The 142,869-nt window shown below is 33.3% G+C and overlaps 9 protein-coding genes across 18 annotated transcripts; 2 read left to right on the top strand and 7 right to left on the bottom strand.

The window, feature by feature from the left end:
* The first annotated feature begins 33,558 nt into the window (after nt 1-33,558).
* LOC112806023 (short-chain dehydrogenase TIC 32 B, chloroplastic) lies at nt 33,559-41,047 on the top strand. The gene is made up of 8 exons (XM_025848342.3): nt 33,559-33,720; nt 34,382-34,613; nt 34,721-34,800; nt 35,588-35,741; nt 35,820-35,898; nt 39,234-39,318; nt 39,428-39,474; nt 40,699-41,047. Exons 1-8 carry the CDS (start codon nt 33,600-33,602, stop codon nt 40,870-40,872), a joined length of 972 nt encoding a protein of 323 aa, XP_025704127.1. The 5' UTR covers nt 33,559-33,599; the 3' UTR covers nt 40,873-41,047.
* Nucleotides 41,048-42,146: 1,099 nt separating this feature from the next.
* LOC112806022 (UNC93-like protein 3) lies at nt 42,147-46,723 on the bottom strand. The gene is made up of 10 exons (XM_025848341.3): nt 45,856-46,723; nt 45,610-45,773; nt 44,732-44,795; nt 44,532-44,645; nt 44,378-44,422; nt 43,554-43,804; nt 43,346-43,436; nt 43,108-43,220; nt 42,899-43,022; nt 42,147-42,567 (listed from the first exon to the last, which is right to left on the bottom strand). Exons 1-10 carry the CDS (start codon nt 46,039-46,041, stop codon nt 42,379-42,381), a joined length of 1,341 nt encoding a protein of 446 aa, XP_025704126.1. The 5' UTR covers nt 46,042-46,723; the 3' UTR covers nt 42,147-42,378.
* A 5,304-nt stretch (nt 46,724-52,027) lies between these two features.
* Nucleotides 52,028-54,975, bottom strand: LOC112806020 (heat shock 70 kDa protein 4). Its single transcript, XM_025848340.2, has 2 exons — nt 54,445-54,975; nt 52,028-53,945 (listed from the first exon to the last, which is right to left on the bottom strand). Exons 1-2 carry the CDS (start codon nt 54,656-54,658, stop codon nt 52,204-52,206), a joined length of 1,956 nt encoding a protein of 651 aa, XP_025704125.1. The 5' UTR covers nt 54,659-54,975; the 3' UTR covers nt 52,028-52,203.
* A 7,646-nt stretch (nt 54,976-62,621) lies between these two features.
* On the bottom strand, nt 62,622-66,764 carry LOC140173447 (uncharacterized). Its single transcript, XM_072196981.1, has 2 exons — nt 64,511-66,764; nt 62,622-63,724 (listed from the first exon to the last, which is right to left on the bottom strand). The coding sequence occupies exons 1-2, from the start codon at nt 66,762-66,764 to the stop codon at nt 62,622-62,624; spliced, it is 3,357 nt and encodes a 1,118-aa protein (XP_072053082.1).
* A 5,258-nt stretch (nt 66,765-72,022) lies between these two features.
* Nucleotides 72,023-78,668, bottom strand: LOC112806019 (eukaryotic translation initiation factor 3 subunit A). 2 transcript variants are annotated; one of them, XM_025848339.3, is made up of 15 exons: nt 78,432-78,668; nt 78,234-78,281; nt 77,943-78,004; nt 77,361-77,842; nt 76,924-77,139; nt 76,464-76,832; nt 76,299-76,328; nt 74,950-75,177; nt 74,696-74,857; nt 74,113-74,334; nt 73,829-74,038; nt 73,539-73,745; nt 73,280-73,360; nt 72,993-73,194; nt 72,023-72,738 (listed from the first exon to the last, which is right to left on the bottom strand). In XM_025848339.3, exons 3-15 carry the CDS (start codon nt 77,986-77,988, stop codon nt 72,308-72,310), a joined length of 2,886 nt encoding a protein of 961 aa, XP_025704124.1. In that variant the 5' UTR covers nt 77,989-78,004; nt 78,234-78,281; nt 78,432-78,668; the 3' UTR covers nt 72,023-72,307. The 2 variants fall into 2 exon arrangements, with proteins under 2 accessions (XP_025704124.1, XP_025704123.1); XM_025848338.3 differs by having other exon boundaries at nt 78,403-78,582.
* A 2,520-nt stretch (nt 78,669-81,188) lies between these two features.
* LOC112806018 (organelle RRM domain-containing protein 2, mitochondrial) lies at nt 81,189-84,363 on the top strand. The gene is made up of 4 exons (XM_025848337.3): nt 81,189-81,653; nt 82,468-82,626; nt 83,725-83,793; nt 83,889-84,363. The coding sequence occupies exons 2-4, from the start codon at nt 82,506-82,508 to the stop codon at nt 84,122-84,124; spliced, it is 426 nt and encodes a 141-aa protein (XP_025704122.1). The 5' UTR covers nt 81,189-81,653; nt 82,468-82,505; the 3' UTR covers nt 84,125-84,363.
* A 3,909-nt stretch (nt 84,364-88,272) lies between these two features.
* LOC112806017 (uncharacterized) lies at nt 88,273-91,604 on the bottom strand. 4 transcript variants are annotated; one of them, XM_025848335.3, is made up of 3 exons: nt 90,620-91,604; nt 89,421-89,834; nt 88,273-88,957 (listed from the first exon to the last, which is right to left on the bottom strand). In XM_025848335.3, exons 2-3 carry the CDS (start codon nt 89,760-89,762, stop codon nt 88,511-88,513), a joined length of 789 nt encoding a protein of 262 aa, XP_025704120.1. In that variant the 5' UTR covers nt 89,763-89,834; nt 90,620-91,604; the 3' UTR covers nt 88,273-88,510. The 4 variants fall into 4 exon arrangements, with proteins under 4 accessions (XP_025704120.1, XP_025704118.1, XP_025704119.1 ...); XM_025848333.3 differs by having other exon boundaries at nt 88,273-88,969; nt 90,620-91,511; XM_025848334.3 differs by having other exon boundaries at nt 88,273-88,969; nt 89,421-89,788; nt 90,620-91,465.
* Nucleotides 91,605-99,617: 8,013 nt separating this feature from the next.
* LOC112806016 (uncharacterized) lies at nt 99,618-102,881 on the bottom strand. Of its 2 annotated transcripts, XM_025848330.3 has the most exons (3): nt 101,899-102,799; nt 100,132-100,173; nt 99,618-100,045 (listed from the first exon to the last, which is right to left on the bottom strand). In XM_025848330.3, the coding sequence occupies exons 1-3, from the start codon at nt 102,564-102,566 to the stop codon at nt 100,039-100,041; spliced, it is 717 nt and encodes a 238-aa protein (XP_025704115.1). In that variant the 5' UTR covers nt 102,567-102,799; the 3' UTR covers nt 99,618-100,038. The 2 variants fall into 2 exon arrangements, with proteins under 2 accessions (XP_025704115.1, XP_025704117.1); XM_025848332.3 differs by lacking the exon at nt 100,132-100,173 and having other exon boundaries at nt 101,899-102,881.
* Nucleotides 102,882-109,922: 7,041 nt separating this feature from the next.
* On the bottom strand, nt 109,923-113,612 carry LOC112806015 (soluble inorganic pyrophosphatase 4). 5 transcript variants are annotated; one of them, XM_025848328.3, is made up of 12 exons: nt 113,455-113,521; nt 113,334-113,347; nt 113,150-113,218; nt 112,599-112,653; nt 112,085-112,235; nt 111,918-111,946; nt 111,535-111,600; nt 111,341-111,448; nt 110,812-110,877; nt 110,603-110,723; nt 110,432-110,513; nt 109,923-110,261 (listed from the first exon to the last, which is right to left on the bottom strand). In XM_025848328.3, the coding sequence occupies exons 4-12, from the start codon at nt 112,626-112,628 to the stop codon at nt 110,219-110,221; spliced, it is 696 nt and encodes a 231-aa protein (XP_025704113.1). In that variant the 5' UTR covers nt 112,629-112,653; nt 113,150-113,218; nt 113,334-113,347; nt 113,455-113,521; the 3' UTR covers nt 109,923-110,218. The 5 variants fall into 5 exon arrangements, with proteins under 5 accessions (XP_025704113.1, XP_025704112.1, XP_072052583.1 ...); XM_025848327.2 differs by lacking the exon at nt 113,334-113,347 and having other exon boundaries at nt 113,455-113,586; XM_072196482.1 differs by lacking the exon at nt 113,334-113,347 and having other exon boundaries at nt 113,448-113,584.
* Nucleotides 113,613-142,869: the final 29,257 nt, after the last annotated feature.

Genomic DNA, 142,869 nt, shown 5'->3' with positions numbered 1-142,869 from the left:
GTGGAGAAATGTGGAGAAGGGGACGTCTTAGCTTGGGCCGCGCTGCTTGCGAGTAGTCGGGTAACCGAGCACTTGTTGTGGAGAAGTGAAGAAGAGGGGGGTGTCACCTGCAAAGACACTCCGACGCTCAAGTCAGCAATGTGCAGGCGAGCAGAGAATAAGGTTGAAAAATGTGACGTACCTCGGGGAAGAGCCAATCTTCCCCTTATATACATGTCAGTAGTGGGCCCCTTATGGGACAGGCCCACATTTCCAAGGACGCTGTCCTGCAGCCGTGTGGGAGCCGTACAGGACGCGTGTCCGGGTCGGTTGGAGGGCGCGTGTCCGGGTCGGGTATGGTTTGGGTCGGGTCGGCCCAAAGTTGATTCTGGGCCGGGCCGTAACAGTATAGATATTTAATACTTAATTTTTCACTAACAATATCATCTGATTTTGTATAAGGTACAAATCTAACACTCGCTAATAATAAAACTCTAAACACAAAATTAATATAACAAACGGCAAATGACTTCAGTATATCACTAAAATTAAACATTGTAGTGCATCGATTTTTTTACATACAATTGAAGCGAAGTGTTTTTTATATAAAAAAAATTCGTATCCACTTGATCTTTTTTTAATATGACTACAAATAAATCTCATTAGAAAACGGTGATGAGAATCATTAGAAATAAATCTAAAAACACATGGGTCCATTACTAGTTTATTACAATTTACAAACTTGTTCAGTTTTTGTGGGTCTCAACTCTTCAGGCTTTATTATGTCTATCTTTGTAGGTTTTTTAGTTCTCCTTTTTTGATATCTGTCTATCTAAAGTTGCACACCAAGACTCAGTCTTGTCCTTTTGGCATATTTTCTCCAGTTGGTGTTACTAAAAAGTTGATCTGGAGAACTGTGTGACACGCTGACAACACTAAAACGACGTAATATTGTTGGTGGCGCGTAAATGTCCTAAAACGACGTCGTTTCACTCTAAAATTGCTTTTGAAAAATCATCTCTCAAATGTTAACGTAACGTATTGTCTCCCCTATACTCATCAATGACAGTGGTGTGAAGGCTATAACTACAGCGATTACGTTGGAAGATGACTGCTCTAGAGGATCGGTTTCGTCATCTGCATCAGACAAAGACTGTACTGAAGGCTGGTTTCTCTGAAAGAGGTAAGGAAACAAAGAAAAAAATATATGTGATAATAAGAGTGCTCTGTTTTTTGGTATTGTTGTTAGTTTAATATCTTCAGTAGTTAGAAACAATTTTTTGGAGTGTAATGTGTGGGTATGCATGTTTGTGTTTCGCAATGTTTACTAGGGTTTGATCACAACTAGCTTTCTGAGTTATTAGGCTAATGAAACTGTTGACTGGATAAGGGTTGTTTGTCATGGTGAAAACTTGTTTCTTATCTGTTAAGATTTACTGCATTTACAGTTGAAAACATGATTTATGTTTTAGTTGTGAAGTTTCTAATTTGCTAATATGGTTGAAGACAGGAACAGATCCACTCATGTGGGTGTGGGGGGCAAGCGCCCCCACTACAATTTAGAATTTTATTAAGTAGTATATAATAATAATATTTATTTGTCCCTACTAAATTATTAAATTTGACCCCACAATAATTTTTTATTCAACTTTCGACACTTGATAGCCAATTTGAGAACTTCATATCAGATGTCCATTATAATGATTAATTTTCAAATTTAAATAAGATTAGTGTTCTTTGTTAGAACTCGACTCGAAAGAATTAGCTTTAGTTTTTTTCATAAAAACTACATTAATTGAATGAACTTTTTCAACTATGGATATCATCAAGAGTTAATTTGTATGAAAGTTGAGTTTTAAATGATTGTTTAACGACATATAAAAAAAAGACATTTTAATTATATTGTCAAGATTAAAATATGAAATATAAAAAATTAAATTTTAAATTATATGTTATTATTTAAATTATTTGAGTATTTTAATTTGTAATTTGATATTTTAAAACCTAATCATATTTTAAAAAAATAAAATATAATTATAATAATAATTATGCTACGTATACATAAAATAATCACTTGTACAGAATAAATCTTAAAATATAAATTTGAAATACAAAATACATATTAAAAATAAGTTAAATAATATATGTATTTATAAATAAATTTATAATAGATAATTTAACAGCTAATTTTTTATGTAAACATAATATTTTTATTATAAAAATTATTATAATGTTATATATATTTCGCCCCCACTATCAAAATTTTCTAGATCCGTCACTGGTTGAAGATGATGAGTTCGATCATGAAATTTTCTTTTTAAATTTCTGATCGATGATCCTTTGATTACCATCATATTTCACCATGGAGGGTCATTTATCACAGAGCGTGATGGAAGTGTGAATTACAATGGTGGACATATTTTTGAGTTGTTGAGATTTAACATAGACACACTGGATATATTTTTTGTCCCAGACTACTATAAGAAGATTGGGTATGACAATGTGACTCATTGTTGGTGGCTGGTGCCTAATAGGTCATTGCAAACTGGTCTTAGAGCTATGACACATGACAAAGAGCTCATGGAGATGTGTTACCTTGCTCAAAATAACAAGAGAGCTAGCCATGTGTATTATGAACATGGAGTCTCTAAACTTGTGTTTAATGAAGAAGCAGAACTAGCATCATCCAAAGGCAAGGAGCTAATGGTGCTACAAGAGCTTATTCTACATCCATACCCCACCATCAATGTCACAACCAATATAATTTTCACCACATCACCATCAGCTCCAATTTCAAAGCCAACTCACACCCTAGTCTCAAAACAATTCCCACGACATCACCACCAATTCCAATTTCAGACCCAATACACACCACTATTTCTACTCCAACAACAATCCCATAACTAAGCCTGCTGGTAAAAGTATATCAGGACCAAAATATAAGACTCAATCTACTGCAACTTCTATTAGTAATTCCAAATCACTACAAAAAAGAATGGCATCACCCATTACTGCTCCTACTACTAAGCCCATGGCACACCCCACAGTTGCTCCTAGTACTAAGCCCAACCCACCACAAAAAATAATAGCCAATCCATTGCTGCTCCTAGTACCAAGCCTAACCCACCACCAAAATCAACGGTCCAGCCCACTTCAAAACCTCTAACTAGATCCAAATTTAAATTTAAAGAAATCAAAAGGTCTGATCTACTAAAGAAAGATCCTCAAAAAAGTCAAAAATGCAGCATCACATGCAAGGAGGCCTTTGACAAGATCAGTTGCAACTGAAACTTTTAGAAGAGCATCTGTTAAGGGAAATGAGCCCCAAGAGGAATCCTCAGATAGCCATGACAGTTATGACAGCGTAGAGGACGAACCATATAGGCCTGCTGGTGATGAAGTCTTTAGTGAGGAAGAAGAAGTGATTGTGAAGAGATCAGTTGGAAAGAAGAGTGATGTTAAAAAGAGGACTACAACAGATAAGAAAGAAGTTAAAGAAAAGAGAGATGTTATGCTTGAGGATGATGGTCTTGTGTGTGTAGACTCAGGGTCTAAAGATGATGAATTATTTTTTAGACCGATTCCTAAGGTTGGTGAAATGGCACCATATTATGATGCTCAAGATGGAGGTTATGATGATTTTGATGGTGGAGAGTCTTGGCACTCTGAAGAAATGAAGACTCCTCCGAACACTGGATGCTACATAGTTAATGGTTGCTATATACGGGTAGTATCTGTTTACTCTGTCAAGGGGCCAATTTTTTTATGTCACTTACACAATTTTAGGGACCAGTCTGAGTTCATTAATACAATATGAGGGACTTTTTTGAGTCTTGATTATAAACATTTTTACTGGCTTTTTGGTTATGCAGGGACTTATCCATGCAGTTCAGGATGTGTTCCCAAATGTCCGAATTCCATAATTTTACTGGCTTTTTATGCGTATTTTTTTATTATTTTATTCATGATTTACAGTTGAAATTTTGTTTATGTATGGCTGTGAATTTATATGTAGGGATGCCATGTGTGCATGCATGTGTCGCATTGGCCAGGGCTGATAAAAAGTCAGATGAATTATGTCATCACTTATTGACCATGGAAGCATACAACAACACATATGCCTTCAATATAAATCCACTTCTTGGTCAGGCACTGTGGGCAAAATCACCACATAACTGACTTCAAGCACCAAAGTTCAAGAAGAAGCCAGGGCCAATTAAGAAGAAAAGAAGAAAGGGAATAGGAGCCAAGTAGAGGCAAGAAGCAGAATACCTCCATGAAAAGAGTTTATAAAATAGGACATTGTCACTATTGTGGTGAAATAGGTCACACCAAGAGAAATTGTCGTAAGAGAGCTGTTGACGAAGAAGCAGCTGCTGATACTGATGCTAATGGAGGTGAGGTCAACAATTCTGCTCCAACTGTTGCTATAAATGGTGGTGATGCCCCACTTGTGCCACAGGCTCAGGTCGAGATTTAGCTTGATCTTAGTCAGCCTGTTTTGGCAGAAACTGATGACTCTCAACAGGTTCATATTATTACTTACCCATATATATATAATTTACTCTTTTAAATTTTCTTAGTCACTTCAAATGTTTCATGTTTCATACATAGGTGCAACCCTTTTCTGTTCGGCCAACCAAACTTGCTCCTAAGAGAAAGTTGTCCACACCCAAAAAGAATACTCCATCAACAAGCACACCAGCTGCTACCACCCAACCAACCAACACCCTACCTACAAGCACTCTATCTGTAATTATTCCATCTACAAGCACTCTACCAGCAAGCACTCAACCTGTAAGCACTCCATCTGCAAGCACTCTGCTAGCAAGCATAATGAGATTTGTGCCTAATCCTGGATTCAAGCTACCCAAAACCAAGAATTAATGACTTAGATTATTATCTTTAGGGACAGACGGTGTCTTTGTTTGTCTATTTTGGTGAAATAATTTACTCTGTGTGCTTTCTTAATTAGGATCCTAGTGTGGGGGATTTTAGTGTTGGAAACTCATGAGACTTATGTTTTGACAACTCTGATATACTTGGTGACTATTGTTCTGGTTTTATAATGCCTTATTTTGGATGTATTTTTTACATTATGAAACATGAATTATAACTTTATTGAATTGATCTGTCAGATTTTTATTGTCTTGTTATATGCAATTAAGATGCATTCCAAACACTGTCCATTTTCATTTTATTTACAAGAATTATATTTTGGATGAATATATTAGTAGTTCATATTGTTTCTCCAATTTCCAAAATATGCAAGCAGTAGTGTCAAACACTTTAATTTGCATTTTTTTCAAACAAACTGACAAGTACAACTACAGAAACAACATATGTATGTCATTTGTTTTTGGCCAGATACAATTGGCCAAATTGCCTATCTAACTTTAAGAGAAGAACAGCTGCTGTAATCAGCAATATAAATACAAACACCAAAACTCCACCTACTTTTAGAACCCTAACTTCAGACTCTAATCTTCCAAATTTTCTAGCAATCTTCATCTTTCATTCTTCATTGTCAATTGAAGGGCTTGTTCTACCATCACATATTATCACATCTTCTTCAAGAGTTTTATCTACCAACAGAATAACTCACACCACCTCTTACCTACACTCTGCACCCAAGAAAGTGAATCAACAAAGTTTATATCTAGAATTACAGTAAACAACAACAACAACCACTTACATTGTAGTTTGGGCAACCCACGAATGGTCTCCCTGGATTAGAATCCGTCGCTGACCATCGCAGCACTGGTCTCGACACGCACCCACACCATTCTGGCAAACGCGAATCCCTGTTTCTGTTTATTCTCCTCATAATGCTTCCAAACGATAGTGGATTGTTCGAGCTCCCAGCTGCGTTGCTCGTGCTAGCCATTGTTGTCTGGCTATGAAGATGCTGAAGATAATCCAAGGGAAGAGACTAGAAGAGAAGAGAAGGGGCACTGGAGATTGATTATCAACATTTGGGAATTAGGATTTTTAACTTCAAATTAGGGACCAAATTGACTCAACAAAGTTTATTCATCCACGTCAGCTAGCCGTTAGCGTCGCCAGTGTGTCACTCAGTTATCCAGATCAGCTTTCTGGTAACGCTAGCTGGAGGAAATGTGCCGAAAGGATGAGACTGAGTCCCGGCGTGCAACTTCAAGGACAAATGTGGGTAACTATTAAATTCAGGGACTACTATGATGAACGAGTGTAACTTTCAGGGATCACTCTGAGGCTTAACTCAATAAAATTTGAAATCTACACCATAACATTAGCCCCTCAATAAATATTGTCAAGTTGATCAAGCAAACGTTTAATGAAACATTAATTAATCAAACAATATGTCAAAAATTGACATCAAATTTAAGAATTTGTTAATTTGATTTGATCGAGAGATATATAGAAGGTTTTTAAGACCAAAATCTCATGTTTTCAAAATAACAAGTACATATCAGCAAATCAATTTATGACTAAATTAGTGACTGTGGTCAGTCAGCCAAACACTTTCATTTTATTTTTTAACAAGCAGTGAGTCAAGGTCCATGAAAATAATTAAACAATAAAACATATCATTAAAAGCATAACGACAACAATGGTTGAGTCACTAACTTGAAACGATGTCTCAATGAATTTATTTAGAATGGCCAGCTACCGTAGGACGTGAATTGTAACCAATTTGTGTTTAAATAATGAACTGCTAAGAAGTGTGGAAGCCACCTCCAACCATACTTACAAAGTAGAGCCACAGAAAAGTGCCTTTCCTTTTAGAATTTCACTACCCTTCTCAACAAGAGACAAAAAACTTGGGATCAAATTTTTGTCCTCTGCAAGAGGTATGAGATATCTTCTAATATTTGTCAACACGTGACTTCCAAGCATTGACATGTTAAGGAGATTTAGGTTAACTTGCTGCTCTCTTGGACTAACCTTGACAAGGGATGAAGCAAGGTCCTTGAATGACAGTTTTCCCCAACCAACTGAATGCTAGGAGGGTTAAACTGAACTAAGCGCACTAAGCATGATCCTACAGTAAGCCTCATGCTCTCTTATTTCCTTGCTGCCCTATAGATATAGTAGAGATTGCTAATGACATCTTGACTGCTCAAACGTCCCACCCACAACCCTATAGATATAGCATGATTTAAAGGACTAATTGAGTATGAATAGTTTGTAAGGGCAACAGAGGAATTATACACAGTTCATAGTATTTTATAGAAAGGTGTTGAATATAGAGAAAGTGAAAAACGCTACTTATGCTTACTTACCTTGCCAATTAAAACAAATTTGGCTTTCTTGAAGCTGGAACCGAGCTTCTCATATTCAGGAGCAAGCTTTTTACAGTGCCCACACCTATGGTAACAAAAAAATGGTATGAGAAACACAGATCGAGAATTAGAAAAAAAGTGCATCTTATCTTTGTTGGATCGCCATGATGAATCACCCGACAGAGTGAAAACCTGGCATATATACATACATATCTATATATAATGAACTCATAACCTTCAATTGGCACAAAAAAAGTCTCGTTGGTACCCTCACTCTCTCTAATGTCAATTATACAGAGATCTTATCATCTAATAACTTATATTAAAGGAATCAAATCAAAGAATATAAAGTTAAACATCTATTAATCTACAAAATCAAAGAGATAAAGGACAATAACACATTCTATTCAAACTGTATACTTAACTAAACCCTAGATAATGTAAAAATTGAATCAGCAAAGGAACCAAAAATGAATTGGTGATTATTTTATTTTATTACCAAGGAGCATAGAACTCAACAAGTGCTCCTCTGTCCTAACCAACCTCCTTCTCAAAATTATCTTTGGTGAGCACAACAACATCGTCTGCAGAGGCAAATATGATGGCAAGAGCAAACACCAACACTTCCAACACTAAACCCCTGATCCAGATCTGTGCATGCGTCAAAGTGTTAGAGGTGTTCGGGGTTAATTAATGGTCTAATTGTTTTACCTATTTACAAAGATTGAAGCATAAAAGTGGAACCAGATATTGCCAAGCTCAATTTTGTATTCTAATAATCCTAATTCATCCTATCAAATAAATATTTCAGAATAACAGTGACAATTAAATTTCAGCAATGTATATTGAATAAAAAAGAATTGGGAAAAAGTACTAGGTTACGATAGAACACAAATTGGGAGCACAAGAATAAAAATTGAGAGGGAGATTAAGAAACTCGTACCTGATGACTAGAGTGCAATTCAGATTTCAATCAAAATCAGCATTAGTTTGTCCGAGAAAATAATTTAGATCGCGATTAACAATGAGATGAAAACTTGGAAGAGATTCGAACGATAAAAAAGATGGAATGATGAAGAAGAAGAACGGTGTGTGGTTCTCAGAGGGAATGAAGCACTGAGAGTAGTTTATGTGAGGTTGAGTGGCGAGGCACCAGAGTGTAGATATTTTTGGTTTAGCAGTTTAAGTGCTTATTTGGGTGCCATTATCTTGATAAAAAATTTTTTTTTCATTTTTATTTTTTAGTGTATTTGGTAAATTTCTAGTAGTAAAAGTAAAAGCACTAGAAAAATAAAAGAAACATCTTTTTTAAGAAGCTGTAATTTATATATTTTTTAAAAGATTTTTTTCTTTAAAAAAAACATGTTTAAATCGAGAAAAAGAATTACAAAATAAAAACCATGAATGAGAAGAACAAGAATATCTCAGGGAGCTATGAGGACCGAAACTAGTGCTCTTTCTCTCTTACTTCAATCATTGGTCGTTCACCCTTATTATAGAAGAGTGAAGCTTCTTAGGGTTGAAACCTTGCTTCAGCATATGTTAATTTTTCTTCTCCCAAGGTCAGACTCAGAAGCGGTGTTCATGGAGAATAGAGAGAAGGCAGAAGCAGTAACATGCAAATATACTTTTTTCTTTCATCCTTTTTCTTCAAACTTCTTAAATCTGGACCGTGCTTTCTTTCTTTGGCCCCAAGTTTGTTTGTTGGCCGTTGATAAACCTCTAAGCACCTTTGACTTTACAACTTTTATAGTTTCTTGAATGATACTTGAGACACAGAGGATTCTTCACAGTTTCTCATTGAAGCACAAATGAGGAAGTCACCTTTTTGTGATCCTCTGTTCGAATGATATCTTCCCTTTTGTTGTAGCCCATAAATTTTTTTCTTCTCACTTGAATTTGAAAATTACCATTTTATTCTTCTTTTTGTCCTAGCTCCAAAACTTTTCTTTTCCTTTCTTCTTGTTTTAAGATTGATGTGATAAGAAAGAAAAGATAAGAGATAGAAGAGATAGTTTGTTGGTTCGGTGGATGTGAGAATAGATTCAAATGAAATAAAATTTCATGTGATGGTGCCAAGTTAATAAAGTGAATGGATTTGGGTGTTGGACCATCGAATGGGTTTAAGATGGATATGGTCTCAGTTTGGGCTAATTTGTTTCTTTCTTTCACATGGTTCAGCACTTGGCCTTTGGATTAAGACTTATAGTATAATATATTTATTGAATCCATATTAGGCCTTGTTTATGTTTTTTGGGCCTGAATCAGTTTAATTTAATTTCTACCTACTGAAACAAATCCATCATACCTTTGGGCTGGACTGGCTGCTTGGTCCAGAGCCAAGTCCAAAAAAAAAAAAAACAAATCCATCATACAAACAATTTAATAATAATCCTAATAATGTTTAGTCTTCATCTTAATTATAGTTTAGTTCGCTAAACTCAACATATTGGTCCCTCTATCATTTTTAATAAACCTTTTAGAGTAATTATCCAAATCAATTCTTGAGATTTTTAAGATTGATCATTTTAATCCTTTAGGTTTTAAAATACAAAAAATAGTCCTCAACATTTACTTCCGTTAGATAATACAATTCCCTCTATTAGTCGCTAATGGTGACTACTAGTGTAGAATGTTAACTTGCACATGTAGAAGTTAAGTGTCCATGTGTGTGATTTGGACAATTCAGTTCCGAAGTAAAGTACAAAATAGTCTTCGAAAAATTTTAAAAGTCAACAAAACAGTCCCTAAAAATTTTAAAAATTTCAAAACAATCCCTTTGAATATTTTTAATTTTTTTCAAAAATCAACATCTTATAATATTTTTATTAATTAAAATAATGAAATATTATTGAAAATATATAATGAATAAATAATTCAAAAAATAATAAAATATATACTAAAAATAATTTTATTAATTAATATTAAAATGTCATAAAAAATTATATTATTTAATCATCAATCTATGATACCTACACCAAGATGATATAGAAACCATAATATAACAACTAAATTTAAGATATCATTGAATTATGAAGGTCATTATTTATATATCTAAACTCCTAAAATATTGATATCAAATAAACTTAGAAAAATATTCCTAAATAAAAAATATATATATTTTTGTTCGTGGCATAATTGCTAACTGTAGTCTGTAGTAGCACAAACAACTTTAACTGTATATCTATTCTGTACAATATTATAACCAATTAATCTCAAAAATTTTTAAGAAATATGAACAGAACATCTGGATTTGCAAAGACATTTATTTTTTAAGTGTTGCAAATTATTAAGAGCTTTACATTGAAATTTTATAAATTATCCATGTTGACTTTGTTGTTGACTAAAATTTACAAACTTAACTTCATAGATGACTTGGTTCCCATTTTATGCAATTCCTAAAGTGATAACTTGGTAAACATTTTCATAAATATTCCAATTGTTTATGTAAAAAAGTTTATGTTAAATGAGAGTTCACTTATCTTTTTAAATAATACTAGCTCATTCTCTTCTTCATCATTAAAAAATATCATAGAATATGATACCTATATATTAAATTAAATTAATATCTTGCATGGTCAAAAATAAATATAGGTTTATTTATTTCATGTTTATTTAAAATAGTGTCTTTTCAAAATTAATTTATAATTTATTTTAAAATATATAAAAAGTTTTTGTATATAAATAATCAAATTTAAAATAAATAGACTAAAAATTTAAAAATTAAAATTTATTAATTTAAAAATAATTATATATAAATCATTCGAAAAGGATTATTTTGAATTTTTAAAATTTTCCAGGAATTGTTTTAAGATTTTTTTTTCTACTTTTTGGGAACTTTTTTATAATACATCTTAGGGATTGATTTGTCCAAATAACATCTGTGAACACTTAACGGTCACGTGTACGAGTTAATATTTCACGTTATCAGTTACCGTTAATAACTAACAAAAGGATTGTAGTGTGTAACAGAAATAAACGTTGGGGGATTATTTTGTGTATTTTGAAACCTGAGGATCGAAAGTAAAGTGTCCAATTTTAAAAATCTTAAGGACCAATTTGAGTAATTACTCAAATTTTTAATATACATATTAAACAAATAAGTTTCTAATAAATTTTATTATAAGACAATTAACTTCCTAACAAATACATTTATAAAGATAAATTAGTCCTGAGAGACCAATTTGTCTCGAGGATCTCTATAGTAACAAAAATTTGAATAAATAATTATGTTGTCTTTATAGAATTTTTTATATCAACTATTTTAGTCCCAATAAATTTTTATTCTCTAAAAGTCTTTGAAAATTACTATTATTGGATAGATTGGTTCTCAAGACATTTAATTCTAAATCAATTATTCTATATGTGTGTTGGACAAATAAATTCCTAATAAATTTTATTATAAAACAATTCGATTCTCAAAAAATTCTTTGTAGATCAATTTTAGTATTTATTCTAAAAAAAATTAAAATTAAAGTTTTTAATTTAAAATTTTTTAAAGACTAATTTAAATATTTACTCTCAATTTTAACATGTTGGTTTTTTTTCCTTTTTTGTCTATATATTATTTTCTTTTGTTTCTTATTATTTCTTTTTGTGTTTCTTTTGTTTTCTTTTAATTTTCCATGTGGTCTTATTTTGGTTATGTTCATTGGTTATGAAAGCTGACTGATCTTCAAAATTGTCATTGGCTACCATGACTACTGTGACGAATTCATAGCTGAAAACACTCCATAAGCTTGTGGGGGAAAATTGATGATGATGTGTGATGGTTGTTCTGAACATGCTCATATCATATTATTGGAGAAATGACATAATTAAGTGTGCTCAAATTTCGAGATATGTTTTTTTCTCTCTCAAAATTGGTGAAACAATTTGTTCATCGTAGTTAATTAGCTGCGATCGTGGATCTGCATAGTAATGGTCCTGTAAGGGCTATGAAACCAAACTCCCCATTCCACTGTGTCGTCATCTGAAAGTTCTCTGTGTCCCTATTTCTTTAGAAGTACTGAAATACTGAAATTTTAAAAATAGAGATAGAAATTTTAGTATCAATCTCTAAACTAACAAACATAATACTGAGTCTCAATCTCTCACTTTCTGTCTCAATATCTGAAAACAAACACTATCTTATTGTTTGGTTGATTGGTTTGTTCCAATATGTGGTGGACTGTTGACTTAGAAACTAGAAAGATATATATTTCTTGACAAAGATTAAAATTTCTTCAATGATGAGGTAATAAATTAGAATCAAATCAATCAATAGAACAAAAAAAAAGTTATTTTCTTAATAACAAAAATTTAAAGATAAATACGATTCTTTTAGTCTCTATAATTCGGAATCAAAATAAAAAACGTCTCAAATTTTGTTTTTTTTTTTGGTTCAAAATGATCTAAACGTTATATTTAATGTTAAAAGCTTCAAATCATCCTTTTAATAATTTTATTTTTTATAAAATTTGATAAATAAAAAAATTCTTCCTTCTATCTTTTATCATTCTCCATCATCTATCATTCTATCATCTTCTAAAGTCACCACATTCCCACCATATTTTCACATTTTCGATCCTTCCAAGTCACCATATTGCCGCCAGAGCTATCTCCACCGCGTCACCAAACCCTTTGCAATTTCTTCCTCCTTCTCTTTTGCCAGCTCTCTCCATGCAGTTTAGCTCGAGTTAAACCCTAAAATGATCTCTAAGATTGACGTTGTGCATTAAAATCGTCCATAAGATTCTAATTGTACCAATTATGTCCCTGAAATTTACAAAAATATACCACATTAGTCCCTGACTCATTTTCTATTAACAATGTGATGACATTACTTGATGACGTGAGCTGTTAGTGACATGTGTCACTCCATTATTTGGTCACGTGTAATGGTATGATAATGTGTTGACTAGTAACACGTGGCATGCTGATGTGGATGGTTGTGCTACGTGTTGCAATAGTATTCGTCCATGTGTCATCCATTATGTTATCATTGTAGATGCACCAAATTAGTCCCTCACTTTACATTAAGTGACTCATTTTAGTCCCTAAAATTGAATGTCGTGCACCAAACTAGTCCATTCACCAATTTTTTCTCATTGTGACACAACCATCCACATCAGGATGCCACATGTCACTCGTCAACGCATCATTATACCATTACACGTGGCTAAATCATGGAGTGACACATGTCACTAACAGCCTACGTCATCAAGCCATATCATCATGTCGTTAATAAAAAATGGGTCAAGGACTAACGTAATACATTTTTGTCAATCTCAAGGACGTAATTAGTGCAATTGGAATCTCAGGGACGATTTTAGTGCACGATGCCAATCTCAAGGACCATTTTAGGTTTTAACTCGGTTTGGCTCCCTCTTCTCCCCTATCACACCACTAGAAACCTCTCTTTGCATTTTTGGCAGCACCGCCCATGCCTCCCTTCCCTTTTCATTGTGACGCCACCGCTATGTTGTCCTTTATTGCTGTAGCTTTTCCATATTATTGTGCCACCGCTTCTATGTTGTTCCCTATCACTGCAACTTTCTTTGTAATGTTGTTGTTGCTGTGCTGTGCTGTTCAATTCTTTCGCAACCCGTCAATGTTTGCTGCCACCACCACTAAGCAAATTCATCGTCGCCGTCACCACTAGCAAATCAGGATTTAGATTTCTAATTTTCTAAAGTTAGAGTTCAATAATTTTAAATTAGGATCTTCAATGATTCCTGAAATTAGAGTTCAATAAAGTTAGAGTTTAAAGATTCCAATTTTTACGAAAGCAGATTTTTTTCTCTCTTTAAAAAAAAAACAAACTCAAAGGAGTATTTTTGTTATTTAAAAAATTATTATATTTAAAAAGATGATTTTAACATTAAATGTAACATTGAGAATTATTTTAGACTAAAAAAAATTGATGATTTTAATTTTGACTTTAAATTTTAGAAATTAAAACAGTATTTATCCTAAAATATTAAGTGTACATCAAAAATAACTACTAAAATTAACAAATCATATATTTATATATAATATATGTATAATTATATAATTTAATTTATTTTTAATATATATTGTGTCTTTTAATATATATTTTGTATTAGTAATCAATTTTAGTAGGGAAAGTATGAGGAGACAATAGAAGTATTGTACAATCCATACAATGAGGTTAATTTAAAATTTAAAATATTTGATAGGAAATTAATTAATTTTAAATTATAGGCAACTAATTAATTTTGAATGGTTTCCAATTTGAAATTTAAATCAAATATTAGGATTACCGTCGGTTTTGAAAACAAATAAACAACCTCCGTCTCTTACTTCTCTCTCTCAATACGGTTTGTCAACATTCTATACCTTTCTCATGGAGTCTCGCCGGTACACTAACGCCACGGTCACCAGCCGCCATCGAAAATCGCGCCGACACTGTTTTGACTGGCGCCGTTGCCGCACAGGCCACCGCCAAGGGAGGGCGCACATATTGTGTGGGTCGAACTAACGGCACCGCAGCAACCCGGACGTCCAGCGCTTCTGTCACAGCCGGTGTGTGCCTTCTTCCTGACACCGTCCTCACCTCCTTCGATGCGCCTTCGCTTTCTCCCATTCCTTCAAGTCTCTTCTCACCGATGATACCACCATGCTCTTCTTCTTCGGATCTAAGCATGGTTAGCTTCTTTCATGATTTGAGCCCTATGCTTTACAACAGTGCCGCTTTTGTCATGACTAGTCCTTCAAAATTATGTTTCACCACAATAATAGTTTCTTCTGTTTATTCATCTTCTTCTATTTTAATGGTCAATTTATAGGATGATCATTTTAGTAGGTATACGGATGGTTATTTTATTTTTATGTAGATGATTATTTTGATTGGATTGAGTTTAGTTATATATAATTAAAATATGTTAGATGTTCAATTCATTAGGTATGCAGATGATTATTTTTAGCCTTAAGTGGATGGTTGTTTATACTAAGGGTGAGTGGCATGTGGCAAGCCAAGTAGCGACGGTGAAATGGGATGATTATTGATGAAGGTGGAGTGGCCGCCGGTTGAAAAAGAAGAGAGTATTAGAGAATTTCATATAGTTATTTTTTTGAAATAATTAATGAGATTTTTTTTTAAATTTGAAATTCGAAATTTGATGTGAAATAACTGAATAAAAATTTTTAAATTTGTTATTTTGTGAGTAATTTTTATTTTTAACTCATATTGGACTAAATAAGCAGTCTATTGTACACATTATATAAATATCTCATTGGTTTCATAGCAAGACTCATTTTAGTATGTACCACATAATTATTTTATAAAATTTCAGTTTGAATTTTTTTTATCATTTTAAAGGTTCTTTTAGTAAGCGATTTATAAATTTCTATAAAGGCTCTAGATCTTTAGAATATACTCTAATTTAATAAAATAAATAAATTCAATAAAAAAATACAATGCATATATGTCCACAAGAAGACAAAGAAGAAAATATAAGAAAGGAAGTTAACCCCGAAAGTATAACGGGGTATTAATATCCCTCAAAGTTAATAAATAATAGATGTGTGTAAATGTAAGTAATGATGGTGTGTGAACAGTGTAGAAATGGGAAGCCCCATAAATATGTAGTCATAATATATGTAGCACAGTAACAGACTAACAGTTGGTAATTTATTGATTGATAATAAATGAATTGAAGAATAACCCAGTGGAGTACCCTAAAGTAGTTGAAGCTATTAACACCTTTCACTGGTATTGGTAGGATTGGAAAAGCAAGCTAGGTGTTATAATTTAATTCGCTACTCTTTTCGTTCATAATTTCGTTGGGAAGTTTAATTTTAGTCATGCATCACATTTTAAATGGCTATGGAAATAACCTTAATTAATTGACCTAATTTTATGGGGTTGGAAGAATTTTAGGTATTTTATAAATATTGATTTTAAAGTATTTTTAAATTTTAACTGTTTAATTTTAAATAAATTTTATAATTAAAATTAACACTTAAAATTATTAAAATATTAATATTTTTAAATAGGAGTAAAACTCAAATTACGTGATTATAACCATTAAAAATACTTTATATACATGTGTAAATTTATATTTACGTAAATCGTTACACTCTACAATAAATTATATATTTACACATAAACAACTACACCCTATAGTAATTTACGTTTAACAAAATTAATGTATAATCTGTTATATTCTATCGCAGATTATGAAGACGAAAAATTATATTCCATTGTATATCTATTGCGGATTATAAATAAACTAGATGTTGGAAGTTGTGCCGATTTATAAGCAGATGAGGCCACTACATAGAGTGACAAATTCACAATGTCAAACCAACAAAATTAACAAAAAAAATCTAAAGATGGAAAATTTCTGATTATTTTTTATTTTTTCTATTAATTTTTTGGTGACATTGGTTAATTTTATAATTATTTTTCTTGTATATCATGTCTATTGTTATTATCTTTTTATTATATGAATTATTGATTTGTGAGGTAGAGTAAATTAAATAAAAAAAATATAAATAATAATAGTAAAAAAAATTATAGCATACTAAAAAATAATACTAAGACTGCTAAAAAAATATTATATAAAAAAATATTTGAAAAAAATTAAAAAATACAATTATATATAAATTATACAATATCATAAAAAGACTAACAAAAAAAATAATTGACATAATTTTTTTTGTTAATTTTTTCATTTGACATTGTGAATTTGACAATCTATTTATTAGTCTAATTTACTTATAAACTGCCATAACTAGTAGCAGATCTCAATATTTAATTTGTTTATAATTCACAGTAGAGGTACAACGAATTATGTATAATTTTTTATTTTCATAATTAACGACAGAATATAACTGATTATGCATTAATTTTATTGAACATAAATTGCCGTAGAATATAATAGTTTACATATAAATGTGTAATCTACAATAAAGTACAATAGTTTATATAAATATAAATTTTTGCACACACGTGTAAAATATTTTCAATTGTTATAATCAAATAAATTTGACCTCCACTCATTTTATTATGTAAATTGTCTTTTTAAATACTTAAAATTTTTTCTATGAATGTATCTCAACTAACAACATGCTAAATTATCATATTAGATTGTCCTATGTTCATTTTCCATATGACCAAGACTTGGTGAAGCTATTAAAAAATTTGACTGTCACTATATATTTGACATGCTCAAAATGACAAAAACAAATTTCAGAAGGGTTCTTATAATAAGGAAGACAAATTTGGGTTTAAATCATTTTTATCGTAATGAGGTAGAGTTAAATTAATTCAATATAAAAATTTAAGTATGTCGGATAATTATTGAAATTTTTTATTATGTGACTTTTGTCATTGTCTAACTACGTAAGTATACATTTAATATCAAACTAACGAAGATAAAACCAACTACTACAAAGAGTCACAAATAAAAATTTGGTAATTTAAATTGAATTAATTAAAATCTTAGAAACCATTTTAAATCCAATAGTTTTAGGTGCCAATTTTAGATATTTTCTCACTCCTTTTTACTTATTCCTTTTATCTTAATGAAATTAGATGTCTTTTAAAGGTAAAATTAGTTAAGTAAATTAATTAAAACCACTAAATAATAACCCCGCTATATATTTTCTTTTTCGATAATTATTGATTGATGTTTAACTCTAAAAATAAAGACACAAACTACGTAATTATGAAGACTAAAGAAGTGAGAATTTTTTATATCAATACAGTCAGTGAAACAGGTTAGTTCAATTTTCTAAAAAAAAACAAATAGTAAAAAAAGTATAGGCCACCTCACCCACCAACTAATTTAAGCAACTTATTAACCAATTAATATTTTAATTTTAAAAAATAAAATTTTAAATAATTAGAATTAGAAATTTAATAATTCTTCTCTAAACACGTAACCATTCTCTATACGTTGTCAGATTGTCGACATCAACCAGGCGTCGTGCAAGTGTTGTGCCACTACCGTGTTACCGCAGTGTCCAAAAAAATCTACTCATATAAAAAAAACATCCACATGTTATAAAAAGAAACATACAGTAACAAAAAGAAAAATCCCAAATTTTATACATGCAACTAAAAGTAAAAAAATATCTACCAAATAAAAAAACATCCGCAATCCTATAATAAGAAACATCTATTTATACTACAAAAAAACATCCATTTAAAGAGCAAATAAACTTCTATCAATAAAGAAAGAACATCTGCAAGCCTGCATTAAAAACATCCAACTACAAGGGAACTTATCTTGCGGGTGTTTTTACCGCATTTGGCGGCGAAGTGATTACTAGCGATTCTTGACGTGCATGTTGCGATGGTCTTCGGCAACGGAGGATGCAGGAAGTGGCTTCATGGAGAGCACGTTCGGCACCGGGTTAACGTTGCAGGATCGGTTGTGTAAGGCCAGCGATGGGACGGGATGTGCGGGGGCAACAATGGCTCGAGGAGTCTGGTACGATGAGGCAGCAATGACGCGTGAGATGGGTCCTGCGGAGACAGCGACGGCGTGCGAAGGGTGCCTTCCTAGGGCTACGTTCGCGACACTGTCGAGCTAACACAGTTTTTTGGTGCAGCAATGGTGTCGTCGGAACTTGATGGAAGACGACGATGCGACTGGGTGAAATCTGGCAGTAGCATAGCTGGGAATAAGAAGAAAGTAGTGTGGTTGAATCACATTTAAGTAAAAAGATAAATTAGGATTAGTTTAGATAAAAATATGTGGGATAGTTTTTTTGTGTTAATAGAACTTATTATATTGAATTCTATATTAAAATTGACAGAATTAGTTGATACTCTAGCTAGTTATCCAGTAAAATTCAAATAAATAATATAACCACTTGTTTGATTATTTGATGTTGTAGCAACTGAAAGACAAACCGTCCAAGTTTGATTTAAAGCCAATCTTTGAGATATTAAAGAAGCATGTGCATCTCTATCTTTTCGAATATAAATATATAATGTGTAACTTTGTTATTTATTTAGACAACTATTTCAATTTAATCATTATTGGATATGACGGTGATAATTGTTAAAGTAAGAAAATTTTAGTAAACAATAATATGATTTAACAGATGTATATGAAAGTATGAACTAACAACTAAAATTGGTTATTCATGTAACACTACTATATACTATATCCATGTGTAAAACAATAAGCTTCACTACAAATTTTAAATCATCACTATTATTTTAAGAATTTAATTAATATGCATTGTATACTTATTAGGTGCTATAACATAAAAAAAAAAGTAATAATGTAATTTCTTAGATCAATAACAAATAAAAAATTACGAAGATTATGTTATGTAATAATTTTAAATATTATTTTTTTAGTATTATTACATTTAAATACTAATTGCTTTTATTTAGGGTAATATGAAACTAATTAAATTAGGGATATTTTTTTATAAATAAAATAATTTTTAATTTTTTTAATTAGCAACATGCATACACTTTTTAAAAAATTGAAACAAAATTAATCAAAATAGTGAAAAATAAAGGAATTGGACGAGGTTGAATATATCAATGAAAAAATAATTTAAACCGTAGAATTATTATGTGTTCATAATATATAGCGAAAGTAATAAAATAATTTTAAAGATCTATTTTATACTTAAATTTTATTCTAGTAATATATATCTAAATACTGTATATGCTAGTTAAAATAATTTTCTCCTTCAATAGTACGAAGGCGCTATGCATATCCACATTAAGATTAATTTTTACTGTAAACTTTTTTACTATTGGACATTTGATCTAAATTGAAAAAATTTCTTTGCAATTCTTTGTACATCATAAAATTCTTCTCTAAAAATTATGCTCACATGTATTTGTGTATATAGAGATAAAAGAATAAAAAAAACTCGTGTTGGTTTTTCTCCTTTGCTCTTATCATATATATATATATATATATGGGTAAAGTATATTTTTTGTCCCTGAAGTTTCGCAAAAGTTTCAAAAATATCCTTAAGTTTTACTTTGTTTTAATTTTATCCCAAAAGTTTTTACTTATATTAAATATACCCGTGAAAACTAATTTTTCAAAAAGAATCAGGACAAATTCAATAACAATTTCATAAGAACAACCTTTAAAATAAGCAAATCAAGTATAATTTTCATGCATTATTAATTATTGGATTAGTCTTAAATTTTTTAAAAATTTAGCTGTTAAAAATATATTTGATACAAATAACAAACTTTTGAAACAAAATTGAAATAAAATAAAACTAAAGATATTTTTAAAATTTACCAAACTTGAGGGACAAAAAATAAGTAAATAAACAAAAGTACAAATAAAGGAGCTTGGTGGACAAAAATATAAGTAAAAAATTATAAATATTAAAGTACACCTCAAAGATTGTTTTTGATGGACAAAAGTGTTGTGCCATTAGTGGGTTTGTAAAATCTAGGGTTTACTTTTGTCCTTCAAAATCAATCTTTTAGAAATATACTTTCATATTTACGAATTTTAGTATGCACTTTTTTTCACCCCAAATTCTTTTATGTATACTTTTGTCTACTTACTCGACAAAAAATATGCTTTATCAGTTTATCCTATGTATATAGTATGAGATTTGTTATTAATTTCAAAATTGAATCTTATCTTATTTTATTTCAAATTGAAATCTTACAAATCATATTATATCACAATTTAATTTGAAACAGAATCAGTTAGAATCTCATCCAAACCTAGAATTTAAATTTAGAAATAGAATAACTAATTATTTTAATATTCTTAATTATTATTATTATATTATTATATTCTAGTTGCTAACAAAGAATATAATAATATTCTATTTAAATTAATATAATTATTTAGTTGATCAAATCAAAATAATAATCAAATAATTCCTTAGCAAAGATCAAAACACTCATTAATGTGTGACTTCATAGGTTCAACACTAAGCGGGTAATAAATTAGTCCTTCTAAATTTACGAATCAAGGTTGACATTTAATAACATTCCTTAACGACCTGACAGTATAAAGTAATATATTTTTACTAAGAACCGAAGAATAACAAAGTATAATTCCTTTCTTTTTTTAACTATTGGTTAACCCTTAAAGTATGATTTAATTGTCAAACTCTAACTTGTTCGCATTATTATAGTGAACTGTAAATGACTTAAGAAACTCGTTTCATATCTAGGGTTTGTTACTCTCTGTTTTGAGGTGAGTTTGATGAAGAAGGAGAAGAAGAACCTCCTTTCGTGTTCTTTCTTCTCTAATTTTCACTGCTTCATTATTATTCTTACAATCTTCTTAAGCATTTTGTATATATTTGTTAAGATCTATTGACCATGAATTAATTGAATTCCTAATGTTAAGATATGCTCAATTTAAGTTTGGGAGTCTCGAGCAAGACACTGGTAATTCCCGAATTGCATCTCCAGCTACTAAGGTACTTATTTTTCTTTCCTCGCTTCATTTTCTAAATTCATTTAGTTATTGTAGCAATTTTTGGCACTAGAAAGAAAAGTGTTAGCAGTTAGTAACTAGAACAAAAAAACATCACTTGGATATGATATGACATGTTACGACTATTGCGTGCACTGGGAGTTACAGGCTAAAATTTTTTGTCAATTTTGTGTATAATTGGATTTGGTTTAGTTATAGCAGCATATTTGTCTTGTTCTGCAAATATATAGAAGGTTGATTAGCAAAATTTGGTAACAATATTATTACTGTATTAAAAGAATTATTTGATTCATCAATTATTCATCATTTTTAATACCTTAATGCAAAGATCCTTAAAGAAATTTTTAGTCTTATTGCTTTTGTACTTATGTAAAAATTCAATTAAATGTACATTTTTACCAAATTACAGAAAAGCTAGCATTGGTTTTTCAATAAGTTCCAATTAACTGATTAGAAAAAGAACGATCTGCAATCATGATTCATGCTTGATTGAATTATTCTGTTATTGATAGAGCTTCCAATTTTATGATAAAAAAAAGCAATAAGAAGCCATTGTTAATTGTATTGCAAATTGTTTAGCATTACTTTGATTTGGCTGCTAAGAAGCCCTGAATTGTTAATCAAACAATGTTAGAGAAAATCTTGATCTGTAAATTGTATTCACTAAATGCCTTTATTACATACTTGTCAAGGAAAATCTATACTAGTTAGTGAGCTATCGAACAGTGATCTCTACATTGTTTGTCGGTAAATATAGTAACCTTTTCCTTATCCTCATCACAAGAATTTTATTATACAGTTGAGTTTAGAACTGCTACTGCTGAAGGTAGAACTATTGAGCAAAAAGTCTTGGAGGTAAGAGAATCAAATTTCATGAGTTTAGTTTTGCAAGCTCATTTGAATACCGTAAATTTATTTCTTTGTTAATCATTTCTAGTACCTAGTTTTCATAAAAATTACATATACATGAACATTTTTGCTCTTCTGTGATTTATAGTCCAATCTTGTTATTGAAGTTATGCCATGCTGTCTTAATATAATTTGTGACTTCTGCAGTCATTTTGGTAAGTTTGTGGAGATTCAATTTGATCAGAGGGAAAGAATTTTAGGAGCTGCTATCAGAACATATCTTCTGGAAAGATCATGTGTTTGTCAGTTGTTAGACTCATAGAGGAATTATCACTGTTTCTACATGTTCTACACTGCACCGCAAGAGGTAGTAGGATTCTTTTTCTTGCACTAATTTGTTTCTAGATGAAATCACACATTTGAGTGACTGATAATTAAACAAAAATCCCCGACATATGATCTCTAGAGTGTTCGATAGAGAATAAGAGATCATTTCCTTTTTCTATCATTGTCTTCATGTTAGGTATACAATGTTCATTGTACATTATGCCCTTTTGCTTAATTATGGTAATGCATGTGGTTGCTATTCATTGTGATCTTTTTTTCGATGCTTAGAAGCTTAGAGCACGTCATTATTCATTATTGGTCATGCTATTAGCTCTAGCTAATAATATGAATGGGGTAACATAAATTTAGCATGATAGGACTTTGTTTTGACAAGTGATTATGAAGTACAAGTTAAGACATCCAAAAACATTTCATTATCTGAACCAATCAAATTGCTATGAGTTAGAAGGGATTGACGAACATAAAGAATATATAGCTACAAGGAGAGCAATTGATGTTATTGGAATGAGTTCTGAGGAACAGGTATTTTATAGGAAGTTTTTTAAGTTCATGATTAGATTCTTATATTTTGACATGTGCTTCAATACTTTGCCTTTTCATTTTTCTGTCATTCTTCAGGATGCAATATTTTGAGTTGTTGCTGCAATTTTGCATCTTGGCAACATTGATTTCATGAAAAGGAAGGAGATAGATTCATCTGTTTCAAAAGATGAGAAATGACATTGCTTGTATTCACTCGTTACTACCAGTCAAGTTGTAGTTCTATCATCTGCAAATGTGGCATTGTTGATTTGGTATATTATATCGGTTGTTATGTGTACTTTGTTTTGAGCAATTTTGTATTGATTTGACCAATGAAAAGCTTCAACAATATTTTAATTAGGTTTGCTTGTTATAGAGATATTATTTTGTTTATAATTGTTGGTGTCTCTTGCTTTTATAGTTGAAAGATAAACACTATTACTTCTTTTTCAATTTAAACATGTACTCATGGTCTCAAATATTTGTATTTAATCATGTAAGCATATTGAAGAAATAGAAAAATTGACTTATTGGACTAATTTTAATGTTTAAATATCTTGGGATTAATTTGTAAAGTGGGTATAAAATATGTAATTGAAGAAAAATATTTTAATTCAATATTTTGTGTATTTAAATATTATTAAAGAGCTATTGTAATATTTTTTATTGTTAGCAAAGAAAATTTTTTGTAATATTTATTAGAGTATTGCTATAGAATATCTATGGTAACATTTTCTAAGTGTTACAAAAAATATTTATAGTAACATTTTTTTAAGTGTTATAGAAAATATCTATGGTTAACATTTTTTTAAATGTTACAAAAAATATATATGGTACATTTTCTAAGTGTTACAAAAATTATCTATGGTAACATTTTTTTAAATGTTACAAAAAACTACCTTGATTGTTAAAACCCGAAAGCTATGGAACGCGTCAAAAACCCATTTTTCCTCCTGGCCCGCAGCAGCGACAGCTTCAATCGTGACTCGTAATAATCGGAACACGACCCTATGTTGCAAAAACTTCAGAATCTCTTACCAAACATATAAACACTAATTTTCAAGGGTTCCAAAACAAAATACACTTACTGTAACAAAGGAACCCACAACAGAGCAGCGGCAGAAAGCTTCAGTGATGACTGAGCAGCGACGAATGGCCGCGCACAACCCCGAACGGCGATAGCAATGCCAGCAAGGAGCACGGCGGTGCAAGTTTCTTCCTTCCTTCTCTATAATTTGACGGCGACGAACTCCACGGTAGTGACACAGGGCTTCGGCGACAGTAGCTTCTCCTCGTCGTGATGCTTTCTCCCGCTCTGAACAGCGTCAATGGTGGCACGTGGATCTGATTGCGACGACGACATGTAGCTCGGTAACGGTGACCCTCTAGTGGTGGCGACGGTCCACAAACGGTGGGCTTGCGGCGAGGAACTCCTGCTCCCCTTCCTCAATCGCAGCTTCCCCTCTCTTTTCTCTTCTTGATTTCCATGGGTGACTGAGTGTGGCGAGGGACTATGTGTGCTGTTTGTGTGAGTGAAGATGATGAAAGTGAGGAGTGGCGACGTGAAGGAGAAAAGAGGGTGAGTGTGTTGCGTAATTAGGGTTATAGAGTCATAGAGTGTAAATTAGAGTTTGTATTTGGGGATATATGAGATTAGAGATTTTCTTTTTTTTTTGCATAAATTAGAGTTTGAGTAATAAAGTAATTGAAGACTAAATTTAACAAATTAATAACTATATATAAAAATGTCATTTATTCATTAACTTGTAATTTATTTTCAAATAGTATTCTAATTCAGTAATTAGAGATAATAAAAATAAATTTCCTTTATAATTATAAAATAAAGTTAAAAATCTAATTTATTCAACTCAAAGCATATAAAATCTTTATTATTGTTCAATTACTAAAATTTAAATCATAAATAAGAAATTGCTTAATTTATATATATAAAATCTCTTAAAATATGATATTAATTAAATATAATTAATTATAAATAAATTTATTATTTAATTTTTAAAAACCCAGAGTCTTACATCCTATCTCACTTATAAAAAATTTTGTCCTCAAAAATTTAATTAATACATAAGATATTACATAGTTTTGATACTTTACTTTTGAATACCTTGGAAAAACAAGAAGTCTTGGCACATATATAAATTTTCAAATCCCGGATAAGCCATAAGACTTAGATATAAGGGGAAAAAAAAAGAGTGTGGTATAAAACAGAAGTTAAAAGATAGGCTCAAAACAAATAATTACATGGTGTCGAAGATTAAGGGATTTAACATAGCTCTCCATCACAACTTTCAACTACCGGTCACAAGTCTAATATCAATAAAATTCTTTCATGTAAAACAAAACTCCATAAGATCTCGTGATATCGCACACTTACAAGCTTCATCTTTCATATCCTCTTATCGTTTCCTAAGAACTAACGTAGTGCTTGCTATATCCAAAGGTCGCATGTGACACAAACAAATCTCGAATTTATTCAGAAGGACACAAGATTTTAGAAAAGAATGACAAGTGACAAGGACAGTACTCAGGAACTTGAAAGAATGAATGAAATTGCAGGTAAATAAGGGTGCACAAGCAATGAAGTTTGTCGGAAAGGAATCATTTGGTAAATTCGAGGATAACTTTTGAATCAAAGAAATTTGATAGGATCAATAAGAAGAAAAACAATGCATTAATTTGAAACAGATTCAAGCTGAGTCGAAGAAGTATGAGATTTTACAGAAGAGAAATGATAAAAACCAATAGTAACGGATCGTAGCGGACCAACTTCAAATTATCACAAGGGTTCATAGTTTGTGGAGGAACATAAGATCAACAATCGTGTTGCAAGAGTTTTAACATAATCGAAAATGTAAAAAGATCAAGATATGCATAAGGTACAGATTGTGAAGCAAAGAAATATAAATTACATCTCAAGAAAAGAAAAAGGACAAATGACACGTCAAATTACACAACACGGTTATAACACATAAACCTATACTGTCTAACTAGAAGGAGCACTTGACATTTTCAAAGATTCAAGGACCGTGTCGTACCAAAACAATTTTCAAAGAGATAGCTTGAGTATGTTCAAAGAGATACAAATCTCAGTAAGAGAAGAATAAGCAACGAAGATAAGATTCACATGAATTGGGAAGGAGGCGTAGAATTACAACTAAGGAATAATCTACAGGCATGAGAAAACGTTTCAAAAAGAGTCATTTTGCATCTTAACAAGAAATATTGAATTTAGGAACTCCAAAGGAAACAAGAAAAAGGTAGTGGTAAATTAGATCAAAATAAGCTAAAACCAAATCAAAAGAGCACATAGTTCACAAGAATATGAAAGAATGGTTCACGTCACCAGCAAACAAGAATGGTCAGAAGTCATGAAGTATGCCAGAAGGAAGAATCGAAATGCAAATAGGAAAGAATTTTGATTTCAAAGAACTCCAATAGAAACCATAGAGGAGAACAGGGCAATTGTTTACAAAATTCAAGAGAGTCAATAAAAACGTAAATATTGCGTCATGTCAAAACAAATTCAAGTCAAACTAGATTATGCAACATTTTGTAAAATGAAAATTAGTTAGGTTAAGGATAAAATATTTCATCGAAAATCTTGAAAGATATTTCATATAATCAAATAAGAATTTGCATCAAAATAATCGAAATTAAAATAAAATATGCAAAGTTTGTAAAATAAAATTTAATTGGGCTATGAGAAAAAATAATTTTTCAAGAGTCTTGGAAAATACTCAGGTGCAAAATCACATAAGCATACATATAAAAATTGTAATAAGGTTGGAAGTAAATCAAGTTGTAGTCAAAGAAGAAAGTCCAAGGTAAAAATTATTTTCACATATCTATAAAAGAATAGGTGAAGTATTGCAGATAAATAGATTTAAATCATATAAAGAAATTTTTGAATCCATGTAGGAAAATATATGCTAAATTAAAAGTGGTCTCATAAAAAATTCGAAAGATGATTGTGGAATAGAATTAAGTAGAAAAATAGTCAATTCTAAACTTTTTCAATCCAAAACGAGAATTCTAGAAATAGACTATAAGAAATGATGCATCATACCAAAACAAATTTCAGATTAGATCAATGAGCTCAAGATTCATGAAGAAGAGTATAATTAATAATAAAGACGGATATTTTTTGAAAAACGTAAGCAAACTCTCAAGAATACAATCAAGTAAGGTTATGGACGAATAATAAAATATGGTCAGAGAATGGTCAAATCATGGTTCAAGAAAGGAATCCGAGTCAAGGAACTTCAATAAGAGTAGTAAAGAAGAAACGATATGCCAATTTAAGCGACACAAATAAAAATCAAAAGTCGAAGTCAAGCATGAAAATTGAACTCCAGCATTCCCGAACCACGTGACTCGCATTACTCATTACTTATCAATTCCAATTCGTCTTTAATAACCTATTAACTTTCCCCCTACACATAAACCATCAACGTTAAGTTGGCCAGACTTAACATCAGCAGTTATGCAATGGTAAGCTAACAACGTTAATCAATAGACAGTCATGTGCATAAAACTCTAATTCTTGTCATCCAGACAAGACTTATAACATGACAAACACCCAGAGAATGCAATGTAACATAGTCAGTCTATTCCCAAGGCTCTAATCAGGATGAACTGCTCTAATACCATAATGTAACACCCTTACTTTTAATGCCTCATGATCGTACTAAAAGTTCAGACGTTACTTACCTCTATTCCTTTAATTTCATACTATATTCATTTAATATTGAGCCTTCGTGAATATAAATCGAATCCTTACTTACGAAATCGAAAAGTCTTATGTTAATTCACTTAATCACATAATTATATTCATATAATAATAAATACATAAACTAAAACTAAAACTCCTTAAATACAAATCTTGCCTCTCTAAAATATCAAAATGACATTTGACGAGGGGTAATTTCTCAATTAAACCAACAAACAGAAAGTACAAAAAATATGTAAAGTTTGTAGATCGGTCGCGGCTTCGCGCCAAAGTTTCCTGAACCTGTCACTGAAAAAGAAATTCTGTAGGGGAGTGAAAACATCATCCTCGAAAGGGTTCTCAGTAGAGGGTTTAAGAATTGTTATAAGAAGATACGTTTTTCAAGGCGGTGATTATCGTTCGTCTTATGAATCTTTTAAAAAATCAAAGGCTAATCATTCAAACCTTTTCAAAGAAACAATATTTAATTTTTCAAAAAAATCCAAAACCTTTCTTTTTTTATAAGAAAATCTTAATCAATTTCCTAGACGGTATGAATAACCAACCTGTTCCAAGCATATGTTCATTAAGTCTATGCTGAACCAGCTTGATTTTTCATACTTTACTAATACCTCAATCAAAAACTAATTACGGCTTTCAGCCCATCACATAATCAATCAACACAATCATCATCTCATCATCAATACTCAATCTCAAAAGTACTACATCAGGAACAAACATATAATGTAACACCCGTACTCCCATCCCCCGTTCCCTGTAAGAACCAGAAATAATTAACGTAAAATAATAATAAATTAATTATCTAAAAATAGGTTGAAAATTTAGAAGTCTTAATTTTAAAATTTGGAGGTAAGATTTGAATTCAGTAGAATTTTTCGAGCTGGAAAATATAATTTTCTGCGAAAAATTGCATAAAAATGCATACCGTTAAATTAACCAGCAGTACCGGCTAATGTCTGTCCGGTACTATGTGAGAGTAATAAAAACTGTAAAAACACTTAGGAAAATAATTAAAGTTAAAAATTGGACGCTAATTCTAAAGAAAACAGACCAAAAACGCTAACGGGTTGGACCGTACCCAAGTTGGGCCCAAACCTAACATATAATACCCACAAGAGAAGGTCGTTTAGCTCATTCACTACTCATAAACACAAAACCTAGCTGAAGTGAGTTGAGAGTGAAGGGGAGGAAGAAACACTATTCACTTTCTCACTATTTCGCTTATAACTTGAGTTACGGTGCTCCGATTTGCGTTCTATTTATGACTACGCGAAGCTCTCGCCGAGCTCGTCAATTCTAACCAATTTTTGCTTGTAAGTTTTGAGTTTCATTCTCCCTTTTTTGTCCTTATGAATTTCAAAATTTAGGTTTATTTTTGAGTGAAATTTTGTGATTTGGTTGTTTAGGTGTCAACCAATAGTGAGAAATCATTGGATTTCATCCCTAATTTTAGTGATTTAGGTAAGATTTCTCAAAAACTCTTATATTTTGGTATATTGTGAATTTTGGATATTGATATTAGTGATATTGGTATGTATAGCTTGATATTTGGTGACTTTGGAAGTGGTGTTGGTGATTGAAGGCTTGTTGGAATTAAATTTAGTGATTTTGTGTATATTGAAAATTGGCCAAGGTATGATTTCGGTTTTCTCTATGTAATATGTAATGTTTTGTGATACTTAGGCTAGTTGACCTTAAGATATGATTGAATTGAACAAATAGTTTATTGGATTATGTATGTGATATGTAAATTATGATAAGGTTGTATGAGTTGCATGTGGTTGAATGTGATAATGATAATTATGATATAATGATTGTGATATTATGGTAGTGATGTGATGATGTTGTATGTTGATGAAGGATGTATATAAAGGATTAAATTATGCAAATTGTTGATATTAAAATATTGATTTGGAATTATTGATTTTGTTGGATTATGATAGAAAAATTGAGTGAAACAGGTGTTGAAGTGATTGAGTTACAATGGAATTGTAAAGTATAGTGTGTGGTAGTATTTTGTGTTAAAATTGAGTAAGTTTTGATTTGGTTTGGCTTTGAAATTCGGAAACTAGAGAATTTTGATTATTTTGTGTAAAATTTTATTTTTAACGAACTTTAGCGAGGCATAATTTAGCCTCCAGACCTTTATTTTTTATGAAAAATAGATTTTTATGAAAGTTGGGTCCAAGAGTTTTAAGACGTTCGAAGAGCAAATGAAAAATGTTTTAAAACGAGAAAGTTATGCGTGTTTCAAGTTTGGTGCAAAAATCTGAAATTCTACAGCTTTAAAATTTTTTCAAATTTGATACGGCATGCATACGCGAACCTGTGCATGCAACGCGGGCATTCTCCTCTGTCTGTGGGTCTCGTGTATGTGGGCACTACCATGTGTACGCAAGAAGGGGTACCCATTTATATTCGTGACTGAAAGGCAACATTCCCATGAGAATGTGTCGGGTTAGCAGTTGAACCGACAATGTGATATTACAGCCAATAGGACAGGCATTCATCATGTACATTTTCTATGTCGTTGCTTGCTTTGTCCATTTGCCTATATTGCCTAAGTGTATAACATGTTTGCTTGTTTTCTGATTTACTTGCTATATATGAACATTAATTATGTATTACTTGTATGCCATTACTTGTGTTTACTACTGGGATTGAGGATGCTCGGTATGCAGTGGCGATGGGATCGCAGGGAGGTTAAGTTGGCGGAGGCTGTGGGACAACGATGTTATCAATAGTTTAGAATTTTTCTTAAGTTAGATGACCTGTTTAAGGACTTTATTAAATTGTTTTATAAGTTTGAATCTATGCTTGATGGGAAGTTTTAGGATTGCCTTTGGTATCCCAAAACATGATATCTTACATTATTGGTACTATTACTATATTGAGAACCTCCGATTCTCATTCCATATATTGTTGTTGTTTTTCAAATGCAAGTCGTAACCCACCTCGGTAAGTTGCGAGATGGTGACAGAGCGGAGATCTTTTATCATCTTTTGTATTTTGGACTACTTTGTCATAGATATACTCTCACTTTTGTATCTTTCTTGTCTTAGAGGATTTATTTGAGAGATAAGTTGTATATGCTGTTTTAACTTAAAAACTCTGTATTGTCTGTATGTAACTAGTCGGCCTAAACTCCACAGGCTACGGGTAGAGCTCTTTTGACTATCATACTTAAATATCTATCTTGATTACTATTGTATTATGTTGTATCTTGTGCCTTTACACTTATAGTTATCGAGTGAACGCTTCGCACCTTTCTGTTTCTATTTTGAGCTGTAATTCTTCATTGAATTTCCAGTATCACTATTTCTTTCTATATATATTATCGTACAAGCTTTAGAACTGTCATCTGACTTTGTTATATTTTTTTTACGGCATGAAGTAAGGTTTAGGATAATAGGGTGTTACATCCCCGCGGGCACAAAATCACCCCCATATCTGCCCTCCGACGGGTAAATCCCCGTAGATATCCGTCTCGTCGGGAGTTTTTGCCATCCCTAGGGGCAACTTTGTAGTGCCCCTCGACGAACCTTGTTAAATTCATAAAGTTTGTCGTGTTCCTCAACAAACTTCAAATCAGAACTGCTTCATTCTTAGTGTTGGGTAGCACCATTCTTACTCAGGGACGGACTTAGAGGGGGGCGAGTAGTGGCTTCGCCTCCCCCCCAAAAATTTTTAGAAACTATATTTATATATGAGATATGTATTTAAAAAATAAAAAATATTATATAATTTAGTATTTTTATATGTGTTATTTTTATTATGTGATAGATTTATGTTTTAATTGTTTAATTCACTAATATTTTTCACTTAACTAATTTAATATCATACCCTCAAGTCTTTCCTCAAGTCTTTGTAACTTTTAAATTAGTTTTTATATAATAATCTCTATATTTATTTAAAAAAATCATTTGTTTATTTTATATTAACATATTTAAAATTTATATTATTATATTAATAATAACTTACGTAGTTATATTTTGGTAATCACATTATGTACTTTAAATATTCTTTTCTTATAAAAAATATTTATTTTTCTTCTAAATTTATGTTGTTGAAAGAAAACTTTTATAAAAATATCTTATATCTTGTATGTATTCTATAAAAGTATTGTATCTTTCAAATAATTAATAATTTATCATTTATTTGTAAATTTTTAAATTTTTTTGAAAGAATTAATTTTAATTAATAAGATATGTGATCATTTTTAACTAAACACGCAATAAATTATTGGTACTTTATAATTTTATAATGTACTATTGATATTGTTATATTTTTTTATGTAACTATCGTATTAAAAATAAAATTATGAAAAAAATTTATAATTATATATATATATATTGATAACTTTTTCGAAAAATTAACTCTAATAACTATATATTAATTATTTTTACGAAATAAAAAAATATTTAAAATTCGACCCCTTTATACTAAATTTTCTAGATCCGTCCCTGTTCCTAGTACATCGTTATTCCCTGCATACATGCGCTTTACACAATTAAACAAATAATAACTTTAACATATAATTTTATCTTATTTTTTAAAGAGTTTTCAAGAATACGTATTTCTGAGAACTCCTCAAATGGAGATGATGAATTATTGTTGCCAGTGGTGTTGAAAATGCTATACCCACAAATTATTTTAGAAATCATATTTGTCTACTATCTAATATTTAACTCTCCAACTTCTCCTTCTCATCCAAACTAAAGTATATTTTTTTTAGAATTAAGCGTTTTGGTCCTAGTATATGTTCTTCCCAAATTAGAGATATAGAGATCTTGAAATTCAAATGTATATTTTTGTGTGGCACAACAAACTTGTCCCCTAATAAAAAAAAAATTGAATTCCATAATATAATTCCAGAATAATTTTTTTTAGAAATAATTTTTTTATTATTTTATTTAAAAAATATTATAAATAATCTATAAATTACACATATTAATAATAAAACATTTATTTTATTTATATAAAAAAAAGGGCCCATCAAACTACCATAAAGGAGCAACAATTAATATGAAATTGATAAGTGCACAACTTGAATTCCGAGAGTCCAAATAAGGGAAAAATTCACATCACAATCAAAATAAAGCTGTCAACCTACAACCTAAGAACCTCTCCCTTAATAAGAAGAAAACCATAGGCATCATATATTATACTAACTTTACTACTGTACTATTGCTTCCATGTATAGACCATACCTTCTCCACTTGTAAATTGGTCCAATCTTGCTTTCTACTTTGGTTGGTATATTGCTTTCTACTTTGGTTGGTATATTATAAATTAAATTAGTTTCCTCTCTCTCTCTCTCTCTCTCTCTCTCTCTCTCTCTCTCTCTCTCTCTCTCTCTCTCTCTCTCTCTCTCTCTATATATATATATATATATATATATATATATATATATATATATATATATATATATATATAGTAGGAGATTGCTTTGGATCACTCATCAACCATAAAGGTTTGAGAATGGTGGGAGTTATATCGTTGCTTACAGGGAGGGCTGGTCCAAGTGGCTTTGGATCAGCTTCAACTGCAGAGGAGGTTACTCATGGAATTGATGCCTCCAACCTCACTGCTATTATCACTGGTCAGTTATTAATTAAAATGGTTGTGGTATTCATGTTCTTCCATATTAATATTATATAATAATTTTATGTTATATCAACTTCTCTATCTTCATATTCTTACGTACAAAATTAAACCCTTAGTATGATATTAATCCGTTAATATGTGCATTTTAGATTTTGCCTCCAACCTCACTGCTATATTCGGGTAAAACCCAATTAGATTCATTTTCTTTTGGCCTGGATATCTGGTTCAGTATTACGGAAAGCGATCCACCAACTTGAAATATCTAATTATTCTATATATTTATAAAAAAAATTGTAGTATTGACCTGTGATATTAATTTATACTTTTAATCCATTATAATGTTAATTTATTATAGTGTTAATAAATATCAAAATATGTGACGATGATTTGTAGTTTAATCTCTTTTTTATTTTATTTTTAAATATTTACTACCTTTTCTGTATTTTTCTTTAATTTTTAATTTTTTTTGTCATTTTTTTATATATTTTTTTTATTTTGTACATCCTTTTCCTTCTAGTTATGGTGGCAACACTGTTTTATTATTTATGAAATTTCAGTTTTTCTTTCTAGAGTTACTGTATATATATAAATGGAACTTTAAGAAGGAATAGAAAGAATGTGATTCTGATGTGTGGTGTTATAAACTTATAATGCAGGAGGAGCAAGTGGCATTGGATTGGAGACAGCGAGAGTGCTGGCTCTGAGGAATGTACACGTCATCATTGGTGTACGGAATACAGTTAGTGCGAAGAAGGCGAAGGAAGAGATTGTTGAGCAGAAGCCGTCCGCCCGTGTTGACATTCTGAAGCTCGATTTGTGCTCTCTCACATCTGTTGCTTCTTTTGTCCACAACTTCCTTGCTCTTCATCTTCCTCTCAATATCTTAATGTTCCACTTCCCTTTCCCTTTCTCTTTCTCTTTCTCTTTTCTTTTTTAGTCTCTTAAATATGTTATTATGAGAATATCCAACACCCTTATCCATTCATTCATTACAGAAACAATGCTGGAGTCATGTTCTGCCCTTTCAAGCTGTCAGAGAATGGGGTTGAAACACAGTTTCATACTAACCATCTTGGTAATAATTTACCATGTAAATAATTTTGTTAATTAATATATTCAGTTCAAAATATCAAAAGCTATATATTTATTATTGATATTCATTTTAGATAAAATTTGATATAATTTTTTTTATCATATATAAATTTATAATTCAATTATTAAAACGCTATACATTTTATAAAAAAAATAAATAATCTAATTTTACTTAAATTATCTGTGATGTCATCTTATTTTAACTCATCTAGCTAATAGTATAGATCTCATTAATAAGTAGTCTGGTGTTTTGGATAAGACTCGCTGCAAAGTAATTAAAAATTAAATCAATATTTATTATTATCTGTACTAAGCAAGTTAACTCACTCAGCAACAAGTTTTCTCCTAAACGTATGTGGTTATTTTCAGCATGGATCCCGCTAGGGGGACAATGGACTATTTGTACAATGTGTACAATGGCTATTGAGTTATGAAATGAACATCTCCTATACTATTTAGAATAACCATCCGAGTATAAGGGATAATAAACATCTTTTCAAAAAATTAATTTAATTTTTGAGTTCACTAAGGATCGAACTCTTGACCTTTCAAATCTAGCACTTTAATACCATGTCATGATACCACTCATCCCAAAAACTTCAGCTGATAGTAAAATGTAACACTAATAATTATATCTCTAATACTCCATAAACCTCCATTGTACATATTGTATAAATATTTTATTGGCTCCTCGTACTTTTCCTTTCAGTATTAATTGTAGTATTATAATAATAGACTCCACTATGATTTTTGTTTTTTCCTTCTTTCAGGACATTTCTTGTTGACAAACTTGCTCCTCGAGAAAATGAAACAAACTGCGGAAGCCACAGGAATTGAAGGGAGGATAATAAATTTGTCATCAATTGCCCACAACTACACTTACAGAAAGGGGATTAGATTTCAAAAGCTGAATGAACGAAAAGGGTATGTATGTAACTTAAGGAATTTGATATGATATGATTTGCAAGATCATTTACAAAACAAACGGTTACAACATTTCAGTTATGATAACAAGAAGGCGTACGGCCAGTCCAAGTTATGCAACATACTGCACTCAAATGAGCTTTCTCGTCGCCTACAGGTCACTAGTCCACTAATTCTTCACCTTTATATATTAACATATATATTTATAAGAAAAAGTCTAAGGAATCAGTAACTTTTGTGTTTTTTTTAGCACTTAACTATAAATAAAAAAAAGTGAGTGATTTCTTATCATTTAATATAATTTCACACCATTAAAAATACTATTCATAGCCAATTAATGATTACAAAATATCAAAGTTGTTGGCCCTTAGCATTGTTCAGTCCATAAATACTTGCGTGATTAATAGTTAAATTAGTCTCTAAAAAAATTTTGATTTTTAAATTTATTCTTTGACAAATTTTATCAATTAAATTAGTTTTTTAAAAATTATAAATTAATTATTTTTATTTTTCGTTAAATTAATAGGTTTTGCCAACTATTAATGATATGAAACGTTAACTTACATCATACATAACACCTAATATATCTAATTAGATACTGAATAAATATATTTATAAAAATTATCAATTTAATGTGGTTAGGTTATATTAGAATTATGATTTATATAATTGAAAAAAATAGACTAAATTCATAGATTTTTATTAACATATTTATTTAACGTCTAATTAAACATGTTAAATATCATGCTTGCTATCGATTAACATTATATATCGTCAGTCATTGATGAAAATTATTTATTGGGTGATAGAAAGACAAAAATAATTAATTTATTATTTTTAAAGGACTAATTTAATTGATAAAATTTTTCAATAACAAATTTAAAAGATACCCATCTTTCACTAATTTAACCATTATAAAAATAACAAAAATTAAAATAGTTAAAATAATAATTGATTTATAATTTAATTAAAAATTTTAGGTTCAAATTTTAAAAATAACTTTTTATAAATTATATATAAAAAAATTTTATAAAAAAAAGTTAAATGCCCGTCTTTCTAATATCTCCATTATATATATATATATATATATATATATATATATATATATATATATATATATATAAGATTTATAGTTTTATTTTTTATTTTCTTAAATATATAATAAATATAATAATAACTTAAAGTTTATATGGTTTCTGTAAAAAAAAATGTTTCAATTGATAACCCTGAAGAAAAGAAATGTTATATGCACATTGTTTATAATTTTTGTACACGTGTTTCTTTTATTAAAAATACTAATCACAAGTAAAAAGAACTTAAAAAAATTGTCTTTTATATCATAAAATAAAAATTTTGAAAGGTAATGCAAATGTTGTTTTTATAAATAAAAATATGACACATGTGATATGAAGTTATGAACATCGACGATCACTTTTAAGATTTTAAAATAGATAAAGAAATATATTTTGATTTATTTCATCCCTCATTCACATAATATTTAAAAAGGTGTGCAACAATAGCCCCAAAAAAATAATTTTTTTTTATTTGCGATCTAACCTAAAAAGGTGAATTGAACCACAGAGATAATCACCACAATGGAAAGATCTTTATCTTGATTTTACATATTGTTTTTCATTTTTGCAGCTAATGTAAGAAAAATTGAAAAAATGTATTTTCTACTTTAATTTCATAGTCATTGTCAATAAAATTGAAAAAAAAAAAGATTTTTCGTCAGTAAAATTAGAAAAAAAAATATCAGCTACTTTACGCAATTTTTACTATATAACTTATTGACCTTTTTAATAAAGAAATACTCCTTGCATGAATTTAAATAAAATATAAAAAAATTAAAATAAATAAGAATATAAATATAAATTATGTTCTATGAATCACATATATTTTGATAAATTATCGTGTTTGTATGTTGAACACATTTTGAAAACGACACTCGTTTAATACGTATGTCTTTTATGTTTAACTGTATTTTAATAAAAAATAAAAAATTCTTAACATTATATATTATTATCTAACCTTATTCTTAACATATATTCTTGAAATGAGTTTAAAAATAATATATTATTATTTATTAAAATGAAAATATTTTAAATATTTTATAATTAAAAAAATATTAAAAATAGCCAAAAAATTATTATTCCTAATATTTTCGTCTTATTTAAGTTCTCAAAATTTTAAATTATCTCAATATTATTGTTCTGCCGTTAATTCTGTTAATTGAATTACTAACGATGGGTCAACATTAAAACAATTTTGAAATGTTAGAAATTTAAATAAGATAACTTAAATGTTAGAGACAATTTTAGAACTTATCCCAAACATTAATAACAAAATAATACTTTACTCAAAGATAAAATTGGACTAAAATTTTAAATGAGACTAAAATCTAATAAAATACAGACAATTTTTTTCATATATTTATTAAAAATATTTGGTATATTAGTAGTAAATAATAAGGTTTTTAAATTAAAGGGTTAGAGTTCAAATCTCACTTATTACACTTTTAGAAAATAACATATATGTATAATAATATTAAATAGAATTCAAGCCAATCTGACAGTTCTTGCAGGCTTTTCAGTAAGTCTAAGTCTACTTTTTAAAGATGAAAAGGCTATATTATAAGCCTCTTGTTGATATTTTTTTTATTAGACAGATCAATCGTAAGTTAGGCCCAAAATTTCTGATAAACCGTTTGACATAATTTTATCACCACTTCTAATTCTGGAAGACTTTATGTTTTAACTTCTATATTATTTTTTATGGTTATATTTTATATTAATTTTTTTTACATTAAAAATCTTAGAAATAATTTTATAAATACAAATGAATTAAAAGATATTTTTTAATAAATTTTAAAAAATCGTTAATCTTTCTGTTTTAAATTTATAATTTGTAAAAATATATATTTTGCAAAATTTAAATTAAAACGCAAAATTTAATTTTTTATTTATATATATTTTTATTTTTTTATATTTTATTTGAATTTAAATAAAAAATATTTTTATTAATATTTATGCAAAAAAGTTAATGGAGAGTAAATAAATTATTAACTTAGGTCAAAGAGCGATTGAAAATAATAAAAATTGCGTAGAATAGCTTATCGTTTTTTTTTAATATCGTTAGCAGTGACTATAAAATTAAAGTAGGAAATATACATTTTCAATTTCTCTTATACTGCTTTCGAAAATAAGAAATAATATGTAAAATGATAAATAATTATATTTTTGTATAAAATAGTAAATATATATTTTTTATTTTAAAAAAACCATTTTAAGCTAATAAACGTATTTTTATTTGACATGTGTACTATAAGAGATCACATCTTACAAAATTAACTGAGAGAAAATTTGAGAAGATTTATTTTTATATATAAGTAGCTAAACGATGAAAGCAATTCAACAATCCTAGTTATGAGTTTTGTCTTTTTTTTTTTTTGGTATTGAGTTTTGACTTGATTGGCATTTTTGGTTTCTACAGGAAGAGGGTGTGAACATCACTGTTAACTCGGTCCACCCAGGAATCATAATGACTCCTCTTATGAGACACTCTTCTTACCTAATGCGTCCGTTAATTCTTTCTCCTTAAACCACATAAAAACAAACTAGTTCTCATTTTTTGTACTATTTATTTCATCTCTAAGACCATAATATGATTTATTTCATTTCATGTAGATTTCCTAAAGATCTTCACCTTTTACATATGGAAGAACGTTCCACAGGTATTTTATTTCACTTCCTTCCCCTAGTATTACATAACACGTGCACAGTGCTACTTTTCCAAGGACACAAAAATCAAAAGAAATACCAAGCCACTTCACTTTTCTTCGTATTGGACAATCCAATTGCCGAGGAAAGTAAACTAGCTCAATGTCCTGAAAAATTTAAGTATATGCAGGGACAGAGTTATGTATTAGGGTGTGGGGACAAGTATTTTATTGTAATTTAAAATTTTTTTGAGTAGTATATAATAATAATAATAATAATAATAATAATAATAATAATAATTTGTTTCTATTAAATTAATTAATTTGATTCTATTATAATTTTTATTTAATTTTTAATATTTGACAATCAACTTGAAAATTTTATTTTACATATGTATTTTTATAATCAATTCTTAAACTTAAATAAAATTAGTGTTATTTATTAGAAATTGGTTGAGATTTGAAAAAATATTGTTTATCCATAATTATTTTTTTTAAAGTTAGCAACTACATCAATTAAAAGAATTTTTTAAATTATGAATATTATAAAGAGTGAATTTCATAATTGTAAGGGAGATGAATTTTTAAATAATTGTTTGATAATATATTATAAAAAGACATTGATTATATTGACAAAAAAATTATTCAATTTATTTTAAATATGAAACTTAGAATAATCAAATTCTAAAGAATATGTTATTATTTAAATTACTATTTTAATATTTTAATTTGTTAGTTAGATAATTTGAAAACTAATTATATTTTATAATAGTAAAATATAATTATAAAAATTAGGTTTAACTACTCTATAAATTTTTATAACTTTATCAAATTTTTATTTAGATCCTTATATTTAAAAGTTTGTAATTATGTTGAATCCCTATATTAGATACCATTAGAATTTTTTTTAACTTTTTTGTTTTAACATTTATCTTTTTGTTTAATGTAGGATGAATTATAAAATAAAATATTTTAGGATTAGTATATGTTTTCTAAAAGAGAGTTACAAGGATCTAATAAATTTTTTTTACCTAATATAATGATTTAATTATAAACTCTTAGACTATAAGAACTTAACTAAAAAATTGGTAAAGTATAAGAACTAATAAAGTACTTAAACTAAAATATTATTATTATTTTATATATATTTTGTTTTCATTATCAAAATTTTTTGGATCTGACTGAAGACATGTAACAATAAATGTGATGAATTATAATTTGTTGTTTATAATGTAACAGGGAGCAGCCACGACATGCTATGTTGCTCTGCACCCAAGCGTGAAAGGTGAATCTGGCAAGTACTTTGTGGATTGCAATAAGGTTAAACCAAGCAAATTTGCCTCAAATGAACAGCTTGGAAGGAAACTCTGGGATTTCAGTGAAAGACTCATCAATTCAATTTCTAAAGCTTAAGTAACCTTTTGCTGTTTGTTTGGGACAGAATCCTAGTCAAGTTCTCAAGTCTATCCATCAAAACCCATTACTAGTTGTTATCATAATTTCTCGTTTTATACGATGTTTCCCAGACATTTTCTCCATGTTGACTTTGAATTTATGTGTGTAATTTAAAGGGTGGACTTAATAGTTATGAATTGGATTTTCTGATAAACGTGCTAAGACAAACCAAATGCCGAAAGGAAAAAAATTAAAATAACAATAGAAGGCATCAATTTCAGTTCAGCATGATAGCTAAACACTTATACTTAACCCTGAAAATCTATTGTATCAATATCGTTGTGTGGATTTACAAAGGTCAATGTTAAAAGAAATTGAAGAGTTTGGCATGAATTCGGTATCTTAACTATCCCCTGGCATCTGAATCTAAAAAGGAAAAACAAGTTAGGGTATATCTTCAAGGAGTTTGATCACGATCAAACAAGCCCACAGCACGGACCATGAAGGCAGAGGCGGCTACAATTACCGCCGCAAAGACCGGAGGCACGATAAGATCAACCTTAGATTTCAACAACAGAGGAGCAGGAAAACAGAGGATGTCTCCTGGGAAGTCCACGGGCATTCTAATAGATCCAACATTGTTGCACTTCTGGGAGAACGAAGAGGATGGGGTTATGGCCGAGACGAATGCCACCTGCAGCGAGAGCGCGGCCACCACCACCGTAAAGGTTAGCATGGTTGTCCAAGTGGCAGCATAGATTAGAATAGGCCATGGAGTTGTGAGGTGCAAACGGATGAAGTTAGAGAGCCAGAGAGGCATCTTGTGGTGGCTCCGTCTTTGGTAGAAATAGTCTTTATAAACAAAATAGGGGTGCAGTGAAATTAGGTGCAGAACAACCTAATCATAACTACTTTTTGAGGATGTTGGTGATTTTGGTTCCGATGGACCAATAAGGATTGACGTGGATTTTTTGACTTAATGAGTCGCATGATGGCCATTCTGACCAAGTTATGGGGTTCAGAATTTGCCACTAGGCGTCCATGGGTTCGGTATAGTTCTGTTTTAGACGAAAACAAGAAAGACTGGAAAGCCACTCCACCATATCTAAAAATTAAAATAAAAATATTGTATGCGTCGAAACAAGGTACCGGTTGTCCAGAAATATGGTTGCTTCCGCACTATACTCTCTAGAAAAGGTCAAAATTGAAATCTACCTTCAGTTTTGCACACATCTTACCCAACATTGCGTCCTCTATCTCTAACAAGTAAATCACTGAAGCTCACATATTAATTTGAGGCACCCAATAACCAACACCAGATTTGTGTATGTGTGTGGTACGTGAGCTTTTAATTATAAATTACAATTATCACAATTTATAATTTTATACAGCACATTGAACCGCAAGAAATGTCACCATAAATAAAAGAGGTAGTTTCAATGGATAGATAGGGTATATAGGCAAAAATAGAGATCATATAGTTTATACTGGATCTATTATGCTTGCAGTTGTACAGCGTTGAATTCACTCCCGGGGAGTGGATGAGGGTGTCTTAGCCACCTTGAGAGCTAGCCACAGAAAACTGCCGAATGAGGAGCATAGCAACACCAGCGATATCACGAGCACTGCTTGGAATGAGATGTGTGGTGCCGCAAAAAATACTATAGAAATTGTAGCGCTTTGCCATATCTTTAGCTGCGCAAAGGCCCCTTCCTACACGCGAAAGCAAAGCAAACTTGAAACAAGAGGTAACTTAAAGTAACTATTGGTAAAATTGCAGAAAAAATATATCAGGGATGTGAGGAGAATGTAATAGAGGAAAACAGCAGGGAATGTACAAGTTTTAAATGAAACTTATAGAGTAATCAGCTTGGACACATGAACAAGCAATTCATAGTGATATTACCCCAAACAAACTATCAAGCATACAGCCTCCATAAAGAAATGGAAAGGCAAGGTAAACAAATCAATAGGATATGATCTGAATATTGCAAGTTGCAACCCAATTTAAGGATCATGATTTTATCTGTGGCATATGATATACCGTGTCATGTTTAAATAGCATTCCAAGCAACGCATTGAGCTGTGTCATCAGAACTCCATCACCAATGCCCAATAATGCAGCCAAAAAGAGTATGTATAGGGTACTGACCCATCCGCTAGACATGCTGCATCAGGAGTGTGCAAAGGAAGAAAGAGTTACAGAGGGGAAAACAATATTCACAAATTAAGCAAAGTGTATTTATTGCAGACCTGACATCTAGAAGAAGTAAGATATATACAAGTGCCTGAACAAATGCTCCTACTGACACTATGGACGTAATAGAAGCAAGACCAGTGGTGAGTCGACCAGCAGCCAGAGAACACTGAAAGATTTTTAAAAATAAGGAAATAAATATTAATGATCTTAAAGTAACTCATTTGTATGTAGTATGGGGTAAAATATTTTGATGGGAAAGGCACGGAACCAGAGCCTGCTTTTCATACTTACTATTCCATCAAAAGCCCCATATGCTGCCATTGCACTGCCGACACCAGAAACACCAATTGCAGGGGTCACAACATACTTGGTAAATTCAGCCCTGCGAAAAAGTAGTTGGTTAACAAGAAAGACAGAGTGCATGTCAAAGTACACCAAATCAGAAATCGATTAGTAGAAGGTCATGAGGGTGAATGCCTTATAATAAACATGAGATTACCACACAAATGCTTGCTGTAGACCCGAATATGCAATGAGGGGTATGGTCAACAACATTCTTACATCAGACAATGCACTGGTAAGTGATCTAGATAGGGATTTAATGGATGAACAAACACCAGCACCTGAAAGTTCATATTCTTCCTTACTGTTACCACTCCGGTTAGTCAGGAAGAACATTAGTACTGCACCAAAGGTCATAACACAAAGGAATACAACAAACAATACAGTAGTGCCATTGGTAGTTCCTTCCTGCAATGACAAGGAAAGAAAAAAGGAAAAGAAAATTCAAACCCTGAGCATTTCAAAACATGAAACTAGCTAGTATGAAACATGAGTATTTATTGTAAAAGGGTACATTTCCTTCAAGTTTTTTTTTTGTGTAGTATGTATAGTATACAAAATAACATCTTTCTAATCATTAAACATAAATATGGAAATTAAAAATTAAATACAGCAAATGCTAAATTACAGTGTCAATGTCATCAACTCACCATATTTACAAAGCCATTGAAACTTTGCAAGTGCTTAGCTTTAAAAGTTTTAAATAAATAAATAATGTTAAATACACAACATCAACAAAAGCTAAACGCTTTCCATAATAGAACTGCTAGTGTTATTTTGATTCAACAATAGACCTTCAGTTCTTTCAACCACGAAGCTAGTTGTTAATTCTTTTCTGAAAAGATACTGTCAGCAGTAGTCCTCATTTATGGCGACTAATGAGGAAAGGGTAAGCTTGAACAAACCACAGACCAGCAGTCGATAGTTAATAAACAAAACTAGAAGAAAATTTGAAAAATGTAAAGTCTAACAGCCACATACCTGCCCATCACTCAATAGAGCAAATGTGATGAGATTTCCAATAAACTGCAAAATAGTTTTTAGTAAATATGAATCCTAAAATGTATAAATATTATTATTTAAAGAAACAGAAAAAAGAAAGTGATCAAACTTGAGTAAAAAACAATTTGCTCACCTGATGGAGTGCATACACAGCCCAGAATTCCCCATTGAAATCACCAATTACTGCACCTTCATGCAAGTTGTAATCTGTAGCATGGCTGCGTGCAGTGGATGTGAGATATGTTCCCTGTCAGGTCAAACTAGGATTTGTAAAGATTTAGGTGACTAATCACAATTTGAAGGAACTGCAGAGCCTTGGCGATTTATGTGTACCTGTCCAACCCATATTATTGAAGCACAAAACCCGAGGTACAAAGAGGCTGGAACCAGTGTATACCTGGTGAAGAATCAATCAGTGTTAAGGTATGGATCATAATTTAGTATAATTTCAGCATACAAAGACACAAAGTTCAATACAAATGATGCACTCATCAGCAGAACTATGAGTAGGCATCTACAACCAACAAATGGTCAGCCTTTAAGAATATCAAAACCATTCAAGAATCCCTATATAAAACTAATCACAGCATATCTGTAAGTTGTTGAGAGTTCAATTTACTTTTCATGGATAAAATACTAAACTAGTCCAACCAGTCATGGTGATGTAATAATTCATCAGGAATTCAGTCAAATTGTTGATTTAGGAGCATATATAGCACCAGTACATGTGCATTGTTAACTTCATTCTTATGGTACTCTCTCCAAAATCAAACTCAAAAAAGGATTTGTTCCACCCACACCACTACAAGTAAGGAATGCTGATAACAATTCCTTTTTACCCTTGCAGCTTTGTTATTGTGATCCTTGTGAAGTTCGAATTTAGCTACAAAACCGCCACCTATTTCTCCGATGAGCAGTGAGACTTATATGTTTACTTAATAGGTAAAGAAATACAATTGGGAAACTTTTCCGTTGTCCCTTTCCTAAATTCTCTTTTAAACTGCCGAGGAAATTGCTTCTCATAGTAAATAAACACGCGCAAAAAAGTTGTTTTTACTTGGATCTTTTTCTTTCCTCGTGATAATACCTAGATGGCCTCAGAATTTCAATTCCATCTGAAATACTTGTATCCATCAAATACAGGGCACGTGTATGTTGTTAACAATAATGAACACTCAAAAAAATTTAGGTAGTAAGTAATTACTAATTACCAATTTGGCTTCAAGTTTGCAGCAACATACAACCAATAACCAGTTGAACCAATAATCAAAGCAATTTTGGGGCTGAGAACCCGCACCACCAATGAAGCAACCACCGAGAAAAACGTGAAAGACAAATACAGGATCCCAAGCGACGTAGTCCCCAAGTCCTCCTCCTGAATTTATCAACAATTAATTAAACCAATTCAAGAAATTAAATTAAACAACGTGACAGAGAAAGTGTGTTAATTTAATTACAGTGTTGAGAGTACTCTGAAGATTCTGAGCAGCTCCATAGGCAAGGAATATCAAGAGAAATGCCAAGCTCAAAATATGAACATCCTTAGTGTGGCTCTTGGTCTTGATTGCTTCAACCGTCGACGAATCGGCGGCGACGAGTGGCGCCTCTTCGTCGCGGCAAGGAGTTGCGCTTGCAGACGCCATTGGTTCAAGTTCCCGATCCACTTCGAATAGTTATAGATAATTATATACGGCTACAGATACAGATAATAGCTGTACAAAAGAACAAAGAACCCTAGAAATTGTGGTCAACGTCAGCAATGGATGTTGACGTTTCACAGTGAGAAGAATTGCCGGCTTCAGCTGCTCCCGCTACGAGACACATGCAAAAATGTTCGTAAATAATTTACATGGATATAATTAATAATTAAAATGAAGTTGGTGCAGGCAACTGAAAATTGGATTGATTGGTAGAAGAATCTGAATCTGGCGTTGTAGAGTCCAGCGAGAGAGAGACAGAGAGGAAGTGAGGGGTGACGGTGTTTGATTTTTGTTATGTGGTGCTGATAATCATTGTGGCTGATTTCTTTTCACTTTCAGTTTTTATTCTCTTTTTTTATTTTATCCTTCCAAAAGATGTATTTTGCAAGATTCTTTTTTCTAGTTTCGTCCTTGTGCGAAAGCACGGCCTCGCCAGTTATAACGCAACTTGTAAGTTGTAACAGTATTGCCGGCACCCCTTATAATGCACTTTCACTTTATTAGTTTAGTTTTGAGGTTTATCTCAGCTTTTTTATCTGCAATGGTTTTGTGTTGGTTGAAAATAGAGGACAGGTTCAACAGACATTCTGAATCTGTAACAAGATTCTTTGATTACTTGATCACTGATTCTACATGTACGTGTGTACGTAGTAGTCAAATAGAAATCAAATAGTGCACATTGCACAACATTTAAACATAATCCACGCCTTATGCGGAAAGAGTTTACGATTTTTCCCCTCAAATTGGATATACTATTATATACAGAATAATACATACTTGTGTTCATGTACGTTTCTATTTACCGTATATTTAAACACAGGCAACGGAGCCATTACTCCCACTTTTGTGTGGAGTATCGTTAATCATAGTAAAAATATTTACGAATAGAATTCTGTTTAAAAAAATCAATAATTAAATATTTGTATCAATATTTTTTTTTTAGACATTTTTCTTTTTTCTCTTAAATGAATTTTAAAGAAAAGAGAGTTCTGCTCAGCTAGAATTTTTTTCGTTCAATTACAGTCACTCATTCTCTCTTTCTCTTTTTCCGCGGTCGCTGGTTCTATGCTCCTCGCCCTGCATCATTACTCATTTTCTACACTTCACCCTACATCATCGCTCGTTATATGTTCTTCGCCACACGTCATTGCTAAAAATCTACTCCTCACCGTGTCTTGCAGCTGTCGCTGATAATCTATTTCTCACCATGACTTGCCATATCTCACCGTCGTTGTTGGGTGATTTCGCTATGTCTCGCTGTCGTCTCCCTCGAAGACGAAGCTCCATTTTTTCTCCTATTTGAAGCAAGTTATTCATCGTCCTATTATAGCCGCACAATTGAAGTGGTCGCTCTGGACTTGAGAAATTGAACAAGATATTGTTCCACTTTGCAGGTAAATAATCTAAGGATTTCTGCATTTTAGAAGTTATGTGATTCTTATAGTTGACACAAATTGATTAAGTTAGATTACCAAAAGGTGAAAACTCAGGTGAAGTTAACTTCATGTGAAGTTGATATCTGAGAGTCGTTAGATGAAAATTTAGTCAAATTAGTCAAATCATTTAAAGGCTCTCAAATATCAACTTCACGTGAAGTCGACTGCACCTGAGTTTCCACCTTACGAAAAATTGCCAAATGTGGCTTATACCTCACTCTTAACATGATTTGCATCAGAAGTAACTAGCAAGGTTTTTTTATTTTTTTTTTCAACTCTATTCAATATTCATTTATTAAGTTGAATTGAAAATTGTATTTTATTTTGCTCAGCTTGTTGTTGAAACTATCCATGTTCTCATTGGCATAGTTTCATACTTGTTCTCTAAGTCTGCCAAGGGTGTTGAGAAGACCTTCTCTCTCCTATCACTCTTTTCCAAGATCCAAGCTGTCTACAAGTAAGAATTTTAATTTTTGTATTCTGACTATTACTTGTTTTTATGTAATTATATGTGTGTCATATTTCTAATTTGCTCGTATTTGTAAAATCATCAAAGTCATATGTTTCTAGTGTAGTCATATTTTAATTGTGGATAATGAGATAAAAAAAATATATTGAATATTTGAACGTGATGATTCATAGTTTGAGATGAGTCTCTTCCTTTCTAATATGGTTGTTGGGGATTAAAGTATATTCAAAGTTAAAAGAAATGTTAAGCAATTTATCCCAGAATTTAGACATAGTTTATGATAGGGTATAATGTCACTATTTCATCCATGTAGCAGACTCTCATCGGATGGGATATACGATAATTATTATTTTTGTTATTACATTGCATAAAGGTAAGAAGACATGAAGATATATCTTTTCAACTTTCAAGTAATTTTTTTTATTATGGATTCATTTATTATCTCTTGCATGATCAAGTAACCGTTATTCAACTTCATGTAATTTTTTGGATTTTGGCTCTAAGACTTTGGACTCTACTTATTGAATATGCTACAAAGCATAATCTATTTTTTTTTTTTTTTAACTAAGCATTACTAGGTATCTACTTGGGATATTACTTTTATATTTATTATATTTACGGTTTACATACATATGTATAACAGCAATTCTTTCATGATCTTACATTTTTTTACTTCAATTAGTTTTGGTTATTTTCTTTAGACCGAAATTTGTTTCTTTGCAGGGTAATGTGATTTATATTGCTTATTACTTTGTTGTTGTGACCAGTAAGTCTACTATGCATGTTTGTGATTTTCATTGTAGGTAGTTGATGGCTCCATTGTAAGTGATAATTTGATTTCTTCGGGTAGAGTTAGAACCGTAAGGTAAAAGACTCAACTGTTGACGATACTCCCTCTTGTCAAGGATACAGTGTCTGTATGTGAACCTAGAGACATCAAACTACCTCACGCGAAATCGTCGGATATCATGTGAAAAGCTTAGCCTAAATGTAGTTGTGATTGGCACTGCTGTGCACCTGTGCATGATTATGTCTTTGGTTATATTTTGATATTCTCTTTTTTTTAAGCTAACTATAGTTGAGTTTTTGACGGTGTGGCACAACCTTTACAAAGTTAAAATAATAAGTATAAATTTATAATAATTAATGAGTGATTTTTTAGCGTGTTCTCTAAAAGCAAGTGTGTAATTTTGAATTTTTTATTATAGCACTAGCCATATGACTTTTTTTTTAGTTTTTTCTGTGTTTGAAAGAAACTTGAAAATTGAGCTGAAATCAGCTATAGTGACAATTATATATGTGAGGATGTTGCACTTGCTTAGCTTGATTCATGTTTCTAGCTTCCTTCACATTGGATTCAATATCAATATTAGTTTAGATATCCAAAGAATTGAATCATGCCATCCACAATAGTTTGTTAAAAAAAACTATTAATAATTTCATTAACCAATTACTGTTTGTTAAAACACGAGTAAAAATTCTAAAGTTTAAAAATGACGGAAATTACAAAAGCTAATCACCCTTAAATTATAAAAATCAATACGATAGAAATTACAAAAAAAAAAAAAAAAAAAAGTTGAAAAAATATACATTACTTTGCCAAAGCACCATGTCCCTATTTAGGATGAACACATTTATCATAGCACCAAATAATACGTAAAAATTAAAAAACATAAGACAACTAAAGGATAAGTTTTTTTAATTAATGTTGATAACAAGCTATATATAAAATTATCCAAGAATTAATTTCTATCAAGTGTAAATAAAAATGTCAATAACAGAGGAAATCAATCGGTTCTCAAGTACCTCAAAATCTCAATAAAGCATAGGATATGCCCCCTATAAACCAACTAAAATCTTGGACCCAAGATTGGAACCTGTTAAAACTTTTACTTATCTAAATAGCAAAGACAACAAGTTTCATTATAATGCAATATTGTTGAAACTAGCAATCTTTAAACCATTGAGTATGTTTCTCCACAAACACGTTCAAAAAATCATTAAACTTGTCCTTATTAAGGTTTGGCATCACCACCACATGTGTTTTGTTTTTTTGGCATACTGTAGTCTTGTTATCTGAACACACAAGGCATTGGATACCCCACAAATTTGTGACCATTGAGCTTCTTAAAGAAATTTTTGAAGCTTAATATGATAGAATATAAAAAAATTAACTCTATAATTACTTATATAGAACAAACTCCAAAACAATTTGGTAAGTTGTACATCACTAAAAAAATTGGTCTTAAATTTTATTTTGACAAACAATTAATCTTGTTAATTTTTAAATGCAAGGCAAACAACAAGCTACAATAGCATAGACAAAATTTTGTGCCAGAACCAAAATGTTATGAAAAATAAAAAATTATAACAAAAATACAATAATACATAGAAATTCCAATTAGAAAAAAGAGAGAGAAAATAAATATGTATTCAGCATCACGTTTCTGAAATTTAAATATTTCTAAAGTTTAAACTAACAAGTTTTACAAAAGGAATCATGAGATAAAATCAACAAATCCCTTCCCTCAATTATCTTTCATATTTTATTTTATTTTACTCAGCAAATCAGCATCATCAGAAACATCTTTGACTTCCTACTGATACAATCTCTAAATTTTACTCCTAATCCAATGAGTTTCCTCATATAAGACACCATGTATTATATTTTAGTTCTTCACAACTATTGTTCTACTTTCACAACAGAGGTTAAACTTCAAATAAGAAAAAATTAAGAATTTTATTCAATTAAAAATTAAAATAGTTTCTACCAATGAAATCACAACAATCAAATTCAATAATTCAATCATAATCAATGACTCAGCAAAATCGCATCATATATCCCATAAACAACACGTGCATATATAATAGAAGTTTCAGAATACACACGTCATTAGTAAACCGAAAATCTAAGAAAGAGAGAAAATTGTGGCATGTTTTGCTAAGTGAAGAACACAACAAAAAAATTGTATTTTTTGGTATGAAAGTCAAATAGAGAACAAGGTAATGAAACCCTCACTGATACTGATGGCACCGGTTGCCACGCAAGTGAGGACGCTGTCTCTAGCCATTTTTCTTGGGCCCGTAGGCAGCAACAACGCGTGGTGTGGCGACTGTAGGGATAGAATAACTAACGTGAGGACATCAAAAGAAAGATTTCTCGCAGAATCAATTGTGATGATGCTGAGTATAGAAGGAAACTCTTTCAGAGACTCTCTTCTTCGAAAGAATGGTTAAAAAAGAAGGGAGAATTTTAAAAAACTAAAAAATATGAAGGAGTAAATGTCTTATTTTTAGTTCTTTTAAAAACATAAAAATAGAATTCTATTCGTAAATATTTTTACTATGGTTAATGATACTCCCACATGTGTGGGAGTAAGGAATCTGTTGCCTTAAACACATATCTTGCATTCTTTTTCAGTTTTTCTCTAAGTACTTTAATGAAATATTTGCACTACGGTCATCATTATCAATTATTAATCATGTCCATATACCAAGAGAAAAGAATATACATATTTCTTAAATATAGTACTAAAAACAAATCGTGTGAATTGAGAAAAACGCTAATAAAAGGGCAACCCGGTGCACAAGCGTCCCGCGTTTAACGCAGGGTCCGGGAAAGGGCCGCAACCAAGGTTGTAATGTACGCAGCCTAACCTGATAATTATATCAGTGGCTGTTTCCACGGCTTGAACCCGTGACCTTGAGGTCACGTGGAGACAACTCATCCGCTGCTCCGAGGCTCCCCTTCAGAAAAACGCTAATAATGAACTAAAACCGGTTCATCTCAACTGTAGTAAAGATCAAAAGGTGTTAAACAAACATACTGCTGGAATACATTTTCACGAATCATCTAATAGTGTGATCCTACTGTATCATATACTTAAACATACTGTTGGAATACATTGCCAATGATGAATAGGGTAAGAAGCAATTAGTCTATTCACTTCAGATAAGGAGCTTTTATGCGCATGCCTAAACAAGAATGAACCAAAGGACGACACATCCCAGGACATCGGACAAATAATTCCAACGGGGCAAAATGTATAAATATTTCAGTAACCCGTGTCAACTGAAATTTAAGTAGACAAACCAAATAGATTACTTAAAATAGTTGTCTTCGAGACTAAAAATAAAAACCAAGTAAACATAGGAGCAACAAAACACATCAAAGATAATAATTTAGGAAAACAACTAAATTTAGTCGACTTCCTCAATCTTAGGGCCAGCACCACTTCCACCAGAGGGAGCATAGTCATCATCGCCTGCACCAGCTCCACCAACATCAGGACCAGCACCACCTTGGTACATCTTGGCAATGATTGGATTGCAGATGCCTTCCAGTTCCTTCATCTTATCCTCAAACTCATCTGCTTCGGCAAGCTGGTTGCTGTCTAGCCACTGAATAGATTGCTCAATGGCATCCTCAATCTTCTTCTTGTCAGCTGGGTCAAGTTTTCCTCCAATCTTGTCATCCTTCACAGTGTTCCTCATGTTGTATGCATAGTTTTCCAAAGCATTCTTGGCTTCAACCTTCTTTTTATGCTCTTCATCCTCAGACTTGTACTTCTCGGCCTCTTGAACCATCTTCTCTATATCTTCCTTTGAAAGTCTTCCCTTGTCATTGGTGATGGTGATCTTATTCTTCTGGCCAGTAGTTTTGTCTTCCGCAGACACATTCAAGATACCATTGGCATCAATGTCAAAACACACAGTGATCTGTGGAACACCCCTGGGAGCAGGAGGAATGCCTGAAAGTTCAAATTTGCCCAACAAATTGTTATCCCTTGTCCTTGTTCTCTCACCCTCGAAGACCTGGATCAACACACCAGGCTGGTTGTCCGAATATGTTGAGAAAACTTGTTCCTTCTTTGTTGGAATTGTAGTGTTCCTTGGGATCAGGACGGTCATCACACCACCAGCAGTCTCCAAACCAAGTGACAGAGGGGTGACATCAAGAAGGAGTAGGTCCTGAACCTTTTCATTGCCCTCACCACTCAAGATGGCAGCCTGAACTGCAGCACCATAGGCAACAGCCTCATCAGGATTAATGCTCTTGCACAATTCCTTTCCATTGAAGAAATCTTGCAAAAGTTGTTGAACCTTGGGAATTCTAGTTGAACCGCCAACAAGGACAACATCATGGACACTTCTTTTGTCCATTTTAGCATCTCTCAAACATTTCTCAACTGGCTCCATACACTTCCTGAAAAGATCCATATTGAGCTCCTCAAATCTTGCACGAGTAATTGGAGAATAGAAATCAATTCCCTCATACAGCGAATCAATTTCAATGGTGGTCTGGGCAGTAGATGAAAGTGTCCTCTTTGCTCTCTCACAAGCTGTCCTCAACCTCCTAAGAGCTCTAGGGTTGCCACTTATGTCCTTCTTGTTCTTTCTCTTAAACTCCTGAACAAAGTGGTTCACCATTCTGTTATCAAAATCTTCGCCCCCAAGATGGGTGTCTCCAGCTGTAGCCTTCACCTCAAAGATACCTTCCTCAATAGTAAGCAAGGATACGTCAAAAGTACCTCCACCAAGATCAAAAATTAAGACATTCTTCTCACCAACGCTTGTTGCCTTCTTGTCAAGACCATATGCAATGGCAGCAGCAGTAGGCTCATTGATAATTCTCATGACATTAAGACCAGCAATAACACCAGCATCCTTGGTTGCCTGACGCTGAGAATCATTGAAGTAAGCAGGGACAGTAACAACAGCGTTCTTCACTGAAGAGCCAAGATAGGCCTCTGCAATCTCACGCATCTTCATGAGTACCATAGAAGAGATCTCTTCTGCGGCAAATTGCTTCTCTTCACCCTTGTAGTTAACCACAATCATGGGCTTCTCAGCAGGTCCAGAAATAACCTTAAATGGCCACAACTTAATATCACTCTGCACAGAGGGATCGCTAAATCTGCGACCAATCAACCTCTTGGCATCTGAGAGAAAAGACAATTTATAAACAATCAATATATTGAACCATAAACTAACTAAAATATAAACAACTTTCATCCGAGTAAGACCCATATTAATACTGTACAATAACTAGTACACATACAAACCTTCAACCTATTGAGAGGCAAATCTTGGAACTTGAAGTACGAAGTAACGTCAGACCAGACCCAACAGTGATTTATATTGACGGATGATATTCAAAATTTCGTAATTTAAAATTATATTGATGCATCATGAAAAACGAGATAAGATTTCTGCTATACTAGATCTAGAACCATTAATCCGTTTATGAATATTAAATATTCCAAACAAAGTCAACAAACGAGGCTTTCAATAAATGATCTTAGATTAACTATCTACACAGTTCAACACAACATAAGATCACATACATCAAATAAAACTAACTCATTAAGCTTAGTGAGATAGCACAGAGAACGACAATAAGGTTCTAAGAGAATTTGTGCATGGAAAAGTAGATCTCACCGAAGACAGTGTTGATAGGGTTCATGGCGACCTGGTTCTTGGCGGCATCGCCTATGAGACGCTCGGTGTCAGTGAATGCGACGTAGGACGGCGTCGTTCTGTTTCCTTGGTCGTTGGCGATGATCTCAACACGGTCATGCTGCCAAACTCCGACGCACGAGTACGTGGTTCCGAGATCGATTCCGATGGCTGGTCCCTCTCCTTTTCCGGCCATTGGATCCTAACTGCTGCTTTTTGCGTCGGCGAGAAAACGGAGAAAGAGATCTAAGAATGTGAGGACACAGCGCGAACACTGTGTTCCGAGTTTAGATGCAAAGGAGGAAGAGGGGGAGTGAAACTGGTTTAAGTTGTATTATATATAGCTAGGGTTTGGGTTCCTTCTAGAATGTTCCTATACCCTACTTAAGCTGTTAGAAGCCCGTTCAATTTGGGCTCGCGTACTCTTGTTTCCAATAATGTGGGCCCGAGGCGCAGGCATGGCTCCGCCTACCTTCCAATTCAAAATTCCAGTTTGTTTGAGATGTGAAAACGTGCCGAACGTGTACCTGGCAAATCCGCAAAATAATAATAATAATAATAAATAATTGACTAGGCTAAGATTTAGATTTAGTTTAGTAAAATTTTTATTTTTTAAAAATTAATTTTTAAAAGATAATTTTTTAAAAGTTGTAGTATTTATGTTTGATAAATTAAATTAAAAATTATTTTTAATAAACACAAGCAACAACAATTGCATTTGGTAAAATAGCTTTTAAAATTTAAAGATACTATAATAGAGATAAATACAAGTATTAAATTTGAAAATTAGTTAACATATGAGATTATATTAGACTTTTAAATTTTGAAAAGTATAAGCCAACTTTGAAAAACTCTATCTTAGTGCTTTCAAAAATACCCTGATTTTTCAAAAACAGCCGGCACAAGCACATGATATTTTTTATTTACCAAACACAAAATGAGGAGCTTGAACTTTTAAAAAGCACAAGTACCTCTTTGAAAAGTTTTACCAAACCAATTCTTAGAACCTACCAAATAAAAAATCTACCAAATCCGTAGAGTCGAACTTAGGGGTGGCAAACGGAAAAGTCCGCCCCGCCCCGCCTAAATGCGGGCTGGCGAGCCCACTAAATGTCCTCTTTTTTTTTACTTTTAACTATTAAATAATATATATACAGGCCTAAAAAATCTCTTCTATTTTTTAATTTTTTTAACCATTATAATTTCTAAAGGTATAAAAAAATTATGATTTTTATATTCACAAATATTAAAGTCTTTGTTTTCATCCAAAACATAATTATAAATATTGTCTCAAAGCCAAAATAAATATAATCCAAAACATAATTATGAATATTGTCTCCAAAGCATAATCCAAAAACACTCAATTTTCATCTTCTTTCTCTTGTAAGTTGGGTTGGGAGAAGTTAGGTTTTGGCAAAAAAATTGCAAAAATACCCCCTTACCAAGAAAAACACTAAGTCCAATGATGAGCGGATATTTTATACGCTTTTTGACATCATTTTCATACAATTTTTGTTATGTTTTATTTAAGTTTTATTATATTTTTATATGTTTTAGTGTAAAATTCACATTTTTAGATTCTACTATGATTTGTTGTGTTTTATGGTGATTTCAGATATTTTTTGGCTGAAATTGAGGAGTTTGAGCAGAAGTCTGATTCAGAAGCAGAGAAATGACTGCAGATGCTGTTAGGATCTGACCTCCGTGCACTCGAATGAGCTTTTCTGGAGTTACAGAAGTCCAAATGGCGCGCTCTCAATGGCTATGGAAAGCTAACATCCAGGACTTTCCAGAAATATATAATAGTTCATACTTTACTTCAGAATTGAAGGCTCAAAACTGGCGTTCAATGCCAGCCACCAATTCTATTCTAGCATCCAACGCCCACAAGGAGGTAACCAGCGTCAAATGCCCAAAAAGCGGGCCCTAGCCAGCATTCAACGCCCCTAGGGAGTCCTAGCACGTGGTTTACTCTTTTGCTCGGTCCAAACACTCACCAAGTAGGCCCCGAAAGTGGATTTTTGCACTACAAGCCTAAGCCTATAATATTTCTGTAATCTTTAGTCATTAGCTTAGTATTTATAGGAGGAGATCACCCTTGTTTAAAAAATTTTGATCTTCTTCCACCACTTTACACGTTTTTACATTGTTCTATGTACAATATGAGCCATTAAATATCCTAGGTTAAGGTTAGGAGCTCTGTTGTGTTTTATGGATTAATAAAAGTACTACTGTTCTATTTCAATTCATATTTGACTCTCTCCTAAGATGTATCTTCGTTCTTCAACCTTATGAATGAGTTGAACCATCACAAGTTATCTCTATTCTACATGGGTTTAGCGCAGCGTCTTTCATCGGATATCAATGAACCACTAGCTTGATTATACATCTCTTAGACGGCTAATCCACGACTTTGTTGGGGACTTCTTGAGACATCAGTTCAGCCGAGGTATGGGGAGATTAGGGTCTTTGTGGTAAAGGCTAGAATCAAGGCGCAGCATTCTCTGATCCGGAAGATTCGACCTTATCTGTGGTGTTTTGAGTAGGATCACCAAGGGAATGAACTGCAGGAGCTTCACCCTCATTCATACTGGATGCGCACTAAACCTGGTGTTCAGCCTAGAGGAAGATTGGTGGCTGCTCAAACCGGCGTTGATCACATACAACATGCTATAGAAGAAATCATTCACAGTTGGAGTAGACAGTAAGAAATTGATTCAGAAGAACAAAGCATCTCCGAAGCCTTAACCATCTTCTTATCATTGAATTCACAACCACTGAGTAACGTTATCTTTATTTTACTTTTATACACTTAAACCAGTAAACAACCCATAAGTCCCAACCTAACTACTAATTGACTTAGTAGTAGGCTAGCGTTAATGGGTATCAAATTAACCACTAAGGGTTCTCAATTCTCCAATTCAATTAGACCCAATGACTCAAGATCACCCAATTCTCTTAGCCTAGGCCAAGAGTATAGAAAACTACCCTAATACTAATGGAAACATTTTATCAAACACATAGAGTGCAATAGAAGTAAACATCACAAAATGTAAGAATTAATAAAATCCATAACTAATACAAACAATAAATCAACAATGACAATTAAGATAAACATAGAAACACATGAAAACATGAAATTACATTAAGAGATAATCAAAATCTATAAGAGTTCATAAAAGTAAAAATGGCAACATAAATAAATTAACAAGAGAAACTAAGAGGATTAAGACAATAGAACAATAAAATATAAAGAGAATTGAAATAAAAATAAGAATTAAAACTTGGATCTAAGGAAATTTGACCTAAACTACCCTAAATTCTAGAGAGAAGAGATAGCTTTTCTCTCTAAAATTCTAACCTAAAACATGATGAAAACTACAATATGACTACTTCCCCCTCCCCCATTCCCTTGCAATTCTTGGGTTCAAAAGCATCAGAAATGAGTTGGATTTAGGCCTCCTTGAGCTTAAAAATCGCCCCCAGTGTTTTGCCTTTAATGAGATCACGTGCCGCTTGTCATGCGTATGCATGGGTCATATGACGTGTCACTGACAACTTTCTCTTTCATGCGTGCGCATGGGTGACGCGTGCGCGTTGCTGGTGAATCCCCTCCTCACGCGTACACGTGGATGACGCGTGCACGTGGCCTTGAGTTCTCCAAATGCTCATTTTCCATGAATTCTCCTTCTAGCATGCTTTTCTCTTCACTCCAAATGCTTTTCTATAATAGAACTTAACTATATAAAAATAAATTTTTCATTAATATATGTTATTCATATTATTGAATGAATAATGTACAAAAAAATGTTTAATCTCATAAATTTTTTTAAACTGAATTCATTTTTTTATTTAGTTTATTGATATATTTAAGAACAATAATTACAGAATTTTAAACCCTATATTTAGAGAATGAATTAAGATTTTTAATTAATACTATATATTACATTGATATAATACAATAATTATAAAACTTATTGTTTAAAAAAGTCTTTGTTTTAGGGCGAAAACTAGTGCACTCCAGGTAAAGTAGGGAGTGCAACACTCTTTAAAAGTTAACCTACTATCAAAAGTTATCAGGTAAATTAAATTTATTTATTATTGTTATTATTTTTTTTTTGTCATGGGCTGAACAAACAAACCAGCACTAACAAAAATACTAATTCCCTTATTTAACACAAGGACGACCTTTACACCACAAAAATACTCAGAAAAATTTGATTGAATTCCTCCATTATTCTGTTATTGTCGATGTGATGTCTTCAAACATGTTCCATGCGTAGGAGGCCGAGGTATAGTGACTTCTCCTGCTGTTGTCCGAGTTCAGGAGGAAGAGCTATACGTCGGCTGAGCTGGAACACCGCGGCGGGAGCACCTACAAAAAGCACTCCGACGCTCAAGTAAGAATGTGAGATATGAGAGAATAAGAGAAATAAATTATAGTGAGTTCTGTGACCTGCCTTGCCCCAAGGTTACTAATTTGTTTATATAGACGTTTGGGAACTCGTTCAGTTGGAGTTTATTTAGGGATTATTTGTGTTGACCGAGGTTATCCTGATGCCGTTAGTGTAGTCAGTTGAGATTCTGAGTTATGCCCTTATCCTTGGTTTTGGCGGTGTTTGTTATTAGATTTTGTTTGTTGAGATTTGCTTTATTGACCGAGGTTTGTGTGTGGAGATATAGTCGGTTGACCGGGTTTTTAGGCTACGTATCATAGCCCCCAAGGTCGCCGTGTGTCTTTAGGAGTATAGGGCGAGCTTTTATTTGTTTGGGGTTAGATTTGTTGTTGCTGCCTTTTGATTTTTTGTCTCGGAAAAGGTGTAAATGTGCATTTAATGACCGTTTTGTTTCCCGCGTTAAAGTGTTTGATGTGAGTCCCCGTTACAGTATCTTGTGCAATCTTGGCCCTTGGTTTGCATCATGGTGAGTGAGTGGTTGAGATTCTGAGGTAGTTTTGGAGAAAAAACTGTTTCATTACCCCATGTTTTTATTACTGGGAGTATCATAGGTAACTTCTGTTTAGTCTGAATCTCCAATACTTGCGTTTTTTTCACCAGCGAAAGAGAAAGAATGAATATCAAAGGTTTGTGTTAAAGGGTTCTGGTCTTCTTCTTCTTCTTTCTAATTTTCCTGTTTGGTCTTTGGTTATGGAAAAGGGTAAGGTTGTTCTGGCGGAGGGCGACCCTTGCAGTTGGGTTAGTGAATAAGTGAAACAGTGTGTTTCTAGGTTTAGTGATTCTGAATCCGTAAAGGTGTTAGGTTCTAACGTATGGGTTAGAGAGGGTCATGAGCTTAGGATAGAGCTTTTACCTTGTGGGGAGGAGGATCGTGTTTGTGAGCAGGTCGATGGTTGGTCATATTTCTACATTTATTCGTGTTTGTTGACTGAGATTGGTGTCCGGTTTCCATTTACAGATTTTGAGTGCGGTGTGTTATTTTGGTTGAATTGTGCTCCCTCCCAGTTACATCCCAACTCCTGGGGTTTTGTCCGTGCTTTTGAGATTCTGATGAGTATTCTAGAATATCCTCCTTCGCTGAGAGTATTCTTTTCATTGTTTTAATCTAAAGGAGTTAGGCGGGGTTTGTGGGTAAATCTCAATAGTCATCCTCGTCGGTCAGTGTTTTCCTTATACAAATCATCGTTCAAAGATTTTAAAACAATGTTTGTCAAGGTTAGGAGTGTTAAAAGTGAGTTTCCTTTTTATTTGAATGAATATCTAGAAGAGAGGTTTCCTCTTTCTTGGTCTCCTGAACCTATGCAGGTTCTTGATGTTGATGATAGGGTTTTTGATGACAATGTCGTGTTGGACTTTTTGTTAGAGGAGTTGGTAGGGTTGTTATCTATTGCAGATTTGTTGAAGTGGGATTCGGATAAGGAGGTTGTTTTGGATTATCTAGGTAACTAGTTTTAGTGTTTATTTTCTGAAATGGAGGTGTAGTTGCTTCTAATATTTTGTCTTGTGTTTATGTCTGTAGCTGAGAAAGCCCCCACCATCACTACTGCTGGACTGAAGTCCTATTTTAATCAGAGGAAGAAAAGTGAGAAAGAGGGGTCAATGACAAATGTAGGTAAGGGCGGCGGTGACGTTGGTCAAGCAGGGGCTAATCCTCGACTAAAAAGGAAAAGGGAAAAGACTCGTGCCGAGAAGGCTGAGAGTAAGGAGGAGCATTCCCCTGTCCTACCTATTGTAGAGGCTGCCTATGAGTCTCAGAGGAGACTTCATGCTTATCGTGAGGATGATAGCATGAGGTCCCTGTGGTCAAGGTTTTTTTCCTTTGCTACTCTTGCTGATGAGGTGTGTCGATTTCCCGAGGACTCGAAAATGATAGAAGAGGTTGGACGTGCTGGGATGAGTCGCTTTCTTCAGGTATTTTGGTTGTATTATTTTATGTTTTATCACCATGTATCCTTATGTTGATGTTTTTGTTGGTTTTTTTGTCTTAGGTTATTGGGGCCCGACTTGTCGCTATTGGGAGAGTTCAAGAGCTTGCTGTGGAATCTGAAGTCAAAGATTCTGTTGAGATTTCTGAGTTGTCTACTGCTGTTCAAGAGAAGGAGAAGATGATTACTGAACTTTCGTCATCTTTGAAGGGAAAGGAAGAAGAGCTTGCTGAAGAGAAACGCCTTCATAGTTCGGTCTTGGAAGGAAATAAAACTCTGACATCGGAAAATGATCGACTAATGGCTCGGGTGAAGGAGTTGGAGAATGAGATTTATGAGGCCTTTGCTCAAGGCTTTGAGCGGGCTACCGACCAGGTTCGGGTTTTGTTCCCTGAGGTTGATGCTGCTAAACTTGATGCCACGAAAATCATTGTTGATGGCGAATTGATCGATGATGAAGTTGGTAAACAAAGTGATAGTTCGAGTATTGGGGATAAGATAGAATGAAGATTTGTAAAAATGTTGTTTGGAGTTTTTTGGACCTGTTTGTTAATGTTTCTAGCTATGTATTTTGACTACTTATGGCTTTTGCCGAGTGTGAAGCTCGGTTGTTTGTTTTGGTTTATATATATCTGTTTGAACTTATATCTGTAATGGCTTTGGGCTTTTGTAGAGTAGAATATATTAGTCTTTTTATTGTAAGACTGTATCGTTTGATTAATTGGATAAGGCGTCCGGCCCCATTAAAACCCTTTCTGAGTAAAACCCTTATTTTGTTGGGATAAAATCTCAAAATGGGAAAAAGAGTACCTTCATCCGCGCTATATACACTATGATTGGTATTTCCTCAAGGAGGATACATTCCAGTTTCCTGGTATTGGACTGTTTAACAATGTCTCTAATTGGTAGGCTCCTTTGCCGAGCACTTTAGAAATTCGGAATGGTCCCTCCTAGTTTGCTGCTAATTTTCCATGCTTTTGAGGTTTTCTTGCTTCTTCTGTTTTTCTGAGGACGAGCTCTCCATTCTCGAATGTCCTTGGATGGACCTTTTTGTTGTGTCGTTTTTGTATGAGCTGTTTCATTGCTCGTTGTTTAATTGTTGCTATCTCCCTTTCCTCGTCCAGTAGATCCAAGTCTGTTAATCTTTCATTGTTGTTGTTGTTCGTATCATAGAGTTTGGTTCTCAGGCTAGTCGTGCCGACTTCTACAGGTATGAGGGCCTCGGCTCCATATACTAGTTTGAATGGGGTTTCTCCTGTTGCTGATTGGATTGTCGTGTTGTACCCCCATAGGACTTCTGGTACGAGATCTGCCCATTCGCTCTTTACTTCGTCCAACTTCTTCTTTAAGGCCTGCAAAATAACTCTGTTAGCTGATTCTACTTGACCATTCATTTGAGGATGCTCGACCGAGCTAAAGTGGTGTTTGATGTTGAAATTTTGTAAAAAGGTGGCAAGTTTATGGTCTGTGAACTGCCTTCCATTGTCAGAGATTACTTCTCTTGGTATGCCGTAACGGCATATGATGTTCTTCCAAAGGAAGGTTCTTACTTTCTCTGCTGTGATTCGCGCTAGGGGTTGTGCTTCAATCCATTTGGAGAAGTAATCTATTGATACCAAAAGAAACTTTACCTATCCTGGCGCTTTCGGGAAGGGGCCTAGAATGTCTAGCCCCCAATGGTCGAAAGGCCAACTTACCTCCAAGGTGTGCAACTCCTCGGCGGGTGTTGTTGAGATGTTGGCGTGCTTCTGACAATTGTTGCATGTCCTTACTTTTGTTATGCATCCCTCTTTATAGTTGGCCAGTAGTATCCTGTTCGCAATATTTTGGCTGACAGAGCTCGGCCGCCAATATGATTTCCACATACTCCTTCATGTGTTTCTGCCATGACTATTTCAGCATCATCTTTTCTGAGACATTTTAGTAGAGGCTGTGAGAATCCTCGTCTGTATAGGCTATCTCCTACCATTGTGTAGTAGCTTGCTTTTCTTCGGAAGAGTTGTGGATTTTGTTCGTCCTTTGGGATTGTTCCTGTTTTGATATATTGAAGAAAAGGTGTTCTCCAATCCTCTACCTGTGTAATGCTGCATATGCTATTTAATTCAAAGCTTGGCTTTTCAAGTGTTAACTGTGAAAGTGTTGGTGTGTGTGATTGTGGCCTTGTTGTTGCTAATTTAGATAAAACATCGGCTCTTGCGTTTTGTTCTCTATTCACATGTATTATTTCAAATTTGTGAAATTTTGAGATAGGGTCCTTTGTTATGAGCCAGTATTTCTCTAACAAAGGATCTTTTACCTGGAATTCGCCTTTGATCTGTTGGACGATGAGCAGGAAGTCGCAATAAGCGGTGAGTTGAGATATTTGTAAATCCCGGATGAGTTTTAGTCCGGCTAGGAGGGCTTCATATTCGGCCTGGTTGTTGCTTGCTACGAAGGAAAATTGTAATGATTGCTCGGCTTCGACCTGTTCACCTCTTTTGAGTGTTACGCCTGCTCCACTTCCATCTTTGTTTGCTGCACCATCTACATAAAGCTTCCAGCTATGTTCCTCTGGCCTACACTCTGTTGTCAATTCAGAGATGAAGTCGGCTAGTATTTGCAGTCTTGGAGTCTTCCGAGGTTGGTATTGTATGTCATATTTGGAGAGCTCGACGGACCATTTTGTTAAGCATCCAGCCAGCTCAGGTTTTGTTAGAATTTGTCTCAGTGGTTGATTCGTTCTAACTATTATGATGTGGCTTTGGAAATACTGCCTCAATCTTCTTGCTGTCGTGACTAGGGCTAATGCGAGCTGTTCTATTTTTGGGTACCTGGTTTCTGCTGGCTGTAGGACTCTGCTGACGAAGTATACTGGGTTTTGTGTTTTCCCTGTTTCAGAGACTAGTACAGAACTTATGGCATGGTTAGAAACAGATAAATATAAGAATAATGGTTTACCGGGCTTTGGTTTTTAGGGGATAGGTGGTGATGATAGTGTTTGTTTGAGCTCTGTGAAAGATCGTTCACATTCTTCCGTCCAGTTGAACTTTTGGCTCTTGGAGATTGTTTTGAAAAAATGGTATGATCGGTTTGCTACTGCAGGTAAGAATCATGATAGTGCAGCAACTCGGCCTGCTAGCTGTTGTGCTTCCTTTATTGTCTTTGGGCTGTTCATGTTAAAAATAGCTTCACATTTTTCTGGGTTTGCCTCAATTCCTCGTGAAGTCAGCATGAATCCGAGGAATTTCCCCCCTTGAACCCCGAATGCACATTTTTCTGGGTTGAGTCTCATGTTGTATGCTCTGAGTTGTTGGAATGCTTATTCAAGGTCCTTATAGTGTGATCCTTGTGCCGATGTCTTTGCCACGTCCACATAGATCTCCATATTTCGTCCTATTTGATGTTGGAATACTTTGTCCATAAGTCATTGGTATGTTGCTCCTGCATTCTTAAGGCCAAATGGCATAACTTTGTAGCAAAAATTTCCGTGTTTTGTTATGAAAGCCGTTTTGCTTTGGTCTTCTGGATGCATAAGGATCTGATTATATCCTGAGTATGCATCCATGAAGCTCAGAGTTTTAAATCCAGAAGCATTATCTACTAGTTTATCAATGCAAGGTAAAGGATAGGCATCTTTGGGGCAAGCCTTATTTAAATTTGTAAAGTCGACGCACATGCGCCATTTACCTGAGTGTTTCCTTACCATAACCACATTTGAAAGCCAAGTGGTAAAACGGAGTTCTTTGATGAAACCGGCGTTGAGGAGCTTTTTTGTTTCTTCAAGGGCTGCTTTTACTTTTTCCGTTCCAAGGTTCCTCTTTTTCTGGGCGATCGGTTTGGCTGTTTTGTTTATGGCGAGCTTGTGACTGATTATGCTCGGATCGATTCCTGGCATGTCTGCTGGTGTCCACGCAAATAATTCGGCGTTGTCCTGGAGTAATCTTATTAGCTTTGCTCTCTCTTCTCCTTTTAATGCTTGGCCGATGTAGGTAATCTGTTCGGCTTTTATCGTCAGAGGAATCTGTTGGAGTTCGTCTATTGGTTGGGGTCTTTCTTGGAGATCCCCTCTTGGATCCAATTCGGCAAGCGTCAACACCTCGGATCTGCCATGACTTGTTTTTGCTTCTAGATCAGCTTTTGGTTGCATGCTGGTTTTCTTTAAGCTAGCATTGTAGCATTGTCGAGCTTGTTGTCGGTTTGAATGTACTGTTGCTATTTTGTTGTTTTGTGCCTGAAACTTAACACACAAGTGTAATGTAGATACTACCGCTCTGAAGTTATTCAGGGTGGGTCTTCCGAGTATAATGTTATAAGGACTAGGACAGTAAACTATGAGATATTGGATGTCCACAGCTCTTGCCAATGAGGGGTTGCCCATTGTTGTTCTTAGCCATATGTGTCCTTTTATTGGGACCCTTTCTCCAGAGAACCCAACTAGTTCTCCGGATGACGGTTGCATGGCTTTTTCAGACAATTGCATTTTTATAAAAGTTGAATAAAAAAGTACATCAGCACTACTACCTGGGTCTAGAAGCACCTTCCTTACCAATAGTTCTCCAGCTTGTATAGATATTACCACAGGGTCGTCCAGGTTTGGACTTGTTGAAGCTATGTCGCCTTGACTAAAGGTTATCTCTAGTTCTTTTGTGTTGTGAGTTGTTGCAGGTATTGTTCCTTCGATTTCCAGCATTGCTCGGTAACTCCTTTTTCGGGCCGAGCTTGTTTCGTCTCCTCCCGCATATCCTCCTGATATGCAGTTTATGATTCCCCTGGGAGGATCTGTTATTGTCCATTTTCCCTTTTCTCTCTCTGTTGAGCGCTCCTCTGGTTCTCTTTTGGTTTCTCTGCTTTTCCGACCTTCGACATATTTGTCCAAGAGGCCTTGCCGAGCTAATCTTTCTAGGAGGTCCTTGGCTATTACACATTCGTCCGTTGTATGTCCATATTTTTTATGGAAAGCACAGTGCTTGCTTCTGTCCACGAACCGTTGATCTTGGTAGCTCCCTGCTCTGGCGGGAGGTTTGACTATTTTGGCGTTGAGAATATCCTTGATTATGTTTTCCCTTTTTGTGTTGAATCTGGTATAGGTGTCGAACTTTGGAGTAAGCCTGAATGGCTTTTTCTGATCTTTCCTGTTTGGTGGTCTGGATGTCTTTTCGTCCTCTTTTCTGGTTGGCTGTTTGTCCGACCTCTGTGCTTCCCGCAATTCCTCAATCTCCATTTGACCTGCAGCTCTCTCTCGAAATTCTTCCAGTGTTTTGGGTTTGGTTATTGCTATTGTTTCTCTAAACTTCCCGGGTCTGAGTCCGGCTTTGAGTGCGTGCAGGTGGACGTTAGGGTCCAAGTCCGGAATCTCCATGGTAGCATCAGCGAACCGGGTTAAGTAATCCTTCAGGCTCTCATGCTGTCCCTGTTTGATCGTCCTGAGGTAGTCTGAGCCGCGGACATAGATCCTTGAAGCAGCGAAGTAGTCGATGAAAGATCTTGCCAGGTCCTCGAAACATGTAATTGACCCTGCAGATAATTTAGAAAACCATAATAAAGCAGCACCGTCAAGGTAAGTAGGAAAAGAACGACATAATATAGGTTCATTATTAGGTCCATTAAAAAACATCATAGATTGAAATTTTTTAACGTGAGATCGGGGGTCACCAATCCCCTTGTAAGGTTCCAAGGAGTTAGGCAAGACGAAGCCCTTAGGCATCTTGAAGTTTGTAATTTCTTTAGAGAAGGGGTTGTCTAGCGTCAACTTTTCTTTCGGTGGTGTAATGCTTAAGGGGTCTGAGTTTCCTAGGGCCGCATTCTTGGAGCTACTCTCCTCATGTTTGCCTGTGTTATTCTGTGTAGAGAGTTCGGCTAGCCTACGGACTTCCGCCTGGAGTTCGACCATCTGGGCTAGCAGCTCGGCTTGGTTGAAGGATTGAGCTCCATTCTCAGCCATGTGAAAGTCCCTGCACACAAGAAAGGAAATATAGAATATCTAAGAGTGAAAGTGGGGTTATATCAACTCAGGCCCCACGGTAGGCGCCAAATGTTCCGTGCGTAGGAGGCCGAGGTATAGTGACTTCTCCTGCTGTTGTCCGAGTTCAGGAGGAAGAGCTATACGTCGGCTGAGCAGGAACACCGCGGCGGGAGCACCTGCAAAAAGCACTCCGACGCTCAAGTAAGAATGTGAGATATGAGAGAATAAGAGAAATAAATTATAGTGAGTTGTGTGACGTGCCTTGCCCCGAGGTTACTAATTTGTTTATATAGACGTTTGGGAACTCGTTCAGTTGGAGTTTATTTAGGGATTATTTGTGTTGACCAATGTTATCTTGATGCCGCTAGTGTAGTCAGTTGAGATTCTGAGTTATGCCCTTATCCTCGATTTTGGCGGTGTTTGTTATTAGATTTTGTTTGTTGAGATTTGCTTTATTGACCGAGGTTTGTGTGTGGAGATATAGTCGCTTGACCGAGTTCTTAGGCTACGTATCGAAACATTTTTACGGTTTTATTTGTTGGCTTCCATTATCGTTCTGACTAGTCACAGATTTTAACACTGTTGAACCCACCACATTCCACCTCTACCATAAATGACCTTCAAAGTCCGAAAAATTACTGCCATAGAAAAGGATGACGCATGTCTGTCGCTGCTGTTGGTTGGCTAACTCCAAATGCAAAATCGATTCTGTAGAAGAATCCCGGTCTCCATGAAGATGACATGATTCTTAGATGACGACATAGTCAAAGCACAAAATAGATGGCAGTTACAACAAGTTTATTATCTTTTATTTCAAATTATCCTCAAATTGTACGTAATAAAATAAAAAATTAAAATACAATTATATTTAAAAAATTATTTGTATTATTTTTTTATTAATTTATTCAAAAAATAATTAAATTTTAAAGTTAATTGGTATAAAATATTACAGATATAAAATTAAAAAAAATTTATTTGTATAAGAATGAGCCTAATAAATAATTATTCTATTTAATATATAATTAAGAATATTTCTTTCTTTATCAACGAGTTATAGTTCAAATGACATAGTTTTCATCTAAGAGTTGGTAAAAAAAAGAATAATTCTTTCTTTTATTAACTTTTTTTAAACATTAATTATTTATTTTACATGCAATATAGAAATAAATGAATATAATATTTATTGAGTAGACGCAGTTACGTAAAATTTTTTTATTGTCATAGTGTTTGAACCAAATAAAAGAAAATATTATTTTAAGAAAAACTAATAATATATTTTTAATAATATTCTTAATACAAAATAATAAATTTAAAATATTTTTTTAAATAATATATATTAACTAAAATAATATAATTATCCAAAATAATATATTATAAATATAATAAAATAACATATTTCAATAAAAAATTAGGGTTAAGTATGATTTTGGTCCCTAACGTAGGGGCTGAAAATTTTTTTCGTCCCTCGCCTTTTTTTCGCTCCAAAATGGTCCCCAAAGTTTGAGTTTTTTTTAAAATGATCCTTCGGACCAAAATGCCCTTATCCCTTCTTCCCCAAAATCATGCCGCCACCACCACCACCAGAACCAGAACCAGAACCACCACCCCCCACCCACTGTCACTCCATCACCATCTCCATCACACCAACCAAAACTCAGAAAATCAACATCATCATCGTCATCCTTATCAGAATTCAGATCCAAAACTTAGATCCAGATTCAAACTCATACAAACAAAAACTCAACTCAGAAAATCATCATAAAAAATTCAGAACTCAACTCAGATAAACAGATCCAGAAATTTCACAAAAAAATTCAATTAACAGAATTCACAGAAGAAGAAGAAGAAGAAGCGGCGGGTGGCGGTGGGTGCGGCGGCAGGAAGAAGAAGAAGAAGAAGAAAAAGTGGAGGCGGCGGTGGATGTGGCGGCGGAAGAAGAAGAAGAACTGGGGGCGGCAGTGGGTGTGGCGACGGGAGGAGAAGAAGAAGAAGAAGAAGAAGAAGAAGAAGAAGAAGTGGGGGCGGCGGTGGGTGTGGCGGTTCCCCCCTCCCCCCTTTTCTCCCCCCATCCCACCCCCGCTTCTGTATCCCCCCTTTCTTTTTTTTTCTTTTTTTATTTATTTATTTTATATTTATTTTATTTTATAATTTTTTTAATAAAGGGTAATTTGGTAATAAAAAAATATAATTGGTAAAAAGGACGATTTTAAAATAAACTGAAACTTTGGGGACCATTTTGGAGCGAAAAAAAGGCGAGGGACGAAAAAAATTTTCAGCCCCTACGTTAGGGACCAAAATCATACTTAACCCTAACAAATTATATAAGTATTTTTTATATTAATTTTTGTTTCGCACAAAATAAAATTATTATATGTTTGTTTGTTTTTATGTTGTATATATGTTCTTTTTAATTAAATTTATATAATATAAATTTTTTTATCATTTTATTCATATTTAATGTTTTAATTTTGTTTCACACAAAATAAAATTATATATATATATATATATATATATATATATATATATATATATATATATATATATATATATAACACAAATTTTTTTATCATTGTCCTTGTATTTAATATTATAATTTTATTTTACATAAAATAAAATTTATTTAAATTTTAATATTATATATATATAACACAATTTTTTATCATTGTGTTTATATTTAATATTATAGTTTTATTTCACACAAACAAATATTATTTAAATTTTAATATTATATACATAATATATATTTAATATTATTTTTTTTAAGATTCTAATATATCTTTTTTTTCTGGATTTAGTACATGAATTTTCAACTTATTTTTATGTATTATTTATTTTAATTCTAAAGTCCAATAACTTTTTTTTGTACAGACATGTTGTTTTTAATATTTATATATTATTTTTTTATTTTGAACTTCAGCCCAATATCTGAGATTTACAAAAAAAATCTAAAATTTGTAAAAAATGATTAACCTGATTAACAAGTTACCTTTTAAATCTAGACCATTCAAATAAAATATAATAAATAAAGAGTTCAAATTTAATAAATTCACAAGTGTGCAGCACTCCATATTTAACAAGAAGCGTTTAAAGATGAGCCTTGTTTTTTAGATCGTACTTTTTATCGCAAAGAACAAATAATTAGAACTTTCTTTAATTAAAAGAAACTTTCGTATATGACAATATATCCTATTTTGTAATCTTATTATTTATTTTCTTTTTAAATTTAGCCTCTACAACTATATACTTAAGAATATTTTGTTTATTTTATCTTCTGTAGTGACAAATACCTATTTAAAACCTTTTATAAAGCATGAAAAGTTGAAAACATAATTACGTCTTTTAAAATATAAAAACATATTTACAAATTTGATAAACTATAAGAACTACCAAATTAATTAAATCTTTAAATAAAAATTGACAAGGAATTACGAAATTGCATCCAAAATTCATTTCATTTTCGTTCCTTCGTAGTTTCAAAATTCAAATGAAAAGTATTTTTTATTTTTTATTATTTAAATTTAATTTTTTATTATAATTTTATATATTTATCTAATTTAATTATTTCTAATTAATATTCAAATAATTTGACCATTGACTCACTCAATAAACGACTAATCAGTCAATTATCAATTTAATTTTGATAACTATTAAAAAATTAATTTACAAATTAAAAAATAGAGTAATACGTCAAATTAATTTCAAAGAAAAATTGAGTCGTTACAAATTTTAATCACTAAATCAATACCAAAACTTTAATTTCGTTAGACAAACCAATTTTCATATGTAATCTTAAAATTTTTAAAATTATGGGATTAATTTAAAAGTGAGCTAAGATACAAAATAAGACAAGCCAAGAAACTATAGTCAGAAATACAAATAAAATAATTATATAAAAACAAAAATAGGGCTACAGTTATAGTTTTGAATTTTGACTACAGCCCACCACATAGTGTGTTTGATTTAGCTTTTGTAAATTAGAATTGAGTTTAATTTTTTATACTAAAATTGACTTTAATTAAAATTAAATTTGTTTTAACGTGATTTATATTTGGATATTTTAATTCAAAAGTAATTATAATTGATAAAATATTGTTTAGATAACAATGATCAAAATCACTTTTAAATGTAAAATTACCAAAAAGATAAAGATTAAATTAAACTTTTAATATTATTATTTTAATAATTTTTATATTACAGAATTTTAAATTAGAACATATTATTATATAAAATATTATCTTAAATATTATATGAAAATTATAATAAATTACACATAATATATATATATATATATATATATATATATATATATATATATATATATATAATATCTAATAATTATAAACTATAATAATAAAAGACAAACAAATTTATAAAATTAAACAAAAATAACAATAAAGTACATAAAATACAAAAATGCATTACAATACATAAATATAAATATAACACTAATTTAATTGTAGAAGTATTAAGATTTGATCTACTTGATAAGAGTTTATCAGTGTACTTAAATTTGATCTCTGGATAAATTTTCTTACCTACATGTGTGTGCCACCTTTATTTCTTTGCAAAGCATGTATGATATTCTTAACAAAAAGAAATGACATTGAAAAGCTTGTGAAGACATTCTAATACATATCAAAACTTGTTGGCATGTTGAATCAGAGGTAAACAGACAGCCTTGCCTTTAGAATAAGTCAAAACATATCAATTAATTTTATTTTAGGTCAAATACATATTTTTCTTGAAGTCTATCATAATATTTCCATCCTAGCTCAAATACATATTTCTCTTGACGAGTGGTACACGGTAAAACCTATTTTTATTTTTTAATTTGAAATGAACTAGTATTTGACAAATTTTAAAACAGAAAAAAAATTTCAATACAAAAATTATTTAATAAGCAAAATTATGACAGAAGAAAAAATTTTAACTTGATTGTTGAAGATGAAAAAAATGTGTGAAAAAGAAAATAATTGAAAAATAAATAAAAATGATCTTACATGTAAAAAAAATCGATGGAGGAAGGTGAAAAAAATAGTTGAAAAATAAAATAAAAATGACTCTATATGTCAAAAAAAGGGTAAAAAAGACAATTGAGAGAATAAATTTTACAATTAATTTTCAACCAAAATATTCCTTCAAGTAAAATTCATGTTGGAAAAAAAAACATCCAAACAAGTTTGCTCCAATATTAAACTGAACGCTAAACAAAACATATACATCATAGTACCAACACGTCGAAAATTAAGTCTGCATTACTTCTGACTTGAAATTCCGAGTACCATATCCAATCTGCTCGATCATAAATAGAATATTGTTGCATAATCTAGAAGCCGAATGCATTAGGAGATAAAACACATTTTACGAACCAAGTATCAAAAAAAATTCTAGAACTCAAATTGGGAAGAGTACAAAAAGAGCTCGACAAGGTCATGAGAACCGCACATCAGGCAACTCAATGCATTGTACCCTCCATTGAGGGCCAGAATGAGATCAGCTTTCAACAGATGGGAACAGGGTGATTAACGAGGGTTCCTCGAGGATGACCAGGTTGAAGATGACCTGGAACCCACACCAGAACCAAATGCTGATCTGCGATCTTCACCACGACCCCACCTGTCACCATCCGGCCGGCTGCTACTGTTACTCCAGCGGTCTGTTTCAGGAGGAGCAGCTGCACCCTCAGGTTTCTCACGGCGGAACCTAGGGACATACTTCCCTGGGGCTGGTGCAGCAGCAGCGGCAGCTGCAGCAGGAGCAGCAGATCCAGACTCAAGTGGGCGTGCAGGAGTCTCAGTAGGCCTTGAAGCTGGCTCGGCACCTCTTCCCAACAATGCCTCTCTTCTTTGTCTTTCCTTTTCTTCCAGTTCCCGCTCTCTTTGTCTCTGTTTCTCTGCTATCTCTTCCAATTTTGCTAATCGTTCAGCCTCTTCCTTCCTTCGCCTCTCAGCCTCTGTAGGATGAGAATAATACAAGTTTGGTAAAGATGAGACGTTTGAAATTGCATAAAAGAGATGGTAACATCTACGAGGTACCAAATAGCCGTTATATTGATGCCAGGGAGAACAACCACATGGAAAAAGTTAAATTTGGTGTAGCAACTATACAGACATTTAATTGCCTGAAAATTTAACGTTACTAAAGTATTCACAAAAAGTTTGGACTTCAGTCTTTAATCTGTTCTAGGACAGAGTTAAAAGTACATACCTTCGCGCTTCCTTGCTTCTTCCTCCTCGCGCAACTTTTGCTGCCTCTCTTCTTCCACATTCAGATAATACTTCCACTTCCTCAATCTTTCCCGGTCCTGTTTCCTGGACTGTAATATCCTAGAGATCCGTTCCTCCGTTTCCTTCCTCAATCTGTCAAATTCAGCCTGGCGTCGACTAACAACTTTCTCTTGATATATCTCCTACATAGAAAAATAACAACAAAAGCATCAGCTTAAGATGGTGACGATTGAACAGGGGCAAAGCCCAGATGCTGACAATACTTACTTTATTGCCAATCATTCTGGCAAGCCTCTCCTTCTCCTTGAGATCTCCTTCATGACGTTGTCTACTCAATTCAATCTCTTGCTGCATCAAATTAACATTGAATCCATTCAATGCAAAACTAAAACTAACTACAATGATAATGCCATGTGGAAGCTAATGTGCATTAAAAAAAAAACCTACTAATTTAAATGTTTCCAAGGGGTGAAGGAGTAATGACACAAGCATGAATTTAATTTTAGCAAACGAGAATCCAACACACCTGCTGTTCATGCTCATGAAGAATCTTCTCTTCCTCTTGGCGCTTTACATATGCAGCATGAATCAAGGGAGCAGCCTCTTCCCTTTTTGCCCTTTCCAAATAATCCATGGTTTTTGCCAGTTTTTGGAGTTTTTTCTCCATTTCCTGTCTTTCTCGGAGTTGTTCATTCAACGTCAATTCCATCAAGGCTTGCTTGGTAATTTTATCCTAGAGAGGATAGGATTTACTGTCAAAATCTTTAATACTAACAAATCACTTTAATACAAGGAATCACTCAAACCTCAACTTACCCCCTCAATAAGTGGCTTTTTCCCCTTAATGTTTTTAAATTTTTTCTCAGCTTCCTCAAACAAAGCTTTAGCTTCTTCCTTTTCTCTTTCCTCTATCTCTTGGCGGAGCCTCTCATTTTTCCTCTGCTCAAATTCAGTTGCAACTCTCAATTTTTCAGCCTCTTCGTTCATTTTCTGCACTCTTAACCTCTTTGATTCTTCCTCACGCTCCTTCAAGAATAGATGTTAATGTAAGCACAAAAAAACACATAAACTCATGAATATGATAAATCACATGATCATACCATTTCCAGAAGCTGCCGCTCTTGTTCTTCTTTCCTCTTCTCAATAATAGATTTTCGAGCTAGAAGTCGTTTATGTTCCTTGGCAACAACCTCGGACAAAGTTGGAAGCAAAGCTCCAATTTTCGAAGGTTTTTTTTCAGCAGGATAAATCATCTGTCTAGCCTTATTCAAATGCTCAGCAAAATTTGCCAAGTGGTCCCGTAAGCCATCAGACTCAAGACTCTAAAAAAGGAGGAAAAAAAAAACTCTGTAAGCAAGTGTAAATTGAGCAAGAAACAATATTGATAAACATCTAAAAACTGTCCAACAATTACCATTTCCCATCTCAACCATAGTATAGATCATCAAAAGTTTTAAAAATCCTACAGGAATATATTTAACCGTCGCTAATTTCATTTAAATTATAATGTAAACTAATTCAGCAAAATATATTATTGATCGAAAGGAATGTGTATGAATATGACATAGTATAACATGCAATAAAATTTATTGGTAATGTCAAGCAGGGGAACTTCTAACAAGTGATCCCCTTACATCATAAAGCCCTATTCCAGGAAACATGGCCATACTAAGGTGCACATACCATTTTGCAGAAAATTACAACATTTCTCATGTGGTCAACTTTCATTGAAAGAAACTTCTGTTTAACAGCATCAACAGAAATCTTCTCCACAACAGAAAAATCAAAAAATGGGATCATGCCAGATAAGGTCTCAATCTTCATACTCTGGTACACATTAGACACCTAGAAGACCAAAATGTGCATTAGTATAACAAACTCAAATTAAAACATTTACTTCCCACAAGAAAAAAAAAAAGAAAAAAATGAAATTGCACCTGCTGGAGCAACCTCAAGGTAGCTAACTTTTCTAGTGCAGGGACGTATTGAGACAGCTGCACTTCTGGGACAGATGAAGCAGTGGAAAGCTTACCACCTAACTTTGATATTTTAGCCAACAAGGGCTGCACTTTTACTGCAAGATCTGAAGGAAGGAATTCATGTTCAAAAATGTTGTAAATATCCTTCACTTCCTGGGTTACACAAGACATCACGCCCTTGGACGCCTGTAAATGAACAACCCAAAGATACAAACTTCAGACAAATTATACCATAATTACTCAAATCACCGCAGTTAAATTTTGCTGTTACTCTTGTAATCAAGACTAGATGTTGACTTGGTAATTAATGACATGGTGAAAAGAATATTTACATATACGTGAATATAGAAAACAAATCAACGAATGTTGACTTGGCAAAATTATAACAAATGATTCTTGATGCAGCAACTGGGAATTCCATCAATAAATATCATCAGTCTATCAGTCAGTGCCTACATCTTTGTTTTGGTTAAACAATCAAAGTTCTTGACAAGCTAGTAGTTCAGGCTGGGCTTACACGAGTAGCACTGCACATGTAATCAACCTAAAATCTTATACAATTTTAAGCAAGTAATGACACGTATAATTTTACAAAAATAGGAGTATTACCATCACTTTTTTTCAATAACAGTAAACTTCATTGCATAAATAATATTTCAATCTTATTTGTGACTGGCTAATCCACATAATCTCTATTCTAAACACAGCAAAATTATACAGAGTTATAACTGATTAATCTGAAACAATCACAAACTTAAAAAACTAATATGTAACGTACATAATGGGGATTGAAAGCGGTTTGGTGCATAATTTAGTGTTCTTAAAATGCCCTTCATCACATATATTCATAAAAGAAAATACATTTTTCTATCTAAGACTTGAACTCAAGACCTATTAGTTAGAGTGCAAGGTACTTATCATCTTAACTAATCTCGCATTTAATAAATAAAAAGGTGGATTAATAGGCTCGTTGCTGCTTATTAAAACACTAGTACATTTATAATTTGGTAGTCACCCATATTGAAGAAGACATTCACCTCAAGATTACCACACAAAAACATATAAGGAAAGAAAGAAAGAAAGACAGAGAATATAAAATCAAATACACAGTAAAAATCATGGTAGTGTCCAATATATCTCCATCCTTGTTTTGCCATGGCATGGCATGGTACTCATCCTTGATTTGGCAGGGGCAGAATAAAAAATTATGTACAACACTCGGAACGTAATTTTTCTTTCAAATAGATCCCCATGATGCAAATTGAAAAGAAATCGTAAAAAAAAAATTCTGAAAACAAATATCTTACCAGTTCAGCAAGAAGTGATGATCTTGAGAGCTGGGAAATGGCAAAAGTTTAACCAGAGAAGAAAACAAAATGTAAGTCAGAAAATGAAAATTTCTACGTAAAGGTAATAAATTAGGCCAAATTTTTCTTGTGACTTTTGGATTTCAATTAGGTTAAGTAAAATACCATTTCTCTGCTTTCAGGTTTAGTTTCCATATTAAACCCAATAAGATTAGACATCCTCAAATTTCTCTCCTTTTCATGTTCTAGTTCCAAATGAGATGCTCCATGAGTGCGATCATGAGGAGGCACCGAAAGTGCAGCCAGAACAACTGATGAAGCTATTAATTGCAAATCCTTCTGACTCAGATTCTTATTGAAGCTCTTTTGCAATAAAAATAGCCTGAACCATGCATATGCATGATATAGATGACTTGAGCCTATCCAAAATATTTCTGTCAACTTAGCATAGTAAACGACCATCAAAGATGGCTTCGGCGTCTTCTTGACCAAGCACATCAGTCCGTGTATATCTTCAACAGATCTAAAAGCTTCCTACAAATGGGTAAGCAAATTATGATGTTATATTTGCTAACAATCTTTTGGTGTCAAACCTAGTTAAAATAACTTGTGATTCACATCTAACCTGCCAAAGTTCGAGTTCTGTTGCAATTTTCAGCTGCTCAAATCTTGTATCCAGATACAGTTGCAAGCTCTCAGGAGCTGAAAGATCTGGTCTGTCACGTTGATCACGATACTTGTTAAGATTGGCCAAATGGTTTCTTATGATTTCGCATAGTCTGCGGAACTCTGTGGTTCGCTTATATTGCTTACAAAACTGAAAAGCCCGATGAGCAGTCATCTGTGCATATTGTTGAGACTATTAGAAACTAGATTTAAAAAATAATAACGAGAATGCAATCTTAAATTATCATTCTTTACAAGCAAGTGTACAATATGAGATGACAACAACATCAAGTACCATGGGTCACTTTGCACAGTCAAATGTATAAACCTAATTATAGAGGTAAACTCCGACATGTAATGAGTAATTCAGACAAAGTAAAAAGCAGGAAAACTTACAGCATATAAAGTTTCTAGCTTTGAGTTGTTGCGCAATATTTCAAGCACAGTCCTATATGTTTCCCAAAGAAATTTAAACCAAGGGGTAACAAGCTCCCGATCAGATCTGTCCTTTCCTTTCTCCCCACTGACATAGCTCAGCATCAAGTCCTCTGGCCTTTTATCAGCCTCTAAATCATCAACATCAAGAGCTTCTTCCAATGCCTGTGCCTGGCTACGGGCTTGTTCAGCTTTTTCAGTGGATAGGTGCATGAAGTGCTTGATAACCTCCTCCAGGGAGCTAACATTCACTTGCTGGCATATGATACGGTACTGAATGAGCCCGTCCTTTGCAAACCGTCCCTTACGCATGTCTACACAGAGTTCCACATACTTGAACATAATCCTTTCGAGGGTCTTCTGCCATGCCCTGTACCTTTTCGAGGTAATAAGATCGTGCAGTGTCTGCAGAGCATCCTGCTTCTGCCCAACATTGATCAATTCTGTGCATTGAAATTAACAGATTACATTCTTTATTCGAAACAAGGGCAAACATCAAGTGAATAAACCACGGAAAGTTAATGAAAAATCTCTTGAACAAACCTTCAGCCCTTTTGAGGGCATTCTCAGGCTTCAGGAACGAAGTCATATTCGGAATTCAGAGACTGTCAAAACACAGAAAAGAAAATAAACAAACAGCATTACGAGGCGAAATCTTAGGTGAAATTTCATACAAACACGGATTGGAATTAAGTAAAGAAGATAAAATTCATAAACCTAGGAATCAAGTAATAACGAACTAAGTTCTAGACGACCAAAAAGAAAGAAAATATAATCAGATTTAAAACGAAAATTAACGATAAGATGGATGATCTCAACAATAATAAGACAAACCCTAAGAGTTCTTTGATGGTGCGCCGCTGTCACTGAAGAAAGTGCAGCCTAAGAATAACACAAAAATTAGGATTTCAGTAATATGCATAAATCGAAAAACATGCGAATAAGAATAGAGAAGAAAAATAAAAGACAAAAACAAATGATAGAGTGTGATAGAAAAGAGAACCAGAGAAGAGATAGGGCGCGCCGTATAACCTAGAAGCGGGGGAGTGTGGAGAGCAAAGAGAAGGGGAAGAGTGTGAAGTAGAAACAGGGGAATTGCAGTGCCGCGCGTGCTTACCCTAGTTACTATCTCTCAGCCCAATCTTTTAATATCTTTTTTTTCATATACGGGCCTATTCAATTTATTTTTGGTGACTATGCGGGACTGTTCAACATGGATGACACACACGGGGTCCATCTAAAAGTTTAAATTCATAATTCATCGGTGACAACAAAAAATTATAAATGATTCGTATATTTATATATATTTATATTTATATATAAAAGATTTTTTGGGTGACCTCCTAAATTTTTTTTGTTTTCGTTATGTATAAAAGATTATTGACTATAATTTGCTTGGCTGCCTATAAATAGTTGCCTAATTTAATAAAAAGGAATAAATATTAATATTTAATTTAAAAAATATAAAAATAAATAATTTTTAAATATTTAAAACTTACCTTAAAAGATAATTTTGGCAAATTCGGCACCACACTCATAGGCATCACAAAATTTGCCTTTATATATATCCAATTACATACGAATTCGTTTGTTTGTGTTTTTAAGTTTAAAAAAAACTTTTTTTTAAAAAAACTAATTTATCTTCTCATATCTTGCAAGTAAGATTAAATTTAATTTAAATTATAAATATTTTATTATTACTATAAATTATATATAATTTTATTAAAGTAATTTATAATTTGTGATTCACAGTTCTTACTTTTGCGAATTTCTTTTTCATTTTTATTTTTGAGTTAACTCATTTTATTTTTTAGATTATTAAGAATTTAGTTACTAAAATTTAGTTACATAAAAACACTTAATTTTGATTTGGTTTTGTGATTCACGGTTAGAGCAAGTTGTTTATTTTATTCTTTGAAAATATATTCTTTTATTAATTTTTTAATAAAAACTATACATTTATTTATTTATTTTAAGAGTTTAATTTTAATGTATTGATAATGTAAAATATTTTACATAATTATATAATTATATCCGTTATTTTAGATGATCATTTACGTAATCAATAAAAATCATAATTATTTTTAATGACATGTATTATGTAATTGGATATACGTATAAAATTATTTTATATTGACAATTTATTAAAATCAAATTCTTATTTTAAATCAAAGTTTATATTTTTTTATTTCAATAAAATATATTAGTGTTATTTCTTATTTTAACCCACAAAATAACATGTGGTGCTAATTTCACATAGAATGAATTAGCATACTTTAAACAATTATGTTTCTGTAAAATTCTTAATTAAAGTGAAAACTTTATAAAAAAACTAAAATAACTATAAGTTTTGTATCAAAAAGAGTAATATATTTTTTTGTTCAAAGTTTATAAATGATAACTTTCACATGAATTAGTGATGCAAATAAATAATAATTAAAGTACAGCAAAAATATAGGATAAAACACTTATATAAATTAAAGATAATTAAAGATGGCAAACAGATTAAAACTTATCAGATTGGTGTTCTATATAATCCACTAAAAAAGGTAAGTTGAGTTGAATTAAAACCGCCAAATTTAAAAAGTCTGATTATCCAGCACTGTCATGAACTTTGACTGGCTTAAGTACGGAGGGACGGACTTCTCTGGCAAGTCAGACATTTTTTTAGGGTCATTTTTTAAAAACTTTATATGATGTTATTGATCTAGACCAGGATGAAGATGATAATTAAAGATATTTTAAGTTATATTTTGGATTATATTTATGTTTGATTGATTATAAACTTGAAAATGTTTAGCCAACGACCTATAGCTCAAATGGCATAGTTTCCCGATACTCACCTAGAGGTTGTGGGTTAAAGTCTCACTCTTAACTTTGAAAAAAAAAACACATGAAAATACTTAATTATATATTTTGGACAATGTTAGTTTCATTATTTTATTTCAAAAAATTTGGTTTATGATTATGTTTATTATATATTTATAATTATAAAAATTTTAATATTTGTAAATTTAAAAATTATAAATTTATTGAAATAATTATGAAATTATATATTATTTAATATTTAATAGTTTATAAAAAAAAAAGAGAGAGAAATTTGACAAGTTTGGCTTACTAGCCCGCCGTTAGATGGAATAGGGGTGGGCGGGGCAAGCCCATTAGATGGCAGGACGGGACGGGATAGGCACGGCAGGACGGGTTTCTCCTTTTAGCACCTTTAAAGACAACCCAATATTACATAATTTTTCCAAAACAAATAACGTTATGTGCATGCTTTCATTCATAGTTCTATATAAATCGAATTAATTGAAAATTATACCTCATAGTACTAAATTGAATCAATATGGCTCGAATTACATGGAGCACTATATTTAAGCATAAATCTAATTCATTGAATTCGAATTAGTTATTCTATGACTAAATCAAATCAATACGATTTGAATTAATAGGGGAACTACAAAATCGAATTAACTCAATTCGATTTATAAGTCCTTAGTAAATCGAATCCACTAAGTTTGATTTAGTATATAATGACACACACAGATATATAAATAAAAATTGAACGTAATTCTTTATCATAGAAAAACTCACAATGGCTAATAATGATAATTTTTTAGTTCTAGTGTACTATACTAAACATATTATTAATAAAAATAAAAATATTAAAAAACTAAAAAATATTTTTTTTATAAGTTACAGTGTAATTTTTTTTTTACAAAAAATTATTTTACTTAAAAAAATATATTTTAATATAATAAATAAATATAACATTATTTTTATATTATTATATCCAAATATAGAAAACAACCCTAGCCTCTACTGACTCACTCACCCTCTCAACCAGTTAACCCGAAGGCCTCCCCAGTCCCACGATTCATCAACTCATCATCAACACTCATCAGCCAGCCACCACCAGCTGCAGCAGGCAGCAGCTCTTACCATCACCGAACTCCTCTCCTCGGCCAGAGCTCACCGTCGCCGCCGGAATTGTTACTGACAGAGGGTGCCAACGCCGAACGTCTCTGCCACTCACCCTCTTCTCCTCGCCGTGGAATCTCTACTCGGAGCGCTTCTCGTTGCCATCGCGAACTGCTCCTGCTCGGCTGTCGTCTCCTCGCCATAACGAGCTCTGTTCCCGGCATCTCTCTCTTCAAGCTCTCTCTCTCTATCTCTACGACGTCACTTGTCAGCGCCGTGTTCCTCCGAGCTCACACTGTCACCACCGTTCCTCCCTCGGCGTCTCACCGATAGGTCACGTCTTCTTCAGTTTCATCTTTATTTTCTAGTTAATTTTTAAGATTCTGAGCTGAGTTTGTGTTCTGAAATTGGATTCTGAAGTTATTGTTGTTGTGATTCTGAAGTTATTGTTGGCATGAAGTTTTAATTGTTGCAGTTGATTCTGTTGTTTCTGAATTTGTGTTGCTGCTTTATTGTAATTACTAATTTGCAATCATATAATTTTTGTTGTTACTGATTTTAGATCTGAAATTGTGGTTGATAATTGCTGAATTGTTGCTTAATTCTGGCAAGATTGAACGCATATATGGTTGTTAGCGATGATTGAACCATCTTAGAGCTTTTCCTTCCATAACTTTTATTGAATGATTAGCTATGCTCCGGGGCTGTTCTGTATTCTATAGTCTGTATTCTTGGTATTGATTGAATCATTGAATGATTTGTTCACTGTTGATTTTTTTTGGTTAATTTCAGAGTTTCTATTTGTTCATTATGATCGGTCTTTTGTTAGAGAAGAAATAAATTTGTCATCTTTGTTTTTATCGAAGAAATAGATGAATTGAATTAACTCAATTAACTAGATAAGTAGATGATCAGATATTTTTTACTGGTTTGGTTAATTCAATGAATTTTTTTTGTTTCTTGTGACTATCTTAAATTTCATATAACATTATAAATTTTATACGTATATAAATTTTGACCTTTGATATTTGTTTTTTTATATTTGACTCATGTGTTTTGTGTGGTTATGAGATTTTAATTGGAATTATACTTTTAATTTGGGTATATATATATTTTTATTTATCTTGAGCGGTTTGACGGTTTTCAGAACCTTGCTAGTGAGGGTTTGAGTTTAGGGTTTGGGTGATGATGGCGTTCTTCAGTGGAGCTCAGCGATTTCTTTGGCAGTCTTCTTCAGTTGTGGCCTCCCACTTCACCCCTACTCGTTTCACTTCGACTCTTACTTCCCCAAAACTCTTCATCAGCGGTCAGTAATTTACTCCAATTCTCTTCTGCTTGTTCATCTTGTTAATTATAATTAATTGATCGTTTCCATAACATGATTGTCACTATTGAAACCTTCATTTCCTTATTCCGTTTTCTCTTCTAGAATTGTCAAATTAGCTCCCTTGAAACCCTAAATTATCTTCAATTTGGGCAGGGTAATCAGTTATGATTAATGATTATGTTGCACTAGATGGGTAGGCCTAGCAACTATGATCTGCATCTTTGAGGCTAACTTTTGTCGTGAAATTGTGGTATTTTTCCGTATCCCTGATAAAAGGAGGTTTGAAGTTGTAGGGCTCTTCTGTCTTGATTCCTTTAATTTGTTGGATTCAACAGTCTTGAGCTTGGACTATGAAGTATTATTGTGTACTCCAATGTAGCCTTCAAGAACAGTAGGATAGTATTTGAATGCATTGTATTCTTATGTGGCGACTTTTATAACCAACCCGGAACATTGAAGTGCAATCTTTATCAAGACAGGTACTAGTCTACTAGTGTCTATACAAAGCCAAAGTTCAAGGGGAAGGGGATCTGAGGAAGATAATTGAATAGGACTGTTGCGTCTTATTTATTACTCTAAATGTAATGAGAAGGACATGTTGTTAACTTATTAACTTTGACAGGAGATGATGATCTTAAAGAGTTTCCCCACAAACACTACTAAAGCTAGTGCTCGCACATCTTGCGTGGCAAGACACGGATACAATGCTTAATTCGTGTCTTTTAAAGTTGGATCACTCACTTTACAATATTTATATGATTGGGGGACATAATTATTAGAATATAAATATACAAAGAAGTAAGATAAGTTTCACTCTCGTGAAATGTATTTTATTAGGAGGGCTGTAGGGCTTCCTAAAAGGCCATTTTTTGGTCTCTGAAGCTGTGAATTTCTTCTACTCTATTGGCTTGTAGTTCAATAAAGATCCATTTTCTTTTTAGCACCATTTTCTGTAGGGAATTGTTAGGTGGATCATGTAAGACTATAACTGGCGAAGCTTCTAATATAAATATCCAGTATAATGGAATTTACATAGTTCTGTATGTAACTTTTATATGTATTTGGCATTTTGAACAGGTCTTTCAAGACTGACAACAGATGAAAAACTTACTGAAGCGTTTTCTCCTTTCGGGCAGCTGCTTGAAGGTAATGTATTTCTCCTGCAATACTTGATTCTTCTACATGCTTATGTATTAGCTTGCTGGATATCATTCCTGACCTTCACTCATCTTGATCGACAGCAAAGGTTATAATGGATAGAGCCTCTGGACGGTCAAAGGGATACGGATTTGTAACTTATGCAACCGTAGAAGATGCTGAAAAGGCGAGAGCCGGAATGAATGCTAAATTTATTGATGGATGGGTTATATTTGTTGATCCTGCCAAACCAAGAGAGCCCAGACCTCCTCAGCAGCCACAGTCTCAGCCCTCTGGAGCTGGTTTCACGGTTAACAAGACAATTGGATGGTGTGGTTGATATTCATTATTGAATAAAATAAACCTTGATTCATGTTGTGAGATTTCAAAAGACCATATATAATTTAAATCCGCCAATTATTATATACTATAGTTTCTGGAGGAATTTTTGTATCAGACAATTATAATTTGTAACTGGGGATTGTACTTTAGCCGTAAGGCATTACTATTCGGAAGATTTTGATGTCCATTGGAAATTAAATGCACCACTTCCCTTGCTAAGAGGACATGGAAACAACATTAAGATGTCTTTCTATCACATCATCTACACCTATTTTGAAGTCTTGATAATATGGTTTTCCGAAATAATTGTTTAAAATGGTACTGGTGTTATTTGATTCTCATATATTTATATATTTAATACAAAAACCCTAATTCAACAATGAGGGTATGAGTTTGACAATTATAACTATGCTATAAAATTCATTGTATAATCTTCACATCATATCTCCTTATACTTATCATGTGGTGGACTAAATCATTATACATTAAGATCCTCAAAGCGACATATTCGATTGCCTAAAAGATATTTGACTTGTGTTTGAAAATTGATTGCTGATTAAAAGCTTTTTTTTAAGGGGTTATAAGTACTAAATCATATAATTACAAGGTTTTTTTTTTTTTTTTTCCGTTGTTATAGCCACCTATTCAAGTTCATGTGCTTTAATATTCATTGTGTAAATTCTGGCTTCTCATTATTACAAATTTACAATTTACAAACACCTATGCATGTTGTCTAGGTTTGTCCTAGGTTTGTCCTTTTATGTTCAGCATGACCCATGAATGCCTTATAATACCTATGTGATAAGGGGGCACTTGCCCCACTCTTATTTTAATTTTCTTTATATATATATATGTCTTATTTTAAATTTTAAATGACTTCATTATAAATAAATTAAGTCTAATTATTTAAAGTTTTAAATTTATTTTATCTTTTTATTATTTTGACTATTAGTTAACCAAATTAAATTTAGTCTTCTTTTATTTTCAAATTCTAGCCATCACCACTTCTTTATTCTCTTAAATCCTCTTCTTAGTTTCATATTTTTAACCCTTTTTTTCTATTCTTTTTTTAGTGGTCATCTTTTCTTTATTAAAAGATAAATTTTAAATTTTTTATTTTTTAATATAACTCTCTATGACTTTATGTATCTTTCATTTTCATTGTTTCTTTTTTTGATATTTTCAATTACAAATTTTAATTCAAGCAATTATAATTTTGATATTAATATAATTTTTTATTCTCTTCAAGAATTTATATATTTTATTTTTTTCTTAATTTAGTGATCCTTATTATTTATTTATTTATCTTTTGTTCTATTTTATTATATATAATTATATTGCATATAAATTTTTAAAGTCAATTGATCAATTTACTAATTTAGATAGCAATAATAATAGAAAAATATTTCAAAAGATATATTTCGTTCTATTTTATTATATGTAATTTTTTATTTTTTTTATACAAATAATTAATATGCACTTTTATATTTTTTTTAAAATTTGAATTAATATATATATATATATATATATATATATATATATATATATATATATATATATATATATATATTGTGTGTGTGTGTGTGTGACGTCAAATCAGCAGACTGCAAGTTAGGCTCGGATCAATAAATTTCTACTACAAGGCTAGCTTGTTAAGGGTAAAACTCGCATGTTTCCACTTTCAACCCCTAACTGCCTTCAAGCGTAGCCCGTGGGAGCACCATCCACCTTCAACCATGGCTTGCAAGCACAACCAGTGGAAGACCACGCCCAGCCATCTCCCTCATCTTCGTCTTCTCTGAATGGTAATCGCACCTAACTTCAATAACGTGATCCAATGCCTCAAACACATTACTTCATTGATATCACGTGTTTGTCATTGTATTAATGCCATCGCCACACTTGCATCACTAGGCTGTCGTCTTTGCAATAATAGATGAAAAACAATTACAGAAGAAAGAAAAGGATCGAGTTTGGAGAAGAAGAAATGAGGGGAAATAAATCAAATGAAAAACTACACATTTTTTTGAGAATACAAACACATTTTATTATTGGGGTAATATCAACTTTTTCCTTGTATAAAATACGTAACTTTTGTCATTCTATATATTGAACATAATTGTTGATTGTCAAATTAATTTGTCGTTGTTGAAATAGCAAAATCCTATTTAATATTCTTTGGTTATGGTCCAGAAAAGCACCTTACATAATCGAAATAATGGTTGGCAACAATTAATCATCTATCCTACACATAACTGACATTAATATCATATGGATATGGGTGTCTAAGATCATGAAATAGAACTTGATATTATGCTTTCAAGTGGAAGTTTGTTTAATTTTCTCACTACTTAGATATGATATGTCATCTTACATAAGTAATTGATCAATGTCCATGTCCATGTTGTTATTGTCACAAAATTTTTATTTGTTTGTATATTGCATATCTATATTAGTATGGCCATTCTTGTTTTCTATATGGCATAAATATTTTTCATATTTCATATGAATGCCGATTGCTAGCCACATAATATTTAGAATGAAAATAAAATAAGAAAATAAATAAATAAACTTGTGGAATATGATGCTAGGAGTGGCAAAAGAAAAACACGAGGTGAATTATGACTTAGTGAGTTGGGAAGTTGGGATAGTGTGGTGACTAGACAGTGAGGAGTTATATTACACATCGAACCACAAACACTCCGAAGTGTCCTCATCACGTTTTTCCTTCAAAATTTCACTCCGCAACTTGCTGAAATCCTGATAAATCAAACTCAAATGCATCTTCGGTGTTTTCTCACTAACCAAACTCATCATCTTCCTATGCTATCAGCCTTAACCGCTATTTACATACCGAGGAAACTAGCATCTCTCTTCTCTGTGAGTTCCACAATAACGGTTAGAGACTTGTCTGTTTTATTGCTTTTGAATGCCATGCACAAACAAATTGCTAATTTACTACTACTACAATGTAGTGTTATTTTATTTATATAAGAAATAGCTTTTTGTGCATTGCTTATCTGTTTGAGTTGTCTTGCTTTTTTGTATCTGGAATTGCAAGTTGTCTCCTCCATCTTTGGTTACTCTTGGAAGTAGGTTTTTATTGCATTGCATGATTACCTGCTAGTAATTTCGGTTTTGCAGTTTGTCATGCAAATTAAAAGAAAAAAAATGATATATTCTTCTTGAGTGTGGTTTCATCTTTTGCTGTGTTCCTTAACCGTGTCGGTTGCTTTTTATTTTTTTGGCTATGTTGATGAAGGTTGAGTATACGTGTAAAGGATTGATGCTAAGGTAACTGAAAAGTACATAAGAATTCATTCAAAAGTTACAGTTACTAGTTGAATACTCCTGTTAACCACGAAAGGAACAAGGTAATTGGGGAGGATAATTTTTTATTTATAGTTTTATACTAACTTTTGGCTGATTTTTTTTAATATGGAGAAAATATTAGTGTTTTTATTGAAAATGAGATTATTTGGTATAATTACATGTAGGTGGATTTTGCAGGTAGAAAGTCAACACGTGGAGGGCGTGTTGCAAGTCAACACGTGGAGGACGTGTTGCAACACGTGAGAAGCGTGTTAGACAGGTGGCAACATCCTAGCTAACACGTGGGAGGCATGTTGAATACGTGGCAACATCTTGACCAACACGTAGGGAGCATGTTGAACCACATGGGAGACGTGTTGAATAACTTCGACAATACTGTAATACACCTTAAATATCAATATTCAACTAAAACACTATCTCTATTCCCGTATTAAAATTAATTTCTGCTAACTTTCAATCTTTACACCATTTTTGAACCCCAAAAATATTTTGTTCTCACTCACTTGTTCCTCTTTTATCTGTTTTCTCACCTTTCTGTTTGTATGGTAGATTGGAAAAAAAAGGGCACTATAGCAAGATTGATGAAAAAACAACTCAATTGATTGCAGGGTTACAATGTATCCTTATTTTCTGTTGCCCTAAGCAAAGATAAGGTGCAAAGTATATGAACTTCACTCCTCACTTCATTTATTGGTTGTTTTGGAATTCTTCGCACTCATGCATGTCACACGTTTTCAGTATCAAATTAACCTGTATCAAGGGGTAGCCTGATTCATCGGTGTAGAAAGCTGTTTTGATACGAATTAGTTATACTTTTTGAGACAACTAAAGCAGTCATATAGAACATCCAAGAAGATGGACAGATATTGTCCCAATCCCAAGAAACAGCACAAATGAGTTCCGAACATTAACCTTGTTTCTACAAAACATCATGTTTTAAACTGCCACTTCTCTATGAAGAGTGTCCAACAGTTTTTCACCATACATGCTAACGAGAACACTTATTTATACACATTGCTGTAGATAGGACAAAATATTCGATAAGTTTGACTCATTGCGCTTCTGTGAGGGAGAAGTGCACTTCAGTAACGGATGTTTTCAAGAAACTGGTTCCACAGTAGGGGTCTTGGCTACGAACATCCAGCGCATCAAATTCGGTAGAACCTTCCATCACTTGATTCACTTCAATCACATTGTCATGAGGGTCCGGCGATTTATAGCTCAGATCAGAAGTTCCACCAAGCTTTCGAAAATGCCTCTTATCTTTGCTGCTGCTCCCCCGCGGCGAACTGCTGCTCTTCTGACCCTTCTTCCCATTCTTCTTTTCAGCCTTCTTCTTCCTGGATTTCGGCTGCTTCCTACTTCTGACTGTGTGAGAGACTAATGAAGGTACTGGATCATAAACATCTGGTGCCCATTTTACAGTCAATTTTGTTGGTGATCCACCATTGTTCTTCTCACGGCTACCTTTCATGGCTGATATAAGCTTCCGAGGAGCCTGAAGGCACAGCTTAAAGCACATAAAAAATGGTAAGATATATGTCCAATAAAACACATCCATGACTAAGTTGAAGTATGAGGCACTTGTGTGACTTAAATACATATCTATTTCTAACCTCAGAAACCCAAAGGAAGGCAAACACTACACACACAAGGAAGGAGAGCAAGTTGTATATCAAACTTATAAGATGCATTCTCCATTGTCATTATAAAACACAACCAGCAGCTAAAACCATAAGTTAAATACAAATAACACTCGAGTCATGAACATCTATAAAAGTAAGTTATTATTCATGCTTCCCCATGTTCATATCTAAAGAATACATTGAAATGGAGACTAAAAATGCGCCCAAAAATCAACGGTAAGGCGTGCCATAATGAAATAAGTCAAAATTCTTTCAGCGTTTACTCTATAACTCCAGAAAATGGCATTAACATCGTTCATAAAACTTAGAACTTACAGGAAAAGTTAATGATCGTGAATAGGTTTGCTGCAGAGGAGACTGATCATGTGATGATTCTGGAGATGATACATCAACATCCTCGTCAGAAGAACTTGAAGGCACCAATATCTTAGAAACTGGAAAAGTTGGACTTTTTTTCAAGCACTTGACATCTAGTTTTGTTTCTTTCTGGTTAACACCTTCACATCTGTTTTCCTTTGCCTTATTACAGATATCATTCCCCTCGGATGCATGTTCAGATTTCTGATTGCCTTGAATATGTAATACTTCACTAAACCTACTTTCAAGTTCACTTATGGCGGTGTTGTGCACAGCATTGACAGGAGTGTGTGTGTCCATTGATTATATCTGATGCTACAAAGCAGCTTAAAGAAACAAATACCAGATGAATGATAAATGCCCAATTATCACCTATAAAACACATTGTTAGTGTTGTGTACATATGTGAGTAAGCGGTAGATCTTGTAAGACACATTGATAAAAGCCAATGTTACATGCTAAACTTAAAATTACATTTGTCGACGAAATCTACAGAGGAAACTTTGAATTCGTTTCAGTTTTTTTGGCCAATCATTCAAGATGACAGTGTTTGTGTCAATTCTTCATCGATTGTAATTAATTTGAACAAGACATGCATAAAAAGTGAAATGCTATTATGATTTATCATTAGAGAAAAAAATGGGAAGAATTATTAAAAAAAAGAGATGCTTCCATGCGCTTCTTTTTAGAAGGTGCAATCTCCTGGTAACCCATTTGCAGTGGATCAAATAATACTCCCTCCGATCCAATATATTTGGCACTTTGGAATTTTGATGCACTGAAAGCTCAATGAATTCAGACTGAATTTGTGTCTACATTAAATGAGTGTTCAATGTAACAAAATTCCAAAGTAACAGAGGCAGTATCATATTCCATTTGAAAAAAACTGTATCAATCTAACATTTCTGAAAGTAGATAGCAGCAATCCAATATCGTTCAACACATTTAATGATCATGTACCTTCTAAGCTAATTGATCACAGCAAGAATCAGATCTGATCTCTAAGATACATTTGAATATACACAAAATAAGTCAACCATAGTTACTTACAAGGAAAATAGCAATTGCTTTGTAAATTTTAGATGCTGGAAAACATAGAATTTATATACATAGCACCATCCCAACGCATAAATTTGAACCAGATTATACGAAGATACCTTTAAAAGGTGTGGAATTTAAAGCTGCAAAACTCTCAAATCAGGAGCAATCACAGAAACAGCTAGATCAATCCCTAGATCCCCAAAATTCGTCGACGAAGTAACCCGCAACTCGAACCGAGAAGAAACCAACACCACAACAAACAAAAAGCCACGCGAACGAGAAGAAAGAACGGTAGCAAGAGAGAAAGGGGAGTCAATCAAGAAAAAGAGGGGATAAAAAAGAAGAAAGAAAAACCAAAAAAGCGAATGTTAACTAAGATTACCACGCCGATCACTTTTTTCAAGATGTTTCAGACGATGGGAGGAGGATCCACCATGAAAAATGGTTATGGAAGGAACCAAATGGCGTAGTAGGAGTTCAATAACGGGCACCGAAGGCATTATTCTATGCTCTTCGAAACCCCCTAAATCTTACACACCTAACAAAACCTAGAAATTAAAACACAAGAATTCGTTCAAGATCACAACAGAGCCTTACAGAACGATTAATCGGAAAGAGGATTTTAGAAAAGAAGAAAAAACCTAGACAAAAATTATGTGATAAAAGGATTTAACCCATAACACACAGTAAACTTTTCCGTTTCTGGAAACAATGAATAAGCTGACGGAGATGAAGAATGAAAAAGGGAACCGAGGGAGAAAAAACGCGTCGGGAAGAAGAGGATTAGGTTGTTGAAAGAGCTGAAGGTGTGAAAGAGAAAAATGGGATTTTATATAGTGAGAGAAAAAACCACGGGGAGGTCAAGGATCATGTTGTCCGAGATTGCTGTCCTTTTAACCCAGAATAAATCCGAACGTACACGTTTTACTCATCAAAACCCTCCGTAAGATATTTTTGACCCTGTCTTGTTAAATGCCCATTTCCTTCGTCTTAGGCCCAATAATTTCTGCGAATGCCTGGGTGGGGTCTACAATTACAAATGCTCTCTCGTCTCGTGACAAAGAAAGGAAGAGTGAGACACTTTGATTTCTTTTCTCAAGCAACATGACCTAGGCGAAACTATCACTTATAAAATCAATTAGCAAAGTTTTTGGTCCACCAAACGTAGATGATAATCTTTCAAAATGGATCCTCTCCATTTTGTTGTTATCAGAGAGAATAAAGTATAATCTCCCACTTTTAATTCTATAAATAGGACTAAAAATAAATAAGAGAAAGAATGCAATGAAGAGTGAGATTTTTCACTGGATACTATCTAATTTTTTTCCACTAGAGGAGATTCACTCCTTAATCTTTTTTCAGAAAATGTTTGGTCTCTTAAGTCTAACTAATGGGGCTTTATATTTATTCGTTTTCGAAAAAAACATGAATAACCAATTGAAATTACAAGCAAATTATTACTAAAAGTATAATTTAGCCATATAAAATTGGTGTTTTTGATAAATTAGCACTTAAATCTTAGTATTAGGACACTACCAACAAAAAAATTCATAGACCAACTTTCACAGTTTCACTCCATTTGTGATTGATGAATAAAATTTTGTGTGCAGTTTTTATTTTTTAAATCTTGCTATTGCTAAGGGCACTTATGAAAGCTATTTATAGTAAATTTTAAAATTTTTACTTAATAATGTATTACAAAACATTAAAAGCTTTTAGATTTTTCACTTTTCAATAAAACTTTTTAACTCATGAGCTAATCACCAAAGTGTAGCTTTTTTCCTGAAAAATTACCATATAACATGTTCCACATTAGATTGCTTGATTCTTGTAAAACAAGAAAACAATACCACTACAACTTCCCATTCTTCATTTCTTTTTCCCCCACCATCTTTTAATATATGCATTAAAAATAGTGGCTTTTATTCTTATATTTGAGTATTTGGTATACATTAAAAGTAATATTTCCGTTAATGTCTAAAAAGTAAATTTCAAATTTTTGTTAACACAACATGTATAGAAAATATATATTTTTAAAAAAATAAATTATAATAATATTCTAATATTTTATTAGTATTAAAATACAAACTTATTTTTTAATGTTTTTAATTCTTTTCTAATTATATAAAGTATTTTAGATAATTTTATATTAATAGTTAATAATAATAAATAATATTTTTAAATTTATCTCAAGAATATATACCAAAAATAAAAATGAGCACATCATAGGTAATAATTTGTTTAGGCATATCTAAATATATTTAGAAAATTAATTTTATTTTTATTAAAACAAATTTTTTTTTGGTTGACAGACAGGACCAAGGCCCAAAAGTTACATAGACGAGATTACACGGGGTATGAGTACCCCTATAGCATCATCACCAACAATTTTACATAGTTTCTAGTCAGGTTTATCAACAAAATGAAATCTCTCACTTAAGTTAAGACTCTTCCTAGTGAGAAGGTCCGTTGCTCGATTTCCTTTCCTATAGTTATGCACAAAGCTCAACCTCCAATCTCACTGCTTGAACTGGATGATTCTCCTCACCAGTGTATTTGGGTGCACAGAACTGTTTTGTTTATTCAAAACTGAGAAAATAGCCTTCGAGTCAACTTCCAGCTCAATTCTTCTTAGGCCTAAATCCCAGGCCATTTCCAGGCCCTTTAAACCCCCTCCCCCCACAACTCTGCTCGGAATACTGTACAGTCCCCAATATTTTACATGTAACCTGCTATCCAACATCGTTGTTCATTTCTTAATAGTCCATCATACCCTACATTGCCCGAATTTCCCACGGCAGCTCCATCAGAATTGATTTTTATCCACCCCGAGGGAGGAGGTCTCCATTATATGTGGCATTCATATCTTTTCTGATGACTCTGTAGCAACTTGTCCTTTTTGAATGCTTATTAAATATTTTGTACAAAAAGGATTATGTTATCCTTGGCATGGACTGGCCTCTTGTATGGAAGAGAAAATATTTCTTTATTCCTCCAATTCCACAACTTCCAGCAAGCAACCATGAAAAAAGATATTCATGTTTTATCTTTTGGGTTGCCAATTTTCAATGTAAGATTCCATCTAATCCATAGATCAAAGGGAGCTCTAAAGAAAAAATATAGATATTGGGGATTCACCATACCTACCCACATACTGGATGCAGCACGACAATTCGTTAAAACATGGATGAGAGTTTTTAGTTGTCCATTGCAGTTTGCAGATGTGGCAGCTTGGGCAGCTACCAAAAAGCTTAGCTCTCCAACTAGCAGTTAATAGTCTCTTGTGTAGGACCATCCACATAAAGTATTTAATACGCTGTGGACATTTCCAATTCTATGTAATTTTTCAGGCCATATTCTCCCCTCTCTGATCATTATCAAGCATAACAGTAAAGTTTTCATCACATGTTCCTCTCCAAAAAATTGTCTTCATCCATATCATCATTAGGAGGCAATAATGCCCTTATTTTGTTAATAGAGTCACTGGGGAGAAATTGCCTCAGGATATTTGTGTTCCACTCTCCATTTGGAAGGATGAAATAACGGATTTTGGCTTCCATTATATCATCTGTGAGCTCAGTAGTTATCTTCAGTTTGAGTATGTCTTCACCCTTTACTCAAATATCATTCCAAAATCTCGCTTTTCGTCTGTTACCCATAGCCTATATTAGTTTTCATACTCTCCCATAATTCAGCTAATTGTTTTTAGAAAGGAGAGTCCGAAAGGTGAGCTATGATGTTTTTGAAAAGGTTCTGACCCCTGCCATATTTAGCATAAATCACATTGACCCACAACAATTCTTTCTCTGTCAAGATTCTTCACAAAATTTTTCATGAGGAATGCTCTATTCATCAAACTGAGCTTTTGAATTCCCAATCCTCCTTGAACTTTGGGCTTGCACATTTTCTCCCAGCTAATAACATGCAGTTTTTTATTATTATTCTCTTCTCCCCAAATAAAGCTTCTTTGGAGTTTTTCTATTTCCTTGCAAACCCCAATCAGAATCTTGCTGTGTGCGATATCAAAGTTAAGACAAGGGCTGATGACTGATTGAACTAATGTGATTCTTCCCGCTATAGACAAGTATATTGTTTTCCATCCCTTAAGCTTCCTTTTAACTCTCTCTATGGTTGTCTTGAAGCTGTCTTTTCTTTTTCTTGAGTTTGTGAGCATGGCTCCCAGATAGCGGCCCAGACAAGGAACTTCATTAAAGTTACATACACTGGTAGTGGCATTTTTCTCTTCTGTTGTAACAGTTTTGGAGAAGAGGATAGACGTTTTGGCCATATTTATCCTTAACCACGAGGCTTCACCGAATTCACTAAGAGTGCTTAATAGCATTTCCATTTGCTCCCTTGAGGCTTCGGCAAATAGTAGTAAGTCATCGGCAAAAAGCAAATGGGATATCATAGGTCCGTCTTTTCCAACTCCCATTGGTTTCCAGCAACCTTCAATCGTTCTATCTTCAATCATGTGAGAAAGCTTTTCTATAGCAATGACAAAAAGATACGGAGATAATGGGTCTCCTTGCCTAATGCCACAAGTAGGAGAAAAGGCGTCTATTTTGCACCCGTTCCATAGGACTTTGTAAGAGACCGATGTTTTACAGCTCGTTATAATCTCCACCATCTTTTTGTTTACCCCATTTCTTCTAAGGCCATTTTAATGAAGCTCCAATTTATTCTATCATATGCTTTTTTTCGAAATCAATTTTGATGGGCATGAACTTTTTTCTTCCTTTCATCCTTTTCATATCATGTATCATTTCCTTAGCAATGATTATGTTATCATGGATAATATGACCTGGGACAAAACTGGACTGATAGGGAGAGATTCTGTCGTTCAATAGGGGTTTTAGCTTTTCCACCAGTATTTTTGTGAGCGTTTTGTACACCACATTGCACAGGGATATTGGACAAAACTGATTTATAAATTTTGGTTGGTTGTTTTTGGGAATCAGTGCCAGAAGAGACTGATTTACACTTGCAATTTCACTTGGATTATTTCATAGAAAAGTGATAAACTACACAAAAGATTCACCAAGGGTTTGCCAATTTTATTTGAAAAAAAAGAGCTGGGAATTCGTCCTCACCTAGGGCTTTCAATGAGCCTATGTTGAACAGAAAAGCTTTGATGACTTCATATCCAGGAGCCCTGTTGTCATTATCTTCTTTATACAGCTCTTTGTAAAAGTTCAAAGTTAACTCCATCAATTTTTTACTGTTCTCATACCAGCTGTCGTCTTGTCTTCTCAACTGAATAATACGATTTTTCCTTCTCTTATTGAGTGTTTTTGTATGGTAGTATTTTGTATTTCTATCTCCTTCTACAATCTATTGTTGTCAAGATTTTTGCAACCAAAGAATTTCTTCACGGTTCAAAATGGTCTCCAATTCTTGTTTCAGCTCTTTCTCTAATCCTTGGAGAAACGGATTGTTGCCATAGGATGCTGCTTTTCGAATTCCTTGGAGCCGATTGAGAATTCTTCTTTTCTTCTTTGTTACATGTCCAAACACCTCCACATTCCAAGTTTTTAGGTTGCTTTTAAGTGATTCCAATGCTTTCGGAATAGATAAGTCCTTTCTCCAAGAGTGTTATATGAAGTCTGTAAACTCTGGATGGGTTAGCCACATTTGGTTCAAAACGAAATGGCTTCTCCCCCTTATCAAAGAGTGGGGGTCAGAGTTCACCCTTGGGAGCACATTAATTGTTGCATCTGGGAAGGCCATTCTCCATTCTGAGTTAGCTAAGGCACGATCGAGCCTTTTGAAGACCCTTTCTCTATCTTCTCTAATTCCACCAATCCAAGTAAACTTAGAACCAATAAAATCCAAATCAATCAAGCAACACTCTTCTACCCAGCCTCTAAAATGATTACAAGCTGTAACATCAATGGGAGCTCCTCCCTTTTTTTCTGTATCTCCCATGATGACATTGAAATCTCTAATCAACATTCACTCATTTCTCATATCTCTGGCTATTTCATTTAGGGCCTCCCACAAGATCCTCCTCTGACGGGGTGAGAATTTGCATATACTGCCGTCAAAAACCACTCTCTGTTCTTCAAATCTTTCACCTCCAAGTGAATAAATTGCTGTTGGAAAATATTAACTCTCAGCCCAATATCATCGTTGTTCCATAAAATCCATATTCTGCCTACAAAACCTATTGCCTCTTTCAAAATGCTCTAAAGCCCATCTCTTTGATTACTCTGCTTGCAGTATCTTAACTACACTTTGTTTCAACCAAAATATAATATCTGGCCTATGTTGGTTAACAATCTCTTCGAGTGTACGAATTGTAGACTTATTCGCACACTTTCTAATATTCTATGACAAAATCTTCATATCATTAGCAAGAGAAAGACGAAACAGAAAAATCCAAGATAAAGCAACCACGTCTCAGAGTACCTGGTTTTATATGGGGCAGAACCCCTTTATTGGCACTACATCTCATCCCCTAAATCAGTGGGGCTGTCCTTGTTCAAGGCTCCATTGTTGCCGTTTTCCTACTCAAAATTTTCCATGACTTCCATAAGAACCTCTGAATCCATTGATTCAAATCCTTAGGACGTTAGATTAGGGGATTTATCCAAATTCATTCCGTCCAGGATTGATTCCACCACCTCTGACGATTGTGGTGAGGTATCACTCTCCATTTTAGTCCAATTTTCTTTGAAGTGGTGAGATTGGGATTCAAGTTGCAAGTTTTGGTTTTGGGTGTTACTATCGATGGGGTGGGTGTGGTGTACAAGAGTTATGGGCTGGTTATTATTGAAGTTTTGGGTCGGGTTCTGGGCAGGCTGTTGTTGTTGGCTGGTTATCATATTTTTGTTTTCTTCTTGGACTTTTTTGGTGACGGACCTAGAAAGGTTAGGTCTTGGTTTGTTTGGCAAGTTGTTTTTATTAGTGGGCTGATTCCGGGTTCTGTGTTTTATAGGTTGAGTTTTGTGTTTGTTTTTCTTTTTGAGTCATTATTCTTTTCTTCCCTTTTTGCTTCACTTTTTTCCCCTTGTAGCCTGGTAGTTTCTGTTTGTCCTTCATTAATTTTGTCCTTTTCCTTAATATGTATGAAACCTTCATTGCCTTCATCCATTTGCAGCGCAACAAACCTGGAGGGAGGTGCTATTGTCTCCACGATCCTCTGCTCTTTGCCTTTTGCAGGAACCCCACTACTTGTACCTTCTCATGCGTTGTTGTTCTTTTTGCCACGTGTTGTACGTTGCACAAGCATCCAGGGGGCCATAGGGATCTTGTGTTTCCACTATTACCCCTTTACCTCTTTCCTTCTCCGATATGCTATTGTCATCGTTGATGACGTTTTCCTCCCTTGTGATCTCTTCTGCTCTCACCTTCTCCACTATGCTTCCTTGGTTTGTCATAGTTTTCTTCACTTTCGGGCGGTCCTTTTTTTCATGTCCACTCTACCACAAACAAAGCACACTTGGTGCAGCCTTTCAAATTCTACAATGTGAGACACCCCATTGATAAGGTATTTGGATACAAGCGGTTTCTGCAGATCGACTTCAGTGCAAATCCTTGCGAATTTACCTCTGAAAATTTGAGATGTGTTGGTGTCAACCTTAAGGGTTCTCCCAACAATATTACCAATTTTCTCCAGTATCATGTGGTTGTAATATTCGATTGCAAGGCCTGGTAGGCGAATCCAGGCTGCAATGGTCTCTGTTTGAGTATTATAAGGATTGAAATCAGGTTTCCATAGCTGAATAACTTGATAATGGTCCAACACCTTCCAGGGTCCTTCCATTAATGCAAAATCAAGATCCTTAGAATTTTAAAAACGAACCAAGAAGAAATCATTACCTATATCTATCACATCAATGCTTCCCACTTTAGCCCACATCACCTCCAATCTCCTTTTTAGCGCAAGCAGAGAGATCTTCTTGCCTAACAACTTGACTATCAAAGAGTTCCATCAGTCTTTCCTTAGCTCGGCTTTGACCTCATTTGTTGAAAAGCCCTTCAGCAGTTTTCTCCACGAAGACTTCCTGCACCTCTTCTTCCTGGTCCTTGTCGCTCCTCTTTTCCTTTTCCATAGTGATCTTCACAGGTCGATTTACATTCTCCTTAGATTTTCCTGCCTTTACTGCTTGGGCAAACAACCATTCCTTGAGGGTCCTCCCTGTTTCGGGTGCTCTTCTACTTCTATTGGCCTTTTCGATAACTACTTCCGTAGTATTTTCATGTGCAGTTTCACCTTCTTCCATCCATTCCTCCATCCTTGGGACTAGAGCTTCCTCTCTTGTAAATTTCTATTCTCCAGAAGACTTTCTGACTTTTTTGCTATTTGGGTGCCCCTTCCACCATTCGTCTTTCCTTCCTGGGTCCATGTGGCTGGCCGCTCCGCCCCTCACAAAGCCACCTCTCATGGCAGCCAACGTTGAAGAAAAGATATGCGATCACTCAAAAGGCGTGAAACGTATTACAAGAAAGAGATGTTATAATTAACACCTTTGATAATACACGTCTGGTCTAAAGGTCTAATGCTTAGTGGAGAAGGGGAAGGGTTCAGCCGATTTTTTACTGGCCACAAGGGTGTTAGCCAATCATAGAGAAGCATACTTGGTTTTGGTTTTGGGTTCAGATATCTTGTCTGGTAATTAAAAACAATTGAATACAAATGACAGGTGTATTGGATGAGTATCAAATGATTATTATATCCAAAATATATTTGACCCGTGAATACGATGACTTAACAAAATATTGTGTACTCAACAAAGTGGCGATGTGTCACTCCATAGGTTAAAATCAAGAGTGAATACCCCCATCATAACAATTACCTCGAAAGGACTACGAGGTCCAAAAAAAAAATACCCAACTCAGCCATTGATCTTTTTTTTGGACTGATTAGCCTTGTGCAAAAAAAAAACAACATTGATTGTTTTTGGTACAGGGGCTAATTAGTCCCATAAAAATATAGCTTAGGGACCGGATTGGGTTTTTTTTTTGTTAAGAATCTCATTGTCTTTCGAGATAATTGTCAGGCCGTTCAGAGTTTTTTTCCTAAAATAAATACCACGACCCCAAAAAAAAAAATCAATACATAAGGCCCTGTGAACATGTTCAAGGAAATATAACTGGAAGCATAGCATGTTGCTTGAATATAATGCTTGTATCACAAACAACGCATTTGGTATATTTTATTTTCAAACATTTCTGCATTTAAAACTCACTGTCCCAAAATCTGAATGCGAAGAAACAACCATCCAGGAATCTACCGTGAAAACAGCTTAGCTTTAATGAACATATGGAAGTTGACAAAAATTGCTAAAATTAATTAGCTGAGCAAAGATAATAGTATATCGTAAAATACTACGTCTCACATCCTTCACTTCCAATAAATTCCAGTAATAATTTGAAGCTCAAAGAGACACCCAGACGCAGGCTTAATTCTGAGACGTGTGCTGTGTAAAACAGGAAATCAATATTTGAACAAAGGGAATATTGATTCTGGTGCTGGTGTTTGCTTGCAATACATTGAACTTGAACTGTTGTTGAAAGAACAAATCCATATCTAGTACCTGAAATTTCAGCATAGGTGAACATGAGAGCAGTCAAGCATATGAACCACATACAATGTTCAAATCAGTAGCAAAACTTCACTTACCACAAAGAAGACAATAGAAAAACTCTAGCTGCCACCAGAGAACTAAAAAAAAGTAGTGGACATAAAAAATGGGAAAATTTAGCACAAGTTGAGGACACTCCACATACATGGACATCATCATATGGAAGAGTGTGAAAAGGCTACTCCAACGTGGAATTGAGCGAAACAGGTTATCACTACAGTCCACAAATACTGAAAATAATATAGTTACCTGTTTCTTAATTAATGCTGGGACAAACATAACTGAAAGAACTGACACTCAAACCTCTTGATATGCATGTGAATCTAATTAAAGTACCTTAAGTCCTTAACTTCGGGTAAGTAATGATTAGTGATTCCTTAGGCCTAAATTTTGACACTACCACTGATCTTAGAATTCCAAAGAGATATAATATTCAAAGACAACAACAAGAAATTAAAATAATGCAGAAAATGGAATATTCCAATATTTTTTTTAGTTCATTTGAATTCAACATTTGATGCATTAAATATTCATTTTTGAGTAAAAGGAAAAGCCAGAAGACAATAGAACCTAAAAATAAAATGAAAGGAAAGGAAACTATGACAGGCTGTAGGCATGGGTAAATTCAGAACATTGGTCACATTAGAGTAGCACTAAGTTCACAGCAAATCTATAATAAGGCCACAGCAAGTTGGTTACAAATGAGAACATCTCTGTTACTTCCAAATCTTCAAATGAAAGCAAATCAGCCAGACATAGACAACATAAAAGGGGGATGTGTCGACAAGTTTGAATGCAAAGTCAGAGACAGTTAGACACTCTAATCAACAACTGACTTATTAATCACATGAATTTGAAAATTATGGGAATGACACAATGAAAGCCGAAGGAGGAGGATCAAGACCATATTTTGGTGACAAGAGAAGCCTAAGTCAAAAACTGTACTTGCAACTATTTGCAATACCATCTCCTGCATTTATGAACAATATTTTCATATAGCAGACAGAACCTAAAGATCAACGTTTGCAATGTGCATAATCAAGTCAGAGAAAACCTCAATCAGCACTACAATCCAAATTGAGACTCTATCTACTATAAATATGGACAATGGTTATGACATCCTTCTTTTTCAAGAAGACCCTTGCTACGGCCTATGGAACTCGCCATGTATCCCACCCATTCCTGCAATCTCTACTTCGTGATGCCTTCTTGAGAACTACTTAATTAGCTATCTTGCAAGCAAATCAGATGACAGACAGGCTTCTCTTCAAAATAAGTTATAAGTGACTCGGCATAACATAAGGTCATAAGGATACGTTCTGTAACATGGTCTAAACGATCTGCACACAGAGTCCAGGACCAGAATAAAACAATTTTCAATTCTAAAAAGCAAATTAGATACTAGCCCTATAGCATAGTTACATGATGGAATGCAATACGTGCCGGTAGGGAAAGGGATACGTGGTACATAGTACACTACATTTAAAATATTTTATGTGGAAAATATACTTATGGCATTTCGATACGCAGATAAATTGTGAATTGGTACCTGGTAATTGGTCAATTCATGTAACTATGCCTATAAGACAGTGTCTTATATCTCTTCATCAACATATGAAGATCATTTCCTCAAAACTATTCTAGGGAAAAAAATAAAATAAAAGAATCGGTCTAACTACACAAGCACATTCAGCAGCAACAATATTGATCACAGTTCACAAATATCAATCAATTAAAGAATAGTTTATATAAAACTAGGGAAAAAATGTAACTAATAAGAGAGAGAAACTCTATTGAAAGGAAACCTTGGAGACCCAGCGTTGATGTTCCGATGAAGAATGCGACTGCCACTTGAATCCTTGGAATCATTTGAATCATTAGAATCAATCAATTCCCTGAGCCCTAAATTCCCGGATTTCTCCTCCTCCTTCTCCTCCTTCTCCTCCTCCTCCTCCTCCTCATCCCCCTCCTTCACCGGCGCAACAACACCAGCACCACCAGGACGATTGGTTCTGGGAACCAACCTCTCGAAGTAGTTACCGTAGATGTACTCTGGCGAGTACCCATGCTCCTCATCAAACATCATAATGTGACCGTGCCACTCCCAAACCCTATAATCGGATCCCTTCTCTTCATGAAATCCGACGCAGATGTGGTGGTCGCGAACCGTAACCGCCTGGCCCGAATTCGGCTTAAGGGAATCGGTGGTGCCGCTGAGGATGACCTTGATGATCTCCCTCTCGAGCTTGGACTCCTCTTTCGCGAGCTGAGACCTTGCGTCGTCGTTTTGGCGGCCGAAGATATCGTTTTCGTTTTCTTCTTCGTCGTCATCGTCGTCGTCGAAGAGGAAGTCCTCGAGGGACTGAGAGATTAAGGGGTTGTTGACTGGGGCGCGGAGGTGGAGCCTGTCCATGAGAGTTTGGAGGAGGAGGTTGTCCAAGTTGGGGTTGTTGCTGTTGTTGAAGGAGCTCATGGTGTTTGATGAGAGTTCTCAGCGAAAAATAAAGGGAGGGTAGAAGAAGGGTTTTATTTTTGAAGTGTGAGATTGACCTGAGGGAGAAAAGAAACGGAACGGGAGAAGGGTTTACGAGTTTATCGGTTTGTATTGTATGCGTGCGCCTTTCGGCCCTCACAGTCCCACGAACCACCGCCAGATATTTTTTGCATTTTGATTGGTTATTGGTTGCGTTGCGTGTGAGTGAGTGAGTCAATGTGGAGTGTAGCTATCGGAATTTGTTTTTGGGCTCGCCTATCCTTTGAGCAACTCTGGTTACTACTTGGACCAAGCGAAAAAGATAATATTTGGGGATTTCTTCTAATATAAAATAAAAAAAATTATTTTCACAAAAAAATTATTTAGATTTTGATTATTAGAATATATTTTTTTGAGTTTATGTCGAGTCCGTCGTAGTTCTGGCGAACTTCATTATTTTTATAGAAATTACTGTATTTTCAATGAATTTCAAATTTTATATGAAATTTGTCATACTCCTAGTGAATTTTGAGCAGATTCCTCCATAAATATTTAGACATAGTAAAAACAAAACTCAATATTAGTAGCTATTTCTTCTCTTTGATATCAATCTTTTAATTTATTTTATATAATGTTTAGAATTTCATTACTATCTATTCATTATGATAATGAAATAGTATATGATAAAGATAGTTCTATCATATTTAGGTTTACTCAACCAGTAATTACATACATGACACCTGAAGTCAACAGTCTAATAGCGTTAAAGAATTTAATATTGTATTTCATTGGCCAACAACACACGAAGAGAGTGAAAAAAATTTACTACAAATATCTATCCGAAATAGATAACTCTTTGTTTTACAAAAAGTATATCATAAATTATAGTTGTGATGGTTATTTTTGTATTATTTTTATTAGAGTTTAGGTTTTGAGAATATTTTATGTTTTTTAAATTAGGTATCAGTTATGTGATAACAAAGACATATGTCTTTTAAGGTGTGGCACAACTGTTGGACAAATATTCATCTGTTTGAATTATTTATTTTTCTTGTCGAATTTGGGAGATGAGGATCATCTGTAGATACTGTTGATGATTTTTCTTTAAGTGGAACCGTTAGAAGAAATATTAGAAGGACAATGTTTGACCTAATCTGCTCATGCAGACGTCCCAATAAATTTTTTCTAGTACGCAAGATCAAAAACGCTTGCCAAACAAAATAAATCAATAAAAAAAAGAGTTACACAAATTCAAATTTCAAACATATAAAAAATATGAGCTATAAAGTGTACTACTCGGAGGAGTTTGCGTGCTATGTTGTCAATCTGATTCAGCTTATAAGGATATCTCCATACTTTAACAAGTCTTGCTCCATGAAATTTCATTCTAATAGCATAAATTACAATAAAATAATTTTAAATTAATTAAATTTTTATTAGACATATTCAAACTAAGTCTAAATAATATAATCTATTGGACTTAAACAGTAATCTAAATAAAATAACTTAATTTAAAATTAACTAAATTATTACCAACCACATTTGCCAATAATAAAATAAAAAGAAAAACAGAAGAATAGAATTACCAAAATTAATTATAATTAGTTCAAACGAAACAATAATCAAAAAGATTTTTTTTTCTTAACCAACATTTATTCATTCATAATCACATGATTATTTCACATATTCTAAACTAAAATCACACATGGTCATGTAAACTAAACTAAATATATCATCTAATTATCAAACTAATTAATATTTAATTAATAACTTAATCTAACTAACTAAAGAAACATATTGTATTAACATAATAGACAAAAATAAATCAAACAGAAAAGAAAAAATAGAAGAACATAATTGCCTGAAACTAACAAACCGAGGAGATAAAAAACTTTAACAATGTCCAAAGAAATATACTTCACAAGAGAATAGAAGATGAGAATGAAGAGAATGAAAGTGAAAATGAGAGTGAGAGTGAAAGTGAAAGTGAAAGTGAAAGTGAGTTGTAAAAGTGAAAAATGAAATGGTCTCCCCTTTGCGTTTTATAGTTGGGTGAATTTGAGGTGAAATTCGTCGGAGATACGACAAACTTTATAAAAATAATAAGATTAGCTAGAGGTGCGACAAACTTGCCGTAAACTCCAGAAAAAAAAATTATATTCTAAAAATTAAAGTCCGAATAATTTTTTTCAGGAAATAAATTTGGTGCACTAAAAACAGATATATCCCAGGATATGAAAAAAGAAAAAATCTCTGGTATGAATTGGAGGAACATTCATATATATGAATTTTGAGGTGTCTCTTCTATGCAATGACACATGGCTTTATTCTTCTGTGCTACATAGGAACCTGTGAACCTAAAAGCCTGCAAGCACAGGTTGATGCAGATAGACTTATCATAGTTAGTCGGTTGCTGATCATAGTTTTTTTTTTGGTAAACCAACGGGGCCTAAGCCCAAGAAAAGAAAAATAACTACTTGGAGGGGTTAATGCCCCTATTTACATCATTTATAAGGATATCTTTCATCTCTTCAGGTGGGCTATCAAGAAAATAAAATTCAAATTGTTTTCTTATACTAGCTTTGGCCAAGTGGTCAGCAGAGGTGTTGCCACTTCTATGTGTGTGCATGACTTTGATCTCCCAAGGCTTATCCTTCAGTTTTTGAATTTCTCTAACCAAGGAGTTGTAATTTTGGATTTTCCTTTCTTTACTTATTTTTTTGTAAACTTCCATCGAATCAGTCTCGATAATTATTCTCCTCATTCCCAAGTCCCATGCCATGCTGAGGCCATGAAAGACACCCCATAGTTCTGCTTGGAAGGCATGACAATTTCCCAAATTTGCCATGAATCCTCCTACCCAATCACCTTCATGAGTCTGAATCAATCTACCACAACCCGCCGTCTTCACATTTTCTATTACTGATCCATCTGTATTCAGTTTCACCCATCCAATAAGGGGAGGTTTCCATTCAGTTCTTGTCTCTGCTATCACTTGTCCTCCTTTTTTTATGTTCAATTTCTTGAAAGCTTCCTTTGACTGGTTTATGGCATTTCTAATTATCAACACAGCATTTTGAGGTCTATCAAAAGGTGCGGAGTGAACCTCTTGATTTCTCCATTTCCACAAATACTAACATGTAATAAAAAATTCGTCTTTCCAAGAAAAAAGAGAAGATTTACCAATATTATTCTCCAGGTTTAGCATGATCCAGTTATGGAGATTCGTGCCATAGAAAGTGGCTGCCACTGTCGGATTGATAATCTGTTTCCATATGATTGCTGCCTTAGGACAGTCTCTCATCACATGAATAATGGTTTTTTGCTGGCTCCTGCAGTGATGACAATTGGGATTTGTTCCCATGAATTTTGCTTTTCTACTTGCTGTAAGTAATCGACCATGAGCAAGCTGCCATATGAAAATCTTCACTCGTTCTTGTCCCTTCCGCTTTCATATGTTGCTCCATCTTATGTCATTATGAGTGTTATTGACTGGGAACAAGTTCTTATAGGCCGAGGCAATTGAACATATACCATTAGGTATGATTCCAGCATATCAAATTCGTGTGACCTTCATTGGGAGGAGGGATGGATTTAATTTTATCAATAATTGATGATGGGAGCAAATGACTAAGTTCCTCGAAATTCTAGTTACCATTCTGATTTACATATTTTGAGACAGTTTAATTCTCTTTTTTTCTTGGAATTGGATTGATGGCATCTCTGATTAAGGAATTTTCTTCCTTTACCCACTTGTCATACCAGAACAAGGTGCTTTTGCCGTCTCCAATAATCTTGTGACAACTGTCTTGTAATTTACCCCATAATTTTGTCATCTCTTTCTACAGAGGAGAGTCATTTGTTCTGTAGGATCTTCCAACCTCATCTTTCTTTCCTTTTATATATTTATTGTACATTATCTGTGCCTAGAGAGAGTTCGGTTTAGTCCATAAATTCCAAATCATCTTCATAATGAAAGCATCATTAACAATGTCTAATTTTCTCATTCCAATACCCCTCATCTGTTTTGGCAGACACAAAGTATTCCAGCTCACATGGTACATTTTTTTCTGGCCTTGTACTTCTCCCCAAATGAAACTTCTTTGCATCTTCTCTAATTGTTGACAGACCCCTTTAGGTATTTTTGAATGCTGCATGTCAAAGTTTTGAAGTGGACATAGGACAGTCTTTACAATACTAATTTTTCCCTCTAAGGATAAACATTGAACCTTCCACCCTTTTACGTTGCTCTGCATTCTATCAATCACATTCTTGAACTTTTCTTTGCCTTTTCCTATGGTTTGTTAGCATAGCACCCAAGTACCTTCTCAGACTTTGTTATTCTTGATAATGGCACAAATCAACGATAACCTTCCGATTTGCTCTTCCTACATTGTTAGAGAATAAGATATTTGTTTTTGAGACACTTATTTTCATACCAGACATTCGACAAAATTCTGCCATACATTCTAAGATATTTTCCCCCTGTTCCTTGCTAGCTTCCCCAAAAACTAAAAGATCGTCAGCAAATAGGAGGTGTGAAATATGTGGTCCTTCTATGTTTATTCTCATCGGTCTCCATTGTTCCATCTCTATCTTCTCCTCTATCATAGTTAAACTATAATCACATGTTAATACAGTAAGATTTTTGTTTATTTTTTTCAAAAGAGCTTACTAGGCCAGTTGCTAATATTGTAACTTTTTGGTGAGACAGGTGGATATTTGTGTTTTTATGTTATAACGGGTTGGTAGATGTTGAACAAAGTAAAATTGTCATTCGAAGGCAATAGGTGAAAAATAATAAATGCACTAAAAGGTTGAATGGATTTTTGGGAAAAAAAAAAAGATTGGGTAAATTCTAAACACCCTTAACAACAATAACAACAACAACAACATCATAATAATAATAATAATAATAATAATAATAATAATAATAATAATAATAATAATAATAATAATAATAATAATAATTACACAAAACATTATAAAGTTTAACACATTCACATAAACTAAAAAAATGTAAAAAATTATATAGGTCTAAACAAAAACATAAATAACTTTTCAGGTTAAAAAAATTAGAATGCATCAACAATTAATAACGTACACTTTAGTTTAAGACAAATCACCAAAATAAAATATTTGGACTTTAAATTTATCGAAATACAACTTTTGTAAATTGCATATGAAAATGCAATTTTTTACAAAACTATATAAACGGTGAGAGGGGTCCCACGGATTCCAAATCAACGTAAACCACTACACCTCTTCAACGGTTTATGTTGGGATACGTAATGGCCAAAAATCGCGCTCACAGTTTTTGTTTAAATGCGAAATACGCATAAATCGCGACAGGGGTATATATATATATATATATATATATATATATATATATATATATATATATATATATATATATATATATATTGCAAGATCTTAATCCACAAATTAAATATTTAACTTACTAATTAAAATATGGTGCTCGCAACTACAAACCTGCATTGGTATAGTCTGGAAACTCTAGTGCATTCATGGCATCGAGTTCCAAAGCGTACATAAAAGAGGCTCTCCGAATAGATGCTCACTTGTTAGTGCATTAGCCATGTCCTCTACATCTGACTCGATGGTGCAGTCCGCTTGATCTCATTTGTGTTGGGATCAATGACTTCATAATTTCCTTCATCATTTTTCTCTTTGCTTTTACTGATATAACCTTCCCAATCAAAATCTAGCTCAGGTTCTTCAACAATATTAGATAATTATTCGAACTCCATATATAGCTCAACGACAGACACTTGTGATTGAGCTTGACAATAGATTGAGAAACATCTCTTGCAAACATACATAATCGGTGATGTACATCATTTGAAATTGGATAAACACACCGAATACTAATATAGGTCGCTTATATGAAATACTCATCACCCTCTTTGGTGTATGAGGATCTATATTTTAGCAAATATAACTCTTAAACTCCTCGAACAATTCTGTAAATGAAATAACAAATATGCATGGATTATTACACATAAATATCACACCTTCAAGTATTTTTGGTAAAATTTAACTATAGTAAACTTTTAAACTATTATTATTATTATTATTATTATTATTATTATTATTATTATTATCCATTTCTTCCTTAAAAAGAAAAACCAAAACTCTTTTTTCAATAAGCAAAACAAAGAAATTAAATATTAAAATGCTCCAAAAAAATAGCATATAAGTCTAAAGAAGAAAAATAATAATAGAATCAAGAGGGGAGAAGCAAGACGAAAAAGAAAAACAAGAGGGAATGAACAGAGTCGCGAATACTCTTTATACAGAAAAAAAATACACAAATCATTACTAACATTTACCTATTAAAAAAAATTAGTGAAAAGATTTTGTCCTTTCTTAAGAAACAAAAGGAAATAAACAGAGTCAAGAATCCTCTTTACACAAAAAAAAATTACACAAATCGTTACTAACATTCACATATTAAATAAATTAGTGAAAAAATTGTCCTTTCTTAAATTGTTATTCAGGTTTTCAAAAAATTTGTCACTTCTTGAATTTGATAGTGCAATTTGTTGTGACAGTAATCAATCTCATAACGAATTACACTAAATTTACATAATATCGGCATAATACACTCTTAATGTCACAATATCCAAAACATTTTGCCTCCGTATTAAGTACAAAAGTCACAATAAATAAAAGAATAATTTTTCAAAGATGTTAGGAACACCGTAATGAGGCCAACTAAAGATGTGACGAAGTGACCATAGCCCATAGACGATCCATATTTGGAAAATTTTTTTATATAAATAAATTAAATATTTTATTTATCAATAAATATAATTTAGGAGGTACAGAACATTATTTATTTCGTTTATACATAATTATGAGCATATCTCGTCTATTATAACCTTTTGAGTATAAAATTAAATTGTATTAAATATATAATGTAATCATTTTAAGATATTAGTATTAACAACCATGTTAAGATATTAGTAATTATTAAAAAATTAAATTAATTTAAAATAAAAATTAAATTAATATCATTTAAATCATATTTTTTTTATAATGATACATATATCTCGTTTAGTCATGAACCTATCTCGTTTACATTGCAAACGAAATATGTATATTTTTTAAAACTTCACATTTCTTAGTTTGCAAATGAGATAAAGCCAAACAAAAACATCATTTATCTCGTTTACACAATAAATATAAACAAAATAAGTTTATAATTGTTACACTGTAAGCGAAATAAATAATACATAAATTAGTAAATGCCTCCTAAATTACATATATTGGTAAATAAAATATTTAATTTATTTATATAAAAATTTCCATCTATATTTTGACAAATGAGAATCCGCACTTAACATGGGTGGTTTTTCCATTTCAGTAGATTCATTTGAGAGGTAAAGGCCAGACAAACTGACCGAATTTGATATTAAGCAGTACAGACGTCAAAATGTGCTTGAAACTAAACAACTGTCTCTGGAAATAAACTAAGCATGTGATGAGAGACACATCACACATGCAACTAGATTACAAAGGTTTACTTCTTTTCGCCATAATCATCATATTACTATTTAATTATATTCAAAAGTTTTCCGACGGACAGGAGGAGATCGACCAAACAAATCCGGAGCCAGCTTCAACGATTACCGCCTTAAGCTCTCCACTATATAGTCAGCATATAGAGTCCTTCAGAATTGACCAAAAGAACAAAGTTATATCAGCCATCACACACGACTTATTTATTAACGAGAAAGGAGAAATAGTAACCGCAAAACTTTTGAACCAATACAGGTTCCCAATTAGCCAGGACAAAGTAAACAAATCTCAAGTGTCGAAGTGAGATGGAAGTTGCTTACATGGAGTGCTTGATCGCTTCGAATGCAGTTGAAGCAGGCAGAAAGTCATTTACAGCAACTTCCTTGTTCTCATTCTTCTTATCTAATTCATTTGTGAAGGAAAAACTAAAATATATTTCAATGTGCGGCCCTTAATGGACCAGCGTGTTCAATTGTCTTTTGGAAGGATACAGTCTTCGAAGAAACGACGGATCTCAGCCAAACGATGTGGAGGAAGCTCCTTGATGTCATTGTAGTGTCTATACTCCGGATCATCAGCACAGACAGCGATTATTTTGTCATCTTTCTCACCCTGTATTTCGTTGGAATAAACGGCTCTCGATATTCAATGATCAAAGGAGAAGTTCTTCATACCCGGGAAAAGGGGAATGTAAATATACCTGGTCAATCATAGGCATGAGACCAATAGCTTTGGCACGAAGAAAGCACCCTGGAAGAACTGGCTCCTGTCCGAGTATCAGCAAGGCTTAGCCACAGAATAAGTATATACCACAATGACTAAGATACATCTTATTATAAATGAAAATATTTTATTAGTTGTATGACTCAGATGGAAGACTTTAGGGGGGTATTTGGGAGAGGCGATGAGACATGCATGAGAGACAACCACCAAGCCATGGACTCAAATGTGCAAAAGAATTTATTCATCATTAGCTGAATTTGTCAAATAATAGTACATCTGCCGATGTCTTGACATGATTAAACTTTGGATCAGCAGAATATAGTTTAGTAAGAAATCTATGTTAACGATTTTAAAAGTTGGTGGTTAATGTTACTTTGATACTTCATAAGACACATAATATGCAGACAATTGCAGGAGCTTTATACATAATGAAGTTGCAATACTTCCATATGAAGATAAGCATGATGCTTACAGGAAAACGTTGAAATATTGAACAAACAAAGTACCTGCATAATAACCAAGACATCCATGGGATCACCGTCCTCACAGATAGTTCGTGGGATAAAGCCATAGTTGTGGGGATACACAACTGATGAGTAAAGCACACGATCCACCTGTACAAGATCCACTCATATTCAGCAAGAGATCTCACAATCAAGTATATAAGTGAAATAACTGAGCAATCATTATTATAACCTACCTTAATAAGTCCTGACTTCTTGTCAAGTTCATATTTGACTTTGTTTCCTTTCCCAATCTCAACCACCTAGAACACTCAGCCACATTGCATTACAAAATTGATCAAATCTAATCTCAGCAGGGATTAAAATATTATGTTACGTCCATTGAAAAAGTAAAAAAAAATATTCAATTCAGTGAACAACTTCAAAATAAATAAATAATAAAAAGTTAAAAAAATCTGTACTACTATACTGATTATCATCAAATGCCAAATAGAAGAAATGTTCTGCATCTATCTATCTAAGTGCCAATTCTAATATTATATATAGCATATAGCATTTAATGGAAAATGGAGAAACAAAAAAGGAAAGAAAGAATAAAAGATAGTCATGATATGCTTACACAGTTGAAGATCTGTGGAGCTCCTGGTCCTACATTGAGGAGAAATTACTATTAGCTAGGCAAACCAATTAAAAATAATAATACTAACAAAAAAGAAGCAGAGAACATAGTGATTGAATTAATAACATGTCATAATTTTTTCACCATATTGCTGAATGCATGCTTACCAATCTCAAGGTCATGCCAAGGGTGTGCAGCAACAGATCTCCTGGTCATGGATGAAATAATCCTCTCATTAAGAGGTGGATGGGAGGAATAAAGAGGCATGGGAACTTTTTCTGGAATCTCAATTGGGGGAACTGGAACCGTTTCTTCAGCCTGAAATATAAATCATTAATTAACATAGTACTAGCAACTACTTTATTTCTATACAATAAGGGAGCATAATCTCACTTATTATATATATTTTAAAATTATAAAAAAAATCTTTCGAATAATTCCTTTCTACTGTCTAGGATCATCGAAAGCAAACTTATAAGATAAAGTAATATTATATCAATGACATCATAAAAGTCAATCATCACAAGTAACACGATTTGCCGTGTGAATACCGACACTAATTATCCTAATTAAAAATAGATACGATTTGTTTCTTTCCCAATCTAAGATTCCCAATAAAAAGCAGAGTCACAAGCACTGTGTATGGTTATAGTTACGAACTAATTATCACTTATAACTTACATTCGCAGTTTCCGTCACGATTTCAGTCATGGCGTCTTGCAACTTCGGATTCCCACTGACAGTCAAGAAACAAAATAAATCAACTTCAAAGAACAAAAGCGATGATTTACATAACACGAACACATGCAAGGATCCTGCAAAAGTTTCTGCATAGGCAACGTTTTCCATTTCCAAGTCGAAAACGTTTTCTATCGAATAAGGAAATAGAAAGAAAATGGAAAATATCGAAAGAGACTGTAGAAAATATCAAGACCAAAACGAAAACAGATCTGTGAAAATCGAATCAGAAACAATAACCTTCTACTCGACTAACAACCACAAAACCTCAAGAAAATATAACAGAGAGATACTTTGCGGAAAACAAACGCGATTCAAAATGAATCAGGTAAAGATTCAAAAATTAGAAGAAGCAAAACTGATAACAATACATTGAAAGCGATCGGAGTTCGTGAACTAACACAAAACAAAACAAAAAAATCAGCCAAATGAAGAAAGAAGAGTAACACAGGGAAAGCAGCTTAACAGAGCGGGAAAAAGAAAACAAAGCTAACCGGTACAAGATTGAAGTCTCTATTTCAGAAGAAGTGAAGCCAAACAAGCGCAGATCTCAACAAAAGATACTGAGAAAAGAAGAGTGAATAGTTGTGAGTTGTGACTACAAGAAGAAAATATAGAAGACTCTCTTTATAAACGGAGAAGGGGTAAATTAAAAGAAAGAAGGAGAGGTTCACGCACTCTGTTTGCTATTTCTTTGCCATATCGGGAAGCAACATTAACGAAAATGAAAATAAATGATTAATTAATTAACGAACATTAAATAATAAATAAAAAAAATCGGTGTAAGAAAACTCTTTACCTTGGGGAAATGAAAGGAAATGGAGGATGAGGAGAGGAACGTGGAGGTGGAAAGGAAAAGAAAAGAAACGAATGCGTATATTCTGCAGAGGCGAATAAGTCGTGTCTCCAGCTAAGTTGATGAGTGACCTGTCGTATTCTCATTGGGTGTGTTTGATTTTAGGGATGGACCCTACCGTTGACGGTGACGGCCGTTCCTAACTAACGGTCGTTTGCTTCTACTCCGTTTTTCGGTTAGATTTTGGGCGGTGCCACTGGCCCACACTGCCAAATGCGAAAAAGGAAAGTTGTGGTGGGATCAGGTGTGGCCGCGCACTCAATTGTCCGGCACTGTGTTTCTCTCAAATGGAAAGGCAACCTTCAAATCGAGCCGCCACTTTATCCCAAAATAATAATAATAATAATAATAATAATAATAATAATAATAATAATAAATATTTTAATTATGAAAATAGATAATTTAGAGATTTTTTATCGAAATAAGGCACAAACTCATGTCTACGTATCATGTTTGTACACGTATTATATGAGAAAAAGCAGAATTCACGTATCTCGTTTAAATTGTATACTACAAGAAACAATGTAATTATCGACGTAAAAAATCGACGACCAGATTTCTGTCGATATTTTTCGACGGCTTGTCATCGAAAAATGAAAAAGAAATGATTAGAAATAAAATATTAAAATCGACGATCATGTAGTCTATTATTTTGATAATCTTCTAACACCCTCCTTTTATCGTCACATTGTCGACAGAATAGTGGGTTGAAAATTTTTTTTAATATCGACAGTTTTCGTCGTCGATAATGTTAAACGATGGAGATCTTTTTTTGAAATTAAATGGATGATATAGGTTTATTATATAAAATAGACGGCTAGATTGTTGATTTTTATTTTAACTAAAATCAACGCATTTACTGTCGATTTTTATCAACAAAAAATTTTCCCGCCTTTACTTCCCGCGTCCCTTGTTTCACTCAATTCCCCGCTTACATTTTACCTCAAAAATTAACTACCCCAATTTGTGCCTTCTCTGTTTCACCTCCACCATTTCACCAACCTTCCCTCTCCGCTGTCGCCGCGCCATCTTCTCTCCGCTGCCACTGCGCCGTCGTGGCTCCACTACCTCTGCGGCGTCGTCGCTCCGCTGCCGCAGCACCGGTTGTCGCTCCACTGGCCCCGCGCCCGTTGTCACTCTGCTGCTCTCATGCCCGTCATCGCTCTGTCACACTCGTGCCGTTGTTGTTCCGTCATCGACGGCAAGGCGGTGGCGCAAACTATCAGATCTAAGATCGCAGAGGAAGTGCGCTTCCTCTCAAAAGTACGACAAGGTACTCAATCCCAATCCCAATCCCAATCTAAGCTAATCAAAATTGGGAATTAGAATAATGTAATATGACGGTGTTGTTGCAGGTTCCGAGGCTGGCAGTGGTGATAGTAGGGAACAGGAAGGACTCATAGAGTTGTGTGGGAATGAAGAGAAAGGCATGTGCTGAATTAGGGATTAAATCCTTTGACATTGACCTTCCTGAATAAGTTTTCGAATCCGATTTGATTAAGCAAGTTCACAAACTCAATGTCAAACTCTGATGTTCACGGTATTAGATTTATGTTACTTGTTACCATTCCAAGCTTTTAGTTTTAGCTCATGTTTGAGGCAAAAAATGTATACAATCAAGTATATTAGTTCAGCTTTCATTGCCAAGGCATATAAATGAAGAGAAAGTTCTCAGTGAAATCAGTCTTGATGAAGTTCGTGGACAACCTGCACTTTTCTATCTTGTGCATGTACCTAAGGTAACTTAGTAGTAGTAGGAGTAGTAGTAATTACTATTAAGATTAGATTAGATTAGATTAGATTAGATTAAATTAAATTGGGTGTGTGATTCTTAAATATGCAAATATCTTAATTGACATATTTGACTGGAAATCTGGCCTTGTAGCTGATTACCTGTGCATGCCTTTGACATCCCTATTTATTAAGTTCTCACAGCAAACTATTAAGTTAGTGTAACTTGTTATTTTCATTTTCCTATTAACAAAGTCATGTAGGATATATCACCATACAAATACAACATCTAAGTGCAAAGAACAATGGAATTCAATAAAATATTTTTATAAGAACTAGAGTGACTAGTTACTAAATTAAAGTCTAACACAAAATCTATTTCTTTTCAACAAAGCACATAGGAAAACACACCAAACATCCTTGAGTAATTTATTTCATGATTTTCTTGCTGAAAGCATCTCCAAGAAAATGACCAAAACATTTAAGAAGGCACCATACAACAAAATAAAACCATAGGATTCTCCAATAAGAATTGATCCAAAGAATTGTCACCAACACTAAGAGCACAGTGACATAGGATGCAGAGAAAGTCCAATAAAAGGAAGCTAAATCAAAGAAAGAACCATCGTTCTTCTTTCCATTGTCCAATGGGACTGGAGATGGTAGAAATCGTTTGTTGCTGTTGGTCCAATGGAGAAATGGATTTCCTGAATTATTGATATGGTTAAAGCTAGAATTATTGATCCACTGAAGGTTATTAAAACCGCCTTGGTTGACGGCTTGACGCAGCCACGTGAGAGATGCTGAGAAATCCAACCTGGATATAAATCTGTTTTTGTTTATGATTATTATATAGTTTTGGTTATAAAAACTTTTGTGCAGTGTATCATCTTTGATGACAACAATTGAGGTGGTTGTTTATGAACTCCCAAAGGATGATGAGGCTCCTTTAATGGCTGGTGGCATGGATTATTAGTTTGAGTTTAAATAACTTCAAATGCATGCTTTAAAGTCATTGTGAATGAAATAAATATTTTTCTCTTATTGAAAAGGCTCTGAATATGAAGATGATTATATGATTTAATAGATGATTGTAAAATAGCATTCAAATGATTTTGGTTAGGTAGGGTTCCTAATTTTTGTTGGTCACTTTGCAGGTGAAATCATCTCTGTTTTCGACTGACCAGACTCCCGTCACCGTCGCAAATTTTGGAGTTCAGGCTTTCATCAATTTCGGTATTAACATTATTCCATTTTCATATCTACATTTACATATAGGGTTTAGGGTCTAGGATTTTCTAGGGTTTTCTAGGGTTATCTAGGGTTATATGGGATTTTCTAGCGTTTTCTAGGATTTTTAGGGTTTTAAATGTTTTCTAGGGTTATCTAGGATTTTCTTGGATTTTCTAGGATTTTCTTGGGCTATCTAAGGTTTCTAGGGTTATCTAAGATTTTCTAGAGGTTTTTAGGGTTTTCTAGGATTTTCTAGGATATTCTAGGGTTTTCTTAGGTTTTCTAGTATTTGGTAGGGTTTTGTAGGTTTTTCTAGGATTATCTATAGATTCCTAGGGTCTTCTAGGGTTCTTTAGGGTCTCCTAGAAATTTCTAGGGTTATCTAGGATTTTCTAAGGTTTTTAGGGTTATCTAGGGTTATCTAGGTTTATCTAAGGTTATCTAGGATTTTTAGCATTTTCTAGGATTTTATAGGGCTATCTAGGGTTTTCTAGAGTTATCAAGGGCTATCTAGGGTTTTCTAGGGTTATCTAGGATTTTCTAGGGTTATCTAGGTTTTTCTAAGATTATCTAAGGTTTTCTAGGGTTATCCTGGATTTTCTAGGATTATCTAGTGTTATCTAGAGTTTTCTAGGGTTTTCTAGGGTTTTTTAGGGTTTTTAAAATTTTTTAGGATTTTGTAGGGTTTTCTGGGTTTTTCTAGTATTCTCTAGGGTTTTTTGGGTTTTCTAGTATTTTCTAGGGTTTTTTTGAATTTTTTAGGGTTTTCTAGGATTTTCTAGGGTTCTCTAGGGTTTTTAGGGTTTTCTATGGGTTTAGGGTTTAGGGTTTAGGGTTTAGGGTTTGGGGTTTAGGGTTTGGGGTTTAGGGTTTGGGATTTCGGGTTTCGGGTTTCGGGTTTCGGGTTTCGAGTTTCGGGTTTCAGGTTTAGTGTTTAGGGTTTGGGGTTTGGGGTTTAAGGTTTAGGGTTTGGGGTTTAAGGTTTGGGATTTAGGATTTAGGGTTGAGGGTTTTGGGTTTGCGGTTTAGGATTTGGAGTTTAGGGTTTGGGGGGTTAGGGTTTTTGGGTTTAGGGGTTTAGGGTTTAGGGGTTTAGGGCTTAGGGCTTAGGGCTTAGGGTTTAGAACTTAGGGTTTAGGGCTTAGGGTTTATGGCTTAGGGCTTAGGGTTTGGGGTTTGGGATTTGTGGGTTTATGGTTTAGGGTTTAGGGCTTGGGGTTTAGGGTTTAGGGTTGGGGGTTGGAGTTTAGGGCTTAGGCAGGGTTCGTGGTTCAGGGCTTAGGCAGGGTTCGTGGTTTAGTGTTCGGGGTTCAGGGTTTAGGGTTCGGGGTTCAGGGTTTAGGTTTTAGGATTTAGGGTTAAGGGTTTTAGGGTTTAGGGTTTAGGGTTTGGGGTTAGGGGTTTAGGGTTTTAGAGTTTATGGTTTGGGGTTTAGGAGTTTATGGGTTTATGGGTTTAGGGGTTAGGGGTTAGGGTTTAGGGGTTAGGGTTTAGTGGTTAGTGTTTAGGGGTTAGGGTTTAAGGGTTTATGGGTTAGGGGTTTAGGGGTTTGGGGTTAGGGTTTGGGGTTTGGGGTTTAGGTTTTAGGATTTGAGGTTTAGGGTTTAGGGTTTTTGGGTTTTAGGGTTTTTAGGGTTTAGGGTTTAGGGTTTAGTGTTTAGGGTTTATGGTTTAGGGGTTTAGGATTTAGGGGCTAGGGGTTTAGGGGTTAGGGGTTTAGGGTCTAGGGTATAGGGTCTAGGGTCTAGGGTCTAGGGTCTAGGGGTTAGGGGTCTAGGGTTAGGGGGTCTAGAGTCTAGGGGTCTAGGGGTCTAAGGGTTTGGAGTTTGGGGTTTATGGTTTAGTGTTTAGGGTTTACTAGGTTTTTCTTAAGGTTTTCTAAGGTTTTAGGGTTTTCTAAGATTTTCTAGGATTTTCTTAGGGTTTTCTAAGATTTTTAGGGTTTTCTAGGGCTTTTCTACGGTATTTAAGGTTTTTTAGGATTTTCGAGGATTATTCTAGGGTTTTCTAAGGTTTTATAGGTTGTTCTAGGATTTTCTAAGATTTTCTTAGGGGTTTCTAGGCTTCTCTAAGGTTTTCTAGGGTTTTCTAAGGTTTTCTTAGGATTTTCTATGATTTTTTTGAGTTTTCTAGGTTTTCTTGGATTTTCGAGGGTTTTCTTAGGATTTTATAAGTGTTTTTAAGATTTTCTAGAGTTTTCTAGCATTTTTCTAGGGATTTCTAAGGTTTTCTTAGTATTTTTTAGGGTTTCGAGGGTTTTCAGGCTTTTCTTTAGTTTCGAAGGTTTTTCTAGGGTTTTCTAGAGTTATATAGGTTTTTCTAGGATTTTCTACGGTTTTCTAGGATTTTCTATGGTGTTCTAGCATTTTCTAGGGGTTTTTAGGTTTTACTAGGGTTTTCTAGGGTTTTCATAGGGGTTTCTAGGTTTTTCTAGGATTGTCTAAGGTTTTTTAGGGTTTTCTAGGCTTTTCAAGAGTTTTCTAGGTTTTCTATAGCTTTTGAGGGGTTTCTTAGGGTTTTCTTAGGGTTTTCTAGGTTTTCTATGATTTTCGAGGGATTTCTAGGATTTTCTTGGATTTTTGTAGGGTTTTCTAGGGTTTTTTGAGGGTTTGTTAGGGTTTTTCTTGGGCTTTCTAGAGTTTTCTAGGTTTTTTTAATGTTTTCAAGGGTTTTCTTAGGTTTTTCTTAGTTTTTCTCAGGTTTTTCTAGGGTTTTTATTTTTTTCTAGTGTTTTTTATAGTTTTCTTAGGGTTTTCTAAAGGATTTTAGAGTTTTCTTGGGTTTTCTAAAAATTTCAAGGGTTTTCTAGGATTTTCGAGGATATTTAGTATTTTCTAGTATTTTTTACGGTTTTTCTAGGGTTTTCTTGGGTTTTATAGGGTTTTCTAGAATTTTCTAGTATTTTCTTAGGGTTTTCTAAGATTTTCTATATTTTTTAGGAGTTTTTTTAGAGTTTTCTTAGGGCTTCTAGGCTTTTCTAGGGTTTTCGAGGGTTTTTTAGGCTTTTCTTGGGTTTTCGAGGGTTTTTCTAGGGTTTTCTATGGTTTTATAGGTTTTTCTAGGATTTTCTAGGGTTTTTTAGGATTTTCTACTGTTTTCCAGGGGTTTTCTAGCGTTTTCTAGGGGTTTTAGGTTTTTTTAGGGTTTTCTTAGAGTTTTCTAGAATTTTCTAGGAGTTTCTTATGGTTTTCTAAGGTTTTTTAGAGTTTTCTAGGTTTTCTAGGGGGCTTTTGAGGATTCTCTTAGGGATTTTTAGGGTTTTCTTGGGTTTTCTTTGGGTTTTCTAGGGGTTTCTACGGTTTTCAAGGGTTTTCTAGGGTTTTTTAGGTTTCTCTAGGATTTTCCTGCATTTTCTAGTATTTCCTAGGTTTTTCTAGGGGTTTTTAGGATTTTTCTAGGGTTTTCTAGAGTTTTCTAGGGGTTTTCTAATGTTTTTCTTGAATTTTCTATAATTTTCTAGGATTTTTTAGAGTTTTCTTTGGGTTTCTAAGGTTTTTTAGAGTTTTTTGGATTTTTTAGAAATTTCAAGGGTTTTTAAAAGTTTTCTTAGAGTTTTCTAGGGTTTTTTATTATTTTTTTAGGGTTTTTCTAGGGTTTTCTTGGATTTTTTTTATAGTTTTCTAGGATTTTTATGGGTTTTCTAGGCTTTTCTAGGATTTTTAGTGTTTTCCAGGGTTTTCTAGGGGTTTCCTTGAGTTTTCTAGTATCTTTTAGGGGTTTTCTAGGATTTTCTATATTTTTTCTAAGGTTTTCTAGGATTTTCTTCGAGTTTTCTAGGGTTTTCTAGCATTTTCGAGGGTTCTTTTGGATTTCCTAGGATTTTCGAGCATTTCTAGTATTTTCTACGATTTTATAAGTTTTTTCTGGATTTTTTAGGGTTTTCTTAGGGTTTTCTAGAGTTTTCTAGGATTTCCTAGGGATTTCTTTTATTTTCTAAGATTTTCTAGGGGTTTTCGATTGTTTTTTTTAGGTTTTCTAGGATTTTTTAGGGTTTTCTAGGGGATTTCTAGGGTGTTTTAGGTTTTCCTAGGGTTTTATTAGGATTTTTCTAGGATTTTCTGGGTTTTCTAGGGTTTTCTTAGGGTTTTTTAGTGTTTTCTAAGGTTTTCTAGGTTTTTCTTAAGGTTTTCTAGGATTTTCTAGGATTTTCCAGGGTTTTCTTAGGGTTTTCTAGAATTTTTAGGGTTTTCTAGGGTTTTTCTAGGATATTTAAGGTTTTTTAGGATTTTTGGGGATTTCTCTAGGGTTTTCTAAGGTTTTATAGGTTGTTCTAGGATTTTATAAGATTTTCATAGGGATTTCTAGGCTTCTCTAGGATTCTCTAAGGTTTTCTAGGATTTTTCTAAGGTTTTCTTAGAATTTTCTATTATTTTTTTGAGTTTTCTAGGTTTTCTTCGGTTTTCGAGGATTTTCTTAGAATTTTTTAGGTGTTTTTAAGATTTTCTAGTTTTCTAGCATTTTTCTAGGGATTTCTAAGGTTTTCTTAGTGTTTCTTAGGGTTTTCGAGGGTTTTTCTAGCTTTTCTTGAGTTTCGAATGTTTTTCTGGGGGTTTCTAGAGTTTTATAAGTTTTTCTAGAATTTTTTACGGTTTTCTAGGATTTTCTATGGTGTTCTAGCGTTTTCTATGGATTTTTAGGTTTTCTTAAGGTTTTCTAGGGTTTTCATAGGGGTTTCTAGGTTTTTCTAGGATTGTCTAGGATTTTTTAAGATTTTTAAGAGTTTTCTAGGTTTTCAATAGCTTTCGAGGGTTTTCTTAGGGTTTTCTAGGATTTTCTAGGGTTTTTCTAGGGATTTCTAGGGTTTCCTAGGGTTTTCTTAGGGTTTTCTAGGTTTTCTAGGATTTATCGAGGGATTTCTAGGGTTTTATAGGTTTTTCTAGGATCTTCTTGGATTTTCGTAGGGTCTTCTAGGGTTTTTTCAAGGGTTTTCTAGGGTTTTTCGAGGGTTTTTTAGAGTTTTTCTTGGGTTTTCTAGGGTTTTAGGATTTTTTTAGTGTTTTATAGGGTTTTCTTGGGTTTTTCTAGGTTTTCCTAGGGTTTTTCTAGGGTTTTCATTTTTTTTAGTGTTTTTTTTATAGTTTTCTTAGGGTTTTCTAGAGATTTTTTGTGTTTTCTTGGGTTTTATTGGAATTTCAAGGGTTTTCTAGGGTTTTCGAAGATATTTTAGGATTTTCTAGTGTTTTTGACGATTTTTCTAGGGTTTTCTTGGGTTTTATAGGTTTTTCTAGAATTTTCTAGTGTTTTCTTAGGGTTTTCTAGGATTCTCTATGTTTTCTAGGGTTTTTTTAGAGTTTTTTTAGGGTTTTCTAGGCTTTTCTAGGGTTGTCGAGGATTTTTTAAGGTTTTCTTGTATTTTTGAGGGTTTTTCTAGGGTTTTCTTGGGTTTTATAGGTTTTTCTAGAATTTTCTAGTATTTTCTTAGGATTTTCTAGAGTTTTCTTAGGGTTTTCGAGGGTTTTTTAGGCTTTTCTTTGGTTTTCGAGGGTTTTCCTAGAATTTTCTAGGGTTTCATAGGATTTATAGGGTTTTCTAGGATTTTCTACGGTTTTCTAGGGGTTTTCTAGCATTTTCTAGGGGTTTTAGGTTTTCCTAGGGTTTTATTAGGGTTTTCTAGGATTTTCTAGGGGTTTCTTATAGTTTTCTAAGGTTTTTTAGAGTTTTCTAGGTTTTCTTGGGCTTTCGAGGTTCTCTTAGGGATTTCTAGGGTTTTCTTTAAGTTTTCTAGGGGTTTCTAGGGTTTTCGAGGGATTTCTAGGGTTTTCGAGGGATTTCTAGGATTTTTTAGGTTTCTCTAGGATTTCCCTTCATTTTCTAGTATTTTCTAGGTTTTTCTAGGGTTTTTAGGATTTTTCCAGGGATTTCTAGGGTTTTCTAATTTTTTTCTAGGCTTTTTCTAATGTTTTTCTTGGATTTTCTATGTTTTTCTAGGATTTTTTAGAGTTTTCTTAGAGTTTTCTGGGGTTTTTTAGGATTTTTTGAATTTTCTAAAAATTTCAAGTGTTTTTTAGGATTTTCTTAGGGTTTTCTAGGATTTTTTTAGGGTTTTTCTAGGGTTTTCTTAGAGTTTTCTATAGTTTTCTAGAATTTTTATGGGTTTTCTAGGATTTTTCTAGGGTTTTTCTAGGATTTTCTAAGATTTTTTTAGGGTTTTTAGTGTTTTCTAGGGTTTTCTAGGATTTTTAGTGTTTTCTAGGTTTTTCTTAAGGCTTTCTAGGGTTTTTAGAGTTTTCTAGGGTTTTCTTATGGTTTTCTAGGATTCTAGGGTTTTCTAGGGTTTTCTAGCATTTTTCTAGCATTTTCTAGAGTTTTCTAGGTTTTTCTAGGATTTTCTAAGGTTTTGTAGGATTATTAAGGATTTTCTATGGTGTTTCTAAGATTTTCTAGGGTTTTCAAGAATTTTTCTATGGTTTTCCAGGGTTTTTCTAGGATTTTCTAGTATTTCTAGGCTTTTCTAGGATTTTTGAGGGTTTTTCTATGATTTTTTTAGGGTTTTCTAATATTTTCTAGGATTTTCTAGGGTTTTTCTATTGTTTTCTAGGGTTTTTTTAGGATTTTCTATGGTTTTTTTACTCTTTTTTAGAATTTTCTAGGATTTTCTAGAATTTTTTTAGGATTTTCTATGTTTTTCTTTGGTTTTTAGGATTTTCTTTGGATTTTCTATGGTTTTGTAGGGTTTTCTAGGAATTTCTAGGATTTTCTTGGATATTTTTAGGATTTTTTAGGGATTTCGTGGGGTTTTCTAGGGTTTTCTATATATTTTCTAGGATTTTATAGGGTTTTTTTAGGATTTTCTACGGTTTTCTAGGTTTTTCTAAGATTTTCTAGGGTTTTACTAGGATTTTCCAGGATTTTCAAGGATTTTTTTAGTATTTTTTAGGGTTTTCAAGGCATTTTCGAGGAATTTCTTGGATTTTTTAGGATTTTCTATATTTTTCTATGGTTTTTAGGGTTTTCTTAGGGTTTTCTATGGTTTTTTTAGGGTTTTCTAGCGATTTCTAGGGATTTCTAGGGTTTTCTTTTGGTTTTCTTGGGTTTTCTAGAATTTTTAGGATTTTCAAGGGTTTTTCTACGCTTTTATTGGGTTTTCAAGGATTTTATAGTGTTTTCTTAGGGTTTGTCTTGGACTTTCTAGGGTTTTCTACGATTTTCTAGTGTTTTTAGTGTTTTTCTAGGATTTTCTAGTGATTTCTAGGGATTTTTCAGAATTTTCTAGGGTTTTTTTTATTTTTTAGGCATTTTCGATGGTTTTCTTGAATTTTTTTAGGATTTTCTCTGTTTTTCTATTATTTTAAAGGTTTTCTTATGGTTTTCTATGGTTTTTTAGGGTATTCTATGGATTTCTAGGGATTTCTAGGATTTTCTTAGTATTTTCTTGGATTTTTAGGGTTTTCGAGGGTTTTTCTATGGTTTTCCAGGTTTTTCTCGAATTTTCTAGAGATTTTTAGTATTTTTTAGGATTTTCTAGGCTTTTTCTAGGATTTTCAAGGGTTTTCTAAGCTTTTTTAGGATTTTCTATGTTTTTCTAGGGTTTTTAGGATTTTCTACGGTTTTTTAGGGTTCTCTAGGGATTTCTAGGGTTTTCTAGACTTTTTTAGTGTTTTCGAGGATTTTTCAAGGGTTTTTTTATTTTCTTGGGTTTTCTAGGATTTTTTAGGATTTTTATAGGGTATTCTTGGTTCTTCTTGGATTTTCTAGGGTTTTCTTAGGGTTTTATAGTATTTTAATTTCTATAATTTTCTAGGGTTTTTCTAGGGTTTCTCTATGATTTTCCATGATTTTCTTGGGTTTTTTAGTATTATTTAGGATTTTCTATATTTTTTCTAGGCTTTTCTAGGATTTTTTTAGGACTCCCTATGCTTTTTTAGGGTTTTTAGAGTCTTCTTAGGTTTTTCTTAGTGTTTTTTAGGGTTTTCTAGGATTTTCTAAGTTTTTTTAGGGTTTTTTAGGGTTTTTCAAGTATTTTCTAGGGTTTTCTAGGATTTTTTTCTAGAATTTTCTAGGATTTTCTAAGCTTTTCTAGGATTTTTGAGGGTTTTTCTAGGGTTTTCTTGGGTATTTTAGGATTTTCGAAGGTTTTTTCTAGGGTTTTCTAAGATTTTCTAGGGTTTTTTAGGATTTTTTAGGATTTTCTATGATTTTTCTAGCGCATCTTTGGGTTTGTACGATTTTCTAGGGTTTTTAAGGGTTTTTCTAGGGTTTCCTAGGGTTTTTCTAGCATTTTCTAGAGTTTTCTAGGTTTTTGTAGAATTTTCTAGGGTTTTTTACGGTTATAAAGGATTTTTCTATGGTATTCTAGGTTTTTCTACGATTTTCTAGGGTTTTCTTAGGGTTTTCTAGAATTTTCTAGGGTTTTCTAGGATTTTTGAGGGTTTTTCTAGAGTTTTCTAGGTTTTTTAGGATTTTCTAATGTTTTTCTAGGGATTTTTTGGGTTTTCTAGTATTTTCTAAGATTTTCTAAGGTTTTCTAGGGTTATTCTAGTATTTTCTAGGATTTTTTAGGGGTTTTTAATATTTTTTATGGTTTCCTTGGCATTTTCTAGGGTTTTCTAGAATTTTTTTAGGATTTTCTATGTTTTTCTTTGGTCTTTAGTGTTTTCTTAGGATTTTGTATGATTTTTTAGGGTTTTCTAGAATTTTCATGGGTTTTTCTAAGATTTTCTAGAGTTTTCAAGAGTTTATTAGGATTTTTTAGGGTTTTCTATGTTTTTCACGATTTTCTAGGGTTTTTTTAGGGTTTTCAAGAATTTTTCTATGGTTTTCTAGGTTTTTCTACAACTTTATGGGATTTTCTTAGGGTTTTTAGGATTTTCGAGAGTTTTTCTAGGGTTTTCTAGGTTTTTCTAGGATTTTCTAGGATTTTCTTATGATTTTCTAGGATTTTTCAGGGTTTTCTACGGTTTTCAAGGGTTTTTCTAGGGTTTTCTAAGGTTTTCTGGGGTTTTTCTAGGATATTCTAGGGTTTTCTAGGGTTTTCTAGGGATTTCTAAGGGTTTTCTAGGATTTTCTAGGATTTTCTAGGGATTTTCTATGATTTTCTAGGATTTTCTAGGGTTTTCTAAGATTTTCTTAGGGTTTTCTTGGGTTTTCGAGAATTTTTTAGGGTTCTCTATAGTTTTCGAGGGTTTTTATAGGATTTTCTAGGGTTTACTGGGGGTTTTCTTGAGTTTTCTAGGATTTTCTAGGGTTTTCTTTGATTATCTATGGATTTCTAAGGGTTTTCTAAGGTTTTCTAAATTTTTCTAGGGTTTTCTTGGGTTTTCTTGGGTTTTCTAGGATCTTCAAGTGTTTTCAAGGATTTTCTTGGATCTTTTAGGGTTTTCTAGGGATTTCTTAGGGTTTTCTAGGGGTTTCTAGGTTTTTCTAAAAATTTTCTAGGGTTTTCTAGGATTTTCTATGGTTTTCTAGGGTTTTCTAGGATTTTCTAGGATTTTCTAGGGATTTCCAGGGATTTTCTAGGATTTTCTAGGGATTTTCTAAGATTTTCTAAGGTTTTCTAGGGATTTCTAGGGTTTTCTAAGATTTTCTTATAGTTTTCTTTGGTTTTCGAGAATTTTTTTAGGGTTTTCTATGGTTTTTGAGGGTTTTTATTGGATTTTCTAGGATTTACTGGGGTTTTTTTCAGTTTTCTAGGGTTTTCTTGGATTTTCTTGGGATTTCTAAAGGTTTTATAGGGTTTTCTAAATTTTTCTAGGGTTTTCTAGTGTTTTCTTGGGTTTTCTAGGATCTTCAAGTATTTTTGAGGATTTTCTTGGATTTTTAGTGTTTTCTAGAGATTTCTAAGGATTTTCTAGGGGTTTCTAGGTTTTTCTAGAAGTTTTTCTAGGGTTTTCTACGCTTTTCTAGGATTTTCTAGGATTTTCTAGGGTTTTTCTAGGGTTTTCTAAGGTTTTCTACGAATTTATAGGGTTTTCTATGGTTTTCCTCGAGTTTTCTAAGGTTTTCGAGAGTTTTTTTAGGGTTTTCTACGGTTTTTGAGGGTTTTTCTAGAATTTTCTAGGGTTTACTATGGTTTTTCTAGGGTTTTCTTATGTTTTCTAGGATTTTTTAGTGTTTTTCTAAGGTTTTCTAGGTATTTTATGTTTTTCTAGGGTTTTTCTAGTGTTTTCTAAGGATTTCTAGGGGTTTTCTATGGTTTTCTAGGTTTTTATAGGGTTTTATATCATTTTCGAGGCTTTTTGTAGGATTTTCTACTGTTTTCGATTGTTTTTCTAAGATTTTCTATGGTTTTATGGATTCTCTAAGTTTTTCTAGGTTTTTCTAGGGATTTCTAGAATTTTTTTGGGTTTTCTAGGATTTTTTTTGGGTTTTTCTAGGGTTTTTAGGGATTTCTAAGGTTTTTTAGGATTTTTCTAGGATTTTCTAGTGTTTTCTAAGATTTTTCTAGGGGTTTTAAGGTCTTTTTCAATTTTCTAAGATTTTCTAGGGATTTTCAGGGATTTTCGAATGATTTATAGGGATTTTCTAGGGTTTTCTAGAATTTTCTACGGATTTATAGGATTTTCTAAGGTTTTCTTAGTGTTTTCTAGGGTCTTCGAGGGTTTTTTAGTGTTTTCTACAGTGTTCAATGGTTCTTCTAGGATTTTCTTGGGTTTTCTGGGGTTTTTCTAGGATTTTCTAGGGTTTTCTTGGGTTTTCTATGGTTTTCTAGGAATTTCTAAGGGTTTTCTAGGGTTTCCTAGGATTTTTTAGGGTTTTTTCGGGTTTTCTGGGGTTTTCTAGCATTTTCTCGGATTTTCTAGAATTTTCTAAGTATTTTCTAGGATTTTGTAGGGTTTTCTAGGGAATTCTAGGGTTTTCTAAGATTTTCTTAGGGTTTTCTATGGTTTTCGAGGATTTTTCTAGGATTTTCTAAAGTTTTCTTGGTATTTCTTAGATTTTCTAGGGTTTTCTTAGATTTTCTAGGGTTTTCTAGAGATTTCTAAGTGTTTTCTAGAGTTTTCTAAGTTTTTCTAGGATTTTTCTAGGGTTTTCTTGGGTTTTCTTAAGGTTTTATAGGGTTGTCGAGAGTTTTTTAGGGTTTTCTATTGTTTTCGAGGGTTTTTCTTGGATTTTCTAGGACTTTTAGAGTTTTCTTGGATTTTCTAGGGTTTTCTAGAGTTTTCTAAGGTTTTCGAAGATTTTTTAGGGTTTTCTAAAGTTTTCGAGGGTTTTTCTAGGATTTCTAGGATTTTCTAGGATTTTCTATGGTTTTCTAGGGATTTCTGATGGTTTTCTAGGGATTTCTAGATTTTTTTACGAGTTTTCTTGGGTTTTTTAGGATTTTCTATGATTTTCTACGATTTTCTAGGATTCTCTAGGGTTTTCTATGGATATATTGGGTTTTCTATGGTTTTCTTAGGGATTTCTATGGATTTCGAGGGTTTTTCTAGGATTTTCTAGGATTTTTTGGGGTTTTCTGGGATTTTTCTAGGATTTTCTAGGGTTTTCTAGTGTTTTCTTATATTTTTTAGGTTTTCTAGGAATTTCTAAGGGTTTTCTAGGAATTTCTAGTGTTTTTCTAGGGTTTTCTAGGGTTCTCTAGGATTTTCAAAGGTTTTATAGAATTTTCTTGGGTTTTCTAAGGTTTTCTAGGAATTTCTAAGGGTTTTCTACGTTTTTTAGGAGCTTTTTAGGGTTTTCTATGGTTTTCTACTATTTTTTAGGATTTTCTAGGATTTTTCTAGGATTTTCTAGGGTTTTCAATGGATTTGTAGGGTTTTCTATGATTTTTTAAGGTTTTCTAGGGTTTTCGACGGTTTTCAGGGTTTTCTATGGTTTTCAAAATTTTTTTTAGGATTTTCTAAGATTTTCTAGGGTTTTCTGGGGTTTTCTAGGATATTATAGGGTTTTCTTGGGTTTTCTGAGATTTTTAAGGGTTTTCTAGGATTTTTTAGGTTTTTCTAGGGATTTCCAGGGATTTTCTGCGATTTTCTAGGTTTTCTAGGATTTTCTAGGATTTTCTATGGATTTTCTATGGATTTCTAGGGTTTTCTATGATTTTTTAGGGTTTTCTTGGGTTTCTTAGAATTTTTTAGGATTTTCTATGATTTTCGAGGATTTTTATAGGATTTTCTAGGGTTTACTCGGGGTTTTCTAGGGTTTTTTAGGGTTTTCTAGGATTTTCTTGGATTTTCTAGGAATTTCTAAGGGTTTTCTAGGATTTTCTAAGTTTTTTTAGAGTTTTCTTGGATTTTCTAGGATCTTCAAGTGTTTTCGAGGATTTTCTTGGGTTTTTAGGGCTTTCTAAGGATTTCCAAAGGTGTTCTGGGGTTTTCTAGGGATTTTCTAGGGTTTTCTAGGGATTTCTAGCGTTTTCTAAGGTTTTCTTAGGATTTTTTAGGATTTTCGAGGGTTTTTTAGAGTTTTCTACGGTTTTCAAGGGTTTTTCCATGATTTTCTAGGGTTTTCTGGGGTTTTTCTAGGATTTTCTAGAGTGTTCTTAGGTTTTCTATGATTTTCTTGGTATTTCTAGGGATTTTCAAGGGTTTTCTTGAGTAGTCTAGGGTTTTCTAGGATTTTTTTAAGATTTTCTAGGAATTTTCTACGATTTTTGTAGTGTTTTCTAAGGATTTCTAGGCTTTTCTAAGATTTTCTTAGGATTTCCTATGGTTTTCTATGGTTTTTGTGGGTTTTTTTAGGTTTTCTAGGGTTTTCTATGGTTTTCTTGGATTTTCTCTGGTTTTCTAGGGATTTCTAAGGGTTTTCTAGGGTTTTTTAAGTTTTTCTAGGATTTTTCTAGAATTTTCTAGGGAGTTCTATAGTTTTCTACGATTTTCTAGGATTTTCTAGGGTTTTTCTAGGGTTTTCTATAGATTTATGGGGTTTTCTTTGGTCTTCTTAAGGTTTTCTAGGGTTTTCGAGAGGTTTTTAGGGCTTTCTTTGGTTTTCAAGGATTTTTCTAGGATTTTCTAGAATTTTGTAGGGTTTTCTAGGTTTTTCTACGGTTTTCTAAGGTTTTCGAGAGTTTTTTAGGGTTTTTCTATGTTTTTCGAGGGTTTTTCTAGGATTTTCTAGGATTTTCTAGGATTTTCTTGAGTTTTCTAGGGTTTTTTAGGGATTTCTGATGGTTTTCTAGGGTTTTCTAGGTTTTTCTAGGAGTTTTCTTGGGTTTTCTAGGGTTTTCTATGATTTTCTAGGATTTTCTAAGGTTTTTCTAGGATTTTCTAGGGTTTTTTATGGTTTTCTTAGAGATTTCTAGGGTTTTCGAGAGCTTTTTAGGGTTCTCTATGGTTTTCGAAAGTTTTTCTAGGATTTTCTAAGGCTTTATAGGGTTTTTCTATGATTTTCTTGGTTTTTCAAGGTAGTTTAGGATTTTTTCTCTTATTTTCTAAGGTTTTCTAGGGTTCTTCTAGGTTTTTGTAGGTTTTCTAGGGTTTTTTTAGGGTTTTCTAGGGTTTTCTAAGGATTTCTAGGGGTTTACTATGGTTTTCTAGGTTTTTGTAGGATTTTCTATGGTTTTCGAGGGTTTTTTCTAGGATTTTCTATGATTTTCTAGTGTTTTCGATTTTTTTTCTAGGTTTTTTTTTATTTTCTAAGGTTTTCTAGGTTTTTCTAGGGATTTCGAAGAGTTTGTTGGGTTTTCTAGGGGTTTTCTAGTGTTTGCTATGGTTTTCTAGGGTTTTTTAGGATTTTCTAGGATTCTCTAGGGGTTTTCTGGGATCTTCTAGGGTTTTCTAAGGTTTTCTTAGGGTTTTTTATTATTTTCTAGGGTTTTCTTGCATTTTCTAAAGTTTTCTAGGGATTTCTAGGTTTTTTTTAGGGTTTTTCTAAGTTTTTCTAGGGTTTTCTAGGATTTTCTAGTGTTTTCTAGGGTTTTTCTTGAGTTTTCTTGGATTCTCTAGGGTTTTTAGAGATTTTCTAGGATTTTTAAATTTTTCTAAGGTTTTTAGGTTATTTTTCGGTTTTCTAGGGTTTTCTAAGGTTTTCTTAAGAATTTCTAGGATTTTTTAGGGTTTTCTACGATTTTCAAGGGTTTTCCTAAGATTTTCTAGAATTTTCTAGGGTTTTCTGGAGTTTTTTTAGGATTTTCTAAAATTTTCTAGGGTTTTCTTGGGTTTTCTAGGGATTTCTAAGGATTTTCTAGGTTTTTCTAAGGATTTCCAGGGGTATTCTGGGGTTTTGTAGGGTTTACTATGATTTTCTAGGATTTTCTAGGGTTTCCTAGAGTTTTCTAGGGATTTCTAGGGTTTTGTAAGATTTTCTTAGGATTTTCTAGGATTTTCGAGAGTTTTTTAGGATTTTCTATGGTTTTCAAGGGTTTTTCTATAATGTTTTAGGGTTTTCTCGGTTTTTCTGTGGTTTTTCTAGGATTTTCTAGGGTTTTCTAGCGTTTTTTTGGGTTTTTTATTATTTTCTAGGGATTTCTAAGGGTTTTTTTAGGGTTTTCTAAGTTTTTCTAGGGTTTTTCTCAGATTTTCTATTGTTTTCTAGGGTTTTCGAGGGTTGTTTAGGATTTTTCTAGTATTTTCTAGGGTTTTTTTATGGTTTTTCTAGGATTTTCGAGGGTTTTTTAGGGTTTTCTATGGTTTTCGAGGTTTTTCTAGGATTTTCTTGAGTTTTCTAGGGTTTTTCTAGTATTTTCTAGATTTTGTAAGTTTTTTCTAAGGTTTTCGAGGATTTTTTAGGGTTTTCTATAATTTTTGAGGGTTTTTCTAGGATTTTTTAGGTTTTTCTTAGATTTTCTTGGGTTTTCTAAGGGTTTCTAGGGATTTATGAGGGTATTCTAGGGTTTTTTTTATGGTTTTCTACAATTTTTTTGGACTTTCTAGAGTTTTTCTAGGGTTTTTAATGGATTTATAGGGTTTTCTATGGGTTTCTTAAGGTTTTCTAGGGTTTTCGAGGGTTTTTAGGGTTTTCTGTAGTTTTCAAAAATTTTTCTAGAATTTTCTAGGGTTTTCTGGGTTTTTCTAGTATATTCTAGAATTTTCTAGGGTTTTCTTGGGTCTTATAGGGTTTTCTAGGGATTTCTAAGGATTTTCTAGGATTTTTTAGGCTTTCTAGGAATTCTCCAGGGATTTTTTGGGGTTTTCTAGAATTTTCTAGGATTTTCTAGGGATTTTCTAGGATTTTCTAGGGTTTTCTAGAGATTTCTAGGGTTTTCTTGGGTTTTCGAGAATTTTTTAGGGTTTTATATGGTTTTCGATGGTTTTTATAGGATTTTTTAGGGTTTGCTGGGGGTTTTCTTGAGTTTTCTAGGATTTTTTAGGATTTTATTAGATTTTCTAGGGATTTCTAAGGGTTTTTCTAGGGTTTTCTAAGTTTTTCTAGGGTTTTCTAGTATTTTCTTGGGTTTTCTAGGATCTTCAAGTGCTTTCGAGGATTTTCTTGAGTTTTTAGGGTTTTCTAGGGATTTCTAAGGGGTTTCTAGGGGTTTATAGGTTTTTCTAGAAGTTTTCTAGGGTTTTCTATGATTTTCTACTATTTTCTAGGATTTTCTAGGGTTTTTCTAGGGTTTTCTAAGGTTTTCTATGGATTTATAGGGTTTTCTATGGTTTTTCTAGTGTTTTCTAAGATTTTCGAGAGTTTTTGAGGGTTTTTCTAGAATTTTCTAGGGATTTCTATGGTTTTTCTAGGATTTTCTTGGTTTTTCTAGGATTTTTTAGGGTTTTTCTGTGATTTTCTAAGTTTTCTAGTTTTTTCTATATTTTTCTAGGGTTTTTCTAGTGTTTTCTAAGGATTTCTAGGGATTTCCTATGGTTTTCTAGGTTTTTATAAGGTTTTCTATCGTTTTCGAGGGTTTTTGTAGGATTTTCTATGATTTTCTAGTGTTTTTGATTGTTTTTCTAGGATTTTTTATGATTTTTTTATTCTCTAAGGTTTTCTAGGAGTTTTCTGGGGGTTTTCTAGGGGCTTTCTAGTGTTTTCTATGGTTTTCTAGGGTTTTCTTGGGTTTTCTATGATTATTTAGGAATTTCTAGGATTTTTTAGGATTTTCTAGGATTTTCTAGTGTTTTCTAAGTTTTTTCTAGGTTTTTCTAAGATTTTTAAGGTCTTTTTAATTTTCTAGGATTTTCTAGGGATTTTCAGGGGTTTTCGGGGGATTTCTAGGGATTTTCTAGGGTTTTTTAAGATTTTCTAGGGATTTTTAGGGTTTTCTAAGGTTTTCTTAGTGTTTTCTAGAGTCTTCGAGGGTTTTTTAGTATGTTCTACGGTTTTTAAGGGTTTTTCTAGCATTTTCTAAGATTTTCTTAAATTTTCTGGGGTTTTTCTAGGATTTTCTTGGGTTTTCTAGGATTTTTTGTGTTTTCTATGGTTTTTTAGGGATTTTTAAGGGTTCTTTAAGGTTTTCTAGGTTTTTTTAGGGTTTCTAATGGATATAGGGTTTTCTAGAGTTTTCGAGGGTTTTTTTCAGGGTTTTCTACAGTTTTCAAGGGTTTTTCTAAGATTTTTTAGGGTTTTCTGGGTTTTTTCTAGGTTATTCTAGGGTTTTCTATGGTTTTTTTTGTTTTCTTGGGTTTTCTAGGGATTTCTAAGGGCTTTCTAGGATTGTTTAGGTTTTTCTAGGGATTTCCAGGGATTTTCTTGAGTTTTCTAGGGTTTTCTAGGATTTTCTAGGATTTTTTAGGGATTTTCTAGGATTTTCTAGGGTTTTCTAAGGATTTCTAGGGTTTTCTTGGGTTTTCGAGAGTTTTTTAGGTTTTTTATGGTTTTCGAGGGTTTTTATAGGATTTTCTAGGTTACTGGGGGTTTTCTTGAGTTTTCTAGGGTTTTCTAGGGTTTTCTTGGATTTTCTAGGGATTTCTAAGGGTTTTTTAGGGTTTTCTAAGTTTTTCATGGGTTTTCTAGTATTTTCTTGCGTTTTCTAGGATCTTCAAGTGTTTTTGAGGATTTTCTTGAATTTTTAGGGTTTTCTAGGGATTTCTAAGGATTTTTTAGGTTTTTGTAAATGTTTTCTAGGTTTTTTATGATTTTCTATAGCTTTTTACGCTTTTCTAGGATTTTCTAGGGTTTTCTAAGGTTTTCTATTGATTTATAGGGTTTTCTATGGTTTTCCTAGGATTTTCTAAGATTTTCGAGAGTTTTTTAGGATTTTGTATGGTTTTCGAGGGTTTTTCTAGAATTTTCTAAGGTTTTCCATAGTTTTTCTAGGATTTTCTTGGGTTTTCTAGGGTTTTTTAGGGTTTTCTTAGATTTTCTAAGGTTTTCTAGGTTTTTCTATGTTTTTCTAGGCTTTTTCTAGAGTTTTTTAAGAATTTCTAGGGGTTTCTTATGGTTTTCTAGGTTTTTATAGTGTTTTCTATCGTTTTCGAGGATTTTTTTAGAATTTTCTATGATTTTCTAGTGTTTTCGATTGTTTTTCTATGATTTTCTATGGTTTTTTGGATTCTCTAAGCTTTTCTAGGGTTTTCTAGATATTTTTAGGAGTTTTCTAAGGTTTTCTAGGGGTTTTCTAGTGTTTTCTATGATTTTCTAGGATTTTAGAGATTTTTTAGGGTTTTCTAGGGATTTCTAGAGATTTCTAGGATTTTCTAAGATTTTCTTAGGGTTTTCTAAAGTTTTCTTAGGGTTTTCTAGGATTTTCGAGGGTTTTTTAGGGTTTTCTACGGTTTTAAGGGTTTTTCTAGGATTTTCTAGGGTTTTCTAGAGTTTTCTTGGATTTTCTAGAGTTTTCTAGAGATTTCTATCGGTTTTCTAGGTTTTATAGGGATTTTCAGGAATTTTATTGGGTTTTGTAGGGTTTTCTAGGATTTTCTAGGATTTTCTAGAGATTTTCTAGGGTTTTCTAGAGTTCTCTAGGTATTTCAAGGATTTTCTAAGATTTTCTTAGGATTTTCTAGGGTTTTCGAGAGTTTTTTTGTGTTTTCTATGATTTCGATGATTTTTCTATAATTTTCTAGGGTTTTCTAGGGTTTTTTTGTGGTTTTTCTAGGATTTTCTATGGTTTTCTATGGTGTTCTTGGGTTTTCTAGAGTTTTCTAGGATTTTTTGGGTTTTCTACGATCTTCTAGGGATTTTTAAGGGTTTTCTATGATTTTATAAGTTTTTCTAGGGTTTTTCTAGGATTTTCTAGGGTTTTTCTAGGGTTTTCGAGAGTTTTTTTTAGGGTTTTTCTAGTATTTTGTAGGGTTTCTAATGTTTTTCTTTGGTTTTCGAGGGTTTTATAGGATTTTCTATAGTTTTTGAGGGTTTTTCTTGGGTTTTCTAGGATTTTCTAGTGATTTCTGAGGGTATTCTAGGGTTTTCTACATTTTTCTAGGAGTTTTTATGGCTTTCTACGATTTTCTAGGATTTTTTAGGGTTTTTCTAGGATTTTCTAGGATTTTCTAGGGGTTTCTGTGGATTTATAGGGTTTTCTTTGGTTTTCTTAGGATTTTCTATGGTTTTTGAGGATTTTTCTACGATTTTCTAAAATTTTCTAGGATTTTCTGAGGTTTTTCTAGGGATTTTTAAGGGTTTTCTAGGAATTTCTAGGTTTTTTCTAGGGTTTTCTAGGATTTTCAATGGTTTTCTAGGATTTTCTTGGGTTTTCTAGGGTTTTCTAAGAATTTCTGAGGATTTTCTGGGTTTTTCTAGGTGTTTTCTAAGGTTTTCTAGGGTTTTTTAGGGGTTTTTATGGTTTTCTACGATTTTCTAGAATTTTCTAGGGTTTTTCTATGAATTTATAGGGTTTTCGAGGGTTTTTTAGGGTTTTCTACAGCTTTCAAGGGTTTTTCTAGAATTTTCTAGGATTTTCTAGGTTTTTCTGGGATTTTTCTAGGATATTCTTTGGTTTTCTAGGGATTTCCACGGATTTTCTAGGGTTTTCTAAGGTTTTCTTGAATTTTCTAGGGATTTTCTAAGATTTTCTAGTGTTTTCTTTGGATTTATAGGGTTTTCTATGATTTTCTTAGGAGTTTTCTAGGGTTTTCTAGGGTTTTCTATGGTTTTCTAGGGTTTTCTATGATTTTCTATTATTTTCTAGGATTTTTCTAGGGTTTTCTAGGATTTTCGAAAGTCTTTTACGGTATTCTATGATTTTCGAGGGTTTTTCTAGGATTTTCCTATGATTTTCTAGGGTTTTCTAGGATTTCTTAGGATTTTCTATGATTTTCTAGGGTTTTCTAGGATTTTCTAGGGTTTTCTAGGATTTACTTGGGTTTTCTAGGGTTTTCTAGGGATTTCTTAGGGTTTTCTAGGATTTTCTAGGTTTTTCTAGGAGTTTTCTAGGGTTTTCTATGGATTTCTGTGGTTTTCTACGATTTTCTAAGATTTTCTAAGGTTTTCTATGGTTTTCTATGGATTTATAGGGTTTTCTAGGGTTTTCGAGAGTTCTTTAGGGTTTTCTATGGTTTTCGAGGGTTTTTCTAGGATTTTCTAGGGTTTTATAGGATTTTTCTAGGGTTTGTTGAGTTTTCTTGAGGTTTTTAGGGTTTTTCTAAGATTTTCTAGGATTTTCTAGGGTTTTTCTAGTGTTTTGTTGAGTTTTCTAGGTTTTCTAAAGTTTTTCTAGGATTTTCTAAGATTTTCTAGGATTTTTCTAGGGTTTTGTTGAGTTTTCTTAGGTTTTTTAGATTTTTTTGAGATTTTCTAAGGTTTTCTAGGGTTTTTCTAGGTTTTTATAGGATTTTCTAGGATTTTCTAGGGTTTTCTAAGAATTTCTAGGGCTTTACTATGGTTTTCTAGGTTTTTGTAGGTTTTCTATGGTTTTTGTAGGATTTTCTATGATTTTCTAGTGTTTTCGATTGTTTTTCTAGGATTTTCTATGGTGTTTTTTAGATTTTCTAAGGTTTTCTAGGTTTTTCTAGGGATTTCTAGGAGTTTTCTGGGATTTTCTAGGGGTTTTCTAGTATTTTCTATGGTTTTCTAGGATTTTCTAGGATTCTCTAGGGATTTTCTAGGATTTTTTTAGGGTTTTCTAGGATTTTTTTAGGATTTTTTAGTGTTTTCTAGGGTTTTATTGGGTTTTCTAGGGTTTTCTATTGATTTATAGGGTTTTCTATGATTTTTTAGGGTTTTCTAGAGTTTTCGAGAGTTTTTTAGGATTTTCTATAATTTTTTAGGGTTTTTCTAGGATTTTCTAATGTTTTCTAGGGTTTTTCTAGAGTTTTCTTGGGTTTTCTAGGATTTTCAAGGATTTTCGAGGATTTTCTTGGGTTTTTTAGGGTTTTCTAGGAATTTCTAAGGGTTTTCTAGGTTTTTCTAGGAGTTTTCTAGGTTTTTCTAGGGTTTCTATGGTGTTAGAGTGTTTTTCTAGGATTTTCTTGGGTTTTCTAGGATCTTCAAGTGTTTTCTAGGATTTTTTTGGGTTTTCTAGGTGTTTCTAGGGATTTCTGAGGGTTTTCTAGGTTTTTCTTGGAGTTTTCTAGGGTTTTCAATGGTTTTCTACGATTTTTTAGGATTTTCGAGGGTTTTTCTTGGGTTTTCTTTGGATTTACAGGGTTTTCCATGGTTTTCTTAGGGTTTTCTAAGGTTTTCGAGAGTTTTTTAGGGTTTTCTATGGTTTTCGATGGTTTTTCTAGGATTTTCTAGGGTTTTATAGGGTTTTCGAGGATTTTCTTGGGTTTTCGAGGGTTTTTCTAGGTTTTCAAGGGTTTTCTAGGATTCTCTAGTGTTTTCTAGGGTTTTTCTATGGTTTTCGAGTGTTTTTTAGGATTTTTCTAGTATTTTCTAGGGTTTTCGAGGGTTTTTAGAGTTTTCTATAGTTTTCGATGGATTTCTAGGGTTTTCTAGGATTTTCTTGAGTTTTTTAGGGTTTTCTAGGGATTTTTGAGGGTATTCTAGGTTTTCTAGAGTTTTCTATAGTTTTTTACGATTTCCTAAGATTTTTTAGGATTTTTTAGGATTTTCTAGGGTTTTCTATGGATTTATAGGGTTTTCTATGGTTTTCTTAGGGTTTTCTATGGTTTTCAAGAGTTTTTATAAGATTTTCTAGGATTTTCTAGGATTTTTTGGGGTTTTTCTAAGATTTTTTATGGTTTTCTAGTGTTTTTTTGGGTTTTCTAGGGTTTTTTAGGTATTTCTAAGGGTTTTCTAGGGATTTCTAGGGTTTTATAGGGTTTTTTAAGATTTTCAAAGATTTTGTAGGATTTTCTTGAATTTTCTAGGATTTTCTAGGGATTTCTGAGGGTTTTCTAGGAGTTTTCTATGGTTTTCTAGGGTTTTTTTTTATGTTTTTCTATGATTTCCTATGATTTTCTCATGTTTTTCTAGGTTTTTCTAAGGTTTTCTATGGATTTATAGGGTTTTCTATAGTTTTCTTAGGGTTTTCTAGGATTTTCAAGGATTTTTCTAGGATTTTCTAGAGTTTTCTGGGGTATTTCTAGGATATTCTAGGGTTTTCTAGGATTTTTTTTTGTTTTCTTGGGTTTTTTAGGGATTTCTAAGGATTTTCTAGGTTTTTCTAGGTTTTTCTAGGGATTTCCAGGGATTTTCTGAGGTTTTCTAGGGTTTTTTAGGATTTTCTAGAATTTTCTAGGGATTTTTAGAATTTTCTAGGCTTTTCTAGAGATTTCTAGGATTTTCTAATATTTTTTTTTGGGTTTTATAGGGTTTTCGAGAGTTTTTTAAGCTTTTCTATGGTTTTTGAGGGTTTTTCTAGTATTTTCTAGAGTTTTCTGGGATTTTCTTGGGTTTAGTTTTCTTAGGTTTCGTAGGGTTTTCTAGGGATTTCTAAGGGTTTCTAAGTTTTTTTAAGGTCTTTCTAGGAATTTTTGAGGATTTTTAGGTTTTTCTAGGAGTTTTGTAGGGTTTTCTATAGTTTTCTACGATTTTCTAGAATTTTCTAGGAGTTTTCTAGGGTTTTCTAGGGTTTTCTCTGGATTTATAGGGTTTTCTATGGTTTTTTTAAGATTTTCTAGGATTTTCGAGAGTTTTTTTTGTTTTCTACGGTTTTCGAGGGTTTTTCTAGGATTTTCTAGGGATTTCTCTAGGGTTTTCTTGGATTTTTTAGGATTTTCAAAGGTTTTCTAGGATTTTTTGGGTTTTTTAGGGATTTCTATGATTTCTAGGATTTCTATGAGTTTTCTAGGGTTTTCTAGGATTTCTAGGGTTTTCTAAGAGTTTTCTAGGATTTTCTAGGGTTTTCTATGATTTTCTACAATTTTCTAGTATTTTTCTAGGGTTTTAGGGTTTTCTGGGGTTTTCCATGATTTTCTTAGGGTTTTCTAGGGTTGTCGAGAGTTTTTTAGTGTTTTTTATAGTTTTTGAGGGTTTTTCTAGGATTTTCTAGGGTTTTCTAGGGTTTTTCTAGTGTTTTTCTTGGGTTTTTTACCCTTTTTTAGAGTTTTTCTATGATTTTCTAAGGTTTTCTAGTGTTTTTCTAGGTTTTTCTAGTGTTTTTCTACGGTTTCCTAGGGTTTTCTCCTTTTTCAACCGTTACTGCACGTTTTCACTGCACCTTCTTCTTCTTCTTGCTGCACGTTCTTCTTCCTCTTCCTCCTCTTCTTCTTCTTTCTTTCTTTTTCTTGCCTTCTCTTTCTCCTTCTTCAACCGTTACTGCACGTTTTCACTGCACCTTCTTCTTCTTCTTGCTGCACGTTCTTTTTTCTCTTCCTCTTCTTCTTCTTCTTCTTCTTCATCTTCTTCTTCTTCTTCTTTTCTTTTGTTTCTTGCCTTCTCTTTTTCCTTCTTCATTTACGTGCTTTTCTCTCTGTTTTTTCTTCGTTATTCTCGATTTAATTTATTTTTTGACATCAAGCTCTGAAATCATTTTTGAAGAAGAAGAAGCAGCAGAAGATGAGGAAGAGAAAGAGAAAGAGTTCTGAATTATGCATGAGGTGTACTTCAACGAATTTTGGGTGTATTTCTTAAATCCTTTGTATGTAGTTTTGTAATCCTTTGGGTGTATTTATGTAATCATTTGGGTGTATTTCTATAATCGTTTGGGTGAATTCCTGTAACCGTTTGGGTGTATTTCTGTAATCTTTTGGGTGTATTTCTATAATCGTTTGAGTGTATTTCTGTAATCGTTTGGGTGTATTTATGAAGTTCCATTATCTTCAAATTTGGCAAGAAACTCGTTTTCATGGAGAAAGAAGAAGAAGAGTCATTTATAATGCATGGTGAGTAACGCGCTTTGGAAACAGGAAGTGGTTGAATAACGTGCGTTTATTTATTTACTCTTGAATGTAGGAGTGTAATGCGTATTTTTTGTTGGGCTTGTGCCAACTTGTAAGACTTGTAAGCCAAAAAGACTTGTATGTGTAGCAGGCCTCATAAAAAAACAGCAAGAATTTATCTTATTTAGCATTCATTAATTGTCGCAACAATTAATGAATGCTAAATAATGTAAGTTATGGCTGTTTTTTGCTGATTTTTTTACTACCAAACATTTCCGTTATTAAAAACTGTTTTAGGGTTCATGATCATCCAGAGATCTTACTTATTTATGAATTTTTTTGGTCGGTGAATTGGACAACCTTCAATCCTAGGTACCCCAATGAATTGGACAACCCTCAATTTTAGGTACACAATATACACCCACACACTCTTCACATACTTACCAATTTTTTCTTCTCAGTTGCAGCTGGTAGAACTCGAACCCGAGACCTTTGAGATGGGGAGGGGGCGTAATACCGTGTGAGCTATGGCTCATTGGCGGCAATTTTCTTAGGGTTTTCTAGGGTTGTCGAGAGTTTTTTAGTGTTTTTTATAGTTTTTGAGGGTTTTTCTAGGATTTTCTAGGGTTTTCTAGGGTTTTTCTAGTGTTTTTCTTGGGTTTTTTACCCTTTTTTAGAGTTTTTCTATGATTTTCTAAGGTTTTCTAGTGTTTTTCTAGGTTTTTCTAGTGTTTTTCTACGGTTTCCTAGGGTTTTCTCCTTTTTCAACCGTTACTGCACGTTTTCACTGCACCTTCTTCTTCTTCTTGCTGCACGTTCTTCTTCCTCTTCCTCCTCTTCTTCTTCTTTCTTTCTTTTTCTTGCCTTCTCTTTCTCCTTCTTCAACCGTTACTGCACGTTTTCACTGCACCTTCTTCTTCTTCTTGCTGCACGTTCTTTTTTCTCTTCCTCTTCTTCTTCTTCTTCTTCTTCATCTTCTTCTTCTTCTTCTTCTTCTTTTCTTTTGTTTCTTGCCTTCTCTTTTTCCTTCTTCATTTACGTGCTTTTCTCTCTGTTTTTTCTTCGTTATTCTCGATTTCCATTATTTTTTGACATCAAGCTCTGAAATCATTTTTGAAGAAGAAGAAGCAGCAGAAGATGAGGAAGAGAAAGAGAAAGAGTTCTGAATTATGCATGAGGTGTACTTCAACGAATTTTGGGTGTATTTCTTAAATCCTTTGTATGTAGTTTTGTAATCCTTTGGGTGTATTTATGTAATCATTTGGGTGTATTTCTATAATCGTTTGGGTGAATTCCTGTAACCGTTTGGGTGTATTTCTGTAATCTTTTGGGTGTATTTCTATAATCGTTTGAGTGTATTTCTGTAATCGTTTGGGTGTATTTCTGAAGTTCCATTATCTTCAAATTTGGCAAGAAACTCGTTTTCATGGAGAAAGAAGAAGAAGAGTCATTTATAATGCATGGTGAGTAACGCGCTTTGGAAACAGGAAGTGGTTGAATAACGTGCGTTTATTTATTTACTCTTGAATGTAGGAGTGTAATGCGTATTTTTGTTGGGCTTGTGCCAACTTGTAAGACTTGTAAGCCAAAAAGACTTGTATGTGTAGCAGGCCTCATAAAAAAAACAGCAAGAATTTATCTTATTTAGCATTCATTAATTGTCGCAACAATTAATGAATGCTAAATAATGTAAGTTATGGCTGTTTTTTGCTGATTTTTTTACTACCAAACATTTCCGTTATTAAAAACTGTTTTAGGGTTCATGATCATCCAGAGATCTTACTTATTTATGAATTTTTTTGGTCGGTGAATTGGACAACCTTCAATCCTAGGTACCCCAATGAATTGGACAACCCTCAATTTTAGGTACACAATATACACCCACACACTCTTCACATACTTACCAATTTTTTCTTCTCAGTTGCAGCTGGTAGAACTCGAACCCGAGACCTTTGAGATGGGGAGGGGGCGTAATACCGTGTGAGCTATGGCTCATTGGCGGCAATTTATGAATTTATATAGAACGACAAAAAAAAAAACACCGAACATATAAATCTGAGTTCACTATTGAAACCCATCAATAAAAGCCAACATGTCAAATGAAAAGCCCAACAGTTTCAACAAATACAAAAAAATATATGAAAAATTAAATCAAACAAGACAAAAAGAGAAGTGAAAAAAGGAATAAACCAATGAATCAATCAAAATAGAATGCTCACCAGCCTGAGAAGGCAACTGAGTTTGCTGCTTCTGCTGCTGAGCGGCCGCAGCTGAACCTTTCTTGAGTGGAGACGCCGGTGCCGCTGTGGCAATTTTCTGTGAAGGGTCCTTGGCGTCGTCATCTAACAAATGGAAAGTGTTCGCCGTCGCCATTTTTGGAAAGCCGGCACGACATGAAGTGCGACGAAGCAGACCAGAGAGAGAAAAGGAGCCCTGTGGTTTACCTTTTCTTTTCCTTTTTCTTTCTTCCTAAAATTTGTGAGGCTGACACCTGGATGAAAGTTCCACAGCAAATATACAAGTAGGAGCAATGTTCTGAAAACCGGTTCGAACCGCCCGGTCGAATCGCTTAAACCGTGAACCAGTGAGAATTACGATTCAGTTTTATGCTAAAACTGAAAAAATGAAAACCGTTGTTGAACCGCTAAACCGGCTGATAACCGGTCAGTCGAACCGAACCGGGACCCGGCCGGTTTTTTGCTTGGCCCAAAAACACTCAAAACGCATGTTTAGCTTTCAGTAACCCCCTCCCCAACTCTTGCGTTACCAACCCTAACCCACCCCTTATCTCCAACGGCGCAGTAGCACACGCTCCCTCGTCCTTCCCATCACCCTCGAGCTAGCCATTCCTCTCAACGCCGGCGAGCTCAGTCCCTCCCTTTTGCGCTGCCATGGTCCCGCCGGTGCTAGCTCTATTTCACCGCAGCCACTGTCCCGTTCGAAGGTGCTCCTTCTCTCGGTGTCTCCTTCTTTCGTGTTCTGTTCAAGGCTTCTAGCTTCGAAGGTGCTCTCTTTCGCCGCCGTCGCGCTCACATAGAGGAAGAATCATCGCAAGTGCCACCGTTTTCTCCTCCTCTCATTCAAGCCATCTTCCACTTCTCTGCTGCGCAGCTATCTACTTCTCAATCCTCCTACTCGCCGCGGTCTTTCATCCACTGTCTACTTCTCAATCCACCTCCTTCCCCTGTCCCAAATCCATGCGGCCAGACCTTCTCTTCTAGGCTTTCTAGCTCGGCACGTCGTCCTATCTTCGTCGGTGACTTCGGTGTTCAAGGCTTCCAGCTGCTGCGCTGTCGAGTCGCTGTCGTCGTCCTGCTGTCGGTGGAAGGTTAGTGAATTTGTTTTTGAGTTTGAGCTATCAAACCCAAGGTTCTGAAAACCGAACCGGACCGGCCGGTTCGATCGAATTAACCGAAAATCGGTCATTTGGCCGGTCCGA

The sequence above is a fragment of the Arachis hypogaea genome, chromosome 6, assembly GCF_003086295.3.
Source record: "Arachis hypogaea cultivar Tifrunner chromosome 6, arahy.Tifrunner.gnm2.J5K5, whole genome shotgun sequence".
Taxonomy (NCBI): domain Eukaryota; kingdom Viridiplantae; phylum Streptophyta; class Magnoliopsida; order Fabales; family Fabaceae; genus Arachis; species Arachis hypogaea.
Note: the sequence above shows the minus strand (reverse complement) of the source record. Positions and strands in the feature narration are given on the sequence as shown.

Excerpts from the sequence above, each read along its gene's own strand:
- LOC112806019 (XM_025848339.3), bottom strand. The coding sequence starts at position 77,988 with ATGACTTCGTTCCTGAAGCCTGAGAATGCCCTCAAAAGGGCTGAAG. Across the intron at positions 75,178-76,298 it reads CATCACTTCTTGCTGAACTG|GCGTCCAAGGGCGTGATGTC; the intron begins GTAAGATATTTG and ends GTTCATTTACAG. Across the intron at positions 74,335-74,695 it reads TTGTAATTTTCTGCAAAATG|AGTCTTGAGTCTGATGGCTT; the intron begins GTATGTGCACCT and ends CTCCTTTTTTAG.
- LOC112806022 (XM_025848341.3), bottom strand. The coding sequence starts at position 46,041 with ATGGCGTCTGCAAGCGCAACTCCTTGCCGCGACGAAGAGGCGCCACTC. Across the intron at positions 45,774-45,855 it reads TTCAGAGTACTCTCAACACT|GAGGAGGACTTGGGGACTAC; the intron begins GTAATTAAATTA and ends TGATAAATTCAG. Across the intron at positions 43,221-43,345 it reads ATGGGGCTTTTGATGGAATA|TGTTCTCTGGCTGCTGGTCG; the intron begins GTAAGTATGAAA and ends AAAATCTTTCAG.
- LOC112806023 (XM_025848342.3), top strand. The coding sequence starts at position 33,600 with ATGGTGGGAGTTATATCGTTGCTTACAGGGAGGGCTGGTCCAAGTGGC. Across the intron at positions 33,721-34,381 it reads CCTCACTGCTATTATCACTG|GAGGAGCAAGTGGCATTGGA; the intron begins GTCAGTTATTAA and ends CTTATAATGCAG. Across the intron at positions 39,475-40,698 it reads TATGGAAGAACGTTCCACAG|GGAGCAGCCACGACATGCTA; the intron begins GTATTTTATTTC and ends ATAATGTAACAG.
- LOC112806015 (XM_025848325.2), bottom strand. The coding sequence starts at position 113,597 with ATGAGAATACGACAGGTCACTCATCAACTTAGCTGGAGACACGACTTA. Across the intron at positions 112,654-113,454 it reads TTTCCTTTCATTTCCCCAAG|TGGGAATCCGAAGTTGCAAG; the intron begins GTAAAGAGTTTT and ends CTTGACTGTCAG. Across the intron at positions 111,449-111,534 it reads AGAAGTCAGGACTTATTAAG|GTGGATCGTGTGCTTTACTC; the intron begins GTAGGTTATAAT and ends GATCTTGTACAG.
- LOC140173447 (XM_072196981.1), bottom strand. The coding sequence starts at position 66,764 with ATGGCTGAGAATGGAGCTCAATCCTTCAACCAAGCCGAGCTGCTAGCC. Across the intron at positions 63,725-64,510 it reads TATGGTAAGGAAACACTCAG|TCTCTGAAACAGGGAAAACA; the intron begins GTAAATGGCGCA and ends GTTCTGTACTAG.
- LOC112806020 (XM_025848340.2), bottom strand. The coding sequence starts at position 54,658 with ATGGCCGGAAAAGGAGAGGGACCAGCCATCGGAATCGATCTCGGAACC. Across the intron at positions 53,946-54,444 it reads CCCTATCAACACTGTCTTCG|ATGCCAAGAGGTTGATTGGT; the intron begins GTGAGATCTACT and ends CTTTTCTCTCAG.
- LOC112806016 (XM_025848330.3), bottom strand. The coding sequence starts at position 102,566 with ATGAGCTCCTTCAACAACAGCAACAACCCCAACTTGGACAACCTCCTC. Across the intron at positions 100,174-101,898 it reads ATCAACGCTGGGTCTCCAAG|TTCTCTGGTGGCAGCTAGAG; the intron begins GTTTCCTTTCAA and ends ACTTTTTTTTAG.
- LOC112806017 (XM_025848333.3), bottom strand. The coding sequence starts at position 89,762 with ATGGACACACACACTCCTGTCAATGCTGTGCACAACACCGCCATAAGT. Across the intron at positions 88,970-89,420 it reads CACGATCATTAACTTTTCCT|CTGTGCCTTCAGGCTCCTCG; the intron begins GTAAGTTCTAAG and ends ATGTGCTTTAAG.
- LOC112806018 (XM_025848337.3), top strand. The coding sequence starts at position 82,506 with ATGATGGCGTTCTTCAGTGGAGCTCAGCGATTTCTTTGGCAGTCTTCT. Across the intron at positions 82,627-83,724 it reads CCCAAAACTCTTCATCAGCG|GTCTTTCAAGACTGACAACA; the intron begins GTCAGTAATTTA and ends CATTTTGAACAG. Across the intron at positions 83,794-83,888 it reads TTTCGGGCAGCTGCTTGAAG|CAAAGGTTATAATGGATAGA; the intron begins GTAATGTATTTC and ends CTTGATCGACAG.